This window comes from Zosterops lateralis (assembly GCF_965231275.1).
Source record: "Zosterops lateralis genome assembly, chromosome: 5".
NCBI lineage: Eukaryota > Metazoa > Chordata > Aves > Passeriformes > Zosteropidae > Zosterops > Zosterops lateralis.
In genome coordinates this window covers 54710517-54854695 of record NC_139766.1, presented here as the reverse complement: position 1 = coordinate 54854695, position 144179 = coordinate 54710517, and the positions used below count along the sequence as shown (strand labels likewise).

Genomic DNA, 144179 nt, shown 5'->3' with positions numbered 1-144179 from the left:
GACGGTGGACGTGGAAAATAGTTTGTACTTCACTGAGACCTGTGGCTCATGTGCTTGACTCTGATTCTGGTGGCAGTACTGCCACTGGTCACAGGAGGTGATCCTGGAGTTTTAATGGAATGCGTCTTGCAAAAGCTTCTTAGTCCTGTGACCATACCCTTCTTGACACTCCCCGTGTACAGGAAAGAGTCCCTAAGAGGAATGAAACATCTCCCTTGATGCTTTTAATAGAATATGTTGTTTGACTTAAACATCATTTTTGTTAATGCTGTTTCATTTCATCAGGCAGAACACATGAACGTGTGCAGGGAAATCAGTGGACTTGATCCATGTAAACGAGCACTTACTTGCCTTTTCCATTTTGTGGCTGATTTCCTTATTTGCAGGGGCAGAATTGTAGTTTGGGAAGTGAGCATACACCATGCTGTCTTACAGGTGGAGGAGATGTAAGGGACAGGACGGTGCCCCTGCACTAAGTGGGAAATTGGGCTGTATTTACATCTGTTCTGTTTCAGGCCTCTTTCTTTCACAAAGACTGGAATGTTTCCATTAGCTGAAGCCAAAAGTCTGTTGTTTGACTCACAGATGAGAAATTCTGAGGCCACCAGCTTTCCAGAGCTCCTAAGGCACATGTCAAAATTGTTGTGTACCTGAGATTTATTTGGTTTATTTCTGATGTGAGTTGGAAAAGGGAGCTGTACGTGTAGTCGCTGGGTGGGATATCCATGATACCAACTTCCTGAAAGTCCCACCACCCTGTTGTGGAAAGGCACCGGCCCATTTGTAAGTTGTGGAGGACACTGGATGCTGTATTCACCAGCCTCTTCTGACTCAGAGCTTCACTTCAGAGCAGCTTTCCAAGGACCATGTTAAACACTCAGCCAGCTGAGCACCTAATCTTGTGCAGAGTTAGGGAGGATAAGGCAGCTGGGAGGCATTAATGAAAGGAGCAAAGAGCTGCAAAGGCCAGTTGGTTGGGAGTAACACAGGGAGATGAGGGGATTGAGCATTGAGGTTTTGGGCTTAGTTGGTAAAGCTGGTCGATAACAGCTTCTGTGGGTTTGTGGAGTTAGTCCATAGATTGTCACAAGGCTTCTTGAAATTAATTGTATATTTTGAATATAAACTTTCCCAGGAGCTTTTTGGGGCTGCTTTTTGTCTTTGCAATGCACTTACATGATGCAGAGCAAGGCATTAATGAGCCACGCATTGAAGAAATTCTTTCTTTGAGCCTTTGGCTCTCAGTGATTTCTCTACAGCAAGTCAGAGCAGCGTGGAAGGAATACATGGAAACACAGCATGCTTAGAAAACCTTATCATTATTAGAATTCAGTGAAAATTCAAATTGTAAAAGAACATGTCATCTACACTTTACCCCCTAATTGCAGAGAGCAAATGTAAGTTAAGAGAAAGACAACCCCTGAAGTATTTGAAGGCTTGAAAACATTCCAGTTAGTTTGGCCAGAGTTTGTCTCTGCAGGTGCAACATGGATCTGAGCAGTTAAGACTGGCTTTGTTAGAGGTTTCATAGGGCAGGGGAAATGCAGAAAATGGGTCCCAGCAAATTACTTAAGCCAAGTCTGCAGAATCTAGTACTGGAAGAATCTGAGAAAGCTCAAGCCCTGCACAGATGGCCCTGCTCTGGGCAAGCATTAGTGCAATGCATAGATCCAGGGAGAAGATATCACTATATTTGAAGTGTTATTCAGGGAACAGAATGGAGTGCCAGGACAAGACAAATGGCCTGACAGCCTGAAAGTAAAGGGACACTTATTAGCTTGAAGTTGGACACAGGTTCAGAAGACAACGTGGTGCCAGAAACCGTGTTAGCATTGCAGAAGAAACCACAGATGGTTGAGAGAAAATAGTTTGAAGTCCAGGATGACAGCTGGGATCTGGCCTTTCCTTTAGAAATACTTGAACCAAATGTGTAGGTAACAAGATGAAATAGATACAGTTTATAAAATCATCTGAGAATGGATCACCTGTGGGTTAGAAACAAAACAAGTCCTTGGTTACATATAGAAAATGCTGCTTTTGCAAGATTAGAGATTTACACATCTATCCCCTTGAAGATGTGCTCAGACACCTTTCATCAACCTTTCTGTACTCTTCCAGAGTCTGAGCAAATCTACCTGGGGATCAAGATACATTTGAATTTTCAACCTTTGGCTCAGAGTGATTATAGGAGCTCTTGCCACAACATGCAGAAGGTATCTGATTTTTTTTTCCTCATTAATCAATGCCTCCATCAATACTGCCAAGACACAATATTTCCAGACTAGGAAATACTCCCAGAGGCAGCCAGCCACTCAGGAATGTGTGACTGAGTATTTTCAAATGTCCCCACTTTACCATGGTAGGTGAGAGAGGCATGTTGTGCAAACACAGAACAGTCAGCAAACTCCTGTCTGTTCACCTGTGAGCTGCATGTCTATCAGTGTGCTCCTAATTCAACTTTATCTTACATTAACATGCTTTTTTGGTTGTTTAATCTTTGCAAGTATATGTTTGTGGCAGCTAAGTAGCCGTTGAAAAGAAAGCTATAGAGAATGACTGATGTAAAAATAAGTTTTCTTTCAGTTCATCAAGCTTCAATTTTGGTGCTGCACTCATGCTCCTGCTAAATCAACAGGAATCACACTGTTTCTTGGCATTTGGTGAAAACAGCATTTAATTGAAGACCCAACCAGTAGTTACAGATGAATACTATTCCTCATTTCGCTTCTGGACACTTTAATCAACCTGCCTGCATGTTGGGATCAATCAGTTTCAGCAGTTCTGTTCATTCATCTTCGTCCTGCCATTCATCTCATGGCAGCAAAGAGAACACTCTGTAATTGAATTTAGTTGAAATCTAATAAGAAGAAAAACCGTGACAAGCCACCTATAATCAGTTTGATTGTGAATTTTCAGAACAAGCATTAGCTTTGTATTTCCAGGAGGAACATATTGGGGGTCCCACAGAGCTTCAGTGAGAAAGGTGGAAAAGAGAGTGAAACATTGGAGACATGGAATCTGTTTTGTGGTTTGGTTGAGGATCTTTTGCCATTTATACTCACTTAAAATAGAAATTATGATATCTTACTTGCTTTTCATTCAGCTGTTACACTGTTTGCTTAATTTAGAAGGGATATCCACCACCTTTTTCCTTATGTAAGATGTATAAAATGACATTTTGTGCGGGGTGTGTGTATGTATTTGGGTTTTTAAGGCTAATGTAACAATCATAGAGATGGAATCTCAAAATATTTTCACTGAAGCTGATGTAGGACTGGACTTTAAACTTTTCTAAAGTGCTCAGCATTTGATCTGCATTTCCACATGGACTCCCTTAGAAATGATTGCATAGTGTCATGTTCATGGAGTTACTGCTTTTTTGAAAGCTGGATATTAACCACTTGGGTTTAACATGCTATATAAGTTATGTGTGTTGTCTTTAGAGTTTCAGCTGATCTGACTTGACTGAGTATTCCCATGGAGCAGTGCCTTTTTTAAGTCTTTTACCATTGCAGATCTTTATGACAGAATTGGAGGACATGACTATAAACAGAAACCAATTTAAGAATACTCAAAGGCTTTCTCACTGCCTACAAATTCTTTATTTTTGGTAGTAATTTTACAGATGAATTGCAAAATATATTCATAATCTGAAATAAGGGAGGTAAAACTGGAGAAGGAAAGGTCTCTATATACATATGTATGTGAAGGGATTGCAAAATAGTCCATCAAGGACCTATTACAAGGGCTTATAATGTGTTACTCAAATAGGATATTTAATAAGGTATCTCTTTTCTTGGAGTGTTATTGCAATATATTGCCAAGCTCTTACAGAGTTAAACTCCTGGGAAGTGCATGTGTGACCACTTTTTCAGACCAAATGTGGTGAAGGGTATATGCATCAGGATACAATTCCAATTTTTTCCATAATAGTTAGGCCCTACTAATTTCCAAGATAGTAATATTCATGGTCCTAAGGTGGTTAGAATACATCATGTGTCCTGATTAATATATATAGTTTAAGCAAGGTGCTTCAAAAATATTATTAGTTGAGGAGACGAGTAATACCTTTTTAGGAAACCTAGGAAAAATATCTACTTTTGCTGGGCTTTGACTCCTATAGCTATGTCACAGAATAAGAAATTAATATTCTCAGAATGCAACTTCTGGCTTTTTGGTGATTTCAGATGACGACATCAATGAGTGCTTTAATGTTGTACAGTTACGAATGTCTGCACAGCCACCCACGGTGCAGTGTTTTACCACGAGGTGCTGCACAATTTTGAATTGAAGCTTCCCGTGTTTTATGCACCATGTTGGACTGGCATGTAGAGAAAATGGGTATAAAAATTGTAGAAGATGAATCATGTCATATACAATTTTTGCATGTTAAGGGACTATTTTAGCAGTCCGTGCCCATGCCTGGCTACAGAAAAGAGGCAGCTCTGTGTACAGCCATTTGTCACGGGCAAATGAGGAAAGCACAGTGACAGGGACATGTACTGGCAGACTTGAGTTCACTCTGCCTTTTTTCTGACCTGGCTGGAGATAAACAAGTTTTGGACTAAGGCTGTACCCAAGCTAACAAGCCTCATTCAGCCTCTTTAATTCAATTACCTGAATTTCCCAGGTCACACAGCTCTCACAAACCCTCTGCCTGTTGGACATCTTTCACAGCAGTCAGTCACTTCAGGTAGCAGGGGAGAGCAGAGTAGATTTGTAGGCAACTCTTAGCTGTTCTCAGAAATGAGATTCTGAGATTCCAGGTTTTTTAATCATTTTTATTTTTAAAAACAAACCCAAAAACCTTCTCAAATAGAGAAAATTAACTACTGTGCCTATGGTGCTCACTTAAACCAAAAGTAAAATTAATTGTAATTGATTGTTGGTTATTCTTATTATTTCTCTGCTGTGGGAGTCAGGTCTTGTATAACCAGTCCAAGAAAAGTGTATCCAAGATGCAAAACCTGTAACTGTAATGTGAGATAAGTAAGAGTGGGAGAGTACTACAGGGTGGGCAGTAAGCAGTGCACAGTCTGCTGAGGTCAATGCAATTAGCACAATAAACTCTGGCCAAATCATAGCAGGTGCTTGTGCCAAGAAGTTTAATGCATTTTTTCCTTTCATGTGAAAAAAACTTGTGCCAAGTACCTAAGTAGAAACATGGCTTTATTTTGATTTTTATCTGAAAGTGTTTGTCTTTTCTTCACTCTAAGTAAATAATTTCTAATTACAATGTGCTTGTACTCTCCTTACTGCTTTCTATTAGTATATTTTTGAAATCACTGAGATGCTTGGAAATAATTTGAATAGGACATCCAGGATGTTCTCATAGGCATAAATATTATGTGGCAATGAGCCTGCTAAATCTTTTTTTATCCACTAAATTTGAATCACATATAGATCATATTCTGAGACAGAACATAATTTAAGGAGGATGTTACAATTCTCATTACATTCCCATTAGTCAGTAACATAAACCACTTTCTAACTGTGGAAGGTTTCACAAGAATAGGCTCTGGTATTGTATGCATGAGATGTTATTCGTGATAGTGATTAAGCCCTGTAGTTCCTGAGATATTTGGAATATATACTTGACCTGTGCTGCCTCCAGTGTTACAAGTACCCACTTTTCTTACTTTTTTCTCCTTATAACACTATAACAAATTCAAATTTTCAGTCTTTCTTTGGGTGACAGAGCTGTCCTCCAACAGCTACAGGTATAATTGTCTACTGGTGAGAGCAGGCTGTTTGAAAACAGAGCATGTTCTTTATTTTTTATTTTACGTTTTAGTGTGCTGCAAGAGGGAAGGGAAGAAGAATGTTTTTGAATGAGATTAGCTGAGTTATTCAAGCTTCTTCGTCCCAGGTGAAATGACTTTTTAAGAAAGAAATTCTACCAGCTTCACTTTTCTACACTGACTGTTTCATATGTTGTAACCTTTGTCAATTTTTTACCAGGGCTTTCACAGTGTTTTGAGATACTTTTTCTGATATCAGTAGAGTTTTCCCTCCAGTTATTCTGTTCTTTTTGCCAAATTTTACTAATTTTGAGGTATACTTTAAACCCTTAAAGGATCATTTCATCATCTAAATGCACATGCTAATAAAATACTCAGACATCCCCCCCGTAATGCAACTCTGTAGCAGGGAGGTTTTGTAGGCCTGGAGAGGGATTGGAAGAAGTGGGTTCATGATCCAGATTCTTTGTGTCTCTCTTTATCTGTTTTACACTCAACAATTAATGTTTTCTTAAATCTACACAGCAGAAGAGATGAGGGATGGGACTTCTCACCTTCTGAAAGGATTTATTTCATACTAGCAGCACTTATACATAATACACTGTATGAAGAAGAAATTTGGGTCCAGAAAGTTGGTGGGAGTTTAACTCTTTGCTCTCAAAAGGCCAAGATTTTGTTCTGTCTCTTATGCTTTAATTTACTGTAAACAGCAAAAACATTCCCACTTATGTATGTGGAGAGGTCTAAATCATTGTAAGTCAGTGCAAACAGAGGAAAACTTTATATGCAGCCTGTCAACAGCAAATGTCAATGGAAAAGCATTTGTAATAAATGTCATGGTGTGCTCTAATTACCTCCTACAGCTCTGCTCCTTTAGGGTAGATGTTCTATCCACTGAGGTCATGCTGTGGTACATATTAATTAAATCTCTTCAGTGTTATCTGCTGTTTCTGGAAGGCAGCAAATGTAATGTGCAAAATAGTAGCTTATCTGGAAGGAAAAGAACACATCCCAGAGCAAGGAAATATCTTTATCTTTTTGAAATAGATATCATCTATTATTAAAGAAAACAAAATGGGTACCTGCTGGATTTTCTGCTCTTGTTAATAGCATAGTTCAGAAATATTGACTAGAAAAAGGAAAGGGAAATATGCTCAGACATGAAAGCACAAGGGCCATAGTTGATTAAATATGTGTTTCTATTAAAATTATGACCCTGTAGAATCAGTGGTTAATGAAGAGAAGCATCCATAAGCATTGGAAAGAAATGCAGCTACAAGCAGCTCTTTGCCCTTTGCTTAGAGAGATTCCGTTTTATCTGATGGAGAAGTGAATTGTTCAAATCTGAAACTCTAAAACTCACTAAAGTCAGCCAGTGAAAAAATGTGAGGTGTTCCCTTGATGCATGTGTCTGGCTCAGGTTTCTGGTACTTTTCTCATGTATTTTAACATTCCCATAGCCATTTTTGACAGTGCTATTTTTAAGAACTATTTTTGCTTTTTTATTTCAGTTACAAAAATATATATCTGCACAGGCAAAACCACCTTTTTTCCATCCAAGAAATAGGATCACTGCTTGATGGCACAGTGGAAAGTAGAAATTTTTACAAACTGTCTGGGGAGAATACACTTTGGGTTTGAGGCAGTTTGCATTCATGTCTTTTAGATCTTAACAAAAATGCTTCTTAAATGTTTGAGAGTCTTCAGAAGAGTAGTCTTCCCTGCTCTTAGAATTACTGAAGAGCAGCTTATTCTAGGAGCAGGGAGTTGGTTCAAAATGGGTGAGAAAACCACTATGGTTAATTAACAAATTTAGCACAGTCCAAGAATAATGAATTAGAAGCACTGCAATCCAGTTTCTTTGGTTCTTTACTGTCTAGGCTCTTATGCCTTGTTGATGAATTGGGATCAATGTTCTGTGGCAGGTGGGAAAAAAGGAATTTCCATTACACTCAGTTATAATGATTAAATCATTAAATATGGACATTTTTTACTGAAGTCTGTTTTTTTACGCTATGTCTGCAACACAAATACTAATGGACAAATGTTTAGAAGAACTCTGAATAGTTAAGAACATAACTCTCAGGAAAGTTGAGGAGCAAATAGTTCCTCTTGTTCCTAAGATGTGTGCATCAGTTTTGAAACCTGACTACTTCTTTAAGTTTTTAAGGGAGTAATCATTTGGTCGTCATTAATTTTCTGATTCAAAACATTTTGGATGTAGCATCTGATGGGACACAAAAGTCTAGGTCTGTCAATAGCATGAGTACCTCATACATGTTACAGAATTCTGGGTCCAGCCTGAGCTCCATTAGGCCCCATAAACCTGACTTGGCTGTACCCTAGGTGGATCCCACCACTTCATGGTGATTTGATTTGTGAAAGTGCTGGACTGCTGGTCATCTTGACTGCTGATGATCTATCTCAGCCTTGACACACACAGGCCTTCACCCATGTGTACACTCTGTGTTGGCTGAACACAGTGTGAGTGCATGTACATCCAACAGGATCTTGGCAAGCCTGAGATTACTGTGCATGTGCTTACACTGAGAGAGTAATGCTGTGACTGTTCCCTTCATCTTGGGGACCCTAGATTTTAGCTGGTCAGTGTTCAGGATAGAGAAAGCAATGTTTCTGAGGGGCTCTGCAGAACTGCTGAAGCTGTGACAAGCTGCTTGAACCATCTCACATACCTGAAGTGGTGTTTGGATATTGAATAGCAACAGCTATTAGCATAAATTATTACTTTAAAGGAGATACTTTGGTCTACTGCCAAGCAATTACAATAAGTAGTGTTTAACTAGGTGTTAACATGAAAGAGAATTTCTTTCTTCTCTGTTGTACAATTCTAGAGTTACCATGTAAAGTTCGAAAGATGAAATGGCAAGAAAGAGCACAGTGGAAGAGGATCACTTTGCTGTTACCACCCAGCTCAAATCTCTTCCTCAATTTTCAAAAGTACAAGGACCAAGTTCCTAGATGGATTCCTGAATTTAGATCCAAGTTTTTGTCCTAAACTTTTCTCTGCTATAGGTCAAATCCGAATTTTGGAGGAGAGCGAACCTGGATACAGAGGTTAGTATCTAGCTGCTTTTAACTAAGGTGCTTAGTCTAGATGTGCCTAGTTTTGACGCTGACTTTTACTTCAGGCCATTCTCTAGTTTAATATGTTTTCAGATTGGGCTCGTTTCTTTCCAAGGCTAGGAAGAAATAGGCCAGCCCTGGAAAAAGAGGGTGTTGTTTTCTCTGTATCTCATTTCTTTACACTCTCTCTCAACTCATAAATACTTAGCTACAAATGTTCTTGACATCTTCTCTTCATCCCATACCTAGAGAGAAGGCCCACGCAGATCACCACCACCACTTGTGTGCCTTCATCTGTCTGCCCTGAATATCCCTTAGTGCAGAGATGTCCTTTAAAGGGTTTGGGAATTGCTCTGGTCTCTGCACACATCACAGGCTTTCAAGCTCTAGGTCACTACTAGGTCTTAGAGGCCATAGGCACCTCAGCCTCCCACTACTTGCTGCATTTCTTGATCAGGCAACAAGGAATTCTTGTGGTATTTACATGGAAAGGGAGATCTCATTACAGGAAGAGCAGAATATATGGATATCTGTACTAGCTTTTGGCTGTAGTTCAACACTCATCTGTTTTCACTGGGGGCTGGAGACTGACATTGACCTTTCTCAGCAGACGTGAGGTGAAAAAGTCACATTAGAGAAGCTAAACAACAAAAAAATTTTGCTTTATATTTTCAAGTCTGGGCACATAAATTCTCTCTCCATAGCACCAGGACATAGGTATGTTACAAGTAACTGGAGGTTTGCATCTGTTACTTGATATAAGACCTTCCCAAGTAGTGCTTTTCTGTTGATTTCAAGTAGTCATAAAGAAATTATTTTAATTACCTGAAATAAATAGATCTTCCCATATATCAGAACCCAAATGTAGCTGTATGAGTGTTAGATTCTTTTTCTGTTAACCTGAGATTATGTGCAAGAGCATCACACAAAATAAATTTATGCTATTAATGATGTTGCAGCTGTCCAATGGCATCTGCTCCTTTTATTACTGTACATCTTCTAGTGATGTGACAAATGATATAGTAAGGCCATGGCACAGAAAGATACCTGGATGTCAGTTTGCTGCACAAAGATGAGAGCTGCTTTCTGCCAACAATTCATTGAGTCAATGTGAATATGCAGTTGCACACAAATTTACAAACATTGCTCTTTATTACATCAAGTAATAATTTTGATATCACTGAGGCTACTCCTCTTCTTCACCAACCTGAAACATCCCAGTGACCAGCTGGGTCTCCACCTGCGCTGAAGGCATCCTTGCGAAGAAAATGGCAATGAATGAACTTCAAATCCAGTGAATTACTCCAACACTGTGAATGGAAATGAATCAGGACCCAAGACCTACTCTAGGTTGCAGCAGTTTCCAATAGTGCACAGGCTCCCTGCTTCCTTGGGATCACTGGATAGGAAACCAGCTTGCACTCAGTTGTACTGGGAAGACACAAGGGAAGTGCAGCCAAAGGGAGCTGAGTTTTAACTCCACCTCTGACATGATCTTTCACAGGATCTTGAGGAAGTAATTTTGCCTCGCTTATAGGTAAATTCTGGACCTGTGGTTTTCTTAACATGCTCCATATTGATTTTCCTCTCTGGCATCAGTTTGGGAAATTCTTTTCAGCCATGTAAGTAGCTAAGTTTTCAAATTGCTTTAAAAAAGCAAGCAGAAGTGCAATGCTGATGTAAAATGAAATTGCATCTACGCATGTTAATGCTTAAGAGATAAATATTCCACTTGGCAGGGACTCCAATTGCTTATATTACCTTCCTAAATCTCTCACCCGCTGTCACGTGTCACTCGGCTGTCAGGTATCCAAAATACTGCAGCCCTTGCCTCTGGATGGACTTGGTTCAGGTAGAATGGCTGTGACAGGATGGAGCCTTGGGAAAGAAGTGCTGGCAGCACTTTACTGTGACTACCACAGCTCTCTGTTCAATTCCTGCTGTCTAGCTCTAAAACAAATACCTGCATGTTGTGTTTCCTCTTCTCTCACTTTGCCTTTTTGCTCATTGTTCCTTATTATGTTTTGTAGACTGACTGAGAGCGGTGGAAGGCTCTGTGCTTGGTGCTAGAGTAGCACACATCATCTTACAGAAAAAGTTCTAAAATCTTTGTGCTTTCAAGGCTTCATGGAGATTCTATGGTGCATATAGCAATTTTTAAATGCTGCTTATGGAGGTTCCTGTTTAAAAACAACTGGTTAATTATACACCTCAAGATAACACAGCTGGTTTACAGTCCATACAGCTTAACTTGGTGTGCTTGGGAAATACTGGAGTTCTTTAAGGCACTCCAGGTAAGCTGGTTCTTGAATTATTCACATTTCCAGCACTGGATCAGTCTTGCAGAGGAGTATCCACACTTCAGTCATTAAGTAAATCTTCAGGAAACCAAGTGATTTTCTTCAATCTTCATAAATCCTCAGGTCTGAAATCATCCTGAAATCTCCTAGATTTCCAGAAATGCCACAGAAAATTGAATGCAAAAGTCTTTCTAAATATCAGGTTGACTTTTTTAGGTATCATATTTTGAAAAAAATTGCTTCAGCTTCGCTCTCTCAGATCATTTGGTGAGTCTCTTCATTATATGCACTTATTATGTTCACAACATTAAGACTTTGGCAGTGTCCTTGCCCTTCTATTTTCCTAAATATTGATTTTTTAATTATTATTTTTTACAAGGAGAAAGGGAAGGAGGAGGAAGGTCTTTTAAAAAAATAGTTATATTCAGCACTACTTTGAAAAATTGTCACTTGCAAAAAAGCATAAACATTCTCAGTATCTGTTATGATTTTGCAGAGTACTAACAATAGCATAGGAAAGCAGATTCATAAAAGGGAGTATTTTTCTTCTTTGAGAGAGAACAAACTGCAGTTCTTTTAAAAAGGAGAATTATTTGTATTGGGCACTGTGGTTCTGACAGATTAGTAATAAAGCTGCAGAATTTTTCCTTTGAAATCTTGCTTCAAGAAGATTTATGGTGAGACAGAAAACTCCATTTGATTCTCCTCAAAATTTTGGGCATGAAAAGCTTAAGTCTAAAATTCTTTTGAAGAGAGTTCAAAGTAATAGGAAAGATAATTTTGAAGGAGCTGTGGCTTAAAACACTATTTGTTTCAGAGTTAGGAGCTCTGCAATGAATTTTGTGCATTTCACAAGAGCTGTAATGTAGTTCTTCTGCAACAGCTTAAGGCCAAATACTTGCCACTACTTTCAGGAAAGTGATTTACAACGTGCTTATGCCTTTAAATAAGACAGTTTGACTTCCCTCCGGAATCTTTTCTGTCAAAGCCAGTCATTGCCAATCTTCAAGTGACCCACAATATATTTCTTTAATCGGCTACCTTTTGGATTAGATTTTTTCTTTTTGAGGTTTTGTTAGCTCCTTGACAACCTTCACAGTATAGCAGTGTTAAAAAACAACAACATTTTAAAATAGAGGCCTTTAAATCTGGCTGGTTGGTTGTGTTATGTCTTTTTGCTTGGTTTATGACTGTTGAGAAATTGCGATGCAGATAAATATGTTTTTCAGTTATCTTTTAAAGGAAGTAGCTCCTGCCAAACCACTTTCTTTAATCTCATTTATTAACAGTGACTGAGTGCGCCATCCGTGTATGCGTTTGGAGACATTGTGCTATATTCAGATGATGAAAAAGCTCCTCTCACCTCTGTGTGATAAGGATTGCAGCACACGTGCAGCAGAGTTTTTATGGAGCACTGGAGCTGATTTCCTCAGGGCAGGGAATATCACAGTGGGATCTTTTAAATGTTACTGTGTGACTAAGTCCTTATGCTCTTTAGGAGAGGAGTTCTGCTGAACTTTAGGTTCAAATCTCACCTCAGTTTTGATAGCCTTAAATACTTTTTGCACCTTGGAACTAATTTTAAGTGATCTTTTCTCCAAATTGATAACTGACAGGAATTCATACTCTAGAAGGGAATGGACAATATCTAGCCTTAAGGATTCATTTTCAGGATCTATATTTAGGGTCAGGAAGGTGGAGTGTTTCCTGGAGAGTCACTTCTCTCCAAGTTTATTCGGTTAACCTCCTTTACTTCTGTTTCTACGATTACTAATCCATCTGTCCTCGGGGGCTTCCTTCATGCACTGAGGTTTATTTTTTTATCTCTGTTTCCATTTACTGCTATAATTTGGCATAATGAAGCAGATTTCCAGTTGTGTCCTGATTTTATGTAAATTTATTTTCAGATGGCTGCTAGAAAGCCAAGTACTACATATAGTTATTCTTACAATTTTGATGGACATCACCATTTGAGTGTCAAGTAGTTGCTTATCTCATTTTGTAAGGAAGAATAAAGCGCTTCTGTAAAGCCTTTCCCGTGCTTTTTCCCCCTGTTGGGACTTCTCTTTTCCTGTACCCCAGGCTGTGATATGTAGACACTCTTCTGTGCTAAGTGGCCTGGTGCAGTTTGTCCTACAGTGCTGTTTGTGGGAACGGCTCATTATTATTTCTGTGCTGAGTATCAGGGTGCAAAAAGAAAGGACTTTATTTTTAGGAGGTAAGATCCAGATACACTTACAGTCACTCCCAATTCCTCCTGAGTGCTAGAGCTATCATTTCAAGCTACCATAAAAATTGCGAAATAAATATTTCTGCTTTGAAGCAAATATATGTCTGTGGAGTCAAACTAGGTCCTCAGATGCTAAAGTGCTGTTTCCACTGGAGAATGGGGCTGTCCTGCCTGGGAACACAAAGCAGAATTTGGCATAACACAGTGGCTCAAGAATTATTAATTGGCAGTTTATTTCTTACTGCTCTAGATTAAGGCAAGGCTGCAAGAAAATTAAATAACCACTGTGAGGCTTAACAGTCATTTTGCTTTTTAAGAAGCAGAAATGTCTATTGGAGAGTTGTTAAAATCTGAGTTTGTATTTTGAAATAAGTGGCCTGAATTTGACATATGTTGCAACATACATTGCTTTTTGCAAGTCTTACCCTTCCCTTTCCTGCTGCTGTCTCTGCTGCTCTTCACCATCCACATGGTATTAACTTCCCACCAAGTGAGCAGGATGGATCCCACACCACTCACTATTAGACCAGAGGCTAAACCAGCATGGAGCCACAGCAGTAGCCATAATACAAAGCATCCTCAGATTTAAGAACTCAGCCTGTGTTTTGCTGCTCCTACCATTCTCACAGAAGCCTTTAATTAGAGAAAGCTCATCTTGTTGATCTCACAGGTAGACTTGAAGCTCCAGAATCTACTACAAAAACGAGCTGGGTACTTCTGACATCTCATTTCACCTCCCCTGGCTTTGTTTCCCCCACCTGCAAGGCTCCCAGTGAGATCTCTGGACACTCTGCAAACAAGCTGGGCATCAGAACCTCCTGCAACCTGCAGAACTGGTCAAATGGGCTCAGCTGGATGTGCTCACATTAAATTAACAGATTTCACCTTGCTGATGGAGACATGCCTTTTCCTTTCTCTGTAAATTATGAATGGTGACGGTTTGGGCTGCATTTCTCCTGAGTGAAAGCACTACCAGCTCAGTACTATGACTCACTGAGCAGCACATTCCTGTAATGGTAGGCGTTTAAAATATTTTATGGGGTATTTGTATGGGATGGAGTAAGACTAAATAGAATTGCATAGAACATTTTCCACAAAATTTGCTATAAACCTCTAACAGGGCAAATCTCATTGCAGACTAATTAAAGAGATCCTGCTGAAATGAAATTTGTCTTTATTGCTCTCACTTGAATAGTCTGGAATATAGCAGTATAAGCAGATCAAAGGATTTTTAAATCTTAAGATATAGTAAAAGTATTTAATAATATTTCCCACTGTTTAACTAAAAAAACCATGTCGTATCAGGTCAAATCATCAAGGATCATCTTTTAAAGCTGATCCAATATTTGGAACAAACTTTCCAGGCAGTACCCATACTTTGTCACTTCCACATGGTAGGCCCTCTCTCTGCAGGTGCCAGCACCCTCCTTGCAGCTCTGATGAGCACGCAGTGGTGTGCAGACTGAGGGTTTGTTGTAAGTTCAGTGGTAGCTGTTGCTATGAGAGGGTTTGAACACCTGGGTGAACTGAAGCTGGAGCAATATCCTTGTGCTAAGAGAGAAGTAAGAGATGGTACCTGCCTTTAAATAGATTAGTTGCGGAGCTCTTCCAGCTTGTTCCTGTCTCCAGACTTTCCCAAGTGCCCCGGTTCTGTCAGGAGCAAAACCAATAGATGCCATAATCTTCATCTGCAGGCCAGAGAACACATCTTTATATCTTCTGGTGGTTTTTTTTTTAGATTTTCCATCCTGCCTCCTGAAACTTGGAAGAACTAAGAAATACGTAGTACAAGAAATACATATTAGAGGAGAAAGACTATTTTTAACATGCGTGGTAATTGCAGTGTCTGCCCTGATGCGTACTTCATTTTATGCTGGTAGCTTATTCATTAAGAGCTTTATTACAAACACAGACATCTGACACTTTAATTGAAAGAAACGGCAAAGTTTTAAAAATTTTGTGCTCAGTTCTTATGTAAAAATTACAAACACTTTCTCTTCCTGATATTATAATGCTGATTTTTCGTGCTGGAATGCTCTACCTGTGAAATTTCATCCAAGAGTGCATTTTAATAGCTGAGTTCTTAACCCTTCCAAATAAAAGAATATAATGGAAATAATGATAGACTGAAATTCCACCCTTAATTTGAGCTGTGTGAGAAAGCCTGGGCATAACATTATTCTATTACTTTTTCCCTTTTTCGAAAATCAGTATGTACTTCTGTCACTTGGCTTTATGCATATTCATACACCATTTAGCACCCTTTGCTCAGCTGGATGAGATATTCTGTAGGTAATCTAGTTCATTTATCTTCAGCAGTGCAACTTGTGCTTGGCATTATTCACCAGTGGGGCCTGTTAGACTGGAATGGGTGACTACTTTTTTTTTTTTTTAAGCTGTAATGTGTATGTTTTTTCAGTTGTAATAAATTCTGAAAGCTGCATGTTTAGATGTGAGTGTATTTCTGCATGATAAAGCCTGGCTCACTTAATGAAATATCATCTGCAGAGCTTTGCAAACCCTGTCCTCTGCTGCATTGTCCCCATGTATGCTGGTGTCACCGCTGGTGAAGGAGTGATGGAGAAGTGGTGTGATAGCATGGAATAGAACCAAATTCTGAATCCCCAAGCATTTTCCAATCTGTTGTGGTGAATTCTCATTACTGGAAGACAGCAGTACATGTGAGCTCCAGCTCAGGTCACTCAGCTGGACAGGAACTTGGACCCACTTTGGACTTCTCTGTCAGATTCTGGCACTGGCTGTGGGACAACTCGTATGTTCTTTTGGCCGCTAGTAAGTAGCCACAGAAGGGGGAAAACAAGTTTCAAGTCTTCTTTGAAACCACTTTGATGGGAAATTGTCACTTTGGAGATTTTTTTAATGATTATCTACAGTTTTAGATTATCAGGTGTCACAAATTACTGAGGAATGATGTTGTTCTTCAGCTTTAAACTTAAGGACGATCAGTGACTTATGCCCCACGACTTTGGAGCACTTGATTTTGATTTAGGTTGTTCCCTGCCATTTGCCAATAGAAAGAGAATGTTAGAAATGAGCTGTCCCCCTGCATAAGAAAATATCCTCTGGATGTAAATGTCTCATCAGGATAGGTCTGTCAACCTGCATTTCAAGAAAAAAAATATGCTTTCTTTTCTCCTTCCCTTTAGGCAATGGTGAATCATTAAAAGAGCCTTTTGTTTGTTTACTGTGAGCCCAACCCCATGGGAGCACGGATGTCATGCATGATAGATTTATTGACGGATAAATCGTTTGTTTGGGGCTCTACTGTGAAAAATGGTTTGACTTCATAAGTATCACCTTCAGAAATTATTTAGAGCCTTCTCTGTTTAAATTATGAATCTTTGTGGCAAGGAGAATCCTTGACAGAAGCTGTCTGTAGGAACAGGAAACCTTCTCATGTATGAGTAGCATTAACCAAGTAACCTCCCCCAGGGTACATCCACATGGGCCAGACACTCATGTGGGTTCAGAACAAGCTGCAGTAATGTAAAATTGTGAGCTGGTCTCTCTTCCCTTTTAGGTATGTTTATACTCTATGTAGCTCAGATGAAGACAGTATAGAACTGATTGCAAACCAGATGCCCCCAGGGGGCTGCAGGGCTCAGGGCTGCTTGCACTGTACAGCTCAAAAGTGAGTTAAATTGGGTAGGAAAAAAAATAAAATATAAGGAGACTTAGAAAATGTGAGCGTAATAAAGATGGAAGTAGATTCTAGTACTGGTCTGGTACAGTCTCTGCAGAGGTAGTAGTACATGTACATTTCAGAGTAGCTGAGCTTGTCCTGGTTACAAAGACTCTTAGCTTGACTCTGGTTACATTGGTGCTTCATGAGTCGCTAAAACCTGCTGCTAATGGCTTTAGTCTGGAGGCCTCACAGGGAAACACCCTGCAGGCGTTTTAATCGGTGCTCACAGAGCAGCCCTGTTGTGCTTCATGGGATTGATTCAAGCTGTTCTCAGTGCTGAGATGGGAGGTGGCAGTGCTGTTGCCATCTATGCTCTGTGGGCACTGCGGCCTCTCAAGGAGCCCCAGCAGGTGCCAAGGTTACAAAGCAGCTGGAGCCATGAAGGGAAAAAGCATTCCTCTCCCCCATGTCTAGGATCCTAGCAGTGTGCAGCAGGTGAGCAAGCAGGTGAAGCTATTGGGATGGGGGGTGGAAATGAAGAACAGCAGGGAGTGTACCACAGGCAGTTGCAAAAACAGCGGAGAAGTTAAATCCACATCAGTTAACACCGTAACTGGTTACCTGATGGCAGTGCTTTCCCAGTAGTGAATGTAGGTTACTAAGGAATGATAAAGTTACCTCTCCCAAAACACTGTTTGCTTTGGGGGTTGTTTTATGTCCTATAACATTTACTTGATCCATTATGGACAGCTCAAAGAAGTTTAAGACACTCTGTACAGAAACTCCAGTGCTTAGCAACACTGTATGGATATCAGATATATGCTGATGATAATCCTGGCTGATAAAGGTAAGCCTTGAACACCTGCCATTAGATATAACAGTATTTTTGTCACAGTAAATTTTCTCAATAAGTTTGTATGAGAGAGCATTTTGTTTCTCTGTCAGCTGTGAATTGTTTTACAAGAGAGAGGAAAACTAATCTGCTAAAATTAGCTAGAAATTAGGTAAATTATTGTGAAAACTGATGTTTAGCTGATCCCTTTTGTGTCTTGCAGTAGAGTGCTCTTGTGTCCAAACGATTATAGATTGATTCAGTTGTACATGAATAGGGCTCAGTAACGTTAAAACAGAACAATGGTTTTTGGCATTTACAAACTATTGTGCGTATTCAAAGTATTTAAAAATATGAAAGTTTAGATTATGACCCACTGTAGTTAGTATCAGCCACAAGTCACTGGTCAGTAAAGAAGGCAGTGCAGGACAAACATTTCCCTGCCTGTGTCAAAATTCTTGTTTGCCGCATAAATGGAAGAATTGTCATCAAGTGACATTTATAGGTCTCTAGGGTTGTTTGTGCTCGGGATATCAAGGCTGACTGTTGTATCAAGAGTCAAGCCTGATCACCCAAAATATGAAGTACAGGGTTTTTTTAAAAGCAGAATCGAAGCAGAACTGGGTCAAATTCTTCCCATTGAAAGTTGATTGAAAATGTGTGCCTGAATGTCTTCCACCCTTTGAAAATCCAACCTAGATACTTCATTTTAGGAATCATTATCAATTAAACTTGTAGGGTTGGAGGCACATACTTTGAACGTGTTATTTTCTACAGGACAGTTTTATAGTCTGATGTGAACCTTCACCATTGCAGAGCAGCTTGACTTCATGATGATAAGCTACTCCATTCAGGTGCTCTATCAGTTAATATTTTAATGTTTCTTGTAAGAGAAGTGTAAGTCTGATGTTCGCTAATTTTTTTTTTTCTGATAGCAATTTTACACCTTCAAAGACCATATCTTAAGGCCAGTGGGCACAGCACTGAAATGTGTGGTTCTGTCTTAGATGTTAGACTGCTGCAAGTGACTCATTTTTCTGTACTTGGACTTTTGTACCTGGCTATGGTTAAAAAAGAAAGAAATGATTTGGTCTTCTCCATAAAGTGCTCTGAGAGTGGTCTATTAGTTAATGTTTTTCTTTTTGCTTGCTGTCTCAAAACCTAATTTCTGTAACATAATCCATGCAAACTTACTGCTTTGGGGGCTAGAAGAGAAACTATTGGAGTAATCACATCTTTCCTTGAAAATTTAAGTTTAATAAGAAGACAGTAATGAGTTAACAAGTTACCCCAAACCTCTGAATTCATCTCCTCGGATTTCCTGGCTAGCTTTATCTGCTAATTTTAGGCTATTTTCCTCTCACAAAAACATCCACATTCTGTGCAGCTGCTTTAGGTTTGCTCTTGTGCTGACATATTTAAGGCAGGACACCTTTTCAAGTGTGGACAGGCTCATACTAGTGAAATATATACAAAGAAAATGGTGAAAACTTCCAATGCCAAATTAATGAATTACATAATGCCTTATGGAAAGAGCCATGAATCACATTACAGTATAAAGAATGAATTTTTCCCCTTTGCTTTTGATAGAAAAAGCAATATATGGTCTGAAGTCTAGCTTTGATATTTCTCTACTCCCTCTCGAAGTTATAACCAATGAAATTCACAGGTTTGCTGTATCTTATTCAGTGAGAAGGTAACTTAAAAACTAATATGCTGCGTTGGCACTAAGTGAAAGAAATTGATTTAGAAGATGACAGTAAAAGGGCCATGCTGAAATGTGTATAGCCAGGCAGTGTCACACTTCCTTGGAAAGCATTCAAATCAATTTCTCATGGATATGTATTCCTGAGGAGCTGTATCAGGCAAAAAAAAAGCTTCCTTGAGGAAGCATTGATCTGTCCAGTGGGCTCTCATCAGTGCACTTCCACAGTGCCACCCTGGAAAGATTTACTGGATTAAATGTACTTTTACATTTCTCTGGTGTGTTAGAGCAGTCTGCCTGAGGTGGCAGGCTGGGCTGGAGCCCAGGCCACCTGGTGCTGATCTCAGCTTAACTCCTCTTTTGTCACTTGGTCAGGGGCAAGGCACATCCTTTCCAATTCACTCCATTTTCCTCCACCTCCAGAATAGGACAACTGAATCTTTTTGCTCAGGGTTCTGAAAAGGTGTCTGAGGAAGAAAGGATGAATGAGCTAGCTCATTGCTGCTGCTACAGTTATTACACTTTAGCTTAAAGCATCAGATTTAGATATCAGTGTTTAGGACCCTGATAAACTATAGACACATTCCTGTTCTCGTGCTGTTTCATTGGCCGTGCCAAGCTTCAGGCTTACACAGGAAGGACCAAATTTCTGAGGGAAGTTGCGGGATTTGTGGACACCAGTCTGAAGCAAACCACCAGGATTTATCTTTCAACATTAGTGTCAGGAGCCACAGGACAAGCGTCCCTCTAAATGCATTAGGGATAGCTGGGTTTGGACTTGCACAGTGGCCAGTTGTCCAGAGAGTCAAGAGGACTTCACAGGAAGCAGAAAGTTTTGGTATACTCACAACTTTGTGACAAAACCTTTTGGATTTGAGAGTACAGATGAGGTTTTTGGAGGATAAACAATACCTAGAGAAATGGAGATTATATCCATAAAGAAAGGCAGCAAGATTGGACTGTTTAGAAACTTGTCTTTTAAGAAATAGTGACTGCAGGTTTCATATTCCCAGGGAATGAGATTGCATGCACACTGCAATACAAAAAAGGAATAATAATGTGAAATGGAAATAGAGCAGATGAGCGTGAAGGTTTTCTGATTGCTGATCTTCCCTTCCTCCCCTGAATCACAGAGTCTGTCTGCAGAAAAAAAAATGTTAGAAGTAGTTTCTGTTATTCTCCCTGGCAGACAGTGCTTAGCAAGTTGTTAACTTAGAGGTTGTCTTTTGCACTTTTTTAAAGAAGATCATCAGCATTCCTCATACGCACAAAATTCTGTATATCACCTCGCTGCTATTGAACTTACTGCTGCTTCAGAGTTCATTATTTGAGGGATTAATTTTCTGTTCTACTTAATGGTTTTGTCTGTGTGGTTTATGGGTTTTGTTTTGAACTACAGCAAAATACACTTGCAAGCAGTTCCTGTATCTTCAAAATCATAGAATCATTTAGCTTGGAAAACATCTCTAAGTTTGAATCCAGCTATTAACCTAACAGTGCCAAGCCTCAGTTGTCTGTATACCATCCTTTTGGATGCATAGTTCCCTTCCTGCTTCCCCTTTGCTCTTAAGGAGACCACCCTCTGCTGTTTGACTAACCAAATTATATCCCTTCCTCTTTCCCATAAAAGTTTCCAAAAAAATGCCTTAGTCTGTGCAGTCCCCTTCTGTCTTTGAGTTACTGGATTCTCTAGAAATCCACTCCAAAGTGGATCCCACTCCTGAGCAATTCCTGTGTGTATGGAGGTCAGGTGGCACTGAACCCACAGAGAGTCACTCCAGCACCAACCATTCATTTCTAGGTCCTCTGTAAGCATTTTGTAGATGGTTCACGTGAGGGAGCATTTGAAGGAGCTGAAGGCGCTGCATTTTTTTATTCAGTTACAAAAATGGCAGATGCAGCTCTTATGAGGGTCTCCTGAAAAAGTGGGTTGAGCTCTCACGGGGGAAAAAAAAATATGACGACGATGAAAAAAAGAGTTTCAGTTCTTGTCATTCTTTATTCCTGTTTCTTTGATGAAATGAATGGAAGACTGTTGGTTTAGAATTAAGCAGAAATACAACATTTTCATTTAGAGCAGGATGAAATGTTTTGGGTGCTGTCCCCCTGAGACTTGTTCCATGTTTCTAGTTTTTAACTCTTATCTCAATCCACTTTTGTAATGATGAAAATGAGAGAGCAAGAAAGAAAAAAACCTGCAATAATTGAAACCAAAATTTTCCTCTGATTTTTATCAGCATATAATTTACTTTGGTTGTCAGAAGGTTTTGCCACTCTAGCCATCTCTACTGCTGATGAAGGGTATAAGGCAGAAGTGTGTCATCTGGGTGTGTTTGAAACAAGGTAGCATTGCTAAAAATTTAATATTTTATAACAAAACAAGCTGATGCTTTGCAAGCAAATAAAATAGCATGTGAAGAGTATAGACAATCTTGCCAGTTTTCAGTCTGGTAATCATTGGGGTATTATATCAGTGTGTCAGTTTTTCTTGGAGGAGTAAGCTGGGATTATTTGGTTTGGTAGCATTTTGTTTCCTAAGTGTTATAGTGGAAAAATTCTCAGTATTTTCTAATATCTATCAGTCAAATATTGAGGACTTTATATCTCTATTGTTTTGCTGTCAGCAGGTCAGGGTTAAGTTTTCCAGTATGTACTTATTTTTGAAAATAATAGTAAACCCTCCAAACCAGGCTTGTTTTGTTGATTTATTCTCAGCAATTCTTCTAGCACCTTGCAGTATTGTTACTTAAGCAAGAATTGTATTTTGGAATCTACTTCGCTCTTTGTCAGCCTGGCTTGATGCCCTCACTAGACAGTGAGATCTTCCTGTTTTGCAGAGGCTGATGAGTTTAAGTGACTGAGCATAAACAGACTGAACTGAAAGTTACCTAAATATTCGAGTGTTCATTGCAGTCATTCACTGATACATCTTGTAGCAAGTGGCTGAGGTAGAAGAATAATCCTGGGAAAACTTGGGGTGGGATCCACAGCTAGCTACCACCGCTTTGCTTGGAATCATCTTGGGCATACCCCACTCTGAACACTCCCCACTACCTATGGAGATCTAGCTGGCTGGGCGTGTTCTCATATTTTCTTTGACTTTGGGCACAGCAGTGGCTATTGTAAGCTCTGCACTGCTTGTGAAGCTCAGGTTTTATGAGTATCAGGCTGAAAGGTGAGCAGTGATGCCTGCCTTCCAGCTCAGAATTCCAAAGTGTCCTCAGCATCCCCTTGTAATTGTGCTGCAGCAGAGCTGAGCTGTGGGCTATGGATACATTCCAGGTGCTCCTTTGCAGTGGTTGTGTATGATGCATGATACTAGAGATTAATTAATTGAATATTTTATTTAACAAAGAGTAAAATAAATTAGTAAGCAATGTACTGCCTGGCCTGAACATTCAGTAAGTACTAGTAGCTTTCATTATCCCTCAAGAAATCATTGACTATTTTATGTGATGCAGTAATATATTATTCATAGACAATTTAATTGGTAACATTATTGTGGATTCTCAATATAGCAAGAATGTACATAAAGACATGAAATCCTAAGGAAGAGAAAGACAGGTGATCTCCCATAAAAATGAAAATGTACAGTGCATATTCATACACACAGAGGACTATAGATCAGGCAAAACACCTGATTCTGGTGGTGAGCCTTATTTTTAAAGCATGCCTGCTACTACACATTAAAATACACTAATCTCTCTCAGTTTCTTGATGATAAACTATAAATATCTACCTGAAATGTTGTTCTCTGCCTGAAGCTGGATATTTTCAGTCCCATTGTTAGCAAAGCACCTGTATTTATTACATGGAGGAATGTCTGCATTCCCATCCATTTTATGCGCCAGGCTTGGGAGGCAAGATTATGCACCTGGAGAAACTCATCTGTGTAGCTCAAAGTGTCATCTTCTGCAGTGACAGGACACAGCACACAGAATTGTGTACCCCACGCTGTCATCTCAGGAGGACTCAATTTCACGGTGTCTCTGGAAATGTAAAGTAACAGTGGTTCAGAGGAATTTGTTCTGCCTTCTCCTGGTGTAGATGCGTGACTTTTCTGGCATAAGGGAATTCACCTATTATCATCTCAGACCATGTCATCAACCATAGCTCTGCCTTTCCTCTTCCTTGGGCTTCATGTTTCCCAGTCTGAATGCTGAATCCAAGGCAACTTCTTGTCTTGCCACGGCAGGTTTTTGTCAGCAGCATGCTTCCTTCTAATCTGTGGTTCTGCAGGCACTGTGAAATCGAGGAATGAGCCTTTGTTTCAGTGGTAGCAGATGCTATTTTATGCACTTTATAAAGCACTGCTACTTTATGCTTCCACCCTGAAGCACCATCTAGCTGGTTTGGGCCCGGCCACAAGAGATCAGCTGAGCTCTGCCTTACCCACTGCTGCTGCACAGGCTTAGCACAAGTTCCTGTCTGCCTTTGGAGACCTTGGCACTGTGACTGCACCATAGGCATGCTCTAGAGCTACTGCCCTCCCCATTACCAGACTGGAATCTGCCTAAAGGCAGTGAATCTTGGATTTCACATCAACAGTAGAAGTCTAAAACCGTCATTGTATCCTGCACAGCATGTCCAAACTGTGATCTTGTGGAATGGACTCATAAACCAAGACCTTATGATACTTGCACTGAGTGCATTATGAAAGCATATTGTGTTAATCCTTTTCTTTTTGCTCTATGTCTTATGGTTGTCCTTGAAACCTTGCAGGAGGTGTTGTTATCTAACTGAAATGTATTGCTATGAGAGCTTGCTGCACTGCACTGAAAGCTTTTTTAGAAAGCTTTTACCATTTCATAATTTAAATGTATGTTTGTCCCTCTTTAATTGAAAAGTGGTTAGGAGTGAAAGGTTTGTGTGTCAGAATTGTTTGAAGGCTGCTTTGACTTTTGGTTGCCGAGGAAACTGTTTTAATGTAGAATTGTATTCCAGTGACTTCAAAGTATCTGTTCTGCCATGGTTTGTGCATTCCTTGGGATGGGAACTGTTTCAGTGGGAAACTGTTTCAATGTAGTTTTGTCCCATCTGGGTTTGGCATATCCAAAAAGTGCCACTGGGGCTTCAAAGTTCAGCTGGGACTGAAATTTCTAGGTCAGTTCTATGTTCCATGTGTATCCAGGATTGGACCTGACACCAAAGGTGCTGACTTGTGACTTTGGAATACATGCACCATCATGTTACCCTGTATCCTAACTCATATCCTCAACTTCTTTTATTATTCTTTTGCCTGTTTGTACAAGTGGAGTATGCACCACTGATGGCCGTGGTTTACAGAGTGGTGATTATAATCGAGAATCTTCACATTAAAACCCCTATGATGATGGAGAAACTGCTTTCTACAGGAGCTGATGAAATTTTACATGAAGAAGGCAAAGGAGGTAGTGGGTCAACAGGTCTGCAATCCTCGTCCCTCTCATGCTCAAGGTGTTGGAAAAGAGAATTAATACATCTCTTAGAATCCCATGTTGAGACTAGGATGCCTTTTCACTCTCCTTACAGGCCACTGTGTTGTCCCCAAAGATAAGTGGCACTGGTGCATAGGATCTTCCTTTGGTAATTTAGAGCTGAACCATCAAAATGAAGAGTATGGATTTGCTGAAGTCCTTGAAAATGTTAGCTTGACTGGTCAAATCATGGGATTTCTAGGAATGTAGCCTGTCTTGGCTGCTATTCTCTTTTTTCCTGAGGCTGGGATAAAAAATCCACATAACTTGACTGGACTCCTCCACCAGCAGGGCCTCCCTTCTCACAAGCTGTCAGAACTGCAGAACAATAGATAGATGCTGTGGTCTAACCTCAGGGGCAGGAGGACGCAATTAAACCCCCTTCTGTGGAGAAGGCATTTCCTTTTCACAGGCAGGTATCAGAAGGTTGAGTGGTAGACACTTCTTGCCCCCATTGCAGCATTTAAGAGACTATCTGGAATGGTGTGGGAAGCCCATCAAGTCCAGGCACTGGGCTGAGGAAATAGAGAGAGGCAAAACTCTTCTATCTCATCAGCTCATATAGCCACCAGCCAAAAGCAGCTTCAGATCATACAGTTGCAGAAGTGCTTTTTCACCAAGAGTTTTCTCCCATGTCAGGAAAAGACAAAGCTTATCTACAGTAGTGGTTATGGGGAAAATAGCTTTTTTAAAAAGTGTTTTTTCTCCTGGAGGCATATCCTTATAGACCTTTTATGTGGAGCATGAATACGTTAGTACAGAGGGAGAACTCACTTCAATAGCAGGTTCTGCTGTGCAGCAAAAGGCCATAGTTGCGTGGACGTGAGCCTCCAGCCTAGAAGGGGAATTGCACATCAGCTTTGGAGGCTAATAAAGGCATGACCTTCTTGCTTAATGAAAGAAAAAATTCCCAGGAGATGCTGTTCCCTGCTGGCTGTTTTACGCTTTCCTAGTCACAGGCCACAGTCCGGTCCCTCCTTTGCAATCAGCAGCATTTGAGTTGTCACTCAAGCACCAACTATGAGAGGGAGAAGGTCTGGCTGGATGTGAAGCTCTAGGTGAATGATCAGGAAATATTTTTCAGGTAAAGGGGTCAATAAAAAAGTCTTTTATTGCAAAGGAAGAATAGGACACATGGAAGTTTAGCAAAGATAATTCTTGAAGGTGCCTGGGAGATGTGGGTAATGAGCCCTGTGTGGCCAAATGCTTTAAACGTCCTGGAGTTCGTGCCATCAGGAGCAAGGCAAGGAGGCTTCAGGACATCTAGGCCATTTTTTCACTCCTGGTAAAATATAACCATTACTACATTGGATGAGTTTTGAAGGTTCAAGGGCTGAACTAGACTGTCAGATTTGAGGCATTTGGAGAAATATGAAACTGATGCACTCATTTTGATTTTATCACAGTCCAAATAGTTCCTGAAAGTGAATTGATTTCTGGGTTGCTATTTTGGAAGCATTGGGGGAGAGAAATCTTGACTCATGTCAAAACATCCCATTTTGAATCTGCAAAGACTCCATTTGGGTGGAGGATTTTTTTGTTTGGTTGGTTTTTATCAGGTTTTTCTTGCTGATTTTTTTAATGGCATCGTTATAATGCAATGTATAAATGCAATCTAATTTATTTCATAGCACAATGTTCGATCAGTCCAAAGCAATTATTTTTCCCCTAAAATGTCATGTTTAATTTTGCCTCTTAATGAATTTGGAATTGGAAATCTCAAAGCTGTTGATGAAACCAAATGTTCATCATTTTTGGACAGTTCTGTTCAGGTGCTCTACATTTGGCTGTGGTAGAGTCAATATATAGCACAGACTGCAGTGTCTTCCTCCTACCCTGAATCTTCACTGGTTGGGGTGAAATCATTTCAGAAAAGAAGGGCTTTTTCCTATGTAAACTGTGAAGTGGAAAGGAGTTGTAATTGTCATCAAGTTTTCCAGGGTCTACTGCAGTACTAGTTCAGGCTACATATCGTGTAACAGGCATTAACAACAACTGTATATATAATAAGTTTGACACATTTGAGTTCTAACCTTAAACTCCAGGGATTCAAGCCAACTTCATTAAAGCAGTGGAAGAAAATGTTAGCAAGTCATTTTAAATGGTGTTGGCATATATACACCTTTTGACTTGAATCACTTACTGTTGTCCCAGTAATTCAGTCTGGGTTTTCTGGCACACTGTATGAATGTAAGGAGGAAGTGGTAGATGATGCTTTGGCTGTTATCTTTCCAGCACTGCTCCCTCTGTGTGTGTGTATTTATTTTTATTTATTTATATTTTTTATATATATATAGGGAAAAGCTTGTATTTTTTTTCATATGCAAAGTAGTATGGAGCACAAACCCAAATTTTAATGGTTAAGTCTTTTAGGTATTTTATTTCTTGGTTGCTATGGTAGATAGTAGGGCTTAAATAATTCTACTGTCTGGACATGTATATTTGTCTGTCTAACAGTTTTTGAAGCTGGTGGCCAGTTTTAATTATATTTTGAAGAGAAGCAGAGGTATCAGAGGGACTGCACTCCTACAAGTTTTTGAGGTTTAGTGGCTCATAGAGGAGCCACAGCCAAGGAAAGCTAACCCTTTGTTAGACAGCAGGAAAGCATACACAAGAAACACTTGTGGACCTGATTTACTAGTTCCTATGGCTCATTCAAATTATTTGTTTAAACCTGAAATACACATAATTTATACAGAGAGCAGTGTGTCTACATGGATTTGTCTATTATACACACGCATAATGTTCACTGAAGTCCTTCCAGAAATTAGTTGTGCTCCTTCTTGCTAAAGCAGAACCTCAGCTCCATCTGCTGGTCTTGTGATTGCTAAGACAAAACTGCTGAAATACGTCTTGACTGAGATTTTGCATTTTGTCTAGTGAAAAAGCATAAGCAGAGAACTAAGCACACAGATGAGTGTTAGCTCCCTTGAGATAGATTTTATCTATAACGAGGAAGGCCCTTATCTTTTGATTTCTTTCTTTAAGGGGGGTTGTTTTTCTGAACTTAATGCCTTTAGAGATCAGGGGGGGGCTTTTTCTTCAATCATGAGCTAAAGAACTATTTAGGAAAAAGGGAGAAATTTTCCTCTACCTCATCTCTGTCTCTTGAAAGCAGAAGGTAAAGCTTTATGAGGAAGGTCAAATATTATATCCGAGTTGCAATGTCTTCCTGATTTATAGCTCTTGTCATGTGACCCCTAGAACAAAGCTTCCAGCCAGCTCTAAAAACAGAAATACTCATGACTGGTAGAGCTAATTCTTCACTAATAACACATTTTGATAAAAGTCAACGCTAAGATGGGTATTTTCTTCCTCATTTGTTTTTTCTTTGCTTATATCAGGAAGTTGGGCCTAGATTTTCTGTTTCGCAGCTGATTTGTAGTAAATTATTTTTATTCTAAGTGGGGTAACAAAAAAGAATTCCGGAATAAATTTTTCATCAAAAATTAGTGTTAAATCTGGCAGAGTTTTTGTTTTGATTTTGGTCGCATGTTTTTAAAAGAAAAAAAATTAGGGCAATACTAAAAATAAAAAGAAACAGTTCTATTCAAACTATAGGCCAGGCTTCACATTTTCAGTAAAATAAGTGATGTAAGTGTATGAAACATCTTCTTGGTGGAAAATAAAATGGCTTTTGGCAGTGAGCTGTGCTGTCTCTGATTTTGCACGAGCATGAGGGCCTGGAAGTAGGGCAGAGAGAATTAGTATAGGCATGCATAAGGTCAGCTGAAAATTAGCTCCTTTGCTCTTTTTCCATTGTGAATTGATACAGCACTACTGAAACTCTGGGCTAGCTCATATAATTTAAATACATTCTAAATTGAAAAAAATAGTTTTAAAAATGTTAAAATTAAACAACTTGATTTCCCTCTGCCTGCCACTGTCTTCAGAACCTAAAACTTGATGACTGTTTGGATAGGCTCAGAAATATGTCTTTAAATTTCAATAATGTGGCTGACATATAATTCTTCACCCCCTTTTTGACAATTAGTGGAATTGGTGGAGCATCATTCAGCTTTCAGTTCTTGTTTTGGATATTACATGTGGCCATGAAAATAGAAAACCTTCCACTTAAGGTGCTGATTAGGAGGAGGAAGAGATTGTGACCTAGTCTGATGAAAAGAAAGCCAAATCCATCTTCTTCAGCAGATACTTGCTGAGAGAAGAAGCGAGGCCCAAGACTCCAAGACTGGGATTCATTATTCCTTGTACTGTCTTAGTCCTTTGGCACAACCTGTCTCAATTTTATAGCAACATCCCCAATGCTTTTAGTGCCACAAGCAGTGAGCAAACCTGAACCTGCACTGAGGAGGAATGGAGAAGGGCAGGTCAAGGCATTGTGAAGTGCAGCAAATACAGCCAGGTAGAACAAAATTATAAGTCAAGAGTCTGAGTAAAACCCGCATATCTTGCAGGCAATTTTAATCCTTAAGACATTCAAGTTTGCTACAGAGGTGCCTTCACTGAGGTTTATGGTCTCCATGTGCTCCTGGCTTATGTCACACTTACCCATCGCTAGGCATTTGGCAGTGGAGCAGTTGCACATTCTCTCTTTTTTATACATTGCACTTTTCTATGTATGGGGAAGAGTTTTATATAGCCACAAAGAGTTTTATATGCCTTGGTGACATTTAATCTACATACTCTCCTCCACTTCTCCATTTTCCTAATGAACAAGCTGTAGGCTGCATATTTTGCATACATTAATGCTTTGTCACTTCGAACTCGAGGCAGAAGACTGTTCCAAGCAAAAATACCATCTTGTTCCTGTCACAAGTCTTAATACAGGAGAATATAAAAAACACGGCATTTGGAACCTTTTAACCAGTTTTAAGCAGTACAGGATGTTTTCCTGTCTCATCTGTTTATAATAATGCTCAAGATCTTAAATGAGAGCTGTTTCTCCATGTGGGAAGCACAGAGTTCATTAATAATAAGAGGCAGCCTTTTCCAAAGCTGTGTACAGTCATGATATACTGTGGCTAGGAAATGTTCATCCCTCTTACCAAGAATTGGTGCAAAAATCACCAGATATGACCAAGGTTACACAGTGGTTGCATCAGAAGGGAGATTTAATCTCTGCTGCCAAAAATAAGAATGTACACACATACACAAAATGTAATAAATTGCTGAAGACTGAAGCTAACTGAAACAAATGTGTAGTCTACTGCTAGGTAGTTGTAAATGGTGTGCTGTAGAGAAGGGAGATTTTCAAAATGGTTAAACAAAGCCCATGTGACAAAACTATTCCCTTATTTCAACCACTTGCACCTTTAAGTGGATGCTGAAAGCATGTTTGAAAGATGGCATCTGCAAGACAATATTTTCCCAAGAACAAACAGTCTTGTTGGGGAGCAAAGCTGTTCAGTGTTTTCTATTCCACTCATGAAATGGAGGTGAACTTTTCTGGCATTTATAAAAAGAAACAAGCCCAGAGGACACAAGAGAGCAATCATACTTGCACATGTTTGTGTTCACATTCAGGTTCACTGGGGGATTGTGGTATAAGACCAGATATTGATCTGGGGAGCACAGACTTCTCAGGACAGGCTGGAAGGATCCACAAAAAAACCCCATCACAGCCCATGGAGATCCCTTGGCTTCTCCCCACTTCTGAGCAGCCCCACTTGTGCTTCATAGCATAAGGTACAATCCCTCCATGTGCTTGTGTGCACATTTTCTGTGTGGCATTAAAGGACGAGGCTCTCTATGTACAGAGGCAGGATTTGTTGAGGGAGTATCCCACACTGCCTCAAAAAGAGCACTGACTTACAAGTTCACCATCACACATCCCTACAGAGACCCTGAAATGTCAGATCTTTAAGGATACAGTAGATCTAAAATATTTGTTTTAGAAGGAAAATGGTCTTGCCCTACTGATCTGTAAGGAGCGTGGAAAGGATGATGGCTTAACAGGTACATAAATACACAGCACAGACCTCTCACATCCCCTTAGAAATCATCACGCCTTTTTTAGTGGTAGGGAAGCCTTGGCGGGGGGGGGGGGGGGGGTTGGCTTGGAGATTTAGTTTGAGGTTTGTTGCTGGGGTTTTTTTGGGGGGAGGGGTTCATTTGTTTCATAGAGGCATAAAAATGGGCAACAAAAAGCCAGAACTGTGTGTTCATAGCGGTGCTGCATGTCTATAGCATCCCACCTTTTCTGTGGATATTGCAGTGCTTGGAAGCATTCCCTTACAGCAGCTCACTAATAATTATTAGCTAGAGATCACAGAGGCCCTGTGGAAGGAGAGGAAGTATTCACTTTCTCATGTAGTAGTTAGCTAAAACCTGACCTCTTGATCTTAGTTTGACCAAAAAGGATAAAATCAATCATAAAATGAATATATATTCCCAAATCAAAGTGTGCTTCCTAATTGGCAACTTTTACTGCACTGCAGTAACAGCTCTCAACATGCTTGATGCGATTTTGACACATTGCAATTTGGTCTGTGGAGTTCTAATGATTGTACGTGAGGTAACATTGATTTTAAGCTTATTTTTCTCCTTTGCTGTTTTTCTTAGTCGTCTGCTATGGAATCTGAATCTACACACACAAAATGAAGTGTTGTTCAATCATGCCACAGCCGAGGCACTGTCACTGCCTCTGAGCTTCCCTCCTTTGATGTCAAGAGAGCCTGCAGAGCCCAGGCTCCTGGCTTAAGCATCAGAGGGAGACTGCTTAATGCAGGCTGTCTGAATAGCCTTTTGCTGCCCCTTGTCGTCGCTTGTAAGACTTTCTTAAAGCCACATGTTTACTTAACAATGACATTTTTAGAGGAATCGTTAGCAAGGACCCAGTGGAATTCAGATTGGGAGTGTCTCTGAATACCTTAAATTAAATATATTGTAGCTTTATGTAGATATAAAGGGCAGTTGTAGTGGTAGTTTGGGTATGTCTGTCTCACTGGTTGTCTGCTCTGTGAGCTGTTTGCACAGCATTGGGTCAGAACAAGAAATATGACAGTGGATGTAATGAAAACATCAGGAGCTCTCATTAGGGCTGGCTGACCTTTCCATCTGAGATGTGGGTCTGCAGCAGGTTCCATTAGAAGCAAATGTCCAAGGAACTGTTTAAAATAAGTGGTCACTTACTTTAAGTGACAGCAATATCAGCAGCAGTATCCCTCTGCTTCATAGGGAGCCTCTCACAGACACTTCCCAGTCCATAGAAAAGTAATTTTTCAGGATCACAGAAATACCAATACTGGCACAAGGAAGAACATTTTTCACTATGGTGAAAAATTTGCATACTTTACCTAACATTAATTTATCAAAATATTAGACATACCAAGTTGATAATTTGACCTTGGTATCTGGAAATTTTAGAATGATCTTAAAGCTTGGGCCAGAAAAGATAGACCAGACAATCAAGTTTATCTGAACTGAGCTTTTAAATTACATTTATTTGTACTGTGCTTATTGAAAGCTGAATTTTTACCACTCTTCCCTGGAACAGGTTGTTATTTTTGGCATCAGTGTCTGTGTTATCATCAATGTCTGATCACTTTGTGTGTGGCAGCCCCATTCCTCTTCTCGTGGTCTGCCACAAACACTCCTCTACTCAGAGATGCTGGGGAGGGCAGGACTTGGTGCCCAGTTGTAACAGCAGACTCCTCCTCAAGGAGCTTCTGATTAAAGTCATGAGGCAAAGTGCTGTTTAATTTAAGGAAAGATAATACCCAGAGGTTATATATTCAGTCACAGCTTAATTGAAATTAAAGAGCATGCAAAAAGGTGAGGGAGACAGCAGACAAAAGGTTAAGCAGAGCACCTTGTATCAAATGTTCAGCTGACGATTAGCTGTTGATTGTGGAGCATAAGCCAAAAATCAAGTTTTATTTTGTCCCCTGCAGTGATTTCTGTGTTCAAAATGAAATCAGAAAAACAGGCACTTGTTTATCTCCATAAGTTATTGCAGCATGTGTGACAAGAAAATAAAGAAGTCATAAAATATTATTAGTGCTTTCTTTTTATTGATTATTGTGTTTCTTTAGCTGCAGGAAATACTGGAGAAAATTTATGGCTCCAACCTTTAGTTTAAAAATTAGTGTAATTGTTAAGCTGTGGAATTATGAACAGCTACTTGTCGAACAGTAACAAAAAGACAATCTTTACACCTAATATTCTGCCTACATCAAGAAACTTTCACACAATAATGAGCTGATCAGTAAGAGTAATAATCTGCTTTAAAAGGGGAATGTAGATGACAGTAAATAAGAACTGTTGAAACAGGCAGTGCAAGGCACATAATGAGGGTGTTTCAAAGAGATTTGCAGTAAATACAGGGGGGTTTTTTAATAACAGGATGTTTACAAGTTCCCTCTCGCTTTTTTACTCCTGAGTCTATCACAGTAATTCCTCTGGCTTAGATGGCACAGTAATCAAGTCAAACCTGATGAGAGAGAGATTTTTATTTTAAATCACACCCACTGCATCCTCCTAGTCCACTTTTACTTGAAAACGTTTCCTTTGCAGAATGCTGTGCTCTTCTTTCAGAAGAATTAAATAGTGGGGCCAGTGGCTTTTCAATTAAGCTGTTGGTTTATATCAGCCTTTGTGGCTGACACTTCATCAGTCCATAAATTTTTAAGCTGCCATTACAGTGCTGTTGTATTTTTAGGGGAGTGATGCCTCACTCTGCCCCATCCAAAGTATCTTCCCTTTGCGTGAGTTCCGTCTACCAGATTCAGAAGAAACTATTTAAAAGAAAATAATTTTTAAAGGTTCTTTCTTGTTTACTGTAAGATATTTCTGTTCCTAAGGCATCTTTCATCTGATGATTAGCATCAAAGCATTTTGTAAGCCTTGATTCTTTAGCTTTCTCAGTAGTCTCAAGATATTTTGAAAAAAAGGTTTTGCATAGCTCAGAGTTGAAGCTTACTTCTTAAGAGCACAGAGCAAGGTGACACGACAGCTTGGGCCAAAATTAAAAAGACAAGTGACGGTTGGCTAAAACTTTGCAATGAAGCTGTTATAGAGACTGGAATACATAAATTGATTGCTTCATAAGCAATTGAGAACTCCCTCTCTTTCACCTTCATCTTATTTTGTCCATAAAGCTTTGGAGGAAAAAAAGAACTGGGCACTGAGCAGAGATTGCAGAAAACATTGTTGAGCTGGAAAATGGAAGTGTAGATGGCAAACAGCAGTGCTGGGTCTAAGGGCAGATCCAGCTTAGACACCAAGGGTTTGGAATGCTCCATCATGAGCAGCAGATGCATTGGATGAGCAGCACCACAGCTGGGTTGTGTGGTTCTTGAAAGTGTCCCCCATGTAGCTGAGAACTGGGAAATCCAGCAGCACACAGGAGTGATGCTGAGGATTTGGTAAAGCAAGCCAGACAGGAAGGGAAAAAGCAAATTACCATCCTTCATCAAAAGGGATATGGCCAACAAAGCCATCCAGTTCTGGCCATTACCTGTTTCTATTGGTACAGTAGAGCTGAAAAACTGTTATTCGGTGTTAGCTATAAGTCCTCTGAGATGCTTACACATGCTCTTTATTTCACACTAAAGAATGGTCAAAAGAATATCATTGGAGCCTTTCACTGTAGAAAAATTGTATGAGTGCCCAGTCTTTGCAAGACAGAATGGGCAGATGTGACCATAGGTGTAACAAATACCATCCAGTGAATCACCTCCTGTTCCTGATTTTCTGGTGTGTTTAGCGCCTCCACCGGGGATAATCTTTAAAGAGCTTTATACTCAATGGGAGCAGATTTCTAAGTGGCTTGGCACTCTTTGGGAACAATCTATTCCCCTAGCATCATGAAGAGATGTGGACAGGGTGAACTAGTAAAACGTACTTTGACCCACTACAACTCAGGCATGTGTCTCAATTTTTAGCAAGTAGCTGTCGGTCCTTAAAGACGATGCTGAAATGGAAAAGGATTTGCAGCCTGGAAAAATAATGGCCAAATTTGTTTAACATACTTTACAACAATGGTTATGTCACGTAATTTTAAGCAAATCTTGTTCGTTAGAGTCTGAGTCTCTGCATTCAGTGCTGTAGAAGAAGCCTGAAGGAATCAAAAAGAATTTGTTTAATTGGCATCATGGATGAAGGCTGCTGAAGCATTGGGAATGACCAGATCTTCTGCACCAGTAATGATCTTATTGCCATAGTTACAGTTGTCTGACTCTCCTGCTCCCTGCAAGTCAACAAATTGCATTAAGAATGTTTGTAAAACCTTGAAAGTCTCACCTAGGGTACAAGTAGGTGAACAGCTGCCTTAAAAGCCAGTTCTGCCTATACTCATGCCCAGTTCTGCTTCAGCTGTGGGGGAAGCCCTCATTGTCTGCGAAACCAAAACATCTGTACGCTCCTTAATCCAGGCACTGGCACTCCAGGAACTCCTTCAGCTTTGTGGATGCTGAGCAGGCTGAGCCCTATGGAGGGCTGTGAGGTAAAATAGAAGTTTCCTATGTGCCTTCCTGCCTAGGGAAGGGAATAAGTATAATTCTTGCAAACCTATTCAGATCAGGAGCCTGGGTTAGGACAGGGGCACTGAGATGAGAGCGAGTTGGTGTTGAATTCTCCCAGCAAGGGTGCAATGTCTTTTCTTTCCATGAGATGAGAGTGTTGATTCCAGCCACCTGTGAAATTTGAGTCATCTTTCATTTCCCATCAGGAAGCTGTGGTCTACCTGAGCAGGGCAGGGGTACAACAGCACAGGCTGTGGCTAAGAGAAAGGGCACTTACCACTCTTGACTGAAGAGCCTCAACTCTAGTTCTGTGAATTAAAGAATAGGAGGCTCAAAGGAATATGATTACTAACCCACTATGGCACTTTTAGTGCCAAGTCATATTCCAACCCTTAAGATTTGTATCCTTTTTCTTTCCCCCTTCTTCATCTTTCTGTTAGCAAGCAATATTAGCTTCTTTTTCCACTTTTTCCATTTTCAGCCCCTCTTGTCTCAAACTGGGTGATAAACAGGGTGGCCTGACTTAGGTGCCTCACAGGTATTAAGATGAATTTTCCTTTCCAAAGCACTTTGTCTCAATTTCCTGGCTTGTTAGGATCTGTGTGGTGATTTGAGTAGTTTCAGCATACTCTCTAATCCACTGTCTGTTTTTTTTCCATGGAAAATATGAGGATGTCATTGTCAGGCAGTCTTGCATGTATCTTCTCCTTATTTTATAAGCTGGCTGGATAAATTAAGAATGGGTTTCATACAAACAGACTTCCAAGGCATCACTTAATACAATTAATGGAATGGGCAAAGGGTCTTTTTATAAAGCACACTGCTCATCTGCCACCTCCTTTTATAGACTCATTTAAGATGAGTCTGAAATGCAGTCAAGATTTCAGGAGAAGCATCCATTTGAGTCTTTTAATTGAGGTCAGGAGAGCAGAAGCAGCAAGCAAACTTGAAACTCTGGAAAGGGGAAAAAGATGGCAATGGGTCTGAGACAAGCCTTGTTGCAAAGGGACACAGCTTGGAGAGAGGCAGGGCGTGTCTTTTTCTGACAGTTTGCTGTGACTTTTGTGATGGTGTCCATGAGGCTCTCCCTCCCTCTCAAGCACAGTCTCCCCTCTGGATCATTGCTACACAGGGCTCTGAGGGCACAGAAGCTTGCAGAGGAGGAATTTTTCAATATCTCCTGGGAAATGTAGTCCACTTTTAAGCCCTCAACTTGGAGAGAGGCCCTGACACAGAAATACCTATGGGGAGCCACAATCGTATTTCCAGTTAAGTGTCAGCGGCAGCTGACAGTGTTCAACTTTCCAAAAAAAAAAAAAAAAAAAAAAAACCAAACCATTCTTTGTGAAAAATGCTTTTCTACATCTTTTTTTTTTTCCCAAGCCTTTGCCTACATCTTTTGCACAATTGAACCTTATTATCCATCAGTGTGGAAGAGATGAACTCTGCATCTGCCCAACATGCTCCATACTGCCTGCATTGGCTCGCCACCTTGGCCATAAGGATTGTTTTGACCTGTCACCTGTAGGCAATTTCATAATGGCCATTAATATCATCTAAAAGTAGATGTATATTGAAAAAAGAGGGAAGCAAGCACTCTCCTTTAGGTGATTGAACAGCTGCATTATACATCTGCGTTGTCTTGGCAAAGTTACTACTCTCCTGTGAAATTATGGGTTGGGACTTTTTTGCTTTTTGTGTGAATTGACAAAGGTTTCATCAGGCATGACTTAAAAGGCACTGGATCAACAAGATGCAAGGACTCATACTGTATTATGCCTTTCACAAGTTGTTTGAACAATGGGTCAATTCTCAGTTATCAATAGTTTGCAATGAGAGATCAGGCTGTGGCCTTTGATATAGTTTTTAAGTTGACCCCTACTGATTCAACTGTGCATGCAGAGGATGTCTGCAATCACATCTTAAATTTACAGCCAAGCTTATTTAGGAAATAAAACCTCCATGCCAAATAAATTATAGAATACTTTATTTTACTTAATCTTGCCCAGCAAGCTAAAATAAACATGCATCCTTAGATGTACCAGTAATTCATGTAACATGATAATTACTCAGTGTGCAATCATTACATTTCCAATAGCTCTCATTACCCCAACAGCTCTCAGGCATTTCTGCAGCAACACTTGGCTTGTAGCTATAATGATACCATTTTGCAAGTTTCTGAAGATATTTTTTTGCTCTGACTAGCATTGATTGCATTTCATTTACCTTTTTGCCCCTGCTATTGTTTATTGGCAAGAGTTTATCAATTAGTTCAGTCAAGATCCCAACAAAAACTACTGTTTCACTCACTAAAAATCAATAAGGAAACTCAATAACTCTTTCCAAAACCCAATAAAAAAGCAGCAAATAAAGTGTTCACAGCAGATATGTGCACAGGGTTTTGGTTGAATAGTTTATCTGGTGAAAAAATTATGGGTTTTGTTGACTTTAACTACCTACCAAATGCAGCCTGAGCTTGCAAACAGTTTGTTCCTGCCTTGCCCTTTTGCTTTTGTTTCAAAATACTGAAATAAAGGTGGTGTTTTCAAAGAGAAAGTATTTTGATAGTTTAGAAAACGTATCTGAGATAAAGGTTATGGAAATGTGAAAGTACTGCTATTTTTGAAGGTTAAAACTATGCTAAAAACCAAGCCACAATATTGCATGCAGGGACGGGAAGGAAGAACAGGCAATGTGATGCTGCTCAGCTCAGACCAAAGCAACCACTATTTGCTTCTGCTTTCAAGTGACTTTATAATTGTCCTTTTGACCTCAGTGGACATCCATTCCTCTTGTTTAAAATGGGAGTCCATCTGGAGTATATTTTTGGGGACATGGGCCTAAAGCTCATTTGTTCTTTACATGATGAGGCTAATGTAGTGAAAGTATATTGCTTTCTTCATAGCAGAAAGCAATAAGAAATTATTTCGTATTGTAGTTTGGAATGAAAAATCTGAGAGAAATATATCTGATGATGAGCTAACTAATTCTAATGCAGAAGCAGTAGGTGTTTTCAGCAGAGTTACAGCAGGATCAGTTTTCAAATGCCCTTTAGATATGGGCAGTAATTCTTGCTCTTTTATACTATTGTGGCAGCTAGAGGCTTCCAGGCAAGCCAGGATCTGGTATACTGTGTGATGCTGTAATGTTTGTGCACACAGTGCAAGACATTCCTGTCCAGAAGATGTGCTAAAATAAGCAGATAAGGCAAAATACTGAGAGAAAGGAATTTTTTTTTTTTGATTTTTGCTTGTTCAACTGATGAAGATAGGGGAGAAGAGATACTTCCTGATTACCCATGAAGTTGCAAGCACAGCCCTGAGGCAAACACTAGTACCTTCATTTCCAGTAGGATACTTTAATCTTGTATTATCCTTCATGTGCACAGGAACCAGAACACAGCAGTTGAGAAACATTGTGCTTCTCATATTTTGAAATGGTCCTGAGCAAGCAGCCGTTTTTGGCATAACAAAACTGCTTAAGGCTTGTCAACAATTAGCACCGTGTTTAGAATTTGAAACGTATATTTTTGAAATCTACTTCACTCTGATCAGATTAGAAAATAGTGTCAAGGCAATTAAAGGAAAATAAAGAAGAATGAAACTGCTCTCAGAGTAATGGAAAAATAATTATCAGTGTGCCAGCGTGTTGTCCCTGCTGGATACCAGAGGAGAAGCATCTATTTTCGAAGCATTTTTTGGGCCTCATCCTGCATCGTGCTCAGCTTGCTCAGTTCCCATGCAATCTTGATAAAAACTAGAGGCACCCAGCACCCCAACAGCTGCCCCCTGCGTATCTTCCAGGACAAGCCCACCATGGGCAGGAGCAGTTGGTGCACTGGCAATGAGAGCAACACAGAGGAATTGAAAACACAAAAAAGGAAAATAAAATGTGTTGGAAATTTTCTTAATTAAAGATGATGGCTTTTAATGGTGATTTATTAACACGGTTTCTGCCATGTTTCCAGTGCTTGCCTGCTGTTTTGGAAAAGTGTCTCCTTGGATGTGCTGACACAGTTGTGTCTGTTTATGGTGAGAGATCTCCACAAAATAGGCCACCAGCTGGGATACTGGTATACTGGAAAGTGTGTTCAGAGTTCAGTATCTGTTTAAGATTTGAAGAAGAGCCCTTTGAACTTTGGTGAGGAGATTATCATGAAAAGACTTTGAAACCTTGTCCTTCTGCTCACAATAAGTTACTCCTAGGAAGGGGAATTGAAAATAAAACTCTGATTTTAATGAAAACTTTAGGAATGTTTACATTTGCTTTCATGGCATTTGGTTTATAGACTCTTGCAGCAGTGAAGGGAGGAGCCAGAGTTGTACTTGGAGCTAACATAGATGAAGTTTCTCTTGGCAGAGGAAAAAAATAGTGAATTCCATTAAGCTGCTGGATTTTATTCTGCCTTGCTGCCATTTAGCAAAGGTAAACACATTGTGAAGATCAGGGGCACAGCAGTCGTGTGCTTTGGCCTGTGACATGGGCACATATCAAATGGTTCTGAAGTCTTCCCTTTCTTAGCTAAATAGACAATGGCAGCAGGAAAGCTTATGCCTCACCCTCCTGCTCTAAATGTTCTTAGACCTTTCTAAGTACAGCCAATGGGAGGACTTTCTTAATCAACCTCATTGGTGATCTGACTGAAGGTCTTTAGCAAGGTTTATTATTTTCTTCATCTTTGGCCTCAGTTGGTGAGATAAGGTAATTAATTATAGTTTATCCATTTGTCAGGATGATTAAAGCAGCTCTGCTGTGTAGCTCGACCTTCAGGTAACCAGAGAATTCTTTTCACTTAACATTACCCTACCATTGTTTAAAATCTCTGCAGCCTCTTGCACCTAATATTTTCTTCTACATTTTTCTGAATGTTTTGTATTCTTCTAGTATGACTCTTTTTTTTTTTTTTTTTTAATCTAGAAAATACATAGAGTTATTCTCACTAGGATTTGAAGAATTTCTAGGGCCCACAAGAACATTCATATTGAATTTTGTGGGCAGTCTTGTAGGTTTATTAGCTTTTCTACAGATCTACATCCCTGTTATTGAAACTTATATATAAAACTTTCCTGCCTCTTAGTGATTTATTCTCTCTTTCTTTACTGAAGCTAAAGATAAATCCTTTGTGATCCTACTCTCAGAGGTTTTATTGAAAACCACACTTTTGCTTATAGAGGCTCCTGAGAGAATCAGTTTAAATGTCTACCAGAGTGGTGGAGGGTACTGAGGTTTTTGTACTGAGACTCCAGACTGATGCTGGAAAGGATATTCCTGCAATCTTGCTTGTGCTGAAACAGTAAAATAAACTAAGGATAGCTTTCAGATTTTGTTTGCCTTTACCATCACTTGACTTGAAAAGTGTCTCCATTTCTTCCTCTTTCCAAATTATCTCTTTCAACTTGTCTAACTAGACAATTCCAGCAGATGCTCATGTTTCTGTCTTGGGAAGGACTTTTGATCTTGGATCCTAAACTGTAGTGGTACAGAACTGGCAGCATGATGGAGGACAGGAAGCCTGAAACTTGGCCACCTTCCTTTTGGTGTACTCTTGAAAAGTGCCTGCTATTTACTCCCTGGTGACTTTTCTCACAGCACCATTGTCTCTTCGTTCACCACATGTCAAAGGAAAAATGTTCTAATTTAAAATACAATAGTGTCTGGCTCAATACTGTAATTGTATATTCATATTCATAGATCACTTCAGAAAACTCCAATACTTGCCAGAATAAAGAAGTTGTGAGCAAAGATTCCATAAGTCATGAGATTCCCTTAAAATCCTGAGACTCCAGGGTGTGTATTTCTCTTGGGTATTTCTTTAGGGTTTATATTTTTCAAGCTTTCCCCTGTCAGCTGAAAAGCAAGTCACTTATGAATAAAAGAAAAGCTGAGAATTTCCTTCATGTTAGAGGGCTTTCAGGAGCCACAACTTGAGCATGAAATGTCACTGGATTTGTAATGAAATCATAGGAGTTGGCAGGACTGCCAGCTTTCTCTCCTTTGCCTACTTAAAAACAAAACCCTTTAAAACTGGACTTCTGTTCCTATATAATCGTAAATAAATATTACTCTCCTTTAATACCTACCTCCTATTCTGTGACCTCACGTGTAATTATTTTGCATTAAGCGTATGATTGGCAGGAGATAGAAGCGCTTGATAACGATAAATAGCTGAGGATTTAGTGTATGTCAGGTGTGAGTTCACCTTTTTTTTTGTGTTGATTTTTTTAGCTGCAGTTACACATCTGCAATCAAGCTGTAGGAAATATTTTGAGGAAACTTTTGTATTATTCCTTCCAAAATAGATTTTTCTCCACAGCCTAAACTTTTGTAATTTAAAACCAAACATATGCATTGTCCGCACATTTCAAGAGGCAGCTGAATTAAAGCCTTTTGGATGAGATTTTAATGAATGACTGTGTTCTCTCACTGAATCAGTTCAGGGAGTAAATTTTTAATGACTCATTAACAAAGTTAATAGTTTTGAAAATCATTACAGTGCGATTCCATTATTTTGTTTCTTTTTTGCAGTGCGACTAATGCTCCATGCATCATAGTAATGTTTTTCTTTTGGTGCTTCCAACCAAAGTTGTTCTGACTCAGAGATTCCTCTAGGAAATGTGTTATGAAAATGGCAATTTAGAAATACTCTGAGGTGCTCAGGGGTTGGAATTAGGATCACAGTAGACCTGCTTGAGGGCCAGACACTGCAGTCTATATGGGCCCCTTTAGAAGGAGATAAATACCTAATATGATTTTCAGAAGTATTTGAGTACCCTAACATCTTGATATGACTTAGAGGCCAAATTTCTGTAGGCACTCTATATAACACTATAAGCTGCCTAGATTCTTTTTCCTTCCTTCACTGAAATGTTTCAGATGGTCCTAGGTCTGCATTCATATGCCCACTGACCAGCAGCCTTTGCCTAGCCTAATAAGAGATTTATGCTTAATACTGTGTATTCCCTTCTATCCACAGGCAGCACTTTCTATTGGCTGTATTTTATATACAGACATATCTTTTATAGGAGCCTTTTTGCTGTAACTGTCTCCATGAAAATCATTTTGTTGCATTCAGTTCAGATTGACTACTTTGAGTGGATAAAAAAATACTTACAATTATTTTCTGTAATTTATCTCCTAGTCAAATGTCTGTATAGTCCATTGCCCGCTGAGTGAAGAGAATTTATAATAAATGTTAGCTAACAAGCTTCTTCCTTGCTAACTAGAGCATTAAATTCATTGACAAATGTTGCCATGAGTTGGTTTGTGAGGAAATAAAAGGAGTTCAGAAGTAAGGAGAAGAAGTACGAGGCCAAAGAAAGGAACCTGAAGAAATTTGAAAGTTTAATGCTTGTCAGCATTAGAGATGACTTTTGTGCTGAAAAAACCATACAGAAAGTTGTTTTACAAAGTGATTAATGGAGGTAGTACTGCCCCCTAAACAATACTGAAAAGTATATAGGGGTTCAGAGATAACAAAAGGGGTGAATTTAAAACTAAAATTGTAATTCCCGTTGATTTGACAGCAATTCATGGCACTAAATGAGATAAATACAGCTGCTTTTATTGTTTGTGAAGATTACCTTCCATATAGTTCATGGGCAGACTACCCAAGGTGTCTGAAGGCATTGGGAGATGGTATTTGCTGTTTTGCAGACATCACCAGTATTAAAACCTGCACTCAGGAACCTTGCAGCTTGAGCCTAAATGTAAAATAACCCTAAGCACAATCAACTTCCCCTCTTGCCTATCCAGCCCCAGCCAAGGAGTTTGCAATTTTGACTCTTACAAGATCTTCTTAGCCCACAGCACAGATTTCTACTGAGACCTTAAGGGGCTGGTATGGGGGAATTATATTTCTGAAAGACTGTAAATTTTAAGACATGTCATCTCTACTTTGCATGTTTCCTACTTGTTTTCATATGCATCTGTGTCATGATGAGGACTATGAGGCTATTATAGGGTCTATTGCCTGCAGACTAAGGAAATATAATCTGTGAAGATCTCCTGGATCAGACTTTCTGCTTGCAGGGACTAAAGCTTGCTGTCGTAAGAGTGAACTGGGTTACTGGCACAAATTAAGTGCTTTCAAGGACAGCTACAGGGAATCAGAGTTTTATGAACCACCACAGTTCCTACCTACCCAAAACCTGCTTGCAGATCCCACCATTTCAGTCATAAATGAGAAGTTGCCCATGTGTCACTTACCCATTCTCACTCCTGCTCCTGGTGCTTCCCAAGTTTGTTCCCCTTTGACAGGCACACTGATTTCCTTATCAGTCTCATGGTGGTGGTACCTAAAACTCAGGGCTGGCACAAATGAACAGGTTCTTAGGCAGTTTGGTTTCAAAGGAACAAATTTATTTTTTACATTGAAAGTGTCCCTGATTCTAAGGACAAGAAAGAGATCCATGGAAAAAGAGTAACTATCTTGAGGGGTTAGACCTTGCTAAGCAAGGTTCTTCCCCCCTAAAGAAAGGGAACCAAGATTTTTGGGCAGCAACCTGCAACCATCAGGCCTGACTGTTTCTGCTGGTGCTCTGTAGTTTCTTAACAGCTTATTGCTGTATTATTGTAGGTGCTGATACAGGTTGTAGTCAATCTATGCAAGCTATCATAAAATGTGGATTTAAGTGCATGCATGTTTGGGTCAATGCAGAGTGACAGCAAGCACCATTTGGAAGGGAGGCTGCTTCATATGTGCTGCCTGTTACTGGATATTTAATTCAAGGGGAAATTCAGTGCTTCACAAGAAATCAGTAAACTATACTATACACTAGAAGTTCTGTGTAGAGTTCTTAGAAATGGCAATGCTGAAAAATAAAATGAACTGATATTATCATTGGCTCATGCATCACTGCAGTATTTTTAATGGTACTTATTGATAATATATAGATTCTAATTGGTAATTTCCACTTTTAATTATCTTATATTTAGTTACAGCAAATGGTCCCCTAATTCTTTAATGTAAATAAACTTGTGTGAGCATGTGTTTAACGGCCTTTTCATATTCTTCTTTTAACCAACACTGGAATTTATTCTGCTTGAGCTAAGCACCTCCATATTTTGTGGCAGTTTACTTGTCTATCGTTCTTCTGAAAATATCACAGACAAGATAAATGGATTGGCATCAATTCGGTACTTGGGTGATTAATGTCAAAGCTACTTCTAAACCATTAGTTTGTTATACATGGCATTTTATCTTTGTTTAGAAAAAAAAATGCATTAATTGTAGATGCTAATTATAGATTAAGAAAACTTACTTTATTTTGAAATGTAAAAAACTTTAGAGAGGGGATTGCCTCAAAAAGTAATGTCCTCACCCATAAGCACTCAATGTTAAACATTTTTATTTTAAATCCACTTTAACTCATTGGTGAGATGTTTGTCTTTCTAAATATAAGAATACACTATAGAAACACTGATTTACATTTTGTTTTAAAAAAAGAAACACCACTACTACTCAAAACACATTGGTATATTCCTGCACATCCCCAGCAAGTGAGGGGGACTGAACAATTTGATGCTCCAATTCCAGTATCAGATTTTGTATATATCACTTCTGAGCGAAGATATTTTATCCCCAGCAAAAACTGAAGGCTATCCTTTAGTGCTTTTTTCACTGATTTAAGTTACATATGTGATTTTATGCCTGTATACAGCCTGGGTAAAGGTTTGGGTCTGGGTCCCACAGGGCCTTCTGTTTTACCAGCTGCAATTTCTACTGAAAGAAGCAAGATTTCCAGCCAGTTCATGCAGAACAAATTTCAATCCTGACTGTGTAGCTGATCAGTGGATGTCACGATGGTCAGCCAAGAGTGTCACACATTGCAAAACGTCTGGGAGGGAATGATTCTGAGTGATACAAACTATAATAGAGACACACAGTCACTATTTGCAGTATGTCACCTGAACCTGCAGAGCAATAAAGCAGAGAAATGGAACTATGAATTACCATGGGGAGGGAAAGATGGTCAATAGTGTGATATTATGAGATTCGTGGTATAGATTTCCATTTGCAGTCGCAGTGCTGCTGATAGAGAAGTAGTAACAACCGTGATGTATCTCATGAAGGTTAGATCTTGTGTGCTGTCTATTCAAAAACAAGTTTTGCACCCCAAATCAGTTCTTGGTAGCTACAGAGTTATCCAACAGCCCAAAGAGACCCTAGTTCTTGATTAGCAAGGAAAATGAAATTGGAGTGATATCCATGACAAACCAATGCTATGGTTTGGAATAGCACACTGTATTTTGACTTCTACCCTTAAATATTAGGTTTTTCCTTCCATATTGTGTCTAAAAATACTTCCATATTTTACTCTAGGGGATTAAAATGGCCTGATTCTTGGAAGTGTTCTCCTAGCAGCAGCCGGGGGATTGGAAAAGAGTGCCAAGAAACTTGAAGACATATAATTAGCACTGTCAAGCACATTTCCCCAAGGATAGGTCTCTTTAAAAGCCTCGATTTCCAGGAATCCCTATGGAGATCAATTTGTGTGTCCCAAGCACTTTTGTGAATTAGGCTGCTTATGTTGTTAGTGAGGTATCCTTGTGCAAATTTGAAATGTTGATAAATGTATATTAGGTTTCTGCATGGCTCATGCATGGTGACTCTTTGGACTCTTGGACTTTGACCATTCAAAGAATGCACTGACTGCAAGAAATATTTCAGTGTGTCCCACAGTCTGTCTGCGTGTGGCATCTCATATCACAGTAACTAAGGAAATAATTTTTCAATTGAATAGAAATAATTTTGCAAAATGAGAGCTCGTGAGAAAGAAAGCTGAACACAGGAGGATAGAAGACACCATGACAGAATTAACAGAGTAATCTGTTCATCAATTACTGTTTGAAGAGTATGTCAAGCTCTTTTATTTTGATTTGTATCAGATGGATCAGCACTGCTTCCAGGAATATAAAATCATCATCTTTTTGTTCTTTTTGCTTTCTTTCCTTTCTTGCTTAGGACACATAATCAATATCTATAAATTTCTTTATTTTTAATATTCCGATGTGGGTTTTTTAAAATAATTTTAGCTAACTCTTTATAGGTGAAACACATTTTTTCCAGTGATCACCTTAAGGCATGTTGGTCTTCATTTCTACTCAGCACTTGGAGTGAAATCTTTATCTAATAGGAAGGCAAAGAGGAATTAGTGACCAAGGTGTACCTTTTTCTTGTACCTCTATGCAGGAACCTCTTTATTCCTGGGTAGGAAATGCTGCAACTGCATTTTCACCTTTCTTGATATTTAATTTTAGGGTTTTCATTTAAAACCTGGCAACTAAAGCATATTTACCTCACTATACATGTTCCTGCTTTTGGTAGGAATCAGAAAATTATAGTAGAATAGTTTGGGACCTCCCTGCCATGAGCACATGGCACTGTCACTACATTAGTTTACTTAAAGCTATGTCCAACTTAACTTTGAACATTTCCAATGATGAGACACCTACAATTTCTCTGGGCAACCTGTTTCAGTCTCTCCCCCTTCACTGTAAAAAATGTCTTCTTTACATTCAGTCTAACTTTGCCCTCTTTCATACATGGAGGTTTTGAATCTTTGTATTTGCATTGCAGACTTGAGCACATTTAATTAAAATAAGAACAAAAGCATATAAGCATTTTCAATTACTTGGGTGTCATTAATCTTTGGATTAATTTTCCTTGAGCAGCTATAATTTCCATGTGATGCTATCGAATAGCAGTTGTCTGGATTGTTGCTCCAAAGCAGGGATCTGCTGCAGGAGTGTGGTTGATGTGAGCTGGAGCACAGATGAGTGTTTGGCTTGATGAACAAAACCTGAGTCGTGCTTGGCATGCTGGAGTGAGGAAAACAGGGTGAAGAGCATGCATTTATTGCCTTGTGGAATATAAAACAGAGAAAATAGGAAACAAGTGAGCATGAATATGTGCATGTCTGCAGGTGTACTCGTGTTCACAGACCCCTAGAACTATTTACTCTTTGTGGTCTGGATGTGGGTATTCAGGAGATCTAGGAAACATCATTCAGCTGTGAGGTAGTCTGAGTTCACTGCACTCAGCAGAGCACTTGACCTATCTACTTTTATACTGGGTTGTTTTTTCCTGTCATCCTTCTGATTGCACCGTTCCACTTTGAATGCATCATTAAAAATTTCATGGAACAGAGAGAGCCTGTTTCTCTCTTGCATATCAGGTCATTCTTAATTCATGTCATAAGAACATTTTGGGAAGCATTTGCCTGAGAAGGGACTGCAAACACGTGTGAATTCTCTAGTTACTCAATAGGTTAACTAATTTTCTTTGCTGTCCTGTGTTCCATCAATATTTGAAGTTTCCACTGCCTTCAGTTTCTGCTCAGGGATTTTCCTCAGTGTGAAAGAAGCAGAATGTACTGCAGAGTTGCAGCATTTCTGGTTGATATTTTCTTCTTGGAAGGGCCGTACTTCGATGTGAATTACTTGTAAAAGGCAGGATTGTGACAGTGTGCCTAAGGGCTGACTATCAGACTGGAATGAATGAGAGCATATATGCATTAGCTATGTGAAACACTGCAGTCCTGAAGTATGTGCTTGTGCTTTTGTACAAGATATACAGCAGACTTTCTTGGATAAGGAATTACTGAGGTTTTGGGCAGGGAGCTCTTATGTGTATTCATAGCTGGCTCTGGAGCTGTACTGTGACCTCCTGGCTTCCACTCTGCAAGAAATTCTACATACTGCTTTATCCTGCACAGGAGCTGTGATACCACTGAGGCTAAAAATGCAAACATAAATGAAAACCAGGGTGGAACAGTTCTGTACTGTAATTTTCTGGTCTTTTTGCTGCAAGGGCTGGTGATAGGTCAGCTTGAGGGTAATACTTTCCTCTTTCCACCATGTGTTTCCAAAGGCATACATAGCTCTTCTCTTGTGAAAAATTAATTTACTGTTGCCAGTCCCACTGTATGGGCTCTGCAGGTGCTATTTCCCAGCGGGACCTTTGGGGAGGTTGGATGTCACAAAGGAATGCATTCAAATAATAAAAGTAAAGATCAAATTATCAATGGGCATTTGCTCTTTTTTTGTTTTTTTTTCATAACCCTTAACTGCAGATACAGACTGCAATACCAAGGTTTGGGTCTGGATTCTGGGCGGGCTCATTTATACATCTCTCTGTGTGTGCCTTGTAAAGAGGTCAAGTCAGCTCATCTCTGGTAGACACAGTTTTGTTCCAGCTCACATTCCAACAACCCAAAACAGACTATGAGGTCCTAGGCCAAGAAATACAAAGCAAGGCTTGAACATTTTTAATTTCTAATTTCATCTGACCTTTTGGTGCATGTGGATGTATGACATATTATTCTATGTGTGACTTGATCAGAGAAGTGGTAGATCCCTCACTGTCGTTCACAGAGCACAGGATTTCAGGATGCAACTCCAGACTTGGCAGCTTCTGGGAGAGAAGGTGGGTCTCTGCAGCAGATGGGAATCTAGCTGTAATTATGATTTCCCTATGCTGGGTCATCAGCCCAAAATGAGAAGGGAACTGCTGCAGGCAAAGGCTGCAGGGCCACATGTTTGCTGAATTAAGAAGGACTGGAGGAGAGATCAGCTGGGGAAGAATGACCCTGCTTTATAGCTCCACACACTTTTTGAGGGGATTGAGTAAATGCTTTGTGTGTGAGGCCCTTGTATAGCCGTATTCTGAGTTTTCAACTTTGATGCAGTGTATTTGCACTGGATCCTGATACATTTGTTTAGAGTCGTATTGTAAAAAATGTGGCTAAAACTCTAGTACTGTACCAGATCATAGCTGATCACAAGACACTTCTGCAAAGCAAAAAGGATATGGAACCTTTTTAGAAATACGTGGTTTTGATCAAGAAGAGGTTGAAATATACATTTAACAGCGTTTCATTTTTCAGTTTACAAAGATCTTTTCAAATGGCTTTCAAACAGGCAACAAAATTGAAACAAAAGTCAGGTTTTCAGGAGATGTATGATTCCAGAAGTAATTATAGAGAGTGTTACTAAGACAAAGCACCTAAAACAATTCAACTTAATTATCCCAAGATAGATGTATAACAAACCCTCTCAAGATTAATTAAGGTCAACAAACACATTGAAAAGTCTCACAGAGAGTAAAAAAATAGGAAGGTTCTTTAGTCATTAATCCAGTTTTAAATTTGAAGGATTGTATACAAACAAACTCAATAAGAGAAGAAGACAGAAAGTAGAACAGTAATTTACCCATAGAGCACAAAAGATGCAACTTAGAATTTGAAGGTTTTGCTTTGGTGCCACTTTGATGACAGTCAGAATGAACCATGTCTACTCCTTACTTTACAAGAAATGAAAATGCAAGAATTATTAGCATCTTTAAAAATACACAACTTTGGGGGCTAAAAATACAATGTTAAAAAGTCTGAAAATAGTGATCAATGTTAGTAATCATGTTTGTCTGCAGTCATGACTGTCCTTTGCTCTCCTGCACTCTGTCCATGGTAAGTGTCACAAGCTGTAGTATCCCCTCTCTCCCATCTCTTCTCCATCAAACATGTCTGGAGATGTGAGAGCTCCTTTTTGTCATTCAGGTCGGAGGTGCATGTTGGCCAAGAGCTTGAGTCTCTGAAGGGGCACCAGCCAGGATTGATGAGTCAAGTTTGCAGCATCATGGGATTCAGAGTCATCTTGGACAAGTGTGGTAGCCTGTCCCCTCAACATATTGGGTTTTTTTCCCCCCCTGTAAATTAACAGTCATGCTAATTTGCCATTTCCTGCATGCAGGGTGTGTGCCCAAGAATGCACTGTGTAGGTGCCGAATCTCTTCACTCAGTTGCTTGGCTATAAGTATTAATAGGGCAGAACACTTGACTTTGTGACCCAAGATGGGCATTAACTCAACAAGTTCTCTGCTGATAGCATTAGAATATGAACTCCTTTAGAAACTTGACCTTTTAATTGCACACAGTTTTGCAGGTTAAATAATAACCTTTTGATGAATAGAAGAGACTTGGGATGGTCTAGGTTTTAAAATTCCAAATGGTGTTTTCAATGGCAACTTTTCATTCAGCTTAGAATGAGATCCTCACCTGCCCTAGCTGACAATGACATTTTTTTGGCAAATGAGAGGACATTTGCTTGTGTGCTAAAGTGGACAGAAGGTCCGTGAGATAAAGCAATCTGGAAACATCAGTGAGATACTTGATTTATCAATGTAATGTCACTGGATAGTTCCAAAAAGTCTCACCTGAGTTGGAAAAGGAAGTACAAGGCTATAGAAAAGCATTTTGATAGGCTGTGTTGTGCTTAATGATGTTACACTACTAATTTGGGGAGGTCGCAATCTGATACAGACTTTTAGTGACACAAGGATTGGTGCTACTAAATCCCTCAACACACCTCAGCAGTGTCTGGTCCATTAAAAAATGCTCTAGCTCTCAAAAATTCAGCTCAGCAGGGAAATTTCCCAGGAATGATGTGAGGATCTCACGACAGCTATTTATAATTTGAACTAAAAGGAACCACTTTTGAAAGGTGTTTTTCACCATTTATTAGCTTCCATTGTTTAGATGACAGTTGCAAAATGGGAGGCTCTTGCAGTCATCATCAATTTGCTTGCCCATGAACACAGTAGTGGAGCCCTTTTTTTTGCAGCAACAATCTCCATATTATATATATGCAAATAAGAAACATGTCAAAACAAGGGTTTTCCACTGGAACAGTGCAGTTTCAGAAAGCAGAAGCTTCATGGGCACATATGCAATTTGATGCCTTTTTCGATCTGAGGGATTGGAAGCAAATAGTTTGTTCATGTCATTTAAGTAACACTGAATTGTTTCTCTCAGTTAAAACAATTTTCATGCTGTTTCCTTTAATTCCATTGATACTTTTGTCCTGTAACATTCTTTAAATCATAAAAATGTTCTTTATTTCCTCTTTATATTGATTCAATGTTCATTTAAGGCATCCTCTTATCTTTTTAAACAAAAAAGAATCATCTATATGAAAACACAACTTTTTGATATTTCACAAGTTTTGCAAGAATTTTTAAGTATTTTTAAGGTTCACAAGAAACATCAACTCTTGTTATATTTTGCAATACAAATGCATTTCAAAATGACTTAAGATCCCACTGAACAGAAATATTTTCTTCTCAGTTCTAGTCGATAAATTGCTTTTGGACTGTTACAAGTACTGACAGGATGTATTATTACTTCTACTGGGTGGTATTTTTTCATTATGTCTTCAGTCTGAGTTTTGTCTAGAATGTGTTTAAGTACTCATTATATTGATCTTGGATCACAGGCTCATTTTTTTTAAAAAAAAAAAAAGAGGTATGCATTATTCAGTTTTCAGTGATTGTGACCACACGCTGTATATAGAGGAGGGGCTCAATGTCTTTCCAAAGAGGGATTTTATGCAACTCCTATTCAGATTGTCCTAGCATAACACTCTGCTATTTGGTTTTTGTGGTTTGTTCGTTGTTTTGGTTTGACTTTTTTTTTTTTCCCCTCTGGGTGGCATGTTATTATTTCTAATCACAAACCAAACATCTATCCCCATTAGTCAGCCATATGGGCTTCCTGTTTTTGTTTGTGGAGAATTTGGTAAGGTCACTCACATTCCTTAGAAAGGGCTGGGTTTTGTCATTCATCTACATGTCCCCTTAGCGTAGCTGGGGTAGATATGATGTATTGTAAAGCAAGTTTAGGCACCACAGCCAACATCCTGGGCAGCTGACCATTTGCATGTGTGCATCCTTTGAAGTGTTCTGCAGCGTACAGTCATCTTAGATTACCAGCTACAGACACCATCCCAACACCTTCATATGCCGATGATGTTTGCCCCAGCCCTGAGGACATGACTCTTAATTTCAGTTTTCTTCTACTGCAAACCTTTTGCCTTTGTGAATCACACTTCTGTCTTAGGTAAACCTAACAAAACGTCTTCAGTTTCTCAGTGAGGCATGTGATTTAGATGCTGACCATTGCTAGTAACTCTTTTGTACTCTCTCAGATCAAAGATATCCAGGAAAGCACTGAGACAGAGTGGAGATGCAGTGCTTTGTATTAAGCAGCTGAGCAAAAGCAACTATAGTGGGAAGATGTCCACTAAATCTGGGTTGGTAGGTTGTTGGCAGGTTGGCCAAGGCTAGAACCATAAAAATTACTTTCCTTTGGACTGCTCACACATGACATTTTGATGGTGAGGAAGGACCATGCATTAGCAGTTTCAGAACAGAACTTGATTTGAGAACTGCATTTTGAAATTTAGTGTTCATGCAGTAATTGTGACTGAAGACTTCTGGAGTGATTTAGACTTGTGGTGAGCAAGAACACAGCCTTTTCACTCCCTCATGCTGCCCCAGTGGCTGATGAGAAGAAAACCTACATAAGGTGTGTTCCAAGTGCACTTTCTACACTCACTTTTACAATCCTTGTAATATATGAATATATTTTGGTGTTTTTATTAACTTCAATTAACAAGAAAGGATGAATCTGCTCTCCTCTGTGATTCTGAAAAGGGGAAGAAATGTTGCAGGTTTGTCTTCTCTCAAACTACTCAGAGCAGTGCAACCAGCCAGGCTTTTAGTGAAATCTGTAGCTAAATGTCCAAGCTTGTTTAGGAAACTCTTCCCCTGTATCCCTGCTGTGAACTCATCCCTAAGCCTCCTGTGTGTATTGGTAGGACACAGAAGAGGGGAAAGGAGTGGCTGTGAATATAACTGGTACCCCTGTTTCATAGAATATTTGCAATACTCCTCTCTGTTGTCAAAAACCAAGTACCAGAGATGATATCCTCCCCAGTTACTGGGAAATTGTTTTCCTATTTATTTTATGCCCTGAGTGCTCTTAGGACTCAGTATCAGGACTCTGCATTAAAGAGGAAGGCTAAGGAAAGATAAACTATTTTGCTGGACTTGTCTCCAGTGCTAGCAGAAGAGGAAAAGCAGAGAGCATAGCTCATATAAAGTCCACAGAATACCATGTTTCTTACTCCTGAGGGTCTGCATAGGAGCAAATTGAGTGTAAAAAAAGAAAAAACAAACAAACAAACAAAAAAAACCCACAAACTGAAATGTTAAAATAAGCATTTCTAATGGTGTTGTTATGGATTATTTGCTGTCACAATGACACTCAGAAGATCTGAAAAAGGTAAAGGATTCCTTGGCCATGCTGGTCCAGATCTTTCACTTTAAGTGGCACATTTTCTACTGCAGATGGTCATGTCAGAGCTGGAGGCAGTCAGGACAAAGGAAAAAAATATAAGTGCTACCCCTTCCCCACACCCTTCTCCCCCCCCCCCCCCCCCAAAATTATAATTTCCAAGGCTACAAAACTGAGAAATAAAATCAAAGGCGTCACTGTCATTTGGTGTCACTGAAAATGTTTTGCTAAGTGTTCCAGTAAAGATGATACAGTAATGGTGTCACATTGTGCATTTATATGTCACAATGCTTTTTACAGTAGCTATAGACTTTCAGATGCACTCCTTGATAATCCGGCAATTTTATCATCAGGGAGTGATAACCTCTCAGATATGAAAGCTGATGTCAGCGTCTTCTGCCACTTTGATCTGTGGGAGCTGATGCCTTGAAAATTAATGAGAATACTACATGTGAAATCAAAATCAATCTACTGTGGATTCTTTCCTCTCTCTGCCTTTCCAGGAGAGCTGGCAGGGGGAGGGGGTCGGTGAGAGGCATGCATTATCAAATCTGAAGCATGGCAGAGTATAAAGGCTGTAATCTCATCTCAGGATTCTTATGGCTTTAATAAACTCTTCATGCTTCATTCTTGCAGTTTACTGCATCATAGGGGCCCCTCTGCAAAATTGCAGCCATAAATTTTCCCTTCTGCTGGACAGATTTTACTCCCTTGCTTTGGTATATATGTCATCCTGCTTTCAACAGAGTCGAGACATGACAAAACTGATTAAATATTTGTATTACCTTTTCAAAATATACAGAGAAAAGTAATTTCTTAGATGGAGAGAAAGAAAGCAAAAACATTGAGTATAGTTCATGGGGACTTCCTGGTGCTTACAAACAGACAGCAAAAAGTAGAATTCAACTTCTGTCACCTCTTGGGATGAAAATTCCTTGTTGCTTGATCTGAGATTGGCAAAATATCTCTATTACCATTGGCATTTGGCAAAAGGTATTAGTCAATCATCCAAAAAAGCATTATTGTCCTGCCATCTGCTCCCACATCTGCTTAAGCCCTGATGGCCCCCAAGAAACTGTCTGCCATTAGCAATGATCCCTAAAAATAAAGTCCTTTTTACTACAAGTAAGTGAGCTGAGTAGACCATGTTCTCCCTTAAGATGCTCATCTGGCTGTGATTGCACATTAGTTATGTTTGGGGCTGACAGTTGTAAATTGCAGTAAGTGTTTGTTGGACTCTGCTTGAGGAATATGTGGGATGGAGCCCGTTCCGTCTCTGTTCTTCCTGGCCCAGGCATAGCCTCAGCTCACCCTGCTGCTGGCAAAGCTTCCTCCTGTGCTACATGTACAGCTCGCTGGGGCCAGCTGATGTGGCACAAGGCTGGCAGTGGCAATTACTGCTGAATTGAGCACAGCAAGGTGTGACACCTTTGTGTTCCTGCTGCTGTCACCCATTCCCAGGAGGCAAGCACGGAGGGCTGCAATTTTCCTGGCAGCAGTGCTAGAGCAAAGATGGTTTCAGTGTTCTGCAGTGATGGGATGTCTGCGCCTCCCATTTTCCAGCAGGGAAAGGCATCCCTAGAGCTGCCAAGGGAGGAAAATTGCGGAGTGCAGTTGGAGTCAATACAGCTGGCAAGCACCCGTGACAGCAGTTTGGTGCTCACAAGTGAGTGAGCATCAAATCACCAGTCTGAACTGGAAGAAGGCATCTCTGGGCACTCTATGCATGCACTTCGATTGTACTACAATGGAAACTGTACTTACATCTAGGAGTAAAGTTTTGTGTGTTTGGTCTTCACTGCATGCTGTTTTCAGTGTTGAAATGGGATGACTGTGTGGCACCAGTAAAATATTTTCTTTATGTTTTGACAACTAGGAACCTAACTAACCTAACTAAGATTCTAACTAAGAATCTTTTTTTTTTTTTTTTTTTTTTTTTTTTTTTTTTTTTTTTTTTTTTTTTGTGGGGAGGTAGGGGAGAGGGCTTGAGATGATCAGAGACACGTCCTTTTACATGGACAATGACCTTAAGAGCTTCATCTCCATTTTCCTAAAATTCTCCAGTAAGCTGCAGAAAAGGGTATCATGCATCACAAAAACTTTCTATTATGAAAAACTGCTTAGTACTAAAACTTTAAAGTTAAAAGCACTGCCCTTGGATTTCCTTTGTTTCAGCAGCTTGTGTTCAAATTAATCATGACAAATATGTAGAAGGCTCTTTTACTGATAATGAAAAATAAATTTAAATAACCCTGGTGCCTTGGTATAAATGTCACAAAGTTTGAAAATGCAAGTCTAGTGTACCAACACTCAAAGGTCTTCAAATTAAGAGCCAATTTTAAATTTGCAGTTATCATGCTGGTTTCAGCAGGGAGCAAGTGTAAAAGAATGCAGTGTGTGAATTGAAAAAGCAGTGAAGATTTATGTGTCTGCATTACCACTGCCGAAAGAATATTTTCCTTCTTCATTTTTAATGGCTCATATAAAGCCTGAAGATTCCAAAGGAAAGGAAGAAGAGATACTAAGCTTAATGTATGAAAACAAGCATGCAAAATAAACATTTCATAGTTGAGGAGGCATGTAAGATAGACGGGAAGGAAGATGAAAGAGAATAAATAGAGTTTCTTCTGGCCTTATTTCCTCTTGTCCTACAAATCTGGTCGCTCATTCTGATCACCCACATCCATGCTGGGACCCATTAGTCTGTAGGACACTTCTGGTATTTGCAACCCAGAGTGCTGAGGATGGAGCATAAAGCCCTCCTACTGTGCGTGTGCCAGCTGTATGCATATGATGAAAAGACCTTGTGGACCCTTATAGGGTTTCACTGATGTTTTGCCTAACAGGTTATAACAAAACAACAGCAAACCAAACAAACAAACAAAAACAAAGCAAAAAAAATATGCAGAACACCAGATTCTCACTCTCAGTGGATTAAAGAAAAAAAAAATAATTTCCAAAGTACTTGTGGGATTTGGGAAGAGTGATTTCTTAGGAATTCATTAGGAATTCATAGAGCTGGACAGGAGATTATTATCCAAAGGATATTTCAGTGGAAAATACGGTTCCTGCTGAATTGTTAAAGGCATTTTTTTTCCAGTGGCAAAGCTGAAAGTCCATTTCAGGTCACTTTCAATACTTGAACTTTAGGGATCTGTGGATCTATGAATAAGAGGCTAGGGTGTACATTCTTCTGGTAACTTGTATTTCCAGCCCTTTCCATCTCTTCTAGACAGAGTCTCCAAAGTGCTGGTATTTCCACTGTCCACTGTGCTAAAACAGATGTAACTGAGTTGACAGTTCACACCCTGACACCAAAATAAATGTAGTGCTTTAGAGAAGATGTAGTTCATGGTAGGATCTTGGGCCACAAGCAGGGCAAAGAACTACAACTTCCAGAAGCCACCTTGGGGATCTCAAATGAAGAAGCAGCCACTGCAGCATTGCTCTGTCAGTTTTTAGCCAGACAAGGACTACACTGATGAACCTTCATATCTCATTGCAAGGTCTGTTTGCTCTAGGCTTTCCTTGAAGGAGAGAGGTTATATGCTGAACTGATTTGACAATGAAAGCATCAATGTCTGTTCTGCAAACCTTGATGAACTCATAATGTTTTAAATTGAAATACATTTGTTCAGAGCCTGCCATGGGTATATATATCCATCAGAGAGGAAAATGAAGTATCATGCTATTTCTGATCCACCAGCAGCTGTGCAGAGGCTGCTGCTCTGTGTCAAATGTGCAACTTAACCAGGTGGAACAGGGGCAACAAAAGTGTTCACAGCCGTATCCTCCTTCCATTGTCCTGCTGTAGTGATTGCTGCATTTCCAAGGTATTGATTTCATAGTCAAAACTTGCCGAAGCATTAGAAATTTTCAAAGATATTTTTTTATTCAGGTTTATTCAGTCCCTGTAGTTGCACACGCAGGAGTATACCGGGCTTCCAGAACAAGTCAGTTCAGGATCCAAGGGAGAAATTAATGCATATCTGCTAAACAAGAGAATGTCCAGGAGAACATATTAGTCCATTTACTCCTCAGTACTCTGATTAGACCTGTTTTAGTGAGATTTGTAGTCTGTGCTATGTCCAGGAATATCAGAGGATTCAGTCAGTGTAAAGCAATTCTTATTCATAGGAAACATGGCACTGTCTTTGGTTTTGCGCTGGATATCTCAAGAACCAAAGGCAGGCTACAGACTTAGTAGTAGTGTTTGCATTGTCTCCTCTCATTGTCATGCATTGTCCCTGTCACTTGGCATTTGCTAGTTTTCTATCCATTATGCTTGCTCAGCTACTTCATCTGTTCTCATAACAAAGCTACAAGAAACAGGTTAAGCTACATATTAATGTTTCAGTGCAACACTGCAATTTGATAACAATAAACAGAAGCTTTTATGAGGTTGTAAATGTCTCTTCCATTTATAAATATTGTACTATAACTGCAGGCTCTAGGGTTATCAGGCAGTCAAACCTTTCATCAAAGCCAAATAGTTCCTAAAGTACCACTCTTAAAAATCTTTTGCAGGCATTAATGTTTCATTAGTTCTCTCAAATGAGTCTCCTTGGGAATCTACGTAGCAAGTAAAATCTAGCTCTAACCCATGGAAAAATTAACTTAATTTAAAAATTAATTTTTAATTCTCTTCTTTAGAATTTATTCCACATGGCTTGTGGTGGTACATAGCTGGTGTTCCAAATGTACTCAGCTTAAAGGGTAGCAGTAAAATTAATAACATATGTACAAGTGTACATTATACCAATGCACTCCCACTCTGCAGCCAGGATTCTTTCTGCCCATGCAGCTCTCCATCTCTCCTTGATTTTCCACAGAGAGGGAAGGCCTGCCTCTGCTTAGCCAAGCCAAATTTATGGAAACTGCCCTGAAGTTGCACCCACAGTGTAACAACCAAGAGAACACTGTCCAGGTATTTGATTCACAGATTCTCAGGGCAGCAGGGACCCCTGTGACTTCTGTAAATACGCATTGTTTCTATCCAAGGTACTTGAAACAAATTGTACCAGCAGCACACACAGCCTGTGTATTCACCGTTCCTTTCTATCTCCAGCCTTGTAGAGTACATATCCTCAGTTCTGTTCAGCGTTTAAATGTGCCTAATTGGCAACCTGTTGTTACTGCGTATTGGCACAGAGCTTTATAATTGGTGTGAAAGAAAATTATTAGGGCATCTGTAATGGCTTTATCTCAGTTCCTATCTAGTCTTCCAAGCAGTGCTTAATTTTGGGCAGCTTAAACAGGAAAATTTTAGTATAAAGCACAGAGTGGACCTGCATCTTTGAATTCCCAAGTGACTGACAGTTTTTCCTCCGAGAAGGTTTTTGGGGGACAGTCAAGGCCTGAACTCATCAGTAGATGTGCTTTGTAAGCATTTGTGGTCTTGCAAGGCCTCCTAGGGGTAGAAACAAAAGGAAATGCCTGCATTCTGCTCTTGTTGGGATGTTAGGATTTAGCATAGCAGGTGCTTGAGGGCCAAGAAAGGTGAGGGAAAGGCAGGAGCACGTCAGGAAGATGCATCTCTGGGTGCCTGGCTGCAGGTGTGGAAGTGGGCAAGAGCACATGAAGTCCCAAGATTTATACCCCTGTCCACACTCTCGGCTTGAATAAGGTTGTAGTTCAACTTAGAGTAAGCTGAGCTATTCCTTATTTGGCCACACCTTGCTCAGTGTGACCTTGGCTCTCCCAATTTGGAGAATTTTGGATTTTGGGATGAAATTAACTGCTAGCATTGGGAAGAAGCGTGAGTCTGTCTTTGAGAGTGAGCTTGAACATGGTTATACCTGATGTCAGCATGTCTGTAGATTGCTGCAAAATGTCTGCATTCATCTCATTCCTCTCACATCTCTGTTATTGAACCAATTACAAGTGTGTTTACTGATACCCAAAGGCATTTGTAAACAGGGAGTCAGCAACAAAATGGTAACATATCTGACAGGTCCCCCAGGAACCTGATTGGAGTGATTAGCCTACAACATCTGTTTCTGTAGTCTGGAAGAAATTGTTCAGCCTCTGACCAGAAATCCCCCAAAATTAAATTTAAAATTTTAGAATTAGTGGAATGAAAAATATTAATTATATGGGTGCTGTGAGGCTCTGTGGTACCATAGCTTGAAGCGTCCCTAAAGCACCATCAGCACAAGGTTCCACATCCAGGAATGCACACCGTGGTTCCTACTGGGTAGATGGTGTGGAGTGTCTCATAAAATGATGTCTCAGGAAAGGAGCTGAGCATTGCACGAGTTGCAGCCAAGAGAATGTGAGGCTACGACTTCTGCAAACGTCTGCCTGTGGCAAACCTTTATAATAGGGCACAGGGATGCTTTCCTGAGCCATGTGTTGAAAGCATTTGTCCTGCAATGTCACGCATTTCATCAAATGTCACGCATGTCATCAAAATCCTTTGTGGCGAGTGCAGAGTCCCAGTTTGTGAATTCACTCCCCAAGTTTTCCCTCTTTTTTTCTCTCACACTTGATGAAACTGCTGTCTGTGACAGTGACAAGGCAACATGTAAATACCTTGCAGAAGAGTTATTCATCATTAGTGCAGGCAGTTTGAAGTCCTAATCAAACAGCATTGGTAGGAGAAACTTTTTAGTAAGAATGGCATTAAAGAATCTAATTTAAAACATGTGAAGGGATTCTTCTTTGCACATTCCTCTTGCTTCTCAACCTTCCAGCTATTTTTCTGTCCACTAAAGGGTTAAAAATAAAAAAAAAAAGGCAATTTGGGGTTCATTGATTTCACATAAAATCTTTGCCAGTTAGCTCCTCACAAGCAAGAGCTGCAAAAAGACTTTAGACTCAGGGGGAAGTGCAGCAGGGATTTTTGATACCAGAAATCTCTAGGGATAAAAACTAGCATCATGAAAATAATTGGCTGGAAAATGAAGCTGGCCAAAACGAGTATATAAATAAAGTGGAAATGTTTAACAGGGAAGGAACAGCTAACCTCAGGCTGAGGTGAATGATCTTTCTGTGACATCTCTCTAAAGCAATTCCTAGTGCTCAGTCAGGAATTACAGGGTCGATGCAGAGATTATTTGGTATTGATCTTTGGCCTGGCTTTATGCAGAGTATAAGCCTGTAAAATTACAGTGGTCCTTGCAAATTTATTAAAATGGCTTTAAATTTATTAATCACTTTGGAAATACAGGTCATGGACTCTGAACTAGAATAATAAAGCTTTAAGCCACTACCAATTATAAGAGAAGTTTGTACAACATGATGGTCCAATTACCCTGTGTGCAGGTTTCCTAGCTAAACTGCAGCCAGACCACATTTGCCATCTGTTTTTTCCTAAGTAAATGGGGTTTCCAGCCCTCCCCAAATTCACACCATACCCCACCATCAACAATTATTCTCATCAGTGAGGTATATCTGCAAATTTTTACAAGGTCATTTAAATATATTATTGTCATCAGAATCAAAATGTGCCAGACATGAGAAATGGGAGACATTAGAAAAATGGGCACATATTACTGTTCGTGGGGGGGGCCTTTCTTATCTACACAGTAATAATGGCTGTGTGTCGTATCCCATTGCTCCTGATAAAGGAAGAGGTCATTGTTGTACATATTTTTTGACAGAATGAGGTCGCTGATGTTATCTCTGATTAGTTGAATAATGGTCATGACAGTTTCTTAGTTGTCTTACCTTAGAAATGACAGTCTGCTTTCCTATCCTGGCTGACCTTTTCTCTTAAAGGGAGCTGTACTTGCAAAGCAGCCGCAAAAGCTGAGAGCTGTGGGGGCTGGGTTTTCTCCTCTCTCCTTGTGCAAGGGTAGTGTGAGGAAAAGGGAAAGAAACTTTAGTAGCAGCAAACACTTGTGTTCATCTTGCAGTACGCCTGAAGGATATGATCTCTGTGGAAGAAATTCCTCCACCTCAGCTGTGGCAGATTGTTGCCCCTCAGATGAGGAGGGAGAGCTCCTTGCAAGGTTATTTTATTAGATCATCTGCTTTGCCCTCAATAGCATCTCAGCCCTGTGCCCTGCTAGCAAGCATAATAATGTGACTAAAACACCTCTTAACATTTAACAGCCCCATTAATTTTCCATTGATGCACCACACAGACTATGGGATTTGCACCCTTGACCTTGGGCATCTAACACATAAAATATTAGATTATGTTTTTGCAACTCTTTTGTACGCTCTCAGTCTTTCAGTGCTGGAAGCACAGACAGGTATAACCAGCTTAGTCAGACAGCATAAAAATTTAAACTTTTCTGGCAGAGACAAGGCTAGAGACACAAGAGAAATTCAATGTCCTTGTCTTGTTTAATAAGTCTGCAAGCTTGAAAGTCTTATTAAGCATTCAGAAAACAGAACGTGACACACTTAAAGAAAGTTTGTGGAAATTACCTTTTTTTTTTTTTTTTTTTTTTTTTTTTTTTTTTTTTTTTAATTCCTGTTGAAGTCTCCTTGAAAAACAAGAACTGAGAACAGAGTTCTCATTTTCTCATTTTTGGTACCTTACAGTAATTTGGATTGAATTTGAACTGTTTTCTTTTCCTCTCCATTCAGTTAGCAAGCAAATGGAAAACATATTTTGTTTGAAAAACCTTTAGGGTGTGAATAGAAAAGAAGATATTCTAAACAACCACAGCATTATAAAAGTAATATAACTGAGGTTCTATTTTGCTGTGAAACTTCTCTTTGTTTTGAAGTGCAATGAACTAGATCAGAGACACACCCTATAAGGAACAGTTAAATTACAGAGAGTAGAAAAGAATATTAAAGTTAGAGCTAGAGCTGACCTGTATCTCTTCTTTGGATCACCCTTCCTCCCTGCCCACCATACTTGAACACATTCAGAGGGTTTAGTGCATGTTCTTAGCTACTCTCTTAAGCAGCTCATGGGAACTAATAACTAAGACTTCATGAGGACTTTAGTGAGTTAGGTGGCTGCTTTCCTGGAAAACTCCTTCAGACACTTCTTTTTTATTTCCCGCAGGAAAAGGGATGAGGTGTCGATGCAGGGTGTTAGAAAGCAGGAATAAACTCTCAGGTGAAGCGTGGTGCTCTGTTTCTGAGACTAGTGTGCCACATGCAGCACTTCTTGGGGTCTGGCAGGAAAGCAGGGAGGCTCTGACCCTCTGTAGGGTCTCTGCTGGATGGTGTCAACCCTAACTGCCCACAGAGCCCTTAGGGCTTGCTAAGGCACTGTGAAGGTCTTATGCTGCAGGTTTTTTAGGCACGTTCTAAGCAACAACACTGCTTTTTCTTTAAATTAAATGACTCTTCACTTTGCATCCTGTTAGGAAGCTAACTCAAAGAGCTGTTACCAGCTCATCATCCTCACTCATCCACTACAATGAAAACTATGAAGGACCCCTTCATAGAAAAAGAGAGGGGGTAGTCTGGGATGGTGAAAATGGGCTGACAATCTAAAGTTATAACCACAAAGAGAAAGACAAAATAATATTTTCTGAGGTTGTTATCAGGGAAAGTTAATAAAGCTCTAATGAATATTAATTTATATCCATATAGATTGCTAACTTCTGTGTTTCTGCTGACATGGCGAGCAATCAGTATTTAAATGTCTGGTATTTCTTTTGATTTGCCACAATTAATGTTTCATGGAGTGTATGTGAGTCTATAAATTACAACATTTAATTACAAGTTGTTCTTCTTGGAGTTTTTTTGTAAAGGCTGAATGGCAAACAGAGCTGCAAGGCCGTGACATACTCAGAATCAGGATGCTGATATAAATATGGGTAGTTGATGCTAACTAAGTTATTTCCTTTTAAATCTCTTCATATCCTGAATGGAAACATGGCTTTAGATGAAAATGCTCATTATACAAATTAGATGGATGTTATTATTGAGTACATTAATCATTTTTTCTCCAAATGTTCGCTTTACAAATGTAATTATTTTTAATCATACTGGTTCCACTAAATTAGAGATTTGGTTTCTTTTTACACTCAAATTCAAGGTCTCTGTATTTAAAAGCACATTATTTTTTATAGATCATTTCCTGTCATTTTACTTCAAAAGCACCTGATAAAATTTCAGTAAATGTGATTAAATAGTACAGGAAAGTTGCCATGGTATTTTTCTTCCTTTCAGCATCATAAAATCGCTGGTTTCTCTATGGCAGGTTTAAGGCTTCACAAGAGTGTGGGTGTGTAATTAACCTGATTTCTTAATGAGTGTATTGAAAACATATTTTCTTGCAGTTCAGTGACTGATAGTAAGCTATTGAGTATTAGCCCTGGCAGAAAATCAGGACACAGATTGTATGACAATCAAATGCCATCTATAGCTTATTACAAAGTCTCCTAAGGTACTTAGTAGACATTGTTGACACCTCAAAAACAAGCACTAATTCTCTTCCATGCTTAAAAAAAATCTTGAATCCTCAAAGCCACAGGAGATTTTATGACCTGCTTTTCCCCTGGTCATTTGCAGCAGAAAAAGCAGCCCAGCATCTTTTGTTATCAACAACCATCTGGCAAAATTTCATTGTCTAAGCTTTTCAGCTGCTTTATGAGGAACAACAATTTAACTCCACAATGAAGACTGTGCAGGCTCACAACCAGATCCAGTCATTTTCAGTACTGCCTCTCTGTTAGTGTGTATAATTAATATGGACTTTGAGACATTAAGCAACAAATTCTGTAACTGCAAGATATTTCATGTGCAGATTAGGAAGTAACCATCTGCCACATTCTTTATGCAGTGCTGTGGTTTGTTTCAGAAAGAGAAGAAAAATCCCAACATATTCACTGTTTTGCAAAGACCGTGTATGTTCCCAAGAGAAGCTGGCTTTGCCTTTGCTGGAAATGTACTTCAGTTACAAGTGTAAATATACATTCTCTATGTACATTTTCTATAGCATTTTTGCTAATATTTTAAGGAATCATACTTCTGCCTCTCCACAATTTGTCTCCTAAAGGGATCATGCAAAAATGCTGATGAAGAAAAGAGATTAATTGATGGGCAGTTGTAGTTTGTGATGAGGCAGAGATGTGCTATGAATATTTCTATTTGTTAGAGGGAACATAGGCATCCATAACCAGGTAAAAGATAACATGCATTCAAAAACTATTACATGAATAAACACTCTTTACCTCATTGTGTTAACAATTTAACACATTTTGAAAAATTTTATGAAATATTTTTCTTTTTTCCGTTCTTTATACAACAGGTTGCTGAGCAGAGTATTATAACATTGATGGTTTATGGTTTCAAAGGCATTTGAAAGGCATTAAAAATTGGCAAAACATCCATACCAGTTCTGTAAAAACGAGCAAATATCTGTCACAAAGCAGGATCAGGGAAAAAAGACATTGAAGACATTGGAAGAAAATGTAGCAGTGATAGCTGTTTCATGCAATGGGCCACTGGTGGCCTGTTGGATACAAGTGTCTACAGTGCGGGAAGGTGGAAGGAAGTCCCAGAGGAACTGAGGTCCTCTGCCTATGTCCTCATCTATGTTCTTCTGCAAGGGCCTCTTCCTGTCAGCTCAGAAACTCACTCCATAGGCATTTGAATTGATCCACAAGAGCTGTGTATGTAACTCCTGTTTCGATTTTAAAGGTCTTACTAAGATGATTCTCTTAGATTTACACACCAAGTTTAAGGAGGCAGGGAAATTTGTTTCACTGAATTGTGCTTGTCTCACAGGGTTCTGTAAGACCCTAGGAGAAATATTTCTTTTTTGAACTGCCCTTTGCAGTGTAAAGCTCATTTTTATTCTTACTACTCCATAGTGGACTCACCCCCTCCTTGTAGTTCTAAATATAAAACCTCTCTCTTTTTGTAGTGAATGACTACAGAAATCGAGTGCCACAGGCTGTCAGGGCAGGAATTACCTTGCCAGAATTCTTGCACCTCACTGGCACATTAAAGAGCTGGCAACTCCACAGGTGGTGGGATGGATTTAGTTTGGTTTTCTCTAGCTTTTTGTGCCAGTGGTGGCTTGTCAGAGGCTGATGGAGGTGACTCAGCCACATCTGTTCCTTCACTTGGAGGCTGCTATTTTATCTCTCTATTAGCTTTCCCAGTTTAGTGAATGTTTTAAGGAATTCTGTCTTTAAGATCTATGCCTTTTTGTCAAACTTGATGGAAATATTCGCATTTACTGAGGAAGATGGATGTGTAGATGTGCACACACAAAGGCCACGATTACATAGCCTTTGTTTCCTTATGGAAATTGGATAAAAAGTGTCCACTGCATTCCCCATCTCCATCAGTGCACACCAGTGAAGTGTTCTTTCTTGAAATGCATTTAATTGTGTCACAGTTTCAAAAGAGAATGAGTGATGTGAGTTTGTAGTAAATGGGCTGGGATTTTTTTCTTTTCAGTCCTCAGAATCCTTGACATATAACCTTTTGCTTATATAAAACACTTCAGCTGTTCATTCATAGGTTTAACTATGCTGAAGACTATCCAGTGGAAAGAAATCTTATTATCTCCAGCTTAATATTTCATTATCTGGCACAATATGAGGATATTAGACTTTGATTGCTGGTTCTCTTCAGAGATTACAGCATTTAAATTCTTATTCCCATCTGCATTTTAAACTTCATCTTTTTCTTTTCTTTTTTTTTTTTTTTTTAACTGGTCACATTTATGTTGCATTTAATCTTGTCTCTCAAGCTTTTTGGTTAAAAACTTTAGGGGCAAAATATTCAAATTAGGTTTGTCCTAAATTTCCCAAACTATTCTGGTGTTCACCCACTTATTTCACATCCTAACAATATGCAGACATAATAATGGACATCAAGGAATTACAATGGGCATTCACTACCTACCAGTATTACACATCTGACCAAGAAAAACCCTCTTCAAGAGGAATATGATGACCTTAGGCACCTAAACCTTTTACAAAACTATTAATCTGTGACAATGTCACCCAAAGTTACAGTAAATAAGTTACTAAAGTAGTTTTATGGGTCACAGTAATGTATCTGTTTGGAATCCGTTGTACTCAGACAGGCATATACATTTGCTGTAAATGGATCTTCAATCTCTGTGAATCATTTTATTCTTTTTATACACACTATCAAATTGCCATTTTTATGGCCAGGCTTGATGTATGATATGGCTGAAGATCTGTATGAGTTAATTAAAGAATAAAAGGCTGTCCCTTCTGCTCTATATTTCTGTTCATGACATTAGTATCTGAGAATCACTGTTTTGTAGATGCAGAGATTTTAACTTTTAAGAGAATCATACAGGTTGAGGTCTGCCTACTTTCATACTGTGCAGGACATGTGATTGGGTCCAAACTCCAGAGGCTTTGTATCACCAAGGCATCCTTTTGCACAGAGCCGGCAAACACTGCCCCCTAAACTTCTGTCAGGGTTTCCCCAGGTTGCCTGCTGTGAAAGATCATACTCTTCTCTCCTGGAAGGAGAAAATCAGGACCACCAAAATGGCTTATATTGCATCAGCCTTTGAAGGTGAATGTGTCTACCCAAACAACTGACTCTGAGCTTTGCACTAGCTGGGCATTTCCCAGTCACTAGCTCTTGTCTCATACCAGACCAAAGATGAACAAAAAATCCCACAGCAAGGGAGCATCTTCAATTTCAATTATTTCCCATTGAATTCTGGCTGTTGTGCATTAAATAAGATTTTTTTTCCTTTGTAACCATGTGATAGAAGTTCCCATAAGCACTTTCCTTTCATCAAGAGTATATTATTTAGACAGCCAAAAGGAAGGTAATTGTAGCATAGGATAATCACTAAAAAGAGAAAAGAACGCCTCCTTATATTTACATTTTAGAAAGCATGAAATTCTGTTTCACTTGCTTGTCATTATCCAGTATGACCTAAGACATTTGCAGAATGTGCGCTCTCCAAAACAGTTTTAAAAGATAAAGTATTCTGATTGCTCTGAAGTGTAGAACAATATTTTTCTCCATATTAGTGTTAGAGAAAAATAGCACAAAAATGTCAGGAACTGTAACTCATTGCTCTTTTTTCACATAACTTAATCATGTGCCTTCATTTTGAAGCCCACATCCAACAAGGCGAATTCACTTTGAATGATATCTTTAAGAAATCATCCTTCTTCTCTATGGTCTATATTACTTCTGGGCCCCTTCTGTCTTAGTTTTTTCTTCCTGTAATTGCTATTGTAGGTGCAAATCTTTAATATCACATTGATACATAAGTTTTCTCCTTGAGATCACTTTGTTCTAAGAAAAGAGGTGTAGTCTTTACTTGTCACAGTGACAGGTGGGTACAACCTCTCACTCCCATGAGGCACTGGTTTGCTGCGAACAGGCCAGTAAAGCACAGTTAAAGAAATGAACACTTGAGATGGCAAAAAACAGCAAGAAAGGTTTCAAATGCCATGCAGGTTATAGGTCTTTAAAAGGTACATGGATCTGTTTTATTCCTTCCCAGAATCCAATTTTACCTACACAAATATGACATACAACTATCATTCCTCTCACATATTAGGCTTATCATCTCCTTGCCCTTTACAGCCTTCCTCCTGTCCTCTGTTAGCTCTAATAAAAGCTAATCTGTAAGAAAAGGCTCAGAAGACCAAGCAGACCAAGCTCAATTAGTTCTTTGATTAACTTCATAATTGAGCAATAAGCCACAGAACCAGACCTTCTTCAGCTGAAGGGGATGACACTCAGGAAGGTAGAGCTGCCCAACATGCATTTCTGCACAATTTTATTTATTTCATAGTTATTTTTAACTTAATAAATGCATGTTGAGGTTAGGGGTTAACACCAGGTAGGCTGCCCACAGCTGTGCCCTAAACCTCTCTTGGGCTCATGACCCTTTCCCTCATACCACACTTCCATTTCTAAGGTTTGGTAAAAGGGTAGTCTGGGTGTAACATGGGCCTATATTAGAAACACCAGAAGATGAGCAGCCAAACCTAGACATTAACTTTTAAACCTGCTTTTAAACCTGTGGTGAGAATGTCTCTGCAGTGCACTGCAAAAATGCCATCCTTTTTTGAGGCAAAATCCTTTCTGTAAAGAAACATTGTGTTAAAGAGCGTGAGAAAATCAAGGATTTGGGCTGGTCCAGGAAAGGTGTTGAGACACCAGTATTTGGGAGTAAAATCCAGATGTCTGTTCCTGCAGCAGGGAATCTAGCCTTCTTGGCACAGTGTGCAGTATGTGGGGTTTTCCATGTGTGTTCTGTACTAAGATATCAATGTAGACAAGATACTATAGTTGTTTGGAGATGAGACAGAGCAATATATTTATAAGGACTCTGCAACGAACTGAGACTGGTTTTCAGAAGTTTTCTCATGAAATTGAATATTCGAAAAATTCTCTCACAATAAATGTATGCCCATCTGTGATATTCACAGCTTGTTTTAACTTTATTATGCTGGAGGCAGACCTCTAATCTCAATGGGTGCATTCTCACTGAAGAAATGGCCCTATAAAAGATAATGGGTAATTAATATCATAAAAAAATCCTCAGTAATGACTGGAGATATCAGAACTTGGTTCATATTTCCTTTTGGGACCCTAGAAATAAAATTTTATATTTCCCAGCAAAAAGGGCTGATCTTTGTATTTTGAGTACATGCAACAGCAACTAGTACACTTCCACAGTTTTGTAACATGCTGTCTGTAATTTGATTTCTTCCTTTACTAGTCAAGGAAGGAAGCTCTGAAACATCCTCAAATTCTAACAAGATGCTAATGTGCTAGAAAGAGCCTTTGAATGAGCTTGTTTTAGTCAAAATATTGCAAGTGTGTTAATTCTAAGACCTCTAATGACACTAAAAACACTCATTGACAAATGCTTCATTTTCTCTTAATAACACTTGCTTTAATGTTGCTGTAAATGATATCAACTTTGCCATAATGATACAGCGCCAGCACTTAAAATATAGCTTCAATGGTTATTTGTATTTTAAATTCTGCCTTTTCATTTGCTCCCATATGCTTTTGACAGCACTGGATTGATTTAGAGCCAGCTGATTACAGAACACTGAATTAAAGCGGAATCTCAGGTACATTACAAAGGTGAAAGAGCAGTTAGATCCTAAGCAACACCTGAGTTAATGTCTCTTTTCTAATTGAGTGATAGTCAGGCAGTTTGCAGTGCCAGCAAGTATGGTTAAATCAAATTGACTTTTAGTGTTAGACCAATGCTGCTAATAGACTGGGTTCGCTGTCTATAATGGATATGGAAAGACAAATACATTAAAAGCAAAGGTCATTCTTATCTTTTGCTCTTGACAGCAAAGACTTAACTGTACAAAGTTCGTTTCCCCTCCAAGAAATTATCGTTCCTACAGTTTATCTCAAATGAGTTTGGTAATGAAAATCTAGAAGGATTTTTTTCTTTCCATGTCATTCTCCATAACTCAAGACTTATCGCCCTTGTACCTGGATGCATTATTTGCCTTTTCTCCTCGTGCTCAGATGGGAGTAAGTGGTTGTTTTCCTTTTTATTTTTGCTTACAGAATCTATTATAATGATCTCCTTATCTTTGCTTCAAGTGCTGATGTATCAACTAGTAAGCAATAGTGGGTCCATGTATGGGAACAGGAAGAGGCTGTGAGTTGTCTGGAGGAGTAGAGCATGTGGCAGGAAATATGGACTATTGGTTCTTTCAGCAGTCAATAGAAAGAGAAATAGGCATCTTGGTGAACTTGAAACACTGTTCCCCTGCTGAGTTCATGAACTTTTTGCCAGTGCTAACAGAATGTCCTTTCCATATAGCTGAATATTGTGAGCAGGGGAAGAGTTTTGATACTGCATTCAGCATTAAATTTCAGGCACTGAGGGCTGCAGAAGTCTTAGTCCAATGATTTGTGTGGGGCTTGCAGTCTGCTTGGGGTTAAGTATGTCTGTGACTGTCTTGGCTCAGGATGGCAACCAGAGAGCTCTGAAAGCTCATGAATTGCAGATTAATAACAATGCAGGTAGCAGTTAGGGTACAGAATAACTATTTCAGCACTGTGAAAACTATGCATGTTTACAGCTGAAGTTTTAAAGCTCTGCTGATGAGGCAAGAGGAAGGGAGTTGCATTTCAGTAAGGACTTCAGGAAAAGACAGCAACACTATCTTATGTTAAGAAGTAAGAAAAAGATTTTGTGAGTAAATAGCAGGAACCACTACGTGTTGTCTGATGTTGGCAGTGTCTGATTTGTAAGGTTATGTTGTATCTCAGACTTTCTGACCCATATTAGGCTGCTGAGACCCATCTGGGCAGTGCCATGCCCCAGAGAAAGTCACAAATCCAGAAGAAGAAATTCTCCTGGGAGTTTGATCTAGTGAGGGGGTCCATATGGGATGTGCTTCAAATCCTGACAGCACCCACAGGGTAGGACAGGAAGGAGTTCTCTTGCTTTTGTTTTAGAACCCTCTGATATGCCATACCTGATGGCTAAAATTCGGTGACAATTCATCATTCTCTCCCTAAATTCTGCCTTACCAAAAGGCTTCTCTCCAGTCTCAGACTCCATGGTTTGCTTTCCTGGAGGGTGCACATGGAGGAAGTAACTTATCCATGCTTGGGTTTAATGATTTGAGAACAAGCAGTGCTCTGTGCGGTGCTGCTGCATCCAGGAAAGGCTTCATCATCCTGCTTGAAACATTTTTCTAATAGTTTTATTTTATCCACCAATAGTGCTGCCTATTTGTATTAGTTTGAATGATTAGTAATTTTTAAATGCAACTGTCATACTCTGCCTCATGAATTCCAGTGATTCTACCATGATATAAAGAAACATTTTGACACCGTAAGAACTGAACTTTTGCTAAAACATTTTTGACATTCATAAAGGTAAAATTTTAGCATGGTTTTCCTGGTTTCACTGTAGACCAGGTACAAAATTCTGTTCCACAATACATTTTGAGTGTGCAACTAACCTTCCTTACTTGATTTAGGGAGGACATAATAACAAGGAAGCTGAATAGAAAAGGATTGGAGTTTCTAATGAGTTGAAAATACCATGGTTTGTTTTCCACTAATACCAAGAGAGATAAGTTAATCTGAAAGTACACAGAAATTCACATATACAAAATCTGGTTTCCACAAGGCCATGAAATCCTTAATTTGTTTATTTCTCCCAGAAGAATATAAATCACTGTTACATCGCCCAAATGTTTGTGAGTTTATCAAAAGGAGCGTTTATTCAGCATTCATTCCACTCTGTCATTAAATCCTCTGGATTATGTGGCTGTTGTTGTCTTTTAAATTCCTGATAAATATGTTGCTGACAGCCAGCTGTTCTTTCCAATGCATCATAACCAACCATCCTAGAGTAGATCATTAGTCTGCTTGCATCCATCTATTTTATTTATGCAATTCAGGGAGATTACAATGGCCATCTGCAACTATGGGCACTTTTTGTTTTGGAGGAATGCACCATCAGAGGGACAGAGCAGAGTTTCAAGGATATCAGCTCTCTTGGAGTGAAAAGAGGAGTGTCCCTCTACTTGCCTGCTTAGTAGAGGGACACTTTGGTGTCTCTGATGGCTTTTTCCCCTGAGGCAGTTTTGGAGCCGTGCAGACTGGTGACCCTACAAGAAACCTCTTGGGCCTGAATCCGCAGGCAAGGCATGGGGAAATGCCTGACCCATCACACCACCTGGTTATCCCTGGGAGAAAAATTTCTGGTGTGCAAAAATAGTCAGTTATGGCATAGACTTTTCCCCCTCATACTCCTATGCCACATTACATTTGTTAAATAGAAGGTCAGAGCTTTCCAGAGTTTCCCCCTTGGCAGCAAGCTGAATTTTCCTGCTGCTCTTTTGACTTTTCAGTGGTCTGAAGCATCAGGTTTGGTTCACTCACAGTTCAAGCTGTCAAACTCCCATGTACAGAGCAGTTAGAGTGTGTTTCTGCTGGGGAAATCGAACAGTACGTTTTCCAGTTTGCAGCATTCAGCCCACATGTTTTTTTTTCTCAGAAAACAAGGGAATGCTGCCCCTTGCACTTGTAATTTACAGTAATTAGCAAGGAAATGGTTCTTGCTTTTAGAGGAAGAAGCACATTGAGCAACTCATTCCTAAAAATAAGATTTGGAAAGGAGGCTCACATTGGGAAGTAGTACATTTTTATTCCTAGTATAAACATAAATATTCAACACTTTTTGCAAATCAAAAATCAGAAGGGAGAAAAGCAGTGATCTTTGGATTGACTGAACTTTTTTCCTAGCTTATGCCGAAATGCTTAATATTTCAGCTGTGTGTGACATGCAAGTAACCTGATAGATTGGTTGTATTAATTGAAAAAAAAAAAAAAAAAAGAAAAGAAAAAACCCTAACCCAAGAAATTCTTAGCTGAGACACTTTATTTTCAAAGAACAGATGGTTTTCTTTACTTACAGCTGTAGAATATTTTGCTGCAACATAAAGGCATATAGTATATCCTCTGGGGATGAAGGAAAATGAGATGAAGAGAAAACGTTCCAGGGAAAATCATTAGATGCTTTAGAAATAATAGAAATACCAGGCCTGACTTTTAATACTACTAACCTTTGTTAGCTTCAGATGACAAATCCTACGTGAGATCAAGACATCAGCAGGACCCCTACTTGCCCTGAGTTTCCCACCCTCCTCCCCATGAGGACAGCAGCAACAGCAGAAGCCCCATTTGCAGACGTTTCTTGTGGCAGAGGGCGTTTTTTATGTTTTCTCTACCAGCCTGTCTGGCTTAACCTTTTGACCATCCTTCAGCTGCCTCTTAATGTGACCATTTTATCAACAACTGCAGTTAAAATGGCAGTCAGTTTAGCCAGCTCTGTCTGCTGCTGCTTGAAATTTTATGTATTGTGACCTTCTTTGTGCCCTTAATTTCTGCTGGAGATGCTCATCTCCTTGCACTGTAACCAATGAATCAATTTTATTTTCTCTGCTGAAAGTGTAGGGGGGGTGCAAAGCAAAGTTCCTCCCCCTGCTCCTTATCTCAAATAAGAAAACTCCTGCAGTTTTTCTCTCTTTGTAACTGCCTATTGATTGTGTATGTCAACTGCATCTGTGGGCGCTGGAGGATTTGATTTTATTTCTGTTTGCTCAATGATATCTAAAAAGAGACTGCTTGAAGGGCTGCTGAGAAGTGGGGGTCTTGTCCACAGCTTTTATAATGCATTATTTGCATCTAATTATCTCAGAATAGTGTAATTACACAAGGTTTTCCCTTTTACTTGTTTAGGTATTCCTTTTGGATGATACATGCATCTGCAGTCCCAAGGCCCCAGAATTGCCATGGACAAGATTGCCCCATACTGCCTAACACATGGTCAGATTTAGTGGTCTTGCATGAACTGTTTGCCAGTAAATAAAAGTAGTCATTTTTCTGAGTGTTTGATGGCAGTTGATGCTGTCCTCACTTTTGTTGGTCTGGGCAGTCCTCTGCAACTGAGAGCAAGTCAGATGTGTGCCTGAATGAAACAGGCTGGGAAGGACTAAAAGAATTGACTAAAGAATGAGAAGCAAACATCGATTACTTGCTCAAGGATGAAATAGTGTTTGGTAGGCTACTTACTTAGATGGCTAAACACATCTTGCATTTGTCTTCAGCATCCTGGCCTTGCACGTAAAGCACATCTCCCTAAAGCACACTCGAGCAGTTCAAAGAGGGCTTGTGAAAATTCTGGAACATCAGGGCCAGGGCCATCAGCAAAGGAGCTCTGAGAGGAAGTGGCTGTGATGGGCTTTGGTCCATCATGGATTCAGAGCCATCAGCACCAGTGTGGGGCAGTCTGTGGGGACTGTTAACTCCTGTGTATGACTGCCGAACGTCCTCTGCGAAGCTCACACACTCTGACACCCTCAGTCAAAGTCTTGTGTGTGCCCTAAGGATCTGGCTATCAGGCCAGATATCAGGGTGTGATTCCTGGAATGTCCTGAGCAGAGCCCAGAGTTGGACTTGATGATTCTGATGGATCCCTTCCAACTCAGCATGTTCTATGATACTATGGTCCAGTAGCAGGTCATGCAGTAATTCCCTATATGACTTGTATTACTCAGTGCAAGTCTGTCATGTATATGAGTGAAAGGTGTTCTAAAACTGGGACTTCCAAGCCAAGTGCAGAAGTGTTTGAGGTACAGCTTCCAGCAAATATTGGCATGTGATTAAATGCATTCTCTATTTAATTCTAGATCCATAATGAAGATTGCCTTTAATAGATTTCAGGAAATCTTTATCGCACTGCCATTTCCTGGGAGAGATGCCCCTGAGCAGAAACCTAAGTGAAGTATAAGTAGTTCTCACATTAACATAGCCCTGCTCACTTTGTTCCTGTATCTGTAAAAGCACGATATCTATCTTCTTTTTACCTGCTAAATAGGAAAATGTGTCAAATGTGGGGAAGAGTGTTGCTGTTTCTATTGTTACAGATTTATGATTTCATAGCAAGATACTAATGCAAACGTGAAAGAATTAAGCCTCTACTTTTGCAAAGAGAAGTCCCTGAGTAGCTCCAGCCCTTCAGAGGTTAAGTGCAAGGGAAGCAAGGAGATGCATTTTGAAGCTAAGACTCAGATAGTGCCAGGTATTGCAACTCACTACTTGAAGATTTAGCTCTATGCTTGCAAGTGGATTAAGGTGGGATGTTTGGCAAGTCTCGGAATATAGATGAACATTGTGCTTCACATTGGAAGGATATCTAAAAATGGCAGCAAAGTATTAATGCATATATGGAGCAACAGGGCTGGAATTGGTTAACAGTGTACAAAAGATTCTACATCCTCAGTGTTCTGAAATGAAGGGGTTTTCCTGTGACATAATTGTGTATATCAAAGCTCTAAAAGGTAAGTAGTTAAGAGTTTGAATGACAAGCATACAGGTCCAATGCAAAGCACCCTCTGCAAAGAGATGATGTAAACCAGAGGGTAGAAGAACACAGTGTGTCAGTGTATATGTGACAAAAATTCCCTCTTGGTTCAAGAATAGGTGCTTTGTTTTTCATTAGATACAATATTGGAGATGTGTCACCTTTAATCTGTTTCTGTCAAGCTCAGTTGTCAGAAAGAGTGAAATTTCTTTCAAAAAAGATATAGCTGCTAATCCCTAAAAGTACAGTGCAACCACATTCTGGTCCTTCCAGATCTCTGATCAATGTCTCCTTCTGCAAAGATTCCCTAGAACCTTGGAAATGGCCTCATAATATTAATAGAAAAGATAAAAAGTACCCTTTTTTTTCCTAGTCTTACCTTGAGGAGAGGGACATCTTTTTAAATATTTATTGCTTTTGTAACTTATTGTTACCATTTCACCAGTCAACTGAAAACTCATCAACTTTTCCATATGAATTAGAATTAAAAAAATTATTGATGTGGTGGTCTGTTTTCTTTGGAGCCTGTTTTGTAGTGCTTTGAAAGAGTCCCAATATGGTGAAACCTGCAATTTTGAAACAAAAGCCTTTTCCCATTGAGTATGACCAGGTATTCAGAATACTGAAAGGAATCAGTCATAGAGTTGTATTACTTTTTCACAGGAATAGCGTTATGTGTTAGGAAAAAACTGGCTAACAATCAGATTTTCTTGACAAAAGATATGAAGTTTGCTTTTTAAAATATGGAATTCATTAGTATTATTGAATAGCCTTATCATATTTCTTTTGACTATAAATGATTTCCTCATACTTGGTTGCTGAGTTTTCAAATGCTTCAGAAGTTACATAAAAGCAGGTACATGATAGAAGACCAGGTATTGTGGAGGTGTTAATATGTGGCAGATTTTTTTTAACCTAAGCACACGTATTTCAGGACCCATTATCTTGTATTTTCTTTTGATAAAGTGGTTTTAGATTGACTATTACATTCCAAGGAAATTTGACACAGATTATTTCAGTAACACAGTGACCAATACTCCGCACCTGGACAAATGCTCGTCCAGTTAGACAAGATGGAAAAATAAATGTGTTCTCAAATGTCTTCTCAGGGAAGAGCTGGGTGAAAGGCAGTCTCTGGTGTGCTGCACAAATGAATAACCGAACACCAGGACCATAATAAGACATGGAACAGCTCAGTTCTTGGAGCCAATACCTGCTGTAAGTTTGAGTCACAGGTGGCTGAAGGATGTGCAGAGACCATTAACATAAACATTTTTCTGTGATGCTAAGCATGTGTGATGTGAAAATCACCTTTAATTGTAGCTGTACAGCAGCCTCTGTGCACTCACCTATGATAAACCAGACCTTTCATAAAAAAATATTGTTCATATAGGTACTAATCTGTGTTCAATGACAGCACAACACTTCATCTACATTTATTTATTGAACACTGGGATAGGCATAGAATGTGTTTCTCTAAATGCTTCCATGAATGTTAATGACAAGGAATATCACATATAGACAGCACTTGTGCCTAGGAAAATATAGAAAAGGAAAGCCAATAAAGCATCGTGTGAAAAATATTAGCTTGCTGAAAAGCTTTTTATGGTTTGAATTAATTTTTAGTCCAGCAGCACTTGTTAAACCTATAAATAGATAAATAGTCTCTTGCCTCCCTATAGCTTTTTTCCTCTTATAGTGCGCTTTAGAAGTCTTCACATTCAGTGATTTTTATTTTATTATATTTAGTTAACACTTCAGGCTTTATTTCAGAGAACTGCTTTGATAGCAGGCTGTTTTATCTCAGCTCCTAGTGCGATAAAAGCCAATTTGGAGTCACTTACTTTATACAAAACAATGCAAAGTACAAGATATTTTGATGATAATAGCAACTTTAAAAAAAGATGACCATCTGCCTTTATTCACTTCTTCTGCTTTCAGTGTCCCTTCATGCACCACTTTCCCCATGGAAAGATGAAATCACAGAGATCATTTTCAGTCCTGTCAGCTGCGAAGATGGGGTAACCATCTTATAAGATAAACATATGGCTGGGTCTTAAGGGCTTTTTCAAACTGGGAATCCAAATATAGGCTGCCAAGTTGTGTACAGAAGCATCTGCCATGTCAGTTCCCCATCACATCACCTCCCTGCACCACCAGAAAGCCTGAGCTGGTGCCTGCTCTTTTCCAGGTTGGCATTTTATGGCAAGAACCAGCCACAAAAATGTAGGGCTGTGTATCTTAAGACTTAACTTTAGACTCCTTACCCTGAATGTTTTAGGAATAATTTGGGGCAGATGAGACTCATCCATCTGGAGAGTTCCAGCAAAAACCCAGTTCTAAGCTGCAGAGTGAGCATGGAAGGGCCTGGAAGCTGAGCAATCTCCATATGGAACAGGGAGTGATTATTTTGAGATACACTTTAGTCCCACTGGCAATACCATTCACACAGTCCTTATTGGGCAGGGCAGGAAGAACTTAGTCATACTCCACCTGATTTATTTTTAAATATTTCCTGACCAAACTGTTATCTAGTCTCTGTATCTTGCTTTATTTTTGATCTCTTGGTTCTGATGACTTCTCTCCTGTGGAGCATTAAGCAGGAATTGCCCCATCCATGGATCTGTAGCAGCTCCTCATAGCTAACCAGAACATGTTTACGACTTCAACCACTTGATTTTCCTGCTGTTCAGTGTCCTGCCTCCTCCCTTTTGTGAGGAATGTTGTAATTTGCCTTCTCCAAGCTGTTACGGCTCATATTGGAGGATGACTTCCTTTTACCTTGAAACATGGTGGGATTCTGGCACTGGGGTAGCCTTGCCCATGCCTTCCTTCTGCTGGTGGGTCTGAGAAGTGAGGTCTGCACTTAAGGGAAAACACAGCCAAAGGAATTTGCTGTTGACCACTTACTTCTTCATCAGCCCATCATATGAGAAAGGCCTGGATCTATAGAGCTTAATAAAGCATTTTTCTCCTGGCAGCCAGCACAATTATGAGAAACTTCCTCATTAAAATGTTTGTGTGAAGACAACTGTTTTGATTGAAAATGTACATGGTGCTTGTGGGCTAAAATCATGGTTGATATTTTTATACAGTAATACTTTTTTTTAACTGTGTGGGTTTTTTTTTTCTTTGCTTGGCTTTTTTGTTAGTCTATAAGAAAGGCCTCAGAAATGATTATCAAGACAAAGACTGGTAATTTTTATAAACTTTTTGTTTTGAAGCAGAACATGCTCCCCATTCCCTGAACTTAACTTACCTTACCTTTTCTAATTGCATGAAACTTGCCCTGAAAATCAGAGGAGGACATGTAATACAGAGAGATCCATAAAGGTGCAGGAAGTGAGATTTATTGCTATTTGTGAAGCCATTTAACACTGTTCAGAGCAGTTTTAGCTCATCAACACCCCACTAGTGAATCTCAAAATATCTATCATGTTTATCTGAGACAGCCTTCTGCGATGCTTCTTCATTTGTTCTTACCTAGTGTTCGCCCTCACCCTTTACTTTTTACCTACTTTAAAACTTTGCTCCTTTCCTTTACTTCAAGAGCCAAAACTCTTTTCCCCTTTGCCCCATGGACTGAATAACCAACTAATAAACAGGGAGTTAACAACTCCTGAAGTATTTCCTTCACCTAAGCTAACTGTTGAATGGGAACTGTGTTCTTAGCAAGTGAAATCCCACTGGAAACATGCCTTGAACAGACTTAAAGCTGTAGCCATTGCAATCAAAAGATTAATAGATCAGTAATTGATTTTAATAAGTTACTCTCCTACATGGACTATTTTGAAACTTTAGGATTGCTAAAATAAGACTTTTAATGAACATGAAGGGAAAAGAATGTCAGTGGCTGGATCAAAAAAAAACCAGACAACAGCCTTTACTCACATCTAACTACTCGCATCTAATATTGTCGGGGGGAAAAAAAGTTTTAAAAATATTGTGGTTAAGTATTTGATTAAAGAGTACAGAAAATAATTTTTCAAAAATAGATATTTATTAGCAGTCTGGATTAGAGAACTGGATATTCACTTTGATTAGGGTTTTCCGTTGAGAGGAATAAAAATTTTATTTCACAGGTTACAAGTTAAAAAATATGTGAAGTGATGTATTTACATTACAAAGATGAAATTGAGTTACAGTGGCTAATAGAATAAGTGTTGCAAGTTAGACATTAGAAGAGGGGTGTGAACCCAATTTACTGGGCAAATTAACTTTGTTAGAACACTTGAGCTGGCGCAAAGATAACAGCGCCTTTAGGAGACAAACTGCCTGCCTTGCTTGTGTACTCCAGTGTTTCTCTAATGATTATAAAATTCTTTAGGCAAGATTTTTTTCACCAGCCTAAGGGCACCAACAGATATTGATAAATATGCAACAGAAATAGAATGAAAGCTGGACTCAATGCCCTAACTCTTCATATCCTAATACCTGCAGAAGCAGTTCTGGTTCTGTTGCTTTGCCTAACTAAAATTGTGCTCCTACATGAAATGGGTGCCACTGATTTGCATACAGAGCCACTCAGTATTTTCAGGACATGAATAACAAGCCCAGAGAATATCTTAAAAAATAATGTCCTGGAAAGCAAAGTACCAGTTAGAGCCTGGCCAAACTGAAGGGGAGCTGAAGCCTGTCAGCAGTGTCTATCTGAGGCAGTTCAGATATGGACTGAAATTCATTTGGATCTCTTTCCTGTTTGATAATGAGCCGTGCTCTGTTTCACCTCATGCCCAAGGATTTCACAGTGCTTCATACAAGTAAGGTGAATGGTGTCTGGATGCAGTCAGGCACTGAACAAGGGGATCTTAAAACTCTTGTTAGTGCAGAAGGTTTTCTGCTATTTCCAGGCTGTTCAGTGTGAGAAAGGGAAGTGGACTTCAATGTACCCAAGGTTATGCCTCAAATTAGTTACAAGATGGGAAGCGGTCACAAACAGTCCCCTTGTGGGATCATGGGGCTGGTCTGCCTACTTAAAAATAAAAGCTAGTCCTCTTTGCAGTGAGAAATTTAAGCCAATTTGTATTAAACATTTTGCTATGAGATCTGATAAAAGAAAAAAAAAAAAAAAGAAAACTTTGTGAAGCTAGATTAAGCAGTTTCTCAGCATAGTGGTCATCCTTTGATGTGATGCTTTAGAAGAGCTGAGGCAGAATGTGCGTTTTCTGTGGAGTTTAATAAAAATAAGGCTGAGAAACATCTGATGCAAAAATCCAAGGCTGTCCTCAACATCTAACACTGAACCTTAAAATTACCATACCTGAATGTGTGCAGACGAGTTGTGTTCATTAATTTTAGCAGCATCTGTGCCCATTTACACCAGCTAAATATCTAGTATTCAATATAAGCAATTTTCTTGTCCCTTTTCAATTAGCTCCATTACAGAAAATCTAATTAAATCATATCTTTTAGCAGGAACCAAGAATTCAAGAGCTAAATTTTTGCATTTAATTAAAACCTCTCCATCTTGAACTGTTAATTTCCTGAAAAAGATATCCAGTAGTGTTTCTTCTGATCCACTTAGCTCCTGAATGAAATGGCTTCTTTACTCTGAGCTGGCTCTTGAAGTGTACACTTAGGCACCAACTCTGGTGACAGTCTCAGAAGATGATGGGAATCATAGCTGCTTTTCTCCTCACTTCTGGATAAAATCTCTTCAGATACAGCTTGTGTTTCTTCTGGGCCCACAGAGACATCTGGATGACCATCAGGAAAGCAAATATTCCAACTAGCAGGGAAAAAGATTTAAAGAAAAGGATCATGTGTGTTCTTTCAGTGCCTGTTTCTGTAAGGTAGGGTTTATGGAAATATTTACAGTTTCTTCTGTGGGCAGAGACAACTCTGCAGTTCCTCTGCAGAGGAACTACATGGCAGTTGCTGATGTACCATAGCCCAAGGCTCAGCCTCCACCTCAGAATTGACACATATTTCTAGTTAACTTCTGAACTGTAACATGTCTTTGTTTCTACCTCTGGCTGTGAACCGTGACAGGGAGCTGTGCTGTAACTCCCTGCTGTGTGGAGGGAGAGCTTGGCCCAAAAGAGTGAGTAGGCAGTAGCTGCCTGATCCAGCAAGTAGCCACCAAATAGGGGACAATTGTACTGCATTTGCATTTTGCAAATTCATTATCCTTTGGTGAATGTGGAGGTGGTTAGTCAGAAACATCCATTTACCATCCTGTCAAGTTACATCTGGGACAATTACAGCAAGGATGAGTGTGCAGCATATGTTGCTGCTCCTGCCATTGTAGAGACAGCCCTACATTGTCCCCAAACTTTCAGATAATTTCCACACCAAAGCCTGAAACACAAGAATATTTCATCTTTTGAAACAAAATTTCAATTTAATTTTTGCATGATGCAGTTTAACCCACTTTCGAAATTCATTCCTTTTTCATTTGTAAGCCACATGGGACTACTTCTTACAAGTAGTTTTTATAGGTTTCTATTTTGAAATTGAAAAATAATTAAAATGTGAATATTTTGGAGAACTCAGTCCCAGGGACCTAATTTTTGTGAGTGTTTAGGTTTCTAAGGATGCAGCAAAGTACTGAGCAAAGAGTCACAAATGCTACTAAGCAGGCTGCTCTTACAAACATCTTGGAGATTTATCTCATGTGACAAATTTGATGGCAATATTTCATATACTATAAACTTTTTTGGCAAATTTTAGGTTTCCAGAATTCTCTTCCACAAATACTTTAAATGCTGTCTTCATTCTCTTTCAAACTTACCTGGCAGAGTTTGTGTCATCACTGTGAAACTAATCCAAGACCCAGCCTGTTGCAAAGAAAAAGGCATGGTTAGTTGTATATTTTATGTAAAGCAAAATGGCAAGTTTTCAAAAGCTTCCCATGGAAAAAGAGTGTGGTACTTGTACTGGAAATGGGAGATGAAAAATAGTAAGAAATAAACCACCCCCCCCCTCAGTGTGCTGGATGGGGTGAAGAGACAGGTGGTAAATCTTTAGATCACTGAGCAGACTGTAGTGGAGGGAAATATGGACAGAAGTCCATGTGAGAATGATGTGAGGGAAGAGGAGGATCTGATGGAGAAACACTTATGGGAAAAAGGAGACTGACATACAGAGCACAAAGATTGATGTGCAGAGGAAACTGCATGGAGGTGTTGCAGATTTTCTGCAGACAAAGGCTGAAACAGAAACCACCTACCCTTTGCATATAAGCAGAAGAAAGTCATGTACCTCATATGTATAGTTGGGACAGGATACCAGCAGGAAGAGCCACGTGAAGGGGTTGTAGGTTGGACTTGGAAAACAGGTTCTATTTCCTTCTGAAAAGGAAAAAAAAAAAAAGGTGGGAAAAACCAGAACCAGTTTCAGTATAGGGAGAGGGGAACTGAGCCTTATCACAGCCTGCCTATGTAACAGCAATCCCTTGGGCCAATGCTCTAGGGTAACCTGTTAGAAAAGTTTCATTGAAATCTTTTGAGGTAGCAAATCTGTATTTATCCCAGTAAGAAAGAACTTAAACCTATTTTTTTGGCTCTTGCTGCTTTTAAACTGATTTAGGCCCCTTGCAAGAAATAACATAGGCAGTTTCCTAGTATGGAAACATTCCAGAATAGAAACTGACTTCTGTGTGTGAAGTTGATCATACTGTGGTATTTTTTGGAATAGGGTGTTCTAGTGGGGAAATTACTCTATTAGTGTCTGGAAATATATTTTGCTTTCCAGTATATATTGTATAACCTTTATTCTCATGACACAAATTGCTAAAACCCCAACCCTTTAGGAAGATACATATACATTGATGCCTGTGTAAGTATTCATGAGCCTATCTCTGTGTATTTGAATATATGCATGTACATATTTGCCTGAGATGAATGTGTCTAAAAACCCTGGGATATAGCTTAGAAGTTTTTAAGACTTATTTAAAATTAAATGTATTTATGTCAGTCACCAGTATGCTTTAAAGAACTTCAGCGCTTAAATCCATATTTAAATAGCAGTTGTGTCTAATTAAGATAAATTTGCTATAAGTTTTGAAACAACAACAGTGTTGCTAATGTTTCCTTGTCACAATCTTTTGAAGGTGTTAGACCAATAGCAGAGCTACTACTTTATCTTTCTTTCTTCAGTGGATGTAGGTACATAAATTACTGTACACCAGCAGAAGATGGATAGGTTAAGGAACAGGAAACAAAGACAGACCTGAATTGGTTTGGTGAGCTAAAGCTACGTTGATAAAGTGATTTCCAGCTTCACACATCTGCAAGACATTAAAAACATATTTTCAGTTGTATGCCTAAAAGGCTGTGGCAATTGTGCACAATGCATAACCAGAGCCCTCCCCATTACAACTCAGTCTCTGTATTCAGGAAATATGTATTCCAAAAAACAGCCTGTGATCTCTGTCACACACACAAGTTCCAGTGAGCACTGAGGGTGCAGCCAGGGGTGAAAGCCCCTGGCACATCTCCATAGAGCTCTGTGCAGCCAGGCCTTCAGTGGGGTTCCCATGCCCAGCAGGTGCAACATGTTTGGCCCTGGGGAGAGCAGGGAGATTCCCTGGTTCCAAGGAATTCATCAAGATGCTCTTCTTGATTTTTCCTGGATTTAATCCAAGCTGCAAAGAAGCAGGTGAAAAGCTGACCTCTGGTTTTGTAAAGATGTCATGACTTAATATCCCTACCCCTCTTCCTACACACACTTTCAAAGGTGTTGAGCAAAACAGGAAGGAGAAAAAAGGGTGATTAAAAAAAGCAGTAGTCTCTAAAAGGCAGACTGGTTGAATGGACAGTAGTCAGGGATTGATAAAGGAAGAGAGCCAGTACTAATCCTAGTGCTGGAACTCTCTGGTTATGCCATTTCCAGCCATAACCAGCTTCTCAAAGCTGGTCTCTAACATTTAGGTATTTCAAACCTTGGGAAGTGATACTGTTTCTCCCCATTTGGTTATACAGCCTGTAGTACAGGCTGATTTCAGATTTGCTTCAGGCTTTCAGTACTTCATCAGTTACAACTACTGAAGAATGAAGATCAGTATTTACCCATGTTTAAAATGGGAACTGGTAGGAGAATCAGTTCAAATTCCTGAAGAAGATGACCTGTCATCACAACTATATGATTTTATGGGTTTTATTTTTCCTTTGCTCTGTGAGGAAAACTAAAATGGTGTACACAGTTCAACCTCAGGCTGAATCGAACTTTTTCATTAATTCCTGTGTTTGAAGACTGATTTGTCCTCTCAAACTGAAAAAAAAAAATGCAGTGTTAAAAAAGTTGCATTTTCTTATATAATTTGTCATTCTATATTTTGCAAGGACCAAAAAAGTTTAAGAAATTAAAATAAAAAGGAAAATGTTAAAATTAGAAATGTTGAAAGTGTGAAGTCACAAAATTAATACCAAAAAAGAACTTCAATTGTCATTTTTAAGTCAATTCTGAAAGTCATCCGTAATAAAATTTTGTTAAAGCTAATTGAAAGAAATGTGTAACTTCATTTTATATTGAAATGTATTATCTGAAAGAACATTGTGGATAGAAGAATTGCTGAAGCATTTCCTCTTTTTGGCAGATATTTTTATTGGGTTTTTGGGGAAGATTTAAATCAGGTCTATTAGTAAATAGACCTGTTATTAGCTGTTTTTTCTGCATGGGTAGGTAGTTACAGTTCAAGTCCTGCTGTCCTTTTAAATTCTTTTAATTCCAACTGACTGACAATCCTCTATTATAAATACCAGATGTAAAAGACTAAATAGCCAGAAAATGAAATTCCATTATAAAATAACATATTAGAAGCTATAACTCTAACCATAGCAATGGACGTAATTTTAATTTACATACTCCCAATTATGAGCTGGGAACATGATTTGTTTTTCTGATTGCTATTGTTTTAAAGAAATAGGTTTCGTGGTTAAAAGTGGTTTTTTTAAACACTGCAGCTAATGAGATGCCCATACTATTGTGGACCAAGAGATATCCACACACTATAATTAACCCCTGCTAATTCTAAGTAAAACAAGCTCTGGGCATTTCTGCAGGGATATTTATTGGCTTACCTTTGATTCTGCAGCTGCATCCTGCTGTGATTAACTCCTCTGTCCCTCTTTAGACATGTGACTGTAATGTTCTACATTAAGAACCACTGCTAAATTTAAGCTAGTACTCAATTTATCATATATAAAATATGGGGCAGCAGGGAACAGCAGAGAAAAAAACTGATGCTATTAATGATTATTAAATATTGAAGCCTATGCACTGTTTTTCCCCTCTGTATATTCCAAGTGTACCCTATGAGAAAAATAACCCTGCAAAGCTTAATTTCTCTAAACATGAGAATCTTTCAGAAGGGCCTGCAGAAACTCTTTATATTAGTCAATACTGTTGTTTACAGCACCTGCAGATGTATACATTTAAATCAGGATGTGTAATAAAGACAAGACTTAAAAGAGGGTGAAAAAAGAAATCTTCCAAATATTTTATTCATATGTTTTAGAGACCTGTGAAAACAGCTTCACATTTTTTTATTTTGTATATTGACGTTTTAAATTCGTTGTCTAGGAACCTGCCAACACAAGATCTAAAAAGGGAGAGGTCTTGAGTTTCCATGGGTAGGGAGTTCTCAGAAGAGCTGTAAGAATTCAGAGCCCAGACCAGGTGCTGATGCAGATCTTAAGGGGGTTAATATTTTTATAGCAAACACCCCCAACAAGACTCATTACTTTGCTTGATAGCAGCATTTTCCTTACAAGCTACAGCAGGGCATGTTCCACTGATGCAGGGAGGGATGTTTCAAAGGGAAAGAAGGCTTTATCTAAGAAGAGACTTTGATGAGGACTAGTTTTGCTGGTAGCACTGAATATTCGGGCAAGCAATTTGCTTGGATTCAAACACTCCCTGAGTCTGGGAAGGGTGCACACTGCAAGGTTCTGAGTGTCCTGCTGGCTACCAATGCCACAGCCTCCTGTCTCTGCAGTACTGGGTTATTGCCTTTGGCTCTAGAGCCTCATGGAGTGTGTGAACTACTTCATAGAAGTATTTTTTTTCTCTTTGCTGTACCTTATTAGAGCAAGAAAAGCTGAGAACTGCATGGAGAGACCCAAAGACAAACACTGCCAAAACTGTGACCTTTAAGGGTCCCTATTTACAAAAGCATTTAAATATCACTAACGAGCTTTTGAATGTTTTTTTCTGAATAGCGTTTGCCTGAAGGAGCCTAGACATATTACTGTCCCATCATCCTGTCATATTTCTGGAAACTGTATCTGATTTTCAAAGAGGATGTTTTGGCTACTGGCCCAGCAGTTCCAGAGGACAGAGAGGACATACATTTCTATGTGAGAACTTCTTACCAAGCCTCTGTCTCACTAAACAATTATGTTCAAACAGCAGGTTGGGTAGTCTCAGCCATTCTTCATCAGCTGCACTTTCCCTTGGCTTATCCCATTTTGGCAGGGTTTATTTATATCATTTTTAATAGCTGTTGATGTAAGTTATTCAGGGTACACTGAACTATTGCAAAGTCTGCTTAGCAAGTAATTCTTCAGTGTTTTAAAAATGAGAAGTTTCAGTTTGTCTAAATATTAGTGTTCTAACACAATTACCAGTAGTAATAATGCTGATGGTGTTCTCACAACTCTCAAATACAGTTCTTCAGTTTAAACTCTGTGTAGGCAAATATTAGTAGGACACTTCCTGACTGAGAAACTTTAATAGATTAGTACTAAATCCAGTCAAAATAGACAAGGCTGTGAACATGGACTTATATATATGTATACACACAAATGCACAGAAGCATTGCTGATATTACTAAATTGTGAGTTAATCCTATTCCATGATGATAAATAAAACTTCATTTTTGTACGTACCAGAAAAGCAAGAGCAGCATAAGAAACTTGTTTGTGGCCAAATGCTAGAAAACAGAGTGAAATTATAAATTGCATTTTACAGTATGCACATGGTTTGCTATGGGTGAAATTAATCTAGTGCTGAGGAGCAGAAATACTTCTTTCCTGACAGGCTCTGCAGAAAGATTGGATATTATCACACACAATATGAAGACAATACAAACAGTAACAGCACTCTAGAAATGCCAGTTTTACACCACTGATCTCAAGGCAGTTTTACCCAACTGTTTTTAGTATATGCCAGCTTCATAAATCCAAGTGTTTTGTCAAAGCAGCTGGCGAGGGTGAATCCCTTGAAAAGGCAAGGAGGGCAGCAGAGCAAGGGTCAGTGTCAAAATCAGGCTGAGAATCACAGCCTTATCCATAGACCCTTCTACTTCCATGAGCAGAAAACTCAGTACATAACCTACCTATTGCCTATTTTTTACTTTAGTAGTGAGGCAGTAGTAAGGCTTTACTACACAGTCACTGCCTGCTTCACAGTCATGCAAGAAATATATTTTACATTCGTAAATTTTAACTGCCATCTGGTTGCCCTCTCTTTTTTGCAGTTGTCCCCAGACCAGTGTAGGGCTCTACCAAGTTCATGTCCAAAGGTTTACAGTTCCCAGGCAAACCTTGGCCATAGGGACACAAACCATGTGTACATACCTCACTTGCTTGATCATGTCTCATCAAGCCTTTACTTTTGAGAACTCCTTGTTCTTGGCTGGCACAGGACTCCATTGTGGTGCCAAAGGCATTGTAAGGCAGTGGCAAGCAATTAGAAATATTTCTTCTGGATGCTTTCTCTTTTGTGTCTTGAACAAAGAGTTTCCCCTATAAAGAAGCTGCACTTATTGATTTGATAGCCCAGACTGCTAAAAACTGTGTCTCAGGAGGTTTCTGCATTGTTTGCAGTATTGTTGTTAAAGCTGCACCAAATCCAACTGTCATTCTGTGAATCGCACAATTTTGAAATGGAACTTTTGTGCTAGTTTGAAAGAAAAGCAGGTGTCACGTAGGAGAAATTTTTGATTGAAAAAACTTAGCAATTTAACTGAGTGTAAATAAAAATGGCAAAGCAAATGCTTTTTCCCCAAAGTTCATAGATAAATCTGAGATACAGAGGAAAAGAAAGATTAAGGTATAACAAGGAAAATAAAGTAGCAGAAAATAAAACCTGTGCCAATTATTCTCAAAAGAAGCAAAAGTTCAGAATGCAAACAGAAAAAAAAATCATGAAGGAACAGCAGTGTAATAATAAAATATGATGAGAGGGAGCAAAATAATGGATGAAATCCAAAATTTTTTTTAAAAGAAATCTTTTTGTTATCAGTGGTATGTGATGGATTTTTACTGGTTTCTCAGGGAAGAAAAAAATCAAAACCCTAATTTTCATGAAAAGGATGTATCTTTAGCAAATAAATATCTCTTCCAAGAAAATGCAACCAGCTCTAGTTCTCTCCTGCATTCTTTAATACAAATGTTGTGAAGATGAGCAAAATATATTAATCTTTGTGTTTTCTCTAGTTGTCCAAAATTTCCTGTTCATAACCTGGACAACGACTGACTATTGCTGAACAGGCACAAACATTCCATGGCGCAAAGCAGAGGTGCTTCCAATACAATAATCTTCCTCCCGACAGGGAGCAAAGACTTAATTTCTGGCTAGATCAGTAATATGATTTACTGTGCGACCAATTTCTTGATTTTGGAGGACTTCAGGTTGCACAGCAAAGACATTTTCAAAGCAGGTTTGTCAGTTTTGTGTCCTACCCATACCTACATGGTGGTGTGTACCGTGGGTGGTTGATGTAGTATGCGATCCAGGATGTGAATCCCCAGTAAAAGGCACAGCCCTAGAACAGACAGATAATTTTTTTGAAAGGGCAATAAGGAAGTACAAACTGTAACTTTATAAGTATAAATTCTCCCAAGTGCAAAACCCAGGTGACCATTGAAAGGCTTTGCAGTTGCTTGTGAGCCTTAGAATATATATCTTTCTAAGTTGCTATGAAGCCAGTTAAAAAAAAAAAAAAAAAAAGGGGGACATAGTATAGATTTTTTTTTTAAATTGTGTTGAATGTGTTTTATTCCTGTTGTAGGAATTGGCACTTGTTTTCTCCTTTTTTGACTTTACTGCTGAAGATCACTTTTCTATAAGTTGTGCTTTTAAAAGTCTAGAGCTGGTTAACACAGCTGAGCTGCTACTGTATCTGAAATGCAGCATTTCCAAGCAAGACAGAGCAAGACAAACAGAGTGCTAAACCAGGCAAAACAAAAAAGGAGTAAAAGTGAAGCCCCATATCGTAGCCATGTGTTAATCTTTTTCACCAAAATCCTAAGTGTTTAAAGGGAGGTTCTTTACATCACACTGAATGGGATGGAGGAGTGATACAAAATGGCCAAGATAGAGTGTGTGAAATAAAGGACAAGAAGGCCTGTGAGTAATCACACCCAGTTGCAATTCAGGAGGCTTTGAAAGAGAGAATACCTGGCCAGCTCAGTATCTTCCTGCCTGGGGCCTCCATTCGTTTGAGAATTTTTTTTTCTACTTGTAATTTGGTTTTCACTTCCTAGCACATGGCCTGTCTCTTGCTCTATATTTATATTGCACCAAGGAAGCAGTGTATGATTTCTGTCAACACTACTAGATGTTGCAGTAGCATCTATCACCATAAAATAGCATTCAGTCTGAAAAGTATCCTGGACATGACAATAAGCCCCTTGGGTGAATGAGTCAAAGGGGGCATTTACATGCAGGAGCTAAAATGGACATTGATTTCAATTTATGTCCTTGGGGACATGGTCCTGAAATCCTTCCTGTTATCTGTTATATTTTCACTAAATATAATTCCTAGAGCTACAAAATAGATTAATTTTTATTTCCCTGTACTCTTCCAAGGACTACTTTGATATGAAGATATTCTCTCTTACACAAGTTGATAAACATATTGTCACCTTTATCATATTTTTCAGAGGAGTGTGCCCTTCCGAAAACTTGTGAACAAATAATGTCTCCAGAAGATGTCTGATGTAGTGTAAACAGTGACAGAAGCAGGCCAAGCTGCAAGGGGGAAAAAAAAAATGAAATAAGGGTAAGTGAAAGATTGTTTTTATTACTTCACAGTTAATGTCATGAAAGGAATAAGAACTAGTGTTCCAAAACTGTAATCGCATTTAAAATTGTGGGATTTAAGATATTGTCTTAATTGAAGCATCTGGAACCAAAGATTAATGGAATCATTTTCAGTGTTAATACAAAGTTGCTTGCATTTCGCAGGGAAGCAACTTATTTTTACTAGCCTCAAAATAAAAAGAGCTGCTTGAGCTCTGAATGTGATGCATGGTCCTGACAAGACATTTAGACAGGACAGCTGTGTATACACCTAGGCGTCTGATGTGCTTTTCCAAAATATGTTTCCCACATTTTAAGGCCACCTTAATGCTCCTGTAAGATGTGTCTGACATTTAAAAACCTTCTGAATATTTTCTGAACGGTTTCTTTGTCCTTTGCCAACTCAAGTAGCTGCATGGAGGTAGTTTGGGTTTCATTTCCTTGCAAATGCAAAATGAGATTTTGTTGCTAAATTAATCCATTCTGATGGCTTTTTTGTTGCCTGTTATAAAGAAATCAGGCAATTGTGGTAGAAATTATTATATTGATTCTCTTTTGAGGAAGATTATGAAACAATAACAGGCATTGCTGATTTGCTTCTGAGAATGAGCTGCAGCTCACAGTGATTGAGTTTCAGAAACAAATGTCAGGAGTGATTCCTGATGGCATTTTATCTTGGTTACATTTACCGTACTGCTATAACCCGTCTTGCTGCAAACCAATTATAAGACATAAATGAAAAGTGGTTTTCAGCATGTGAAATCTCAAATAATTTTATTATGCATCGTGTATGGTAGCTAAAGTCAAAGATTAAAAAATTTCAAAGTAATTAAACCAGAGAGAGTTGAGCTAAGAGAATTTTGAACAATTAACGACTTATCCGAAGCCTGGAGCAAACTTCCAGACTTGCTGGAAATCTTAAAATTAATTTGGCTTAGGATGGGGACCTCAGATGAACCTGTTAAGGAGTGGTCATTGGCAGGATTCTGCACAACCCTTGCCCATGTAAAGGAAGGTAAAAGCATTGCAGATTCTTCTGTGCTGCCAGAAACTCTCTCCTTTTAAGCATACGCACAAGAGAAGGAGGACAAGCATCTTGCAGCTCTGGATTTGAATTCAATTATTCTGTGTTCTCATTCCCAGCTCCACTAACTCCCTTAATGTCTCTCCAAGTGCCTATTCTTCCATCTGTAAATGGCATTATCACTCACTGTATTTCTCCGCTGTGTACCAGTTCCCCTGATTCTGCAATCACAGTGTGGAAGAAGTGTGTGGGAAAGCTGTACAATCCTTGAACCTCCCAAGTCCCTGTGTGCTCTCCTATAAGTGGCTCAGTTTATGCAGGTGACAGGCTTCCCTTGATCATTTTTCACCCTTCTGCCAGGCACTGATCACCCACAATGGGGACAATTCCACTGAAGGAAAGTTCCTTTCAGTGTGAAAGTTCCAAATCTGCCTGATGTATTCTACCGCCGTCCTGTGGAGACGCTTTTTTGAGTTTTTTGATCTGATGCATGACATGCACACCTGTTGAATTTTCTCCTTCTTGTGTCTAGGTGAGAGCTGGTGTGGGGGTAGTTATCTTCTTTGCTGGATGCTGATGCTGCTCATCTCAAGATCAGCAATGTGCTATAAGGAAACTGGGAGTGGGGCACCTGAAGTCTTGCCTTCTCTGTCAAGCATTACTTGGGGTTTTTGTTTCACTTTCTGACTTGATGTCAAAGTATTTGGGGAAAACACTACATCTCCATGATGACCAGGTGCAGTGACGGTTGCTGGGATCCCATCTTTGGTCAAGCTAATGAGTGCTGCTAAAATGACAAACAGGTACTGGTAATAACTGAATCTGACATCAGGCACGCAGCCTCAGCCCCCCTGCAATATCCTCTACTCAGGAAATGCAATCTCCATCCCTTTGGTTTCTCATGATCCAGGGAAATAATTCACACAAGTGCCACTTACTGAACCACTGGGTGGCGGAAGTTCTTCCTGCTTTCCACTTGATCATAAATAGTCGAGAGGCGAATGTAAAAGAGCAGATATATGAGAAGAGGCCCGGTGTATTCTGTTAGAAAAAACTGGAAATGAAAAATAAAATAGCTGTGGCAGAGTAGAAAATTATATCAGGAAAGATAGAAAGTGAGAAAAAGAATACTACTATCCACAAACCCTATTCATTCTTCCAATGACTTTTGGCTTCATTTTCAGGATTTAAATGACACATAGGGCATTCTTCTGCAGTCTCTTTAGCAAAGGAGTAAAAGCCATCTAGGAAATGAGGGATAGGTTTCTATACAGAAGAAAGAAGGTGGTCAAAATCATAGTTATCTCCTCTTTATATTTTTGGCTGTGCCATCAGGTGCCTATTTGGAATCTAAATAACACTGAAAATCAAGGCCAAGAAACTGAAGGCAGTTTGCTTTCTGCCAGTGATTTTTGCAATTAAGTGGTACATCAATTAAGAGCCAACAAGGCATGACAAAAACAAACGCAACTTTGAATCCTGGTTGCTAGCAGAGTCATCTGGAAGGAAGGCTATCCTTGCTTGAAATTTGGTAGAGGATGGAAGAGCCAGGACCAGCCTGCCTGGTGCATGGTGCTTTGAGCTCTTTTTTGGTGACTGTGTGGTTCTCCTTCCTGTGCAGGCACCAGCAGGAGTACCCTATGGTGGGCAGACTGGAAAAAATACTCTACTGTGGCAAAAACAAAGAAGAAATCATTTCATCTCACCATTGTCACCCCTGCTAGGCACAGAGTTGAGAGAAGGGGCAGGGAGAGAAGGCAGGGTTATGGAGATGACATGAGCTGCCCTCAGTTTTAAGGTCTCATTTTGGTTTGGTACAGTTTGTATTGCTTTTTGTTGGGGAACATTCTTAAGCCATGCACAGATGAAAGAAGTAAAATAACATTAGAGTGATGAGACATCTAGATTTGATCACCTGTCCCCACTGGACTGAATCCCAGAATAAAATGGAAGTGGTGTAGTCCTACACATATACAAGGACTGGTAAATCATAACTCAAGTGCCTATCATTGCTTCAGGGAGAAAGATTTATAACTGATGGATTAATTGGCTTTGTAGTGTCTATTGGCACTGCTGTAGAATTGTGATGAATAAATACCTGTGGCTTAAGGAAGCAACACTGGCTTTAGACCACCTTTCTCAAAACTAGTATTTGGCCCCCCAGCGGGCTGTTATTCTAATCACTCTTGAGAAGAGCATTGAAAGAGAAAGGTTTTCCTGCAGAAATATCTGGCAATTAGGCTCCCTTTTCCTCTGTTACAGGGGGAAACCTTTTGAAATTTTATCCTTTCAAAGCAGGATAGTCTCCAAAAGTTACAACAGACTTAAGTGTCCTCTACCAGGGGAACTTCAAATTCCCTATTGTTCCAAGTGACATTATGACTCCTGCGCTCCATTTAGACTCTGCATGATCCCCAATAGCAGGTGTTTGTGTGTGTGTAAAAATATTTAATCTAGAAGTCCAAGAGCACTTTAATCTAGGAGTCCAAGAGCACTTTTTGTGGAATATCTCACAGCCAGGGGCTTATTAGAATTTTGTTCTAATAGCCATTAAATGGGTCTGTTCCAAAATGTGAGCCCACTGTGTTTGGCACTCTGCCAACACTGTAAGGGATGGCCTCTGCTATTTAAACCTAACAGACTAAATCTTGACTGTGGTGGTATAGGGGACAGAGGCACAGGTAATGTCTGGGCAGGTCAGGGGAACAGCCTGGAATAAGCTGGAATTTCTTCAGTGTAGCTTTTTCTCTGAGCCATGAGCTGCACCACAAAGTACATCTGTAGCTGCCAGCTTTCATGATTTCTTTGGCACAAGCACATTACAAACCAACCATGAAGAGTTTGGCAGGACATAGCACCAAGCTGTGCTTACTTGTTACTGCACCAAGTTTTCCTCCCTTACCCCCAGACTGATTTTAGATGCTGAAAGGAGGAGTTTCAAGATTTAGTAAAAAATCCAGTCTCTCTTTAAAAGCCAAAGCTCCAGACACCGGATAACTGAATCCTTGTGATGGGGTTTGATGTAGAAAGGGGGGGATGCATGAGTGCAATTCAGAGAAGCATTTGAGAGCATTGACAGCAGTTCTTGAGCTGGGGTTTGTGGAGGTGAGCAGCATCAGGGTGCTCAGGGTGTAGACAGGGTTCAGTCTTGTCTGTGTGTCAGTCGCCTCAGCCATGTGGGGGCAGGTGGTGCAGGGTCAGCCATGGGATTTGCAATCAAACTGGGCACTGTCTGGCAGACAGGAGTGTATTTGCCTTTGTCATAACTCAGTCACACTGGCACATTGTTAAGATCAGTAACATTCTGTTTTAGAAGATGAGGGTCAATTTGCTGCAGTAGTTGTTGTAGTTTAGTTTAGGTGAGTTTCAGACTCTATCTTTCTGTTGCATCTCCCATGGTGCGATAACTGCTCTCATTCTCTGACCCACTGATTTTAAATTTGCCATAAATTAGTGACTAGGAAAAACTAGTTCCAGAAAGGCAGGCAGAGAAACTGCTAAAAATTCCCATGAGTTCAAGCAGGTGAAAGGGAAAGTCTTAGAGTCTTAAATTAACACAACATTACAATTATTGGTTCTACCTACTGGCAATCAAGGGCGAGCACCATTCTTTTACTATTGATTCTCAATTATTATATGCAATTTAGCCTAACTAGTATCTTCATACTCATCCTATAGCTGACTAATTGCTGGGCTTGGGGAGTTATTAAGTGTGTCAAGGATCAGTTCAACTCATCATTTTTATAGGTGCTCAAAATTAGTCATTCCTGCTGACGCACTCTGCAAAAATAGTAATCACATTTTAAACAGAAGCCTGAAAGTAGTAACAGTGTAGCTTGTTGTTTCTGAGAAAAAAATAATATCACTTTATTTAAAAAACGTGATCACTTAAAACACAGAGCAGATTTATCCTGTAGAAATGTAAAAAGAAAAAAGTAAAAACAATAGACAAAAGCACCAAACCCCAATATTTAGAAGAAAATTACTTTTTCTTTACCATCTTGTGGTCCTGCCTAGATTATTTTGATGTATTGGGTGCAACCAAATATGCTGATCCATAATAAGCATGAATATCTTTTCCTAGAGAAGCAATATGTCTCCATAACAATGAGCATAGCTCAATAGGATTTAACTGTTGAGCTCATCATTAACTCCCTGAAGAGAGAAAATAGGAGATTGCCTCTTTTTTTCCACATCTGTACACTCTTTTTCATATCTTGCACAGTGTCCAGTTATCTTACCTTTCTTCTCTCACCTGCATCTGACATTATATACTCTGTAGACCTCTTATTCTCAGTAACATAGAGAAAATGCTCTTAAATTAAACTATTCTGGAATCAAAACTCTCCCCAACATGGTCTCCATACAGGTGCTAAAAATCAATCTTCTTTAACCACCTCAGTTATGAGATCCTCAGAGATCTGTTTCAGTAACCCCTAAACTGGAAATATCTACTACGTAGACATCAAAACTGAGATCCAAAACCAGTCGAAAGAGAGCTAAGTAGGAGTTTGCATTATCCAAGATATGATGGAACAAAAAGTAAAACAATACAGGAGAGCTAATCTGAAAACCAGGAAAGCATCTCATCTTGCATAAGCCAGATTGTACCTCCTTCTTTTATCTCTTATTCAGCTCATCATGCCAGGGACACCTTGCTGAATAGAGTAACAGCCAGGAATTCAAATCCCAGACCTTGTGAGTCAGAGAGTATATTTAGGGATGTTTAGCAGACATTAAAGGAGGTCTTTAAAGTTATTGGAGGGATTTTCTGGCTGGTAGGGGTGACATAGTGCCTGACACTATCCCAACAGGTCTGCTCAAGAGAGTAGAAAGGATTTTCATGTGAGTTAAAGTACCATGTGTACTGGCTGGGAAAAGGCAGAACAGGACAAAAGGAAGTTGTAAACACAAGCAGTGGAGTGGAGGGAATCTGAAAAAAGTCCAACCAAATCTTTATAAATGAACAACCCACATACTAGTGTCTTCACATGAGGGCATCAGCTAATTCCTCTCTGTAATGTTTATGACCTGCCCTTTCTGTAAGATCACACAACACACCCTATCTTGTTGCCTTTTGGCATAGTCTCACATTATCTCATTTATGACAAGCAGCAGAGCTGAGGAAAGGCCATACAGCCTTTTCCACACTGATCCCTTCCTGCAGATCTTTCCATGCCATGTAGGGCCAGTTTCCCACTCACTGGTGCTGCTTGTGATGTTTTCTCTTCCACTGCCCATGGGATGTCTGGATGGAAGCAGAGAGCATGGGATGAGGATAACACCTGCAGGCAGGACAATGCCTTTGGGTCACTGTCTGTAGTCCTCAGCACAGCAAGAGATACAGTACAGCTCGAGCATGTCTTGGGTAACTCTGATAGAAAAGCAGCTGTGATATATAAATTAATGGACAGGGCTTAGTTTCTCTGATAAATGCGAGACAAAGGCAGTAGTTGCAGGTCTGAGCCTGAAGGTCAGACTGGCACAGTACATACTGCACAAAGAGGAAGATCTCCTGCTATGAGACAGACAGACTGTTGCTATGTGTGAGTGTACAGAGAAAAGCTGGGATTTCAGAGAAACCCAAGAGAAACAGGCAGTTAAATCCTCCCAAGTCCCCAGATCACATTAAACTTAGCATATAGCTACCTTAGACTCGTTTTACAATCCCAGTCCTAAGTACTCTTGAGCTGATGATCATTAAGAAACATTATTAATTTCTAGTCTAATTTCTACTTCATACGCTTTGTTACCTCATTAAAGGCTGTACAGTTACCTGGGGATGATAATGGCATAATTTTAGCACCATCTCTAAATCTTCACCTTTGTAAAAGTTTTATATTTTCATGTTTTCAAAAATCCACTGCAGCAGCAATTTTGCATCAAGTAATACAGTTCTTAAGGGCTGCTTGAATATTCAATTACTTTTTGTTCCAGTTCTCCTGGAAATGGCTAATGCAGTCTGCAAAACTAAAAATGGTCATGCAGGGGCACCTGAAACTTCCCTTGTCTGGGCGGATTTTGCACTGACTTGGTATCTATGAGTATTTCAGGCTGCTGCTCAATATTTACTTCAAATACCAGAGATAGGGGTGGATTTGCTGTAGGATTTTATAGGCAAACTGCAGCTGACTCTGACCAGTTTCAGGAACTGGGGAGTGAACAGTGATGGACACTGTCACTGAGTCAGGCTTGTGAATGCTCCATGGAATAAGGGAGGTGAAATCCCATCTTCCTTCTGTCGCTTCTCCTAAGACTGACCTGTCTGAAATCTTGGCATCAGACTATTTCTTACTATGGTCAACATTCTTCCATGAGACTACAAGCCATTTCATGCTTCTTACTCAAAATAAAAACAATTATTGCAAATTAGCAAATGTTATTCTTACCCACACGCATATATGTGTGTTGTATATGTTTGTAGTGATACACATTGAGTGTAGAATTCAAGTTCTGGTTGTAACCAAACACCATTGTGAGTTCAGATTTGCTGCCAAATCTTTACAGGTCTTTGATAGCATTTTGAAATCTGCCTTATAATGTGCATCATTTTAAAATGTGTATTTATCATCTCCTTTGTAGATACATAAACAAAATAGTGCATTTTAAATACCTGGTTATTGTAAATAACCTCATCTGTGCTTTTCATCCAGAAGCCTCAAAGCACTTGGCAAGGAGGAAAATACTGTTATTTTCTTGCCAGTGTTTTTGGAAGCTGAAATACAGAGAAATTCAGTGACTTGTCAAGAGCGTCAGGCAAAGGTGGATGAAGGGGCACCTGGTCCTCTCAAACTCTGGTTCAGTTTCTGGTTCACTGTGCTGAACACTGGTTCACACTATGGTTCACTCTTCTCTGTGCCCTCCTCACACCCTTTATGGGGTTGGGCAAAATTCCCCATACAAAATAATTGTGCCGGGTTTATGCATTCTAGAGAGACTAAAACCACTCAGATTTGCATAGATTGACAAAATGTCAACCTCCTTAGTTACTCTGAATACAAATAGGAAAATGTCTACATTTACCAGCTCTGTACATCAAGCATCTCTTTGTTCCTTAAGTAGCAGGAAGGGTTTAAACATAAAGTTATGTATAACTGAAAGAAACATATTGTTCTATTTATGTTTGCTGAATTCCCTCTGCCTTCTTTTTTGCACTCAAAAAACTAAAAACTCAATAGTATTCTTATAAATACTTAGGCATCAGCCTTTCAGTCTTTACTGTTCTTAACAGTAACTAGAACTCTTAGAATTAATTTTTCTAGTAGCTCCCTAATTCCCTTTGGCAACTGAAAAATTGACACTCTGGCATGGTTCATCATGAGCTGGTGGCATTTGTTGCTGAGACCAAGAGAAGTTATTGCAACACTGTTTGCATTATTAGAAGCAGCATCTGAGGAATCCAGATCAGCCAGCTGGGCAGTTTCAGAGGTTTCCTCTTCCTTTATCAGTTAACTTCATGCTGCCACTGGGCAGTAACAGAGAGCCAAAAGTACATGTAGCCCAAGGAAAGGCACAAACAATATAAAACCATGGCAAGAAATCAGGCAAATGCAAGCTGTTCTCTCCTGATAACACTGGAGGTTGAAAAATATTAGACTTAATTAAATGAAAAATAAGAGCAATCTTGCATGTGGTTTGCCTTTGTGAAAGGTCACAATGTTTTTTAGAAGTTCACAGCTTTTGACTGAGATCTGCTCAAGACTTGGCCAGTTGTACCAAGGTAGAGCAACACTTACTGTGTGTTCAAGCAGAAACCTCTGCCAAGTACAAACTGTTAGCTGTAAAATAGAGGTGCTTTGCATTACAAATAATTGTAATTGGAAAAGGTGCTGTCAAGGAAATAGTGACTTCTTTTTTTTTCCTGGAGATCATCTTCTATACCAAATTATCTATTGATCCAAGAGGCTTAGCAATGAAAAACCACTTGATGATATTTCTGTCTTTGGCACTTTTTTTGTAGCTGTTCTTAAGCCACCCACAGATTCACACAAAATCAAACTTTCTGTTTATTTGGCACTTCTGCAATTTTTTTTCAGGTATCCACAATTCCCTGAGTGTGTTATTCAATTTGTAGGGTCCTAGTCCCACAACTAATTCTGTCTGAATTGACCACTATGCAAAATATGCAAACCCTGATTTGTATCTGTTGAGAACCATATTCAGTGACATTCTCTGCTATGGTAAACAGATCCTTAGCTCTCTCTCTTACCTGGACCTCAAATTCCTTCCTAAGCTATGATAACATGAGTTTTCTTACACTTACCATCTTTATACTGGCTCACTCACTAGTTTGCTGGGATTCCCAATCCTCACACTTCTTCAAACTCCTCAGATCCTCTCTTTTTCCTTCTGTTGTAATTGTCTGTCTTTTACATCCCATCGAGAGGTTATAAACCTTTACTGAAGTCTCTTCTTCTGTTCCCAAATTAGGGAAAATATCTTAAGTTGTTCCCCGTGGGGAGTCCAAGTCTAACCTTGGTGTAGAGAAGGTGGAGAAAAGGACGGGTTTTTTCAGTTTGCTGGGTTTTTTTTCCAAAGCCATCAGTAGACATATTGTTTCCTGTCTCAATCATCCCATAGACTTCTTGGGATTGTTCCACATTTACAGGACCAATGCATTGAGCTATGCCAGACAGTCAGAGCAAACTGCTGCTCCCCTGTTCACCAACAGGACTGAAAAACTTTGATTCAAAAGAACAGAACTGTACTGACCAAAACACTGCTTTCCCCTTGAGAGAACAGCAGCCCCTCCTCACCTGCTGTGCATAACCACAGAGCTTCTAACACAGCTTCCTGGCTTCTTGTTCATTTTCCACAATATCGAACTTGGTGATAAATTTGCTTGCTCTCTCAGGAGAGAATAGATCAATTAGTGAAAAAATGTGGATTTTCAGACATCGAAGATGCTCCTGGGTTTAAAGAGGTATTAGTCTCTACATTTCTAGATCGAGCAGAATCTTTTTCATTGGGAAATTCGAAATGGAGCAGTTCTGCTGCCAGCTTTACTACTTTAAGGGTCTCAGGAGTCAAAGTACTTAAGCAATCCCTAATTTTAAATCACAGTTAGAAAAAATAGTTACTGAAGTACTGTGTTTCAGGGTTAATATTCTGAAATTCAAAGGCTTAGAGGTATAATTTTTTTTTTTTTTTTTTTTTTTTTACAGTTCTATGCTGTTTTCTCAGTTCTGCTTGGATCTTTTTGGTAGCTGGCCCAGGTAGCAACAGGACAACAGAAGCTGATAAATCAGAAATTGCAATCATTGCTCAAATAAGGAAAGCTTTAGCAGCAGTATGAATTTGAGCCAGAAGAATGGATTTTTTTCTGGTTTTTCTTCTTTTCACTACAGCAGCAGTGTGTATTCTTAGCAGTAAAACACCAGCCATGCTTCAAAAAGTCACCATGCCACATTGCAATTATGTAAAAAGAGGTGTCTGTCAAACATGCTTAGGCCCAAAATTGCATAGAGATTAAAAATAAAAGTCATCACTCCAATAGTGGGAATTTCAAACATCCCTGGGGGTGAAATCTTTACAGGGCCATATATAACAAATCTATAAACTCAGCTTCCATTAGTATCTCTGCAGCCTCAGTCAGCAGACCTCAACTATGCCCTCCAGGCAGGGTAAAGAAATTGGTAAGTCTTGTGCAGAAGTAAATTATGTGTTTCAGGTAATATTTGTTTTATATAAAGGAAGGGAGAGTAGAGCAAGAGTTCTAACAAATTTCATGATACTATGAAACAGGTTTTGTTTTGTCCATGAATTATATTCTGGAAATCAGCCTTGAGGGCCTCCTTTCTTCTAAAAGAGCCAGCTGAGGTTTAATATCTACTTTTATCCCAGAAAAGGACCTCATTTCTCAAAGGAGACAGACAAATATTTGTTCCAACGGAGGAGAATCACAAATCCCTCACCCCAGTTTGTCCTCCTCCCTCCATCAGAGCAATTCAGCCTCTAGAACTTGTTGAAAACTGGTCAGCCAGCCTCAGAGCTGTGGTATAACCTGGGCCCAGGGGAAGCCTGGAAGTCTGGCCTTTCACAGCATAAAACACCAAAAATATTTTTGGCCAGTGTGCAACCGTGTTTTAGGAAAGCTGAGGAAGAAGAGGAAACATCCTTCCTACAAGGTGTCAGCCTCTGGCAGAGGGATTGAGTAGGCAACAGGAGACAACAAACCCTTGAGCTGCCAAGGTGGAGTGTGACAAGTATTGTAAATCTGAGACTGTCCGTGCTCCAAAAAGGAAGCTGAAGTTTCTTGATTTTCCCAGAGTTATTGATACACAAACTTTTTGTTTGGGAACAGACAGCAACATCACTTTTTTTTTACAACATGTTTGGAAAGGGTACTGCTCCGAGGAGATGGAGGTCAATACTATTTTCCCCTTTTAAAAACCACAAGTCATTGTCTTGGTGTAAATCCCCAGCATTGGTGTTCTTGGTCCTCAAGTGTGATCTCCAGTGAGGTGACAGAGCCACAGAAAATCCAACTCTGTGCTGAGTGTTCCCCTAGACAGACCCCTGCCCAATGCATTGACCTCTGGAGAACCAACATGTCTCCATGTTCTTCTGCATCTATTTTTGGAGTCCAGGCCCAAATGTGGCCCTTTATACCTTAGCTATCATTTTGCTGATGAGATAAGAACATTTTTATTCTGTGCCTTGTTTATTTAAATGTAAAACCTTTAAATCAGAAGCCTCCCTCACTGTGTGCATAAATCTGGTAGAGCATCAAGGGGGATGGGAGCACAGGACATCTAAAGACAGTAAAAATAGCAGTAAAACTACACATCCTGTGTACAAATGCATTTCTAATTGCTGTTGTTAGAATACAGTCTTTTATGAACCTTTTCTCTATTGCTATAGACTAGCTATAATATAAAAGTCTCTTGACTGTTTAAGTGACGTGGCTAGGAAGAAGATTTCTCCTACTGAGAATGGAGACAATTTAGAATATGGAGCAGAATGGGATAAGATGAATATTCAGAAAGTCATGGAGTCAACTTTTTGCATGCAGATTAAATCATAAAAAAAAAAAAAAGCCTCTGCCTGCAGTACCTACTCGTGGTCATAACTGCAGTATTTATAATGGGATATTAAGCTTTAGTTATGTTTCTGTCTTAGGCTACATAAACCACCAGGAAAAGGGAGAATAAATAAGGTTCTTGCAGATTACTTAATTGTAGCAAACAGGAAGCTGAAGTAATCACAATTTTGCTTTGCAAGGAAATTCCATGGTTGAGAGGTGGTGGGATGGATTTGTGAAGGAAACGGGACTAGCATTAATTAGTCTGGCCCAGTAGGCCATTAATCAGGATGGAGTAAAACCTCAGTGAACTCACAGACCTCCACTCAAACAGGAAGGTCACACAGTGGGAAATACTGTAGCTCCACTGAAGTAAAGTGCTGGTCACACCCTGGAGATTCGGATCCTTTCAGAACAGGGAAGAATGGAGACAGGTCATGTTCTTCTTCACAGGAACTAAGAGCTGCACAATTTGTGCAGCTCAGGGCTAGCTGCTCCATAGGAGAGGCAAAATTCACATGATCTCAAGCAGCTGGGATGGATATGTGACCTTATAGAGCTGATCGAGAGGCTGACTTTTCCCAGGTCAAGGGTTACTGTTGTGGCAGTAACCTTCACCTTGAGTCTAGGTTGTAGGGATGCTTCCTAACCTGTAGTGACCTATTGGAGAGAGAAACTGGACTATCACCTGCTCGCTGCTCAAACACCTGATACCAAAAGCTCCATCTTTGTAGGCACAGCCAAGGAAGGCCAGTGGCTTGTAGTCTCTCCATGTGAGGAGGGTGGGATCTGTGGGCTGCCTGAGGTAAGAACCTAATAATTTGGCCAACAGCCATTATGCCAGTTAGCAAAAAATTCACTTGCTTCATTAAAGGAATTCCACGCAATTAGTGTTTTGCTTTCCATTGCCATGAGTAGTCTTATCATGGCTTTTATGGCCTTCAGGAACTGCAGTTCTGTCTTACCCCTGTTTCTCACTGCAGAAATTGGGAATCTCATTACGCAATGTACAGATGTGGGCTGTGTGTTACTTCAGCTAGTGCTGTACATGAAAATTGCAGCAGAAGCTTGGTCAGAGTGATCGTCAGACTTCTCTCAGCTCCTCTACATGTGTCTGCTGCAGGACATTGGAAAGGTCTCTTCTTCTCCCATTCCTTCACTGTCCTTCTACTGTCTTCTGCCTTAGGGCCGTGAAAGAATTTAATCTTTCACTTCTTACTTTCCCAAAGGAGCCTGTAAGGCGTAGAGTTCCCTATATCCCATTTGAGTGGATTGTGCTGCCTCTCTCTCAGCACTCTGACCTTCCAACAGCCGCTTATAGGAAAATAACTAAAGTCAAACCAGATCTACCTACAGCATACAACAGGCATTGTTGTCATGGCAAATGCTTTTATTTAAAAGGAGATTCAAAAGTTTTTACTCTTGAGCCTGGCTGGACATCTTCTGCCTAGAATCCTTGGTAGAAGAATCCTCTCTCAGAGCTGTTCCTTGCTGAACAAAGAGTAAGGTATTTCCATCCAATTATTTTCCTGCATTAGTAACAGGATTACTAGAAATCCATTTTTTTCTTTATATCCTTCCACTTTCAAAGCTGAGGAGTCTTTCAGTAAATTAATGTATTTGGCTACAGTTCTGCACAGGCATATGAGCCCAAGATAAGCTAAAACTGTTTTTTAAAATTGATTTTTTTTCCTCAGGCAATATTTTCATGTTCCCCCTCTAATCTTTAATTGGAAGTCAGAGTTAGCATATTGATAACTTGGCTCACTCTCCATTTAATTCTGTTTTGAGTGCTGATAAACTAATTACACTATTTTACATAAGGAAGCACAGGCTGAGGAAGTTGAAGCAATTTGATGCCAAAACACATTGCCCATTAAGATGTATAATACTGCCTGTTACAAGGACATACTTACTGTGGTCCAACCAACCTGCTGACCCAGGTCTGTAAAATACAGTGTAATGATGGAGGAGACAGCAAGGCTTTGGATGCTGACTGAATCCTTCAAAAAGGGCCCGTCTGTAGTGACAAAAATGGAAGAGGAGATAGTGTGAACAATGGGTACTCTCTCAGGGGCTTGGCAGAATGCTGAGGCTGCCCTGCTAGTGGTTCAGCTGTAGGCCCAGCTTGGACTCTGATTTACTTTGGTGACTTGGTACTTACTCTCCAGGTTAGCAACTAAGAGCTCTTCCATGAGGGTTATTCCCTTCCTATTTTAACAAAAGCATGAGGCTGCCATGACACAGGGCAGCACTGTGTCACAGTTGTACACTGCTGTCTCTGTTAATCTGACCCATTAGAGACAGGCCATGCAATCACACAGACAACTCCACAGAGCACTTCTTGTTCTGTCTTGCAAGACTAATGGCAAAGTCCGTGTTACACAGTGTCTCCCTCACTGACATATTTTGCTGAAGCATTTGCAATCTCAGGCTGTTTTACAACAGGCAGCTCCTGATGATGAATGCAACTTGTTGGGCAAAGGCTCATGATCCAAGATGTCTTTGCTAGCTGTCTAACCTAGGCAGACCAGGTGTATCTGAGCATTACACTACTGTTTGCAATATTCTGAGCCATCTGCTTCCAATCGTAATGGATCTAGAGTGTGCTGGCAGACACATGAAATAACAGTATTTGGTCTCTCTTTTTTTTTTTTTTTTTGGTTGGTTGGTTGGTTGGTTGGTTGGTTTTTTGGGGGTTTTTTTGTTGGTTTTTTTGTTTTGGTTTGGTTTGGTTTGGTTTGTTTTCTTTTGTTTTGTTTTGTTGGGGTTTTTTTTAATATAGGCAGTGAGCTGGATATTGGAAAAATCCAACAGCCACTGGCACAGGGTGTTGCCATGGCTGCAACACCTCTTTGCTCTTTTTCTTTATATATCGTCTCCCTTTCAATATACGTTTGTTGACTGTTTACATCAGTCAGGGTGCTAAATTCCATCAGGTACTGAGCCCTCATTTTCCATGGTTTTGCAATGCTACACATCCACAGACCAAACAGCAAACAGCCTCTGGCAGCTTTATCTTCCACTGCCATGTCCACCAAGAACTTGTGGACTGACATAGACGCTGCCTCTGGCAGCCAGCTGCATCTTCTGGTGAGGCAGTGAGCAAGTATTAAAACAGCTAATGCAGTAAGAGAAGGAAGAGAGTGAATGGGCCTAAAACTGCCTTGTCTTCATTATGTGATCATGCACTGTATTCTGGAACATTTCCCTCAGTGGTTATGAAAACCATTAAGTTCCTTCATTAATGAGAAAACTAATAAGTTGACAATTGATGTCAGTTAATGAGAATGTACTAACAGTTCACCCAATAACACATATAGAGAGAGCAACACTGTGAGGAGGAGAATCTGCCAGAGGATTAGTAATGCATTAGATGGCTGTATTCAGCCAAAAGAATACTCACTGCGTTCTAGTTGCAGGCCAACACGCGATGGGTACCACTGGGGACCTGTTCCAATCACAAAGCATGGCTGTTAATTTCATGATAAAAAAGCTAAATTTCTGTTAGGTTTGGGGGTCGTTTGTTATCTGATAGCTACAAAAGGGAGATGGAATAAAACCACCTTTTTTTTATCTTATCTGTACAAGGAGAATACAAGAGAGCTGGGAAGAGCACACAATACACACATTAGAGCATAAATCCCTTCTCCCTGAGTGCTGGAGAAGCCAAGATCAATTCTGAACACTCCATCAGCACAGCTTGTGTGTGCAGCACTGGGAAATATAAAGAGGATACTGTTTATTACTGTATTTGCCAAAACTTTGTACTAAATATATCAGTCTTGACCCTCCTTCTAAAAATATGCCTGTGCTGGAGTCTGGTCCAGAATTTGGTGTTTCCCATTTAGGAATATAAAACCTGACTAGAGATGTGAAGCTTGTATTAATTCTCTCCACAAATTAGTCAGGGAAACAGAGACACAGAAAGTAGAAGCACATGGGTAGCAAATACTGGGTGACTTTTGACTTCCTTGATACCCTCAACTTGAGGATGTTTCCTTGAAGTAGATTTTTAAATGCTCTAGTTTAAAGATCATTCCAAAATGCACAATAGCATTTGGCCACTGTTATTGGATTCTCTTTGGTGATTTTGAAGAGACCTGTCAGGTTGGTCAAACAGGTACAGGTCTCCAGCTGCTTCTGTTTCCCTTGGTGACAGAGTGAGCAGGTAATTGCCACCGACACACTGCAGAGGGGATCGTGGCTGCTCAAGTTATTAACTTGGCCAGCTCTTTAGTTCCTCTACACAGAAGGTTGTGCTTCTACAGGTGTGCTGCTGAATGGACAAAAAAAACATTCCTCCTTTGCATGACAAGGACAAGTAACTTTGCTTAACCCATACACACTCTCATTTGCTGTTGAAAGTTTTTAGGGCTGACCTAGCACATTTCTGGGCTGACCTGAAGCAACGTGGTGAGAACTTCCATAGCCCGTGGTGTTGACTGACATTTGGGGGAAGCCAAGATAGTCAAGAAAAGTGAGGAACCTGCTGTAGTATCACCACCTCCAGCCATTTTTACCACATTTATTTCCTTTGACACACCTGAGGACAGTTGATAGCCTGAAGGAGATTGGCTTTGTCTTTTCAAGTCAAAGCCTTCGTGATATTGGTTAGACTTTTTTTTAGATGTATCTTTCAACTCCTAGTGATCCTGTGTTTAAGGTACAAATATTCCCATACCTTTAAATGGAAAAAATTGTTCCCATTGACTGTGATCAAATGGGGTAACATTTGCCCCAAGAAGCTGTGGGATCTCCTTCCCTAGAGATAGCTGGGCCTTGTCTGGAGATGACCTTGAACAGTCTTATAGGACTTTAAAGTTGGCACTGTTCTGAGCAGGAACATGGAGATGAGCTCTGGAGATTGTTTCTACCTAACTTATTTCAGGATGATGAGGAGAGTTTGTTCATGCCACCAGCTGCCAGCTGGAGGGGAAGGGATCTGTGCTCTGTGCAGTGACACTCGGCACACTCTCATTTCAAAAGCACTTGGTCTGACTTTTGTAGGCGAGAACAGGCATTAGATGAACCCATGAACCAGGGCTAATAGCAGGAGGTGAGACATCCATCAAGTAAGTTGCAAAGGTCTTTTTCAAGCTACCACAACAATCCATGGCTATTAAAGATAACAAAGGGAAGATAGAGAAGGAGCAGCTGTCTGACTTGTCAGGGAAGATATGATTTGCTCCAGGACAACAGATATCAATAGTTATTTGGGAGCCTGAAATGCAATGTATTTTTGTTAAATTGGAATCTTCCCCTCAGCTCCCCCCTTCATATTACAGTATGTTTCAATAAAAGTCAATTTACCTGATCCTGTGGCAATGCTCTTTTAGGTATGGCTCATAATCTTCACAAGGGCAAACAGAGGTTGTGCATTTAAGCACGTCATCCCACATTTCCAGTCCTTTAGCCTCGGTACACCATTATGTTCAAACATACTCAAAGATTTAGACAGATGGAAGTGTGCCTTTGCTGCTGCTTGTCTGCAGTGACCTTGTTATTACATCAGTGTGTCTCTGGTTTTCAGGCCATGCTTGGAAAGTTGCGTGTATTCTTCTGGAAGGATCTGGAATTAGCTGTTCCTTCCCTGCTCTTACTGTTGGTGGGGTCCACTAGCTAATGTCAAGTGGAAATGCTAAATGGAGCAGAGGACAAAGTCCAAACACATTTCTATGTTGGTTTGAGTGAGATCACCAGTTTCCCGCTTTCAGTCTTTATTGTCAGCAGATTTTAGCAAGGCTGTTTCCAAGTGTTAGCTGTCCAGGGTCCTGCAGAAACCAGCATTGCTTTCCTGGGAGATATGTGACCCCACAGAGAGTCTGCTGTCCTAGCTTGATAAGGCTCATTTCAGATAGGAAATCTGACACATTCCTAGGCATCCTGCTCACCACTTGGTAACAGTCAGACAAAGGGATCCTGGCTCCATCTGTCACCATGTATTTGCCTTCCTCCTATGAGTGTTTTCCACAGGGATCCTCCAAAAATCTCACTAGAATGGCTCTGAATGTCTGTTTGGCAGTGTGGGAAGCTATTCCAATCCAGCCTGCCTATGGCAGACACAAATTCCCCTCATTCCTATAGCAGGAAAGCTCTTTTCTCTAAATAGTGAAAAGAAGCCAAACCGAGGGACTAATTATCACTTGTATTAATTCTTGCTACTCCCTGTCAGAACAAGGGGTTGATATCCAGAGCCAGGGCTGTCTGACAGAGTCGCTTCACCTGGCATCAGCAGGAGTTCAGGAGTGCATGTGGAGAGTCCTGCTCCATTGCACAGGGTAAACACACACACTCGCTAAAGGCAGAGGCACAGCTGCAGCTGTGGGCTGCACTTGAGGGCCTCTCTGCACTCCCACACCTGGCAGAGCTCCCCTTGCTTCCAGTCTAAAGCTGAAGGGTTTCTCTTTTGCAGGACTGTTTCAGGAGTGGGGGGGTTAGCAGTGTTTAATTCCCACTTTTTTCTTATTAATATTTTCCATTGCTGCCTCCTGCAGAGATTAATGGCAATCCAAGACCATGGGTGACAGAAGTTTATCTTGTAACTTCTGTTGCATCTAAGATCGGGAATATATTAATATTTACTTTCTGACATTGTGACAGTGCATCAGAGCTCAGCCACAGCAGGTCACAGTCTCTGTATAATCCTTGTGGTTAGCAGAGCTGTTCAGCTCCCTTAAGCAGGGTTTATGGGTTTGGATAACACTTGGAACAAAGTTGTAAAAATAACATTTCAGCTCACTTATATCCCAGACTGGCTTTGACTTGGAAAAGCAGCTGTAGACTGTCCAGAGAATAAGAGTGGCCGTGATGGTTCAAACCACAGGTCTATTTAGCCAATATTACATCCTATAATGTTTAGTCAATATTGTGGTTCCTCCACATCTATTGCTTTTCTAGTCTTTATGTAAAACAGCTTTGGTTCCTCTCTTTGCAGCATCATTGGACAGCTGTTGAAATATCTTCCTAGTTTTCCATCTCTATTTGATTACTTCTACTCTGCTTATCCTTCTCTGGAAGGCTCTTTGCCACAGACCCCAATATGGTCACCCCCCCACCTGCAGGCACATCCACACCTGAAAACTTTGCCTGTTCCTCACTGAAAAGTCATTCACTAACTCATTGAATTTAAGTGACTTCATTCTTCTTCACTGGGCAACCTGATTTAGCTAAAGATGTCCCTGACCGTGCCAGGGGGGCTGGACTAGATGATCTCTGATTACCCATTTCAACCCAAACTGTTGTACAGTTCTGTGAGTTATTCTGTTATGATTCAGGCAAAGTTATGTCTATGTGTACAGGCTTCCATTAGTCTGGAAATGTAAGCAATCATGACAGGTCTTAAGTATTTGACCATATTCCATTTTCTCTACCAGAAATTTGTTCCACCTTTGCATTAAAAGAATCCATACATTTATTTTCCAAAAACACTTAAAATATTTTAATTCTATGATGTTTGAGGCATTGTAATTTTTCCAAACAGGATGGTATTTGCTTGGAAAACAACTCAATGTTTACTTTTAATAACCTCTTTTAAAAATGGATATCAGGAAAAATATTTCATTTGAAGGGGGTATTTGTTACACCTGTCTATATTTAAAAGAGAAATTAAAATACAAGCAAACTGATAGGACACATAAAAACTGATGGCCACCTTTAATTTTTCCTAATGGAGTTACCTATTAATGCTGGCTATAAAAAGATGTAGTGCTGTCAACATACATATACCAGCTAAAATGACAGCCTCAGTGCCATGCCCAGCTGCCAATAACACTGCACAAAAGTGCACAGAAAACCAAGTTCCTGCTGCCCACATGGTTTGTTTTTTTCACTGCCTGTATACTAGAATCCCAGTAAATGAATCAGCTAATCAGACAATCCTAAGAAGCAAGGACAATCAAAAAATCCCCTATGCCACTTTAACACTGTCCAAAGCTACTCTATCCATATATTGACCTTAATGTGTGCTCCACCACTTAAATATCACAAGATGTTTTGAAAATTAAACAGCTAAGAATCTAAGTACTTAGTACTTTACAATAGTTGTGAAATTGAAGGAATTGACCTAGTTTTTATTGAGTTTCATAAAGAATCTTCTACAAAAAAAAAAAAAAATAGTGCACTGTCTCATCTGCAGTAAATTGCACAATCAAATGCCCATTTGTCACAAAGTATTTATGAAGTTACGTGAGCCTGTATGAGAACAAAGGTAACATGATGAAGACCTCCCTTGCTGGGGAATTTGGTGTGCTCTTTAGAATGCAGACCTGCAAAAGCTATTCTACTGGGGAGAGAAGAGTCTAAGAAATGCAAAACACAACTGACAGACACAATTTAGAGATAATTAGCAGATTGACTTTCCATCATCAGCTAATTTTATTACCAGTTAAATTGTTTGCTTCTCAATGTATTTCACCACCCATGCATCTCTAATAACAAATAGCCTTAATAATTACAAGCAATACCTGCTGTGATATGAATAGGGTGATATGAACAACAAAATTACTATAATCAATCATCAGCAGCATGTTGTTTAAATTTGCAGAAATAACGGAAATTTCAAGGAACCGCTGCGGCACCAACCTCCCTTATCTGATCACAAAAATGTTGCACATGAACTGAGAAGTGTAACAACACTTTCTCATGTGAACTGAGCATGCCTGAAATGCATTCCTCAACCTTGACCAGATGGCAGTTTTGATACCCATGTAGCAATAAGAAGAGTTTGCTAGGAAAGATTCACATTTTAGTATGTGTGGGTATGCTGGGTTTGTGCATAATATATAGAGACAGACAGATTATCTTAAAACTTGCTGAGGTCTTTCCTTGACAAGTAAACACTGAACAAATACAGTTGTCCCTTGTCTGGGATCTTAGACAGTAGCCATGGTGTTGTCTCCCTTGGTTGCAGCAGCCCTGTCTGAGTGTTCCCAGGAACACTACTGAGAAAACAAGGATAGAGACATCACCATGCTAGCAACCACAGCCTTTGCAGGGCTGAAGTTTGTGTAGTCTTGCTTCACTGAGCTGACAGCAGGAAAAGCAGGATGCTGAAATGACTCAAAGCTATTACTTTCTGCTTTTATTTGGGAAAAAAAAGGCTGTGTGATTTATTGTGCTAACATTGCACTCGAATGATTCCTGAGCATGATGGCAGAAAGCAAAGCACACCAAAGAAACCACAGTAAAACTAAGCTCAACCACAAGATCAAAAGAGAAAGTATCTGAAGTGATTACTTACTGTACTTGCCTCCACTGTAATAAATGGCAGCTGCTGAGAGCTGCAATCTGAACCACCAGCCCACTTGAAGAATTGCAGCTCTCAGCAGCAAGCCTGGGGCAAGCAGGGCCACAGCATCTCTTCACATGGGCCCTCTTAAAAGGCCCTCTTTGGCTGCAGGCCAGGAGATGTTTTGCTGCTTTGACACACTAAATGCCAGCACAGTCACCTGGGTCTATCTTCCAGGGCTATTGACCAGCTCTGGCCAGGCCCCTCCAGGTACCACTCAGCTGACACCAGACTGAGCTCCTGAGCCCAGCAGCGCTCACAAGGGTCGGTCTACAAATTGTGTGCTGCTTCCACCTCTTGCTAAGTCTTTAGGGCACAGGGCCGACCTTGGGAGGGTACTTTCTGCATCCAGGATCATTCAGCTAGGCTGTGTTTTCCTCACAGAAGGACCTTTGAGGAAGTGTATCAGAATATTTAAAGAGCAGGAGCAGATCCTGAGCTAGATCCGTGTTTTTATGGGAAGTTAGTGGAAAGAGCAGATCCGGTGTGCCCTGTTCAGTAAAATCTCAGCAGAGTACTGAAATGGATCTTGTTTTTAATGGCTCCATAGCTGGGGATAAATCCCTTTTCTCTGAATATTTTCTCTGATTTGTTTCATTTGTACACTTACCAGGGAAGATCTTTGTCCATGTGTTTTACAAAGGCACCTTGAACTCTAGTTGCTATGGGGACACAAAAAAGCACTTTCTCAATGGCATGTGGAATTTGAAAAATTAGCTATTTGGTCATAAGCATCCATTCCTTTCCTATGTTTTTTGCAATATATGAATTCATTGGGCTACAACCACACTGCTGGCCAAGGGAGAGCAGGCAGTGAGCTGGCTGAACTGATGTCTCCAGACATGCTGGCTAAGACGAGCCAGCCAAGTGCTAAGGGTAGGGTCTGGCCCAGAGCATGCACTTCCCACTCTCATGAGCAAGTAAACCCCAATCTGACTGAATATCTGGCTAAATGCTTCTGATTTACCTGCTCATTTGATTATTCCCATTGGTCTTAAGTGTTTAAAATCTGTGACCACCCATTTTTCCTACATAAAGTCATGTAACAATCACCCTGGCAGCTCCACTGAAGCCTGACAGTGACTAGTCCAGAAGGTTTCTCAGAGCATACCTGATGTCTCTATAGCACAATGTACATAATTCCTGCACTCATTCCGCTTAAACAAACTGTCAGAATTTTACCTTTCTTGCCCAAGATCTGGCAAAAAAGGATAGCCCTGTCCATATGTTGGTTCCTGGGGGTAGTTCAGCTGCTGTGACTGTGCCCAGATGTGAAGCTCCAGCCTGTGGGACTCTGCACTGCACCTTGAGTCACAAATTTACTTGACTGCATTTTCATTTAAAAAAACTTACATAAATGCCTGAACTTGTTGAGCAACAGAACACTCCCCCCACGATTTTTTTTATCCCCAGTGAAAAAAAAAATAAATACTTCAGCTATATTCTGATCAGGCAATAATGGATAAACTTCTTAAGAGTCAGCATAATTTTTCTTAATGGCGATTGATTCTTGTTAGTGGTAAACAGAATATTATTTGTCATTTGGATGTCAATTTATGTCACTAACAGATTAACCTTTCAATATTCCTTCTGAAACAGTCTGCAACTGGAAGCAACAGTAGAATTTCAGACAAAAAGCATCAGGAAAAAACCCCTGATGCAACATTTAGACTCATATGTTCATATTTTTCTACATTGTTTTTTTCTTTGCACTTCCAAAAAATAAAGGAGAAAAGGGAAAAGCCAGCCCTGTGCGTTTACATTTTCCATGTAGCCTGCTGCAGAAAGCATAATTAATTTTGATCTTTCTGAGTGAATTTGCATTTAAATTAATGTGCGTGGGCAAAGGAAGGGAAAGGGAATGAGGCTCACCTTTTATTTCATTAATAACAGCCACAGACCAGAATACAGAGAAACAAGAAAATAGGTACTCTGACAAACCTGGAGCTGGAACAATCTTTCCCATGGGGGACTGCTCTTCATCAGTGCAGGGTGGTGAGGAGGTGCTGAGCTCGTGGTGCTGCTCAGGGCTGGCCAGGACAGCAGCGTGCCCCCCACGGGGCAATGTCACTGCAGGGCACTGCCCCTGTGGCACAGTCACACACTGCAGGGTAGCAGGGGGTGGTCAGTGCAGCTGGGCTCTGCCTAATGGATTCGGGCAGTCTTTGGAGCAGGGACCCTTAGGGAGGGCTGTGTCTGTCACCCATGCACTGTAACAGTGCTGGGTTTGCTTTGTATTTGCAGACAGTGGTGTTCTGGCTCTGAAATGCCAGCCCAAATTAAAAAGAGATGAGTAATTTATGCCAAGTGAGGATCTATATTCTGGTAGTTACCTTTGCCTTTGATTCTCCCATCACCACAAGTCTGGAAAGGGTAGCAAAGATAATTGTTCAGGAATCAGGGAATGTGAGAATTTGAGCAGGATTCTCTTCCCAAGTATAAGCTGAAACAGTGAAGCCTTCACACGAAGGGCAACACAAACCTGAGAAATTGCACATTAAGGACCATACATTTGCCAAACTAAGTATGTGTTTCAGGGATGAAAAATATCCTTCGTTCTCTATCTTCTTGTCCATAATTTGGCATGGCATTTCTAAAAACGCAGCTCAATATTTGGTGGTGTATGTAATCACTTGCTGTCTATCTCAATCCATAAATGCTCAACTATCTGTGCTGGTGTGGACTTGCCAGCCCAGACAAGATTTTCACTGGCAGCAAAGCAGAGCATTTAAACACAGTTATCTTTCCACCCTTGTGGTCTCAGGAAACATAGGCAGTAAGATATTAAGGCCTGTTTTAAATTGTTGTTCCTTTTAAAACCTTTGTTCATGCTCATCCTGTGCCAGGTTCTGAGGGAACAAACAGTGCTGTGCCTTGCACTGTCATAGATATGCTGTGCTTCAGGACACTGATAACACAGGTCACTCTTCCTCACTTCAGAAAGCTCTGGTGTGGTTGCTGCCACAATCAGCAAGGCTGCTGAGTACATTTAGGTAGCAGCTTTCCACAGTGCTGCAAGAGAGACAGAGAGCAGAGAGTGGTGAGGTCAGTGTTTCAACCCAGTGCTGTTTGCACGCTGCCTGAATGTGCTCTGGTGCCAACAAATGTTACAGCAGGATTGGCCCTGCTGGTTTTATATTCCAGCATCAGAAAGTACACAGTGGCCCAGCAATCACAGCTGATACAGGAAAGATGGTGCAAAAGCTCATTTGTGCCTTCCCCACTGTTGTACTGGGCAGAATCCTACCTCAGGCTCTAGCTGTTTCTTTAAAGCATTCCACAGTCAATTAGCTAATAAACTATGCTAATTAAGAATAATTCTCTTTCAGTATTGACTATCCAGGGGATATTGCTCTCTCCAGCCACTAAGCTAATCAGGATGCTTTCCCTCACTGACCCCCAAAGCAATGTGGGTTTTGCATCTAATGGCCACACCAATGCTATCAACAATTAACTGAGCACATTTGAATTGACACGATTTTGTCCTCAGAACAAATTAACTTCTCATAAATTCATTGGTAAATTCACCACACTGAAAATTAATCCCCACTAAGAATAGGGCTAAACTGTCATTTCTCCAGGAGCAGTGAGAAAAAGGCAGCAGAAATCTGCCCTGCTCTGGCAGCAGATCAGACACCAGCATGGGAGCCAGAGGCTGTCATGTTCCCGTGTCCTTCCTGGGAGAAGTTTATTAGGGCTGGTTTAATTCTCCCATCCCACCACTTTACTTAGATTGTGGAAAGGCTTTTGTGCCTCAGAAGCACTGCTGTGAGGCTTGAGGGGACCTTATCACTCTCTACAATTCCCTGAAAGAGGTGGTGGGAAGATGGGGGCCAGGCTCTTCTCCCAGGCAACCAGTGACAGGATGAGAGAACATATTTTCAGGCTGAGCCAGGGGAGGTTCAGGCTGGACATCAGGAGGAATTTCTTTGTGAAATTGTTCTAAACATTGGAATGGACTGCCTAGGAAGGTGGTGGACTCACCATCCCTGGGGGTGTTCAAGAAACAGCAGAATGTGGCACTCAGTGTTGTGGTCTGGTTCACAAGGTGGTGATTGGTCCAAGATTGGATGCAAAGATCTCAGAAGCCTTTTCCAACCTAACAGTTGATCAACAAAGTGCTTTTCCACAGTTTTACAGGCACAGCCCGTAAGGGACTTGATTGTGCTGGTACTGCTTAGTGAATTTTCATTCTCATATCTGAGGGACAATATTTCATCCCCAATCTATACGGCAAACCCTTCATGGCCTTTGAACACCTCTACTGCTTCCTCTCTGTAAATGTGGTAGACACGGCTCATCCAGATTGTTTGTGCAGTCTGAACTTACAGTCTAATGGCAGATCATTTTAAAAAATTTTCTTCCACTAGTATGCATTTAAAACAGAGCAACAGACGTTGTTCCAGTATAACTCAAACATCATTTGTTTCAGTGGTGAGTAATTTTCAACAGCAAATATATTCAATATCATTGCAACTTGGGGACAATTTAGAAAGAAGCAGAACTCTGCTACATTATTTTTACTGTGAATCATTTGTTCACCTTTTTGTCTTTGATGCATTGCTTTCATTAACTTGAAACAGTTGCAAATACCAAATTTTGTTTGAAAGCTTTCTTATTTTGGTTGTTCTTAGGGTTTCTTTCTCACCATGCACAAATAAAAAAATAAAAACAGAAATAGGCTACAAATATGAGAGAGGGCTTGCATCTAAACAAATGCAAAACAAACTACTATCACAGGATGAGCTCTTTCACATGAAGTTCTGAACAGCCCCCCTTGCCCTTGTGCTCACATGACCCTACTCCCAGAATTGCAGCTACTTGTTGTATCACAGCTCTTGGCCCCACAGAAGGGAGGGGCTACAAAAACACATCCAGAGAATCCATGAGGAAGAGAAGACATGGGGGAAAGTCTGAACTGAGAAGCTGAAGCTGCTGCTTCTTCTCTAGCCTGTCTAGCAGAGATGACACCATAGGACTTGTCATTTATTACTCTTGTTCTCACAGGTTTTCAAGGAGGTAGGTTCCTCTCACTCTGGCAAGGGAGATTCACTTCCTCTCCTGCTATCCAGCACCTGTTGGCTGTCTTTCACAAGAATTCCTGGGACATTTCATACACATCCATTCCAAGCAGCTCTTTGTAAGAGAAGCTGGTGGACCTTTCAATAAAGCCACGTGCCAACTTAGGTGTTCGAAAGTGCAAAGAGTCCTGTGAAGAACCTGATGTAGATGCGGAGCACATTTACAGCCTCAGGTGACCTTGACCCTGCCTTAATCAACAGACACCTGTCTCATTAATGGACATGAGAGTCTTTTCACACTAATGAAGGCCCACTGGGGCTTTTAGCATCCTGAGTTCCTTGAATGAACAGAAAGCCCACGAGTCTGCTGGTGAACACCAGGTTAACACTGAAAATAAGTCTGTTCTTCAGATAAAAAACATTAATATCTGAGTGTAAATTGATGTAGGAGGAGTTTTAACCCCAAAACAACCTAGGCATCTTCTGTTAACAGTTGAGTAGGCTTTAATTCCTCAAGACTGGATATTCCTAGGGCCTGGATTGCTTCTATAGGGTCTCCTACTGTAATTTTCTCAGTTGTGCCATAGGCATTAATATAAGATACATTGTAAATAATAACAGGCAATTCTGGTAAACAATTTTTGATTTATTTTTTTTAATCTAGATCTGTCAATTAAATCTACTGAAAAGTCAAGAAAAGCAAAGAATCTAACTATGAAATTTCTTTTTCTTAATGAGGCATTTAAATAGCATCTCACATTTGTTCTCCAATTGTTTACATAGGATGTCATTTGTGATGCATTGTTGGGCCCTGGAAATCTCAGCTGGGAACAATATCCCAGAGAGCAGAGGGGGACAGTTCTGCTTCAAGCTACATCTCAATAGATTTGCTGCCTTTTCTTTTATTGTTACTCATCTGTAATCCTGCTAATGAAATGCAATAACATCAGATGCGGCAGCTGTCAAAAAAAAAGGAGAAATAATGTGAATTTTCATTAAACTTTTTGAGTTGATCTTCACTTTTTCCATTGCTGATTTAAATATTGCTGGTTTTTCTGAAGGTCATCTTATTTCTATAAAGATTTAATGAATAGTCTGGTTTTTGTGTTTTAGACACCTTATTCCCTCTGGTTCAATAGGTCATTAAACATATATTTAAGCCATTCATTGTCCCAAGTGTTTCTTACAGGATCACAGCCAAAAGAGACAAAAGACACCAAAGTGGAAGAAAGGCAGGTAAATTATTCTTATTTTATAGATGAGAAAATGAAGCTCAAAAGGGAGAAAGTGTCTAGCACACAACCAACCCCTGTCAATAGCATGACTCCTATTGGTCAAGTCTTAAAGATCTAAGTCTTAAAGATCACATTCATTTTATTGTTATTCAGAAGACTTCAAAAGTCCCAGGGGGCCTTCTGGCTTTTATGATCATCTTTTGAAAACCAGAATCCTTTAAACATCTGTCTCTGAAAGTCTTGCTTAAAGTTCTCTGTGCCCTGCTTCTAAACCAGTTTGGTGAGCCAAACCTCCACCATAGTTTCCTAATTTATTCATGAAATACTTTTGCAAATGTGTGTGTATTTTAGAAAGTAAAACATCCTGGATACCTGATCAGATACTTTTCAGGCTGCTTTAGTGTCTCTTTCTCCACAACTTATAATGAGATTCAAGTGCTCAGCAGAGAAATGAACTGCAGGTTCCTGGTCTGGTACTCACTCTCACTTTTTTTATCTCAGCACTCCAGCTAGAAATGTCCAAATGCAATATCTGGGCCTTAGAAGTGTCAAGAGACATGAGTCAGGCTTGAATGGGAGGCTCATTACCACAGCTCAGGAAGCACAATAGTGTCTGTGAAGTACACAGAACCTTCTGGAGGGCTTATGCCATGGGCTCCATGCATTGTCTGTCCCTTTTAGAACATGACCAGAATCATTTTTCTCTAATTCCAACACAGAATGGGGTGTGGGGTGTGCTGTGCCTGAGTATAAGGTAAATCTTCATTCACTTTGAAGATTAAAATCATGAGGTTAACTCAGTTTGGCTTTTCCTTTCTTTTAACAGTGTTAGGTCAATGATGCCATTCTCATTTCCTGACTGGCTGTTGCAAAGGAGTGAAAAAAATTTCCAGCTTTTACAAGAGAGCTTCAATTATTTTGACAGCCAAGCCACAAATTCAGGTCACACGAATCTCTACCAGCAGACAGACTCCTGTATTTTATATTGAGAGATTTGCACAGATATGTCACAAATAAGCTGAGAGAAGGTCATCCTCCTGATGCTTCTCCCTGCACAGGATAGAAACGAAGTTACTGGACAGGCTGGTCTTGTGACTAAAGCCCCATCCTGAGGCAAGAATTTGGGTCCCTGTTCCTGCACAGGCAGGAAGCAATTTACTCATGAATGAGATCTCTGTGAGCTGGGAAGGACGAGGGTAGCAACTGGTTTGAGTTTTGTGGCAGGAGCTGTTGCTTACTTTGTGCTTAGAGCTGGGAAGCAAAAAGTAAAGAATTTCAGAAGATACAAGCTTCACTGTGGCAGTAAAAAGAAATTCAAGGAGTTTCTAATGAACTGAATGACAGGCATAGAGAAGTAAAAAAGATCTTAGAATTGTGTCATTTGAAGGATACTGAAATTCATCAGGAACTAGCATCCTATTGATCTCTGCTGTGTGACTAAGACAAAAGAAAAATAAATTATAAATATAATATGGAATAAATACCATGTTTCCTCCTAATCTAGTAATTTCCATTTACAAAGTCAACACAGATGAATGAGCAATTTACACTGATGAAATCACTGTACTTCTTAGTGCCCATTTGTAATAACTGCCCATCCCCAGTGATTCGCCTTCATTGTGTGATTTCCAGTTGAGTTGTTATGAATGCAGAGAGGGGAGAATTTACGGAAAACAATAGCTGGATGTGACTGCCAACCCAATGTGCTCTGAGAATCCATACTGGGGATGTAACACTGGGCCTCTGAGCTCTGCAATCAGACGCCTGCACAGCAGGATATTGTCTGTCATTTGGAAAACTCCTTCATATATGGATTCTGGGCTAGTGTGAACTACTTAGGATACAATCAGGGAGGAAGGAGTTTGAGATCTGATAAAAGCTATAGACTTTGTAGCTGCCTTTCTGTCCAGGGAGTGCGTCCAGCTCAAGGCGCCTCACGGTAGGATCAGATCATTGCCCTCTTTCAAACATTTTGGCTTTCTCAAAGCCTGATCTCCTAATATAGGACAGAAGAAAGATCCCTCTGGAAGCCTCTGTGCCCTAGATATAAGTTATTTGGGTTTCTTTGGTTTGTGAGACACATGGCTGATTGACAGGCCAAGACTATGAAGTCAACTTTGCTAAGCCATAAATAGCTTAATTCAGCTTCTCTGAGTCCCCAGCAGATGTATTCATCAGGCACATGAGTCTCTCCAGGCATCAAAATTGACAGATTTCATTAACTTTCTGCAACCTGAGAATCCAGCTGTAATAGACAGTGTGGAGAAATCAGAGGAACTGCAGGTTCTCAGCAAGACTGTGTTATCAGACAGTCCTGATTATACAGAGCCGGTAGGCAAGGACTGGCTTAGCAGTCACTGCTCTCCCTGGTACTGTTCTTAATGACTAATCCCCACAGCATCCTTCCTCACCTCTCTGAGCCTTGCAGTTTAACATCGCAGCCAGCCTCCAGAAGGGAATTACGTGATGCAGTACAGTCATCCTTTCCAGCAACAGCTCTGCATCCCGCTCTTGTGTCAACACAGGCCTGGCAAAAACTAGTTATTCCTGATGCCCTTGCTGTTGGAATCCTTCTACTAGATCTCAGGTGTCATGAAAACCAGAATAGTTGCACATTCAGGACTTGAAAACCCTTAGCAGCCTGTTTAGAAGGCTGCAAAGAAAGAGGACTTCCTCCACTAAAGAACTAATTTTAGTACTTCTTGCACCTTGAGCTGTGCTCACAAAGCCTGCCTTGTGATTTCTAAGCAATGAGAGATTCTCCTCCTTGCTCTTCACCCTGTCAGCTCAACTTCCACTGTTCTGTGTTTTGAAGATCTGCTTCAGGGTTCTGAGTGAACAAGGACCTGTTGGTTCTAAAATGCTGCTCTCTCTGCAGGTGCTGAGTACGAGCTGAGCTGAGCACTACTGATAAGAAACTGGGGGCAGAAGTGAGCTGAAGGCAGTAACAGGTCATTTTGAAAAGGGAAGAGAATTATGTGATGTGGTAGTTCTACTTATATTTGCTTTCTGAGACTGCATCTCCTTGCATTAAGCAATAAACCTTTTATTCAAGCACCTGGAAGTCAGTGGGAGTGTTTGACAGGCTTGGTGAAATGGTGCGGTGGAAGGGCCTGCACGGGAGTCCCTGATCTACCTTTGTGCAGGCAGTCACAGAGGTGTACTCTAACCAGGTGGTTTGCAGGGGCTGCCGGTTCTCCTGTGGCTTCTGGGACACCTGCAGGATGAGAGCAGTAGGTAAAACCTGGCAGACTCCTAACACACTGCCCTACCGTAAGGAGAAGGCCGAAAGAGAGATTGGTCCCACCATGAAGAAGGAATTGCACTGTCTTTTTCCTTGACCTCTCTCTAGAGAAAAGCAACAGAAAATATTTCAGCAGCATTCCAGGGAACATGGCTCCCAGGATCACTATAGAAATACCTGTAAGGAGCAGTTATAAGATGGCATAGCAGGATTCTAAAGTTTCAAATTGTTCAGAAATTATGCTGTTTATTCTTGAGTGCCATCTACTGACAATTCCATCCTAATGATTTGTTTTCATTGATATTGCTTATTTTAAATGCCCTACATAACTTCTGTTAGTTTAGATGTTCCTTATTTCTTGGACACTTTATTTCCCTCTGTGGACCAGGATACCCTTGACATGATGTTTACAGTAATCTCTTGGACTTCCCTTTTTACTTCCATCCATCACCAGGCTTCCTCCCTTCCCTGCCTGCTCCTTCTGCCTAGAAGGCAATTTCTGGCCTCCCTATGCTCAGCCTTGTTGCTTCAAAATGTAGCTGCAGTTGTGCTGTTCCCCTTGAGCAAAAGGTTACCTCTATCAGTCTGCTACAGCACTGCTGAGATCTTATTTTCCCCTTTCCTTTCAGTTCTTCCTCTTCTTTCAAGAGCTTTTTCAGCAACTTTCATGCAGTAACCTTGAAAATATTTAATGATCACTGACTCCACTATATTACCTGTTCTAGAGGTATTTTATTTTAGTTATGTGATACTTGAATTAGCATTATTATTACAGTTTTTCATTTTCTATCTGTAAGATTTCCTCCCCCAGCAGTCCAATACATTTTGCAAAGATAAAAATAAATTAAAGGTGAAAAGTTATTGCCAAGGACAAGAGCTTGGGAAGTTTAGCCTACAAGATATTTCTTTCTCCATTGAAAACATAATCTGTATTGATAAAGAAAATGCCAGGTAGCTAACTCATTATAAGCAACTGGAGAAAATGGATCAAGAGACTTCTTTCTTATACACTCAGTTTTTGGCTGGGTTCCATCTCTGCCAGCTAGCCAAAGGAAAGAGGAAAATTCTAGTAAAGTCTCCTAATACATGGCACCATTTTGATTGAGACTTCTTTGCTTGTGTCTCAGAAAACTCAGCATGATGACAAATGATACCCTGACACACAGCTGCTACTCAATTTCAGGCAGAAAATATCAAGCTGTAGAAGTGTAGACATTTGTCCACAACATTCTTATATTGTGGATCTCCTTCCCAGAGGATTTTGCTGAGGTCAGAACTGTAAGTAGGTTTAAAAAGGATTAGACAGATCCATGGTGGGCAGGTGTGATGTGTGCTATTAAGCATGACAGCCTGGCTCTAACATCTGTTACAGAAAGCCCCTGTGGAGCTGATGGCTGGAGGGGGCTGCAGCAGGGAATCTGCTGTTCTGGGCTGACCCCAGTTGGTGCTGCCCCTCTCTCTCATGGGCAGTGGTTACAGCAGCCAGGGGATGATTTAAAACAGCTTCAGTCTGGACAAAGCCTCTGAATTCCCATGGAAATAGCACTTTGTCTTAAATGGTTATTCTAAGACCGCTGAATCTCCAGTGATAAAACTGGGATTGATCCCCTGAACTCAATGCCACAAAAAGCACAAGGTTAGGCCTTTCTGAGGTTTTTTCAGTAAGAGACAGTTTTGCTGAAGTGAAGGCTGAGGAGTATTTCAGTATTTGTTCCTGGACTTCTAAATTCATATTCTGCCTTTTGTATAAATACGCATCTAAATGAATATTTGACTAACTTACTTATCAGTAAGATGGCACGTGTCACTTGCATCTCATTTCTTTTATTTTAATGACTAACAGCTTGCGCTGCAATTCATAATTCAGTCTCTTTCCTCCTTTCTTGAATCAGGCAGCAAAACCTGATCAGTGACAGAGATGATACTTGTGAAATTGCTGCGCAGGGGTTCCTCTCACTGAAGGGCTGACAAGATACCAGCTGAGGGGAAAGCTTAATTGCATGGGTGATCAAAGGAGAATGTATGAAGACAGGGAGACTGTAAGGGGGCGTGCGTAGGAGTGTGTTTTAATGAGAGATTATAGGGGAACATGTGAGTCTGGCACACACAAAATGACAGAAATGAATGCATGAGCTAGTACAAAATAGCATGCTAACCAAAGGCATCCACAGATCTGCTTCAGCCCCTTCTCAGACCTTCCCTAAGAGAACTGTATTCTATTAGCTGTCATCCCACTAGCCATACAAAGAGAAAAAAGCGAAGGTTTGATCTTTGCAACTGGGAAAGGAGGAGGGGGGGGAACCTCATGAGACAACAACATCCAGGCTGAACTGGAAAAGAGAGATCAAAGCAATGAGCTGAACTGAGAAGAAAGGACACAGGACAGTGATATGGTGAACTCCCGGGAATGGGATGAATTGACATAAAAAAATGAGAATTTAAAAAGCATTGAAGACACTTGCCAGCCCTTCCATGTGCTGTAACACACTGCACTGACAGAGGTTTGGTTCATGATGTGTACTGTGCTTTGTTGTATGCTTACTGTCTTTATACTCAGCTCCACTTCCATCACTGGGGTACTTGAGGAGTAAGATGCCTCTTAATATCAAAACAGGTGCCATTAAAATGGCTTATACACAATCTCACATCATTTTAGCCCAAATCCATTAAAAACCTCATTACAGTTATATTGGCATAAACCTCTGTGCCAGTGTTCTCCAACCGATTTAAACTGCATCAATATAAATCCAGTTTCAATTGATTTAAGAGATTCTAGGCAGAAGTGCACTGCATTTGACAAACTGATGGGAGGACATACCCTTGCTGAAATATTAAAACTTCTGCACTCGATCTTTTCATATTCAGCAGTGTGGCTTTTGAACTTTTGGCATTTTGCATTTTACAAGCCCTTACAGGGAGGGAAAATAAGTAACTTTAGAGCAGTCAGGTTAACAGCCTTTCACTTCATCAGCTGAACTCATGTGCAACCACAGATGCCTTAAGCTTTAGTGTTTTATAAAATTATAAGGACACAGAGAAGCCTAATGCTTTTTCTACTTACCCTACTCTGAACTCAAACATATTACTGGCTGACAACCTTTTTTTTTCCTCTGTAAAAGGCATCTAGGCTTTAGTTGAACACACCTTTTTTTTTTTTTTTTTGCAAAAATAATGAAAGCTTATTATCTAAGATGCCACCCACTAGACCAGGTTGCTCAGTGCCCTGTCCAATCTAGCCTTGAACCCTTCCAGGGACAGGACATCCACAGCTTCTCAGAGCAGCCTGTCCCAGTGCTTTGCCACCCTCTCCATAAAGAATTTCTTCCTATATCTAACCAAAATCAGATGTTATCACTCTGAGCTCAAGTTCTCCACTACAGCAGCTTTCTGGTCCACGTGGTCAGTTTATGGCCAGCTTGAAGCAGTCTATTGTTAACTGAAGTTTATCCAGTATAACACTGGAAGAAGAAATGCAGTACTGGTCTTGAAATGACACCGTGTAATGTTAAAAACAAGATAAAAACTACTGCACCTCATGTGCTGGCAGTGATAAATTATGCAGTTCTCTCTTCCCAGACTCTCCCATCTGCAACAGCTACAATAGAACCTTAGTTCAAACACTATTCTTATTGAGCGCTGGAGCTGTCAGGCCAGTCTCAGCTTTTGTGTGAGATTCATGAAAAATAAATTTGACAATTTCTCTGAGTGAAAGGCCTCTAACCATGTCTCCAGCCTGGTAACCAGAGTACTTACATGCTTTGTGAAATTTGTGTTTCACATCAAGAAGGGTAGATGCTGGAGGTACCTGGAAAAGAAACCAAAATGCATACAGATTAATTTTTCTTTCTTCTTCACTTTGGGATCCCTTCTCCACTCCTCTAATGAAGAGATGCTTAAATTTGTCTGCAAGTCCTTCAGGCTAAAATGAAAAAAATCAGCAAATTTGTTTTTACAGGTTGGTATGTTATTAAGGATCATCCAAATTTGACTTATATCTCACCTGAACCACCTGTGCATGGTTGACAGAAGGGTAAAATCACAAGAGTCAAGAAGGGAAATCTGCTGGCCCTGCTTGATGCAGTAATTGCCCCCTAGATCAAACCGGTAGGAAAACTTGAAGAGTTTAGCTTTAAAGGTAGGTTCAAGCATGCTGAGGTCCATGTCCTGGAGACATGAAGGGGCTCTCTGGAGAGGGCAGTAGCAAAAGTAGTATGTTCTATCCTTTCTGCCTGAAATGACTTTGCTTCTGCATGTTTTTGTTCATGTGCAGTGAAGCAATTCAGGTGTCACCGTTTTAGAGGGCAGTCTGGAGGCTTTTTAGGCTCTGTTTTATTATGTATATTTGTTTCTTAAGATACTTTGTACAAATTACCTGAGAAATGCATTTAGAATTTACTAGAGCAAAAGACTTGGATTCGCCTTTTGTTTACAAAGAAAGGCAATGAGGCTCTTGAGGAAGTAGCATGTTGAACTACTTATTAGTGGATTGTGACAAATAACCATGCAAATGAAAAAAGAAGAACATAAGAAATTTTCCTAGTAGAGATCATTTAGCACCTTAACATAGGGGGCTTTGTTTAAAAGACTGAGTTTGGAGAAATACTGATGCAACAAAATAAAATTGCTGACTCTAAAGCAGCAAATCAGTACAGAAACAAAAGTTTACTCTTATGTAATTTGACACCCCACACAAATACACAATATATGTGCTATTAGTACTTATGAGTAACCCAACTTGTTTCCAGTAATATGAACAGGCAGAGAGCTCAATACAGATTTCAGTGATCTAAAGATGTAAAATGACACCTGTGCTAAAAGGTAGTAAAGTACAGATCTTTTCTAAGTTTTTTCTTGGGTTTAGATGGGTACTTTATTTTCCACAGTTACAGAGGGTTTTACTGGGCTTTTACAGAAAATGCTGTAAATGAAACTCCACTTAACCCTGTCTTGTCTCTCTGATGTGGCTGCTAAGCAATGCCAACTCCACCTAGATCAAGGCATAGGCTCCTTGAAACCAAGAATTACCCTTTCCTTGTCCCCAACACTTGTGTTGACCCAAACCATGCTGAACTGTTTTAGGCCAGGCAAGAGACACTGCCCTTGGAGACCCTTTTCTTCCTAGCTACAGGAAGCAATAGAAGGAAACAATAGAAGGAGCCATTTTATCTTCCTTAGTTCAAAAAGGAAAGAAAACATTTTATCTGTGTTTATTGCAGTAAGCCATTCCATGCAACACCCAGCAGAACAGCACATCTCCCCTAGTCCCCACGTATTTTTTTGTCATGTGTGCAACCTCTGTGGACTTGAAGACTGGAGCTGGGGTGGTTATGTTCCCAAAACCTCTAAAAACATCTGAAATTGCTTTCTCACACTTTGTGATCTCACACCTGTGAGGCCTGGAGCCCAGAATCCATCTGATATGGATGCAAGCACTGTTAGCTGGCAACACCTATTCAGCATACAAGCCTGCAGACCAAAATTTGTCATGTATCCTAGCACAGGGCAGATGTGCAGGTATTCAGAGCTGGCATTGCCAGCTGAAGGATAGGAATGATCTTTTCCAGTTTGATGGATGATGAGCTGGCTTTCTAAATGCAGCATAAGCCACATTGCTGCAGGGCCTGCATCCCTGCAGATCAACACCTCACTGTGAAGGGTTCTGGGATAGAGTAGCTAGGGTCAACTCGTGCTCTGGAGAGCTGATCAACCAATTTAGGCAAAGAAAGCTGAAAAACTGTAAAGCTTACCATGCTTACAGAGCAGTGCTTGCTCAAAACAGAGCCCAGGTCTCCATCTCTCCTGAGTATGTTTTGACTTCAGGGCAGAGCTGCTCTCAATCTGTTCAAAATGTCTAGTCCAGCCCTTGTTAGCAACTTCACTTTTACATCCTTCTCTCTTTTTTTGTCCTGAGACAATCAGTGCTTTCTCTCCTCCAAATCCTGCTATGGCAGCAATGAGATTCATATCACCTAACTTCAGCTATTTAAAAAATTAATCCAAGCTCACGTTTTAGGTCTACCTGTGGAACCACCCAGATGCCTCAGGTGTTTATAAGCTACAAAGTGCTTGAGTGTCCTGCTGCAGCCCAGGAACCAGTGAGTGTGCCCCTGGGGGGTGATGAGCAGCCCCTCACACCACTCCCCATCTCCAAAGCTGGCATTCACACCCGTAGCAGCAGCTGGAAGGACCGTGCTCTGTCCATCCCTGAGCGAGGCAGAGCTCATTAGCAGGACACTGCTGTGCCTGGCTACATCCAGGCTGCTTTAGGCCAGAGCTGGTTTGAGCGCTGCCAGCCCGTGCCTGGAGATGTGCTGGGCTGGTGAGTGGCGGTCTGGCAGCTCCACATGGCTCTGTGCAGGCTGCAGGGGCCCTGGGAAGGCACAGAGCTCACATCCAGCCAGGAGAGCAGCAGGACACTTGCTTTATGAGCCAGCTGGCTTTGACAAGGAGCCTTCCACTTGAGACAAACTACACAGGTCGCGAGCTGAAAAATAACACAAATACTTTCCCCCTTCAGAATGGGCTGTGACATAGAAGAATCGTGGTGTCCTTGCCCAGGTAGAATAATGAGGCTATAGCCACAAAAGAATGAAATACATTTTTTTATGATCTTGATAATTCTATGTCCTTTTTTAAAGACCTCATAAAACAAGCAGTGAAGTTATAGTTTCTAATATTGATCAATGAGAAATGGATGCTGAGACACCAGCTTACTACTAAGAGTGTCCTCTTCGTCGACCATTAATTATCTTTTGTTCTTTTCGTTGTACATCAATACAAGCTAAGGAATTGTAAGGACTGGGAAAGCATCTGCTCTTATTACCCTTTGTGCTAACTGAATAAAACACTCTGGAATATTTCACTGTAATTATTAGTCTTACTCTCCTTTCATTCCTCTGAATTATGTCCAAAAGTGTTGCAACCCTTTCTTCCCTCTATTTCAGCACTTTACGAATATGCAAAGGCAAAGCAGAGTGAAAGACCACCCTTAGCTTGTTTAAAGCAAGATGGATTTCTGCTCTTTTTTGGTATCTTCCACAGTCTGATGGTCAAGCCAGTTTTTCCCTACAACTTTTTCACTCATAGTCTAACACCTGATTTAAAGTGTAGTCAACTTTCCAATAAGCGATTGTCGTGTGTTAGGTTCAAGACTACTTTATTTTGAAAAAAAATGTTATGAATAAATGAATATTTTACAGCTTTGGGTTGCAGTCATTACAGTTTCCATTCAGAAAAGGATGATTTCAAAATGTCGAATCCTGGTTTTCCTGTACTTTCACAGCCAGAAAACTTTTACTTTTCCATTTGAGGCAACTTTTCATTTACAGGAATTCGAGAATTAAAAGACCTTTTGGGTCATCCATACCAGTTCTATTCTTTCTTCAGACACCAATGCACAAAGCGTCACATTTCTTTTTAAGATTTAAAATACCATATTAGTACTTTATGCTATGACTGAAGGAAGAGCACTAAGTGGATGATATTAAGGGAACTTAACACTGCCTTTTGTGAGTGCAAGCTAATCAGATAGTTATCCACTTTCATGCCTCTTTCACATTTATAAGTCAAGGAATTATGCCTAATCTGGTGATCTGTACGTAATTGCATCACACAGTTCTTGCACTAAAGACTTATTGTAGGGGTCAGAGGTCAGCAGAATATCAATAAGCATTTTGAATAATAGAATTTCAGCAAATAAGTAATCTTTCATTCAACATTTCTCTCTAAATGCTTTTTTCTGTTTGTGACATGTCAGTGCCACTGCACTGCTGAGTCACCTACTTTGTAACGAGCATTTTCCATAATTGCAGAAATTCAGAAATTCTGCTCATTAACCACTGCCCCATCTTCAGCCAGGGTAAATCTGGTCAAAAGGGTGGCATCAAAAGGGTTGCAATAAACAAAAGTTTTTTGCAGCTGAGGATTTGGCTGCAAAACAGATAACCAGCTAATGGGAAAGACAAGTAATTTCCAAATTCAGCAATCAACACCTACTTCACCATTACTGCTTTTGTACCCTGTCCTTGTTTTGGGACTGTGCTGTATTATAAGAAACCAGCAGCATTCCACAGAAAGTTAATTAGAAAAACACCTGTTTTAGGTGATCTCTGTGTTTTGTGAATTTGACTTCTAGGGCAGATTGGCTCTTTCTTATTTCAAAGTCAGAATTAAAAGTTGGGCACTCTTTTGCTTTAACCTTTCCCAGTGTGTCCCACGCTGCTCTCTTGGTGAACTAGTGTGCTGGTCATGCCCAAAGAACTATAAATAAATGAGCTCACCATGGGAATGACATAGAGGTAACTACATATAGACAAGTGCTGTCAGCAGCTGCACAAAGGCTTTATCTAGAATCCAGTATTTTACTCAGTAGACTGCAGTGAAGTGGCTACCAAACAACTGGCTCTGACCTCAGTCCAGCCTTTCCAGAAGCAGGAGATATTCCAAATTATGGTTGGAGCTGAGGTAGTTTCCAGCACACATACGTAAGTACTGTCTCACTTAGCAATCTTCCAGATTATTATCTGGTCACATGAACCTTGGCATATGAGATAATCTGACTGACTAATATTTCCAGTGATTATGGGCCAAATTAGCTAAGAATACACATAAGCACATGCTTGTTGCATGCAGTCATGTCAATTTACACCAGCCAAGTTTGTCTCTGAAGATAATTAATTATTTTTGTACTGTTAGCTGGGTATTTCTATTGAAAAAAAATCATCTCTCTTTGCAAGAAATTGCCTGAAAAAAGTGTCAGACACCAAAAAGAGCTTTTTCTCTCTGCTAAAGATGAGAGTGGAAGTAAAGAGAATGTCATTTATTAGCAGAGAGGTGTGCAGAATTCAACATGTACACCTATTTCTGAGCAAATCTGACTAGATTGGTACATCCCCATGCCCTCTGACTTTTATTAAGGGGAGTTGAGTAAGGTTACTGTTCACCTCAGCACTGAACAGCAGAACCTGTCAGGAAGCCTCTGTCACAACACTTTTCTAGCAGGGAAATGGAATTTTTCTGGCAAAACTCTGGATGTGTAAATTTGTGTTTTCTTTCAAAAACTTGAAATTTTAAAAATGGAATAGAAATTTATAAAAGAAATCTGCTTCTGGCACATGCTGGGAATTCATTTTGTTGTGTTATATTCATTACTTTTGATTTCTCATCTGTATGGAACTTTCATTACTTCTGCATTATTTTATTACACATCTATCATGACAGTGCAAAATAATACGGCACATGGCTCTCATCATTGAAAATAACCCAATAGGAAATAATATGCAAATAAATGCACTATTAAGTTGTAAAATAAACTGAACTCGAAATATTTATTGTGTCATAACAGATTGAAATATTTCAAAACTAATTTGTAATGTAATCTTTCGCAAATTCTACCTCATCAAAAATTCAAGACTCATTTTTTTCCACTGTCATTTTCAAAGGAAATGACATTTGGGATATGCACTTTAAAACAAAATAGTTAACAAAAAATAAAGTAATGTAAGCCACAAATAATAAAATAAACTTTTACAAATTATAATATTTTATTATAAATAAATATAGTGCTTTTTATATAATGCTTTTTATTATAAATAAATATAGTGTTTTATTGAATAAAGTGTAAATAATAAAGAATAATAAACAGTAATTTTGACCCATACTTCTCAGGAAGAAAATGAGGCTTAAGGTAGTGTTGGTTTTTTTTTTTTTGTTGGGATTTTGGTTTCCAATTCTAGCACAGATAAAGCATATAGCTTAGCTGTAGAACCTCTGAATTTGTCTTCTCCTTTCTATCAAATGGCTGTATAGATTTTTGTTTGCTTTTTTATATCTACACACACTGCTAAAATTAAAAATCAAGAAGTGCACCCAAGAAACTCAACCACTATTCAGCACAAGATGGTCACAATCTATTTGGGGGACAGAATGAAGTAAAAAAACCAAAAGATCACTCAATTCAAAAGAAAATTCACAGAAGTGTATATTTTGGCAAAACAAGTTATTCTATGAGTAGCAAGGCTAATAAGGCAGGTCTGTGGAGGGAAGTTGGAAGCTGAGAAGCAGCAGAAAGGAATGGGAAATGAGGGTGATGTATGAGAACAACCAGGCAGCATCAGGTCTGTTAGAAATCCAGGTACTTTTCATTATTCAATACCAAGTGCAATGAAGAGATGCTTGCTGTACTTCTGGTAGAGGTTCTCTGACTGCCACAATTTTGTTTTTTGAAGCACAAGAAATGTAGCTGTTAAGGAAGAAAAGCTGGCATTTTAAGGACTTTTTAAAATCCAAAATTGCTAAAACATAGACAGATATAATAATAGCATTAACATATACTGCTAGGGATTTACAGATCCATGACTACATGGCTCAGGTGTTTTGTGAAGAATCACACATTGGATTTCAGAAAGAACCTGAAGCATGTTCTGATGGAGCAATAAATCATATGCAGGAGCATTTTAATGCTAATAATGCCTATAAGAGATGCCATTATGCACCTAACTTTCCATCATGGGCTGTGCCGTTAACTATTAGACTAATAAAACACCTACTGCTCCCTATGGTCTTGTATTGCTCCAGTACCTTTATAATTTGCAATAATCTCTGAATTATCTCTGATGCAATAAGGCAAATGTGTGGCTAGGGTAAAATGTCATAACTTTGGTGGGAAAGAGGACATTTTCACACTGGCTGGGAAACTGTCTCTACAGATGAAATTTTGGCACTACTGTCTGCTCTGGTGACATAGCTGGCTTTTGCTGCTGGCCAGAATGTTCAGGAGGAGCTGGAGCACCACCAGTGTCTCACAAATTCACTCTTGTTTTTGCTGAACTTTGAAAGCAACTTCAGTTTTTTTGAATATTTATTATATTTGCTTCTTCATTTCTTCCCTCAGGCTTAGACTTTTTTAAAATCTAAAATAAGAGATGTATAAAATCTGTCATTTAAAGGCACTTCTAAGCTTTGATTTGTATCAGCTGAAGCATTAGTCATCTGTTGCAGCTTCTGTAATTCTTTAAATTATCCCTTTGCAAATGCTAAATGCCCTAAAGTTACCAGCTTCTCCCCTCCCCAGTCTCTCTCTTCTAGAAAAATCAAAGGCCATTTCTCCAGGTATTCCACTTAAAAAGCCATCTCACAGCAAGCAAAAAGTAATATGTATAGTTGCCTCTTTTCATCTGAAACCATCTGTAGCTATATTGACATTAAAATTATGTGAATTTCTGGCAGAGCAGGAAGAAATAAGTGTCATGCATTGCTACAACAGAATTTGAATATGTTTACCTACTTTACCAAGTAATAACTAAGGAAGAAAATACTACTGTCATCACTTCCAGCACTCTGGGCTGGGCATAAGATTCAATTCTTACAGTCAAGAAAAGGCACAGATTTTATAAATGTAGTTTTTCTTTGTGCCCCCCAGCAGGAACCAGATCCCTGTTGTGCTGGATGCTTTGAAAACATACAGTGAAAGACACAAGATACCATGAAATCCTCCTTCCGAAAGGAGGTAAAAAAAGAGGATTTCCACAGCAATGAGCTTACATCCAGATATTTTTGTGTCTGTGTTCCTCCAACCATTTTGCTATGGGAATTGCTGCTACGTGGGATTCAGTATCCATGTCTCACTATGGAAGCCCCCTACTTCGACACAGCTGGTTATTCAGCCCCTTTTGGCATCTCTGGCATGAGAGGTGGCACGCCATTAATGATAGATTGCTTGAATGAGAAAAATTATGATAAAAATCCTCTGCATGAAATGAGACTGCTGTGGATGGTCACAGGTTCTGCTCATTCTCTGCAGAGAAGAATATATAGTCCTCTGAAGTGAAATATTAGAACTGAAAGATCTAGGGGGGAAAATACTTAAAATGGCCATGAAAGTATTAATCTCTTTCCTGGGAAAGGACTTCTTTACTTTTCTTCCCTGGAATGAGGCTAATGGGAAGAATCTGACGTTAGAGGCAATGTTCTGGTACTGCAAAGAGTTCCTTTGCAGAGTTTCATTGCCTACTTTAATGACTGCATTTGCTCACCTAAAATGAATGTGGTATGTCTAACCTCCAAGCCATGATGTGAGGAGTTATTTTTATTTGCCAGAGCTGACTGTGCAAAAGAGAGACAGGGAATGACTTTCTCCTCGGCTGCTCACTTTCTGCAACAGAGTAGCAACCCACGAGTGAGAATAAGAGAGTTCTGGTACGAGAGGGAGCATTTCTGCATGCAAATGGCTTTCCTGACATGCCAGTGGAAATTCATTGTATTGTTAAGCCATAGCATGCATGTACAAAAACACAGGTAACTGCACTGGTGCATAGACTTGTATACAAGGGCATTTTAATTCCCTAAAAGTAACAATATTCCCATGACATTCATTGTAGGCATTGCACAGCAAACAATGCCTACAGCTCACAAACATATGGTTGAAAGTTCCTCCAATGTCTACACTGAACTATAAACATTCAATTATCACTAACTAGGTTTTACAAAGAGATTTTAGTGGGAGAAGGCACTGGGTAGAGGATGGAGATCTGGTTTTAAGGAATGGTAGGAAAGTAGCCTCCATTATCTTTACAACACATCAAGGAAAGAGGCTCTTCCTGCACATCTAAAGAAGCAAGACCTCTTCTGCAGGTCTTAGGAAGTGTTCTGGAAAGGGGGGGTCACTGCACAGTAGCCAAAACCTGAGTTTGCACCTCCGTTTACAGCTTAACTTGCAAAATCATACAGCACAAAACTACTGAGCTCTGAGGCTTTGATGGGAAAAACCTTTGCTGGTTTCCCCAGAGGTGATTTATTCTGTAAAAACTGTACTGTGCAACACTTTCTGCCTTAAAAGCAACTCATGCAAAGTTAATTACGTTGCACTATGTTTGTGGGGAAATACATTTTACTGCAAGTTAATTTGAAGAAAAAAAATATTATACAATGAATGCAATAAAAGAAACAGTTATGAGTTGCCTTAACAGCATTTATAAATCAAATCACTGCACATCGATAACATTAAAACCAACCTACATCAGGAACAATGTATGCGAAAAACAGTTTTTGAGTAGCCACGTATTTTTCATAAGTTGTGGCTGGCAAAAAATGTGGATTATTTGTTTAAAAGGGAAAAAAAGGAATTGTTTTCTTTCATTTATAAGACTTGATGATTTTTGCTTGTTCTGCTGTTTTCAGTGGCTTTTTGGAAGCAACACCATAGCCAAATTCTTAGACATTTTGTGATGCTTTTTAATTGAAAATATTTCTTATAAGATATTTTTAATTAATTACATGCTTTCTTCTTTAGAAAGAGATAGGAATTTCATCCATTCAAATGATTAAATTGCGAGAAAAAAAGGGACTTTTGGTCATCTAGGCTCACTTGCTGTTTTACATTGGACAAAGAGATTTCTCCTTGCTAAATACTTCTTTCAGTCACTGAACAAGAAACCTGTATGATTCCTGTTTCAACTACAGAATATCTTCACACAAATGCAGTATTGCTGTGAGTGTTAAAGAGCTGAAGATTGGCCCACAAGACACTCAACTCTTACTTACCATCCCTTGACTGTAAAAATATGGGCCAAATTTCTTGGCTAAATTTTCATGATTGTGGTTTTCAGGCACCAACTCTTGTAAGGCCTTTTGCTGCTTGGGTAAGAACCTCTCTGCTCATCCTCTCTGGGTTTGCCTCCCTGGGAAGCAGGGAAAAAGGGAAGGAAAACCCAGGATGTTGTCCTGCAAATTGGCCCAGACACCTGGACTCATTCTGTCATGGGCAGTGTGGGCCAGGAGGCTGCTCATACCCCTCCTCAAAACTTCAGTGCCTAGTCCCAAGGTTCTCTTCTGAGCACCTATATACTGCTTTTAAGGATAGCTGTAGCCCAAGTTTAAATAACTTTCCCTACTTGGAGACTTTCTCTAATTTGGGGCCATTTTGTAGAATAACTGGGGGGGGAAAAAAACCAGACCTGAAGCCGGTTTGTGATTCCTCCCCATCCCCCAAAATTAGAAATCTCTTCTCCATGGCATATCACCTCAGAATTAATTTCAAGAGCAAGTCTGGGGAAAAGGATCTCATACTGCTATTATTTATCTTCTAAATTCTTTCAGTAACTCACTGGAAAAGCTCACGTGCACCAAACTACTTGCATAATGTCATATCCATAGCAGAGAAAGTCCCCAGAGCAGGTTGACAATATTAAATAAAATAAATGATAGTCCTATAAAGAATTTCGTGTTCACAGCGTACATGTGCAAAATAAACTGCCAGTGTTGCTGACTCGTGTGAATTTAACTTTCAGTTTTGCAAGATTGGGTAATTTTTCTCCAAACCCAGGTCCTGCAGGAGATGACTGTGGGACCAAAATGTCTAGGATTTTTCTGCTTCCTTTCAGGTTTTTTTTCTGCTTTTCCTGGTCGTGGAAAAGCCTGCAATATGATATGAATGTGTTTTAAAGGCTTAAAAAACAAATATGTATTTATTCTGTTCCTTGAAGTTAAAGACAATCAAGAACTTATAATAACTTAATATACATGATTCATCCTTCCCAAAGGTATAAGATAGGTAAGAAAACAAAAGGAAATAATCCTGGGGTTTTTTCTTCTTTTTTTCCCTTTTTCAAATGGAGAATTAATTCAGAGAATTAATTGTTCTGGATTCAAAACTTTGGATTGATGCCAACTGATTTCTCAAGATGACACAGCCAAACACACCTTTTATGAATTTTTCATACAGCACTGAGGGCAGGAAATTATTTCTTGCTAAATACCAGAACTAGTTAAATGTATTTTGCAGACTTCACAGAGCTCCCACTAATCGGAATGGGATTCATAGGCACATGCAGGAATCTCATAGAAACTCAACCTCTTGGAAGCAGCTCCTGGTGTTTAACCACAGAGCATTAAGCATTAAATTACTCTGCCTGAGTTTCTGTTGAGTGGAGAAAGAAAGGGTTCTTCTCTCTGCCATTATAATATAATTTTTCCCTTTTGGTTTATTAATCTGAGAATATTATAAATGCATTTGCTAAATCATAATATTCTGAACCACTAGCAATATGCAATGAGAGTCTAAACACATACATTTTAAAATCTGTGGTTCCTATTCTCTCCTATTCTGGCAAGCAGTAATTACATGTAAACTCATAACTATCTCACAAACAGAAAACAGGCATTAGAAGTGTCATGTTGGGCCTGTACTATTTATATTTAATTAAACAGAAAATTATGCATAATCCAGTACAACAGTCTCTTATTTGTTCTAATAACCAACTGAAATTAAGTTCACCAATACTAACAAGGGTTCATGGAAGCAAGGAACTCAACTTCTCTACATTCAGGGTTGACTTAGGAAGGGATTATCACAGGGAAAATAAAGGGACTTAAACAGCCAGGTGAATGAGCATTCAGAAACAAAACTCTTCAGGCAGTTGTGGAAATCTCAGCCTTGTACTATACTTCTACCAATCCCTTGGTACTGTGCCAAAAACATATTTTTAAAAAGTCCATGCTGCTGGCCATGTAAACTGAACATATATTTCTCTTTCTGAGCAGAGACTTCCAGCTGTTATTGCTACCCTGTGTGTATTTTACCTCTGAATAAGAGTACTTAGCAATGACCACTCATGTCTCTTTTCATAGCTACAGGGGCAGAGTCCATGGTTTGGAGGAGGTGTAGAAAATCTTCAGGGTTGGAAAAACTCAGAATAAAGATTAAAACACAGGTCTGGTATCATCCCAGCAACACGCAGCATGGAAGGATACCTGAAATGTGGCTCTTTGCCTAGTGCTGTTTCTGTACTATACTTCTTTTAATGACATTATAGGAAAGCTCAAGGTAAGAAAGAGATTTGTCTTTCTTTTGATCAAAACCTAATTCTAAATGTATGTAGATAAACTAACAACTGTGTAAATACCACTCAATAATGTGAACACTACATCAAAATTGTTATTAATAGTCATCCTATTTTTTTGACAATTTTGTACATGTTTCCTCTTTGGCTAGATTTAAAAAGAATAGCAAAAAATATTTTGCTCCATTAAGAATGAACAAATGAGACATTTACCTTTAACTAGGTACACAAATTATGAAAATACACTTTAAATTACCAAGAACACTGGAAATCTGGTTGTATTCCACCCTGCATATTTCAAAGGCATTAAATTAAACATTTGAAGCAAACTTATCTACCTGTTCCAGCTGTTGCCAATGAGGATAAGGGATTTATTTTTTTTCCCTAGAAAAACAGTAAGTCTCAAAACTCCACTAATTTACTGAAAAATTCCATTGGCTAAATAGATTAGGATTCCCATTTTCATGACATGCAAGAGACCAACTCTTTCATTGAGTGACAGTGAATCACAAAAACTGTGATGAAAATATTTATGAAGTATTTTTTAGCTGTTATGGGTTCATAGACTTCCATCCTACCCAGTCCTCTCATCCTACTAATGCAATTTGGCTGTAGTTTATATAGTTTACTCACATTATTAAAACAAACAAACCAAACAAAAAGTCAAAACACCTCTTTTAGCTGACACCCTCTGTTTAAAACTAAAAATTTTTAAAATTGCCAGGTCCAATCTAATAAGCAGTGCACAGCTGAGTACATTTAGGTACCAGCAAGTATTCATAGCATTGCAGAGATGGTAGGCTTTACAAATGTATTAAAAATAAGTATCCATTCCAAACAAACGTTTCAGTGTCGTGCTCTGAAACAGACACTGTAATCTAAGTGTCAAGAACCAGCCTATGGACATAACTTTGAGTCCATAGAGCTGCCAGGAGGTCTAAAACAAACCAGTGCAGGATTATTTGTAAAAATCCTAGAGAAGACCAGCCCAAGGTTGTGACTCACAAGGAATTTTTAGTGTCTCCCAGAGAAAGGAATGAAAGTACTTCTACCACAGCATAAGACCACAGCACAGTGAAAACAAGGGTCCCTGAGCTGGCACTGTGTGAACCAGGCACAGCCCCAGCGTGCTGGGATAATACACTCACCTTGTCCACAATGCAGATCTGCTTCTTGCTTTGCACATCAACAATCTCTACTTCAAAGTACGTGATTTTTGAATGTTTGAGCGCTGGTGATGGTTTGATTTGGCCAGCAGAGAGCACCAGCTGAGACAAGTTGAGAAAAGAGCGTGAGTCATTGTGAGACATGGACAGAGCTCCTCCATCGGCTGCGAGATCCTTGCTGTGTTCTGGAGTGCTGGGATTCTGCCTCTTGAGCATGGTGTGACCCAGCAGCAGCGATCGTCATATCAGCAGGGGACAGTTCCAGGGGAAAATATTTCCTCCCTGCATCAGTTACACAGACTGACGAGACACAAAAGGTCAAGTGGCATTCCATTTTAAGTGTACTGTCTTATTTAGCAGGAGTGAAAACAATGGCTCTGTAATCCATGTCTATATTTAATCTGCTATCGTGATGTCCTGTGTTGATGCTGCTGCTGCTTTCGTATTTCCTTTTTTTCATTTTATTTAAAACAGCATTTGAAACGAAATCCTGAAATTCCCCATTAGCAGATAGCAGATCCTAAAATTCCAGAGCCCCAGAGGGGCAACCAGAAATGAATGTAGTAAATTCCACTGTTACCTACTGAGACAGATGTTTAAAATATCCATGTACACACATATGTATAGATATAAAGGTCACCTATTCTAGACTCATCATCATCAGATATCATCTACTCTAGAAATATCTACTAACAAAATAGCATGAGTTCACCAGCAGAATTTAGGGGATATTTGCAAATATCTGCTTGGCTTTAGCACTATGGATTTTCAGGTGTTTAATGGGGTAGAGCTTTCCTCACAGTTCTGCCAGGGAAAATCAACTGAAGGAAAGGAATTATAACCTTAAAGGCATTCATTCAGGGTTTGGATCATTTCACTATTTTCTTATTCTTTCCTGACAATTTTTACAAGGCAAGTCTGCAACAAAACAAAAGCAGTTTTAATGGTAAAAATAAAGACTACATAAGCCAACAAATTTTCTCTGAAGTAGCTTCCCCAAGCCTTGTTTAAACTTCATTTCTCCATGTATGGCTTTTTTAACATGATTTAACAGAACTTGCAGTGCTTTTCCATCCTGAAATTCTCCCTATATTTCCCTGAGCTGCCTAGGATTACAGTGTTAGGAGAGCACCATGAGTTTCTGCACACAGCTCTTTCCACAGAGTAAATTCTGAATACATTTCTGCATGGTAGAATTTAAGGAAAATTACAATCACTATTACAAAAACCATATGGATTTGTTACACTGAGAAAATTAATTAAGTGGAAAAAAGCTTCTACAAGGTAAAAGTCACCACACTAACTAATATCTGGTCTGGGATGCAGGGTGGAAACAGAACAGGTCTCTTTTCTTTGATTCTGCTGTAACTTAGAGAAAATTTAGTGGTTCTTTAGCCATAGTTCTGACTAAAGGAGTTAACCCTAACTCATAGCTAAGATGCTTTATGCCCACATGACATAAAAAATTTTGAAGTAGCTTAGACTGAGAGAAAAGTCCCCACTGCTTGGCAATGCAGTCATGCAGCTTTGGAATGCCTTCACTGGATTTGTTAATGGAAAGCCCTGACTGGGGGAATGCAGATGTACAACAATATCAATCCCCTACTATAAAAAAACAGGATTAAATTTAGAGTATACTGAAATCAGTTAGTGTCTTGCCATTGGTGCAGAATAAGTGAGCATCTAAATGAAAAAAGCAGTAAGACTTGAACCAAGATTATATCGTATCAAAGAAGTTCACCTGTCTCTGAGGTTAAGTGAAAGGGGTTCAAGGAACCATCACCTTGGTGGAGTCAATATAGCAAGCAGAAATTTTGGTATAAGCTAGTCACAACAGGGAAAATGACAAATTATTGCCTTACTGTAAGGAGCTTGCTAAAAACAGCCACCTAAAGACCACAGAACACACAGGCCCTAAAATCCAAGTGTGAGATACACTTCTTTGAACAGGCTACTGTAAAGAAACTGTACAAGGGATGAGACAAACTAATATAATATCCTCTTTTAGCTCTAAGATTTATATGAATAAGTGAGCTGTAATAGCATATATTAATAAATTTCTAAATTTATTTCAATTCAAAACCCATAAAGAATAATATTGATCATCAAGACTAATTTCTGTGTATATAAAGGAGCTGGTGTTACAGTCATTACTGTGGGTATATTTATAACATTTAAAATGATAACATCTGAGCGCTGCTGCTGAGAAAAAAGGATTTTGATTTGCAAACATTTAAATGATCAGAATTTTATTACTGACCAATGAACACTTGAATATCTGAACCGATTCCAGGAAAATGCTTATAAAAATATACTCCCCTTTTTTCAATCCAAGCTAATCCTTGCAATGTCAATATTTTGATGAATAACCATCTTTACAGACTCAAATACTTTGATGACATAGATTAGGAGAGCTTCCCTAAAGGTGGCTGACCCTTTCCTCCCTCTGTTGTATTATAGATTTAGGATTAGACTGCAGAAAACATAATGCTTGCATACAAGGTGGAGGAGAGCTACTCTACCAAAAATAGTCAAGGATAGAGTTACCACTGATAACCCAAGCTCTAAAAGGGAGATGAGTAAAAGCTGTGATGGTTTTGCCATTATTGTAACAAGTGCTGCACTTTCTTGAAATGGCACCAATGGGTTTGTATGTTCCAGCTCAACGTGAAGTCATCCAGCCCATTCTGTGTGGAGATGCACATAGAAGGGAAACGTTAATTACTGGACAGAAGGCACATCTTTCTTTTCAGTGCAGTTATTGTACTTCATCTCAGTCCTCAGCACTGGAGACAGGCAGTCCCAGCACATGGGGACAAGTGATCAGCCCTATAGTGAGATTTATTGATCCACATTACACGGCTATACGGTGCTGTCCCCAGAGCTGTGGCAGGGATAGCAGCCAGCAGCCACCCAGCCCCTGACCTCAGCTTCATTCTGGGACTCTGAGAGGAGTCAAAGAGCACTCAGCAAGAATTAAATCATCTCTGACAGCTTCAACTCACACTGAAGTTCAGGCCATATAAGGGGCTGATATTTTTGAGGGGCCACAAGAATGGGCATCACTCTTCTCAAAGTGTAGCTCTGCCTCCTCTCCTCACTTGGCACTCGGCTCACATGAGCTGTTTTGGAGACAGGCAGGCACTTGGTTAAGCCATCCTTCCAAAGGGCACTTTTTCAAGGAGGCAGGGAATGCCTGCCCACAAATCAAACAGCCTGGCCATCATCTCTGGCTAAAGAACTGCTGATATTTTCAGGGAAAAAAAGTTACACCTGTAAAGGATTTTTTGCACCCTTCTAATCAATATCTGGAAACAAGCAGCAGCCTGTGGTGGTCATGACAAAATAGGTAACAAATCACTTCTCAGGGGCTAAGACTTAGCATTCCATTTCTGTTTATGGCACTGATTTCCTGTGAGGTGTTAGGGAGCTGCTGTTTTCCCTGTTTTTCCCTTCCTATTCCACATGCTGTCCCTGTGTGAGGCTCCCTTCACTGTGCATTTTGCAGACAGCCTGATACAAAGGGATTTCAAAAGATCTCAGCTGGGACCTTAAGGTGCTTCTGAAGTTCCTTTTCATTTCTGCTTATGTTTTGAACTCCTCCTTCCCCAGTGAACTGGTCATCTCTTTTCAGCCTGCAGAATGTCAGCTGTTAAGTCAGCAGCAGAGAGTCACCTCTGTCAGTCCAGGTGCTTGTCAGCAGCCCCTCACATGTCACTTTTTTATCCCACACACTTCAAATGCTTGGCAGGACCAGGATTATTCTTTTCCCACAGGCTTTGCTCCCAAGACATGAAACTCCAGAGCCCAAAGTATGTGGGGTTCAGAACCACAGGTCATGAAATCTAAAACAAAGCAGATTGCTAAGGTCACACTTACCCTAGTGTGCCATTTTTGGACATTGTACCATTTTTGGACATTCTGCCATTTGTCTTGCTGAGGAGGGAGATCTGAACCAGTATGTTCACATGGCCCTTGGCCTCACATCTTTTTCAGCAACTGTGCAGCCCTTACACCTGGTATTGTGCTTGGTCTAACCACCATTTGTTAACATCTCCTTGTTTCAGTCTTAGATTTCATGTTTTCAGGGCCAGGCAGGAGTGTAGCTGTTCTTCCAGTGTCCTTTTATTGAGCTGTCCAAGGAAGGATTTAGGAACCTAATCTAATTTACTTATTTGGAAGAACACAGACAATAATTTGTGTGTCTGGCTCCTGGCTTCATCTGGCAGAGAGTTTAGGAATAGCTTTACCAGATTATTTGGAGGGCTACTACATCTAGATGTTTGGTTTGATTCTGCTATCCATTACAATTAAATAACAACTAGAATGTATTTCTGAAGCATTGCAGACATTTAGGCATGAGCCTGGCTGCTAGGGAAAAAAAAAACAGCAACAAAAACCACTGTGCATGAACCTCTGGCATTTCTTTGCCTGCACACATCTACCTTAGAAGTCATAAAACCAATTTAAAACATTTTATCTACATGCTTGCACACAAAATGCCACTTAGAAGCAGCTCCACAGCATTCCTACTAAAACTACTCAGGTCATTTAATTTTCTCTCTTGAAGCTAAGTCTCTTGAATAAGTAATGGACAAGAGAAAGGCACAGAAGTAGAGTGTCCTGACTGTAACACTAAACAGTCCTAAAACTATTTTAAATAATGTTGAAGTGAGGACTAAACCAAGGGGACGGGGTAAAAGTGATATACACCCATGTTTCTCCTCTTCAGCTACACTGGCAGGGCTCCTCAGCAGAGGATGACAACCTTTCTGACCCTGTGAACTATGCAATGGAAACATTACACAGCCAAAAACCCCAAGCCTCAGGCCACATCCTTCAGAGGCTGAGAGAAGGGAGAGTCAAAGGAGCAGCTTGCAAGCAAGGCCTTGGGATCTCCAGTGCCCACCTTGTCCCTGCAGGAGCTTTTAACACTGACCAGACCAATGATGTTTCATCAGCTGTTTAAAATCTCACTGCAGTACACTGGCTTTATCTTTCTAGCTTTGAAAACTGAAAATATTGACTTCTAACTTTGGTGTGGGTGGTGCCAATTAGAAGCAAATTCACAGTGCAAATCAAATCCAAAGTCAGTGTTTGTTTTATCCCCCACAGACATCCATGAGACCCACAAGGGAAATAAGCAAGGTTGAAATACAGGATAGTAATTCTATCTGCAAGCAGTACACAGTGAAACCTCCACCCCCAGCCTCTGTAGCACACAAACACACACCTACTTCTCTACCAAAATAAGTACAGCCTGATACAGAACTCATATCTGATGACGGGCAGGATATATTGCAACAGGCATCTGCTGGACTGTAGTATGGAAGAAGCCCAGAAAGATGCTCCTGGTGATGAAGAGACCTAAATGAATCTTCAAAAGTGACCAGTCTTTTAAGGTCACTGGCAATAAATAGTATGCAGCATATTCACAGCTGTTAAGTTTCAGTTCTTGTTTACATGAAAACAGTGGAAATTGTGCTATTCCATTATTTGAGGCATAAGGTCTTCTCCTCTATGCATCTGGACATACATGGCTATGTGAAATGCTATGTGAAAAGTCTTTTTTTTTTTTTTTTAACTTATATATTTTGTCATTCTCTTTCACTTGGGTAAATGTGTAGCCCTTTTAAACATACAGGAATATCTGAAAACTTGACTTCAAAAATTCTAAGAAAAAGGAATTTTTTAAATTTCAAAACAAAGTCTATAATTTTTAAGCTAGTCTTGGCATTTTGCAGAAAGACAGGGAGATCAACACAGTATGTATTTAAGTCCTTGCACAGACAATGTGCTTTGTACCTCGTTGTTTCTTTGAGGCAAAGATTAGAAAGCAGTATTAGAAATCAGACAAAAAAATGTCACCCAAACTTGTTCAAGAAATACTTTTAAAGAAAACTCCACTGACCTTTACCTGCAGAATTTTCCCTAAAGCATTACACTCATCCTTTAGCATGTCCTCAAGCTGCTTTTGGCTCTCAGTGGCAATAAGTGCTTTCATACATTTGCCTTAATGTAGTGTGACTCCCCTTACTGCATCATCAATTCTGCCTAATAAAATGGCA

General features: G+C 39.7%; 1 protein-coding gene across 1 annotated transcript; it reads right to left on the bottom strand.

The window, feature by feature from the left end:
• Window positions 1–80056: 80056 nt before the first annotated feature.
• On the bottom strand, window positions 80057–138327 carry TECRL (trans-2,3-enoyl-CoA reductase like; the record flags this gene model as incomplete). Its single annotated transcript, XM_083861856.1, has 12 exons — window positions 80057–81031; window positions 82037–82082; window positions 82507–82592; window positions 83476–83533; window positions 87135–87178; window positions 88942–89014; window positions 90117–90222; window positions 92236–92351; window positions 104237–104340; window positions 105727–105771; window positions 124863–124914; window positions 138094–138327. 12 exons carry the CDS (start codon window positions 138325–138327, stop codon window positions 80904–80906), a joined length of 1092 nt encoding a protein of 363 aa, XP_083717982.1. The 3' UTR covers window positions 80057–80903.
• Between the last annotated feature and the right edge of the window lie 5852 nt (window positions 138328–144179).